The 136,903-nt window shown below is 43.1% G+C and overlaps 2 protein-coding genes and 1 long non-coding RNA gene across 6 annotated transcripts; 1 reads left to right on the forward strand and 2 right to left on the reverse strand.

The window, feature by feature from the left end:
- Nucleotides 1–3,941: 3,941 nt before the first annotated feature.
- LOC147885282 (translocon at the outer membrane of chloroplasts 64-like) lies at nucleotides 3,942–19,166 on the reverse strand. The gene is made up of 13 exons (XM_087396115.1): nucleotides 18,631–19,166; nucleotides 18,375–18,527; nucleotides 18,163–18,287; nucleotides 17,371–17,496; nucleotides 15,886–16,068; nucleotides 15,632–15,782; nucleotides 15,340–15,508; nucleotides 7,434–7,568; nucleotides 7,145–7,330; nucleotides 5,289–5,416; nucleotides 5,133–5,184; nucleotides 4,824–4,893; nucleotides 3,942–4,497 (listed from the first exon to the last, which is right to left on the reverse strand). The coding sequence occupies exons 1-13, from the start codon at nucleotides 18,978–18,980 to the stop codon at nucleotides 4,412–4,414; spliced, it is 1,914 nt and encodes a 637-aa protein (XP_087252241.1). The 5' UTR covers nucleotides 18,981–19,166; the 3' UTR covers nucleotides 3,942–4,411.
- Nucleotides 19,167–42,609: 23,443 nt separating this feature from the next.
- On the reverse strand, nucleotides 42,610–97,367 carry LOC147885283 (Ribosomal protein L7Ae/L30e/S12e/Gadd45 family protein). 2 transcript variants are annotated; one of them, XM_087396793.1, is made up of 6 exons: nucleotides 97,156–97,367; nucleotides 96,961–97,057; nucleotides 82,977–83,046; nucleotides 59,742–59,942; nucleotides 43,644–43,814; nucleotides 42,610–42,977 (listed from the first exon to the last, which is right to left on the reverse strand). In XM_087396793.1, exons 1-6 carry the CDS (start codon nucleotides 97,322–97,324, stop codon nucleotides 42,963–42,965), a joined length of 723 nt encoding a protein of 240 aa, XP_087252919.1. In that variant the 5' UTR covers nucleotides 97,325–97,367; the 3' UTR covers nucleotides 42,610–42,962. The 2 variants fall into 2 exon arrangements, with proteins under 2 accessions (XP_087252919.1, XP_087252918.1); XM_087396792.1 differs by having other exon boundaries at nucleotides 42,610–42,981.
- A 9,355-nt stretch (nucleotides 97,368–106,722) lies between these two features.
- LOC147885284 (uncharacterized) lies at nucleotides 106,723–108,134 on the forward strand. Of its 3 annotated transcripts, XR_015543500.1 has the most exons (4): nucleotides 106,723–106,970; nucleotides 107,211–107,277; nucleotides 107,586–107,640; nucleotides 107,725–108,134. It is a non-coding gene; the product is annotated as an uncharacterized LOC147885284 (long non-coding RNA). The 3 variants fall into 3 exon arrangements; XR_015543498.1 differs by having other exon boundaries at nucleotides 107,211–107,640; XR_015543499.1 differs by having other exon boundaries at nucleotides 107,586–108,134.
- The last annotated feature ends 28,769 nt before the right edge of the window (nucleotides 108,135–136,903 follow it).

Raw genomic sequence — 136,903 nt, forward strand, 5'->3', positions numbered from 1 at the left:
TGACGCCAAGAAAATGTTTTTTGTCTGGGGTCTTTTTCTTTTGCTAGGTTGCATGAGCACCCATGCTCCTTTCGAAACACTAAACCTTTCCCAAGTTCCTTCCGTTTTGACTGTACTTGAATTCTCTACCGATGAAATTGAAGAAGTAGGTCAACGGGGTAAGGATGTGTGGTATAATTCTGCCTTCATAGCATTATCATCCACAGAGCGTCTTTCACAAGAACGGCTGTGGTTTTTATTCACCATGGAGATTTTCTGGATCTATAACAATAGCAAAGTAATGTAACTAAGATAACAATTTGAAGTTTCAAGAAAGAGAAAGTGGGCAGACAGACAATTGACAAGAAACATCTTACTCTACGCCAAATAGGATCAAGGGAGCAGTTTTGGAAAAGAAAGGCTGCTGCACAATGAGGCAATGGTGTAGAATGGTAGACCTTTCGAAGGAAAGGTGGCACAACATTTCAAAGTTCAAAGGAAGGTGGAAGCGGGAAGGCCCTTGTCAGATAAAATGTCAATTTAGATTCTATCTTCTTGTCCAAAGATCTTGTGAGAATAAAAAACCAATCTCCACATTAATGTAGCACGCTTGTACCTACATAAAGTATTGTTTCTTTTTTCTATTCTCTTATTTTCGTGAATTTTCAACGTTACGTTGGCCCTCTATTGATTGGTTGAGAGCTTATTTTTCCAAACCATAAAAAGCTCCAAAATGAGCTCTCTTTTTTCCTAATGAAAAGCTATTGAAAATAGAACCTGAGATGCCTTGAAACATGGGTGTCATTGCATAATCGGACTCAGCAAGAAAATATGCAAATATCTCTCTTCTGCTAGAACTCCAAAATCCCAACCGATGAGTGAGAAATGGGAGTCAACACTTATCCACTGCCATGTGGCATAAATCTAAGGTTTTAAAACCTTAGAATGAAAAATGCATAACAGAGAGACGAAATCCAATACACAGAGATCTATAACTTTGAAAATACTCCACCGAATCGCGCAAGAACTGACAGATAGAGGTTTTTGGGCGTCCGAAACGCGATGGGACAGACGGTTTTGAAAACCGTGGTCTCAATCACTAGGTCCAACACACTGAAAAACGTTTTTGAAAACAGAACTGTTTGTAAACTCCACCGGAGTGCGAATGATGAGCAACATAGAAGTTTTAGGACCTCCTGAGTCCACCGGAATTGACAGATCTGCAAATGGTTGCTCCAAACTTGAGTTCCAATACCCGGACAGAAAAACGTAGGAACTGACACAGAGTCGAAAATCTAATGAAATGATCCCAGATTCAAGAATGAAGGTGTTTCCAAGCTCTTGAAGTGAAGTGGACACAAAAAGCAAGCAATAGTTGCCTCTGCAAGTTAATACGAGTCTCTGTTGTTGAACGGAACATGAAAAAGCTTAAAAAATAACTTTTTATTTAAACACACTTAACAAGCTCTCAAAACCATTTCGCAAAACCAAAGTGACTTTTCCAAAGGTTCCTTCAAGATCTTTGCGCACTTGAATGCAAGTAAAATCATCCACAAAGCTTCCCACAGAGCTTCTCCTTCCTCCCACAGAGCTACTGAGCTTCCAAGCATTCACGCACGCTCAGCTAGATCACCCTGGCTCTGATATCAATTGAGAGTGCTCTCAACGGAAGCAAAATGAAAGAGGAAGAAAGAGAAACAAAAAGCCACACAAGTTTTAGTGAGTGCAAAACACCCTAATCTTCTTTTTCATTCATTTATATATGTGTTTGAGTATTGTACATAACCGAGATAAAGGCACAGTGACCTTTAACCCCCACAGTGACTTCATTGATACGTGTTTTAGATAGGGAGGAGGTTGCGGGAGGGAGATGGATGTGAGCAAAGAGGATGAAGCTCAAGTGACTGACTTGCGATGCTAAAGGTGGAAAGGTTGGGCCAGAGAAAGGATGGTCTTGCAAATGGATTGAAGAGTTGACAAAGATTAGTCAACACCTATTATATGCATGCGACAATGTTTAAGAGCTTTGTGTATATTTCGATTTTCACAGTGGTAAGATAGTGAAGGCTAGACCACCGATTACGAAGGTGGGTGGGTCAAGAGTTCTTGACATGAGCGTGACGATTGGCGAGGGAGGTGTTGACACCAATTTTGCTCTCATAGGAATTGTGGAGAAATTTCTTGAATCATGTTATCTTGCGGCACCCTATTGAGCCAAGAGGGGAGGCTCTGCCAAATAGCTGTGTAGTTTGTAGGGTGTGAACTAGTTGATACAAAAATTACACCGGGTGGGAGAAGATACCTATGGTGATTATCTGTAGAGCTTTGCAACAAAATAACAAGAATGCTTGGGTAGTATTGTTTGAAAGATATTAGGCCGCCTCACTTCCAAACGGATTCGAAGAATGTGAGCGCTTAAGACCTCCAATTAGGAGTGGTCATTCGTGCAATATGGGGTTGATGAGATGAACCGGATGTGTCAGAACAACAAATATATTCGATCGCTTGTTAATGTTTGGAAATATGCATTATCGTGTCTGTTTTGGAATGCCATTTGCTAAAGTTGCAGAGACGCCGATATTATCCCTTAGCCTCTTGGGTGATCAAGCCTTGCATATGCTCTAAATGTGCCAGTCCTCACCTTCAACAACTCTACCCTTTAGGACCCCAATTACAAATCAATGTAAGTACTGTGGCAGTTTGTATGTGCGGGATGGCATACATTCTCAGATATACGCAAACTCAACAGGGGAGCAGGAACAGACAAGGTGAAGGCAGCGACTGTCCCAGGCCAACCCAGCAAAAGAGCAGCAGAAATATGCATTCAACAGACAGCAACCCATGCCAGCCCAGAAATTCTAGCCATTGGGTAGCAGTATTGGGTAGCAGTACACACCATTAGAGCCAAGTTCATCCAAGGAGAAGCCTGACAGCACAGAATGATCAATGGCAAACACTGCAGCATAATTCAGGAGCAATAGCAAAGCTCTCCAAATACCGAAGCCATCTATAGGACAATATCCTCAGCACGAGAGCCCAGAGGGTGGTGTATGCTGAACTTATTGATCTGAGCATCCAGCAGGGCAGCAAACAAGAGGCAATGCCAGAAGCCAAGGGCTGATGCAGGCCCCATGGAACAATTCCTATGTGAGCGTTGCATGCATTGTTAGAACCAGTCCAACCTCTTCATTGACAGATCCAAGTAACCCTCTCATCCCCTGCAGTGATGATGTGCTGCATTGCAATTAGATCAACTGCATGAGACACTACCTCACAGATTTATGTTGCCCGTTCATAATATGCCATCCTTCCGCCTGTGCCTCTGAGATATATACAAGCAATATAACATATACCAATGCCAATTCAGTGGAGACATCAATCATGCCCTTCGAAGTGTAAACAACAATATCAAACCCTCCTTGGGCTCTGATGCTGCAGAAATTTCACATGATTTTTAAAAAATTAACAGCAATGCAGAGTCTTAAGCGAAAGCTAAATCCTAACTGTCCTACATTCTATCAATAGCCTCCGAGCATAGAACACTTCCTAACATATCATTACTAATAATTTTAGCACCTACCACCCAGATTGAGACAAATCGATTCCAAAACAGACACCCAACTTTAGCATATAAATAGACAAACATTCTGAAAGATGAGTGCCTGTCTGAACCAATAATATCACTTGAATAATGCACTAAAAATATACATCTAAAAAATATCCCTGCAAAAATTTTGCATAGTAAACAAATACCAAATTAACAAAGCAGCCCCTGAAATATGAATAGACAAGCATGCTGAAAAATGAGTGCCGTCAGATCAAATAATCACTTGAAGAATGCACTGCCTAAAGAGATACATCTAGAGATATCAATGCAAAAGTTTTGCGCGTAGAAAACAAATACCTACTTATGAAGCGACCACTGGAATATGTTTTAGGAGAGCTTGTCTCTATTACTCGACTGACAAACCTTAAGATAATTTATCTGAAAATCCATATGGACAAACTTAGATGCACCGTAAGATTAGTTAAGTCCCATATAAATTGCTTTGAGTGTAGCAACACTTTGCCTAACAAACATTTGAGTCCGGCATGAAAATTGTTGAGTATTTATGGCCTAAATCACAGGCCAGAATGAATCAGAACTCAACTAAAACTCTATGAAGAAGCTCCACAAATCTAACCTTCCAAGCTGCCACCTGCCAGTTAAACTCAGCCCAACCAAATGAAAGCATCGGCTCCGAAAAATTACCGCAAATCTCTGGACAAAACTGCTTCATGGGATTCTATCTCTTGTTCAACCTTGTGTACCACCTACACTCCAAAGCACCAGTACACAGTGTGGTGTTCTACGAGATGCCATGGAAAATCATCCATATGGGTGCACAGTTGTTTTAAGCTGCTGTTAATCTGAATACACTGCGTTCAAGATCTAACTGTTGAGAAGCTTCTTTAATCTTTTGATGGCATCTCCAGCTGTCTTGTTGGTAGGTTCTAGAACAAGAGCTTGCCGAAAGTCTGTGATCACCAGGTCACAACAACAGATTCAAAATTTATGCATATATACCTTGGCCATGAATGTTCTCTAGTGACTATCTTAAGATAGTTACGAGCTTACACATTGCCTCTGTTCTCTTTTCCTCTCTCCTCTCTCTCTCATCATGCAGGCCATTCAAACCACCAGCAGTGGCCCCAAGACCAGGCTTTTCTGTTAAGTCTCATAATACAAAACCTACTGCTGTCAGGGATGATGCGAGTTATGCTATAAAGCTGCTTCCCCACATTCAGAAATGCTTGCCAAAAGAGGCAGAAGGTTGAAGTAGAATATTCCTGTGAACCCTTACCTTCATCGGCATCCCTGTAGTATCCAAGGAATTCACGAGCAGTACCTCTCCTCAAAAAAGCTTTCACATTCTGCTTTTCCAAACATAAGAAGAACAGGCATCCTTTACGGTTATTCCACAATCTAAAAGAATACTTACAAAGCTCCTACAATGAGATCTATGGAATATTTGCATGTAAGGCATACACAAAACCAATCCATGGATCAGATTCCTGTATGCCTTTCTGCAACTCCTGGACCTGAATAATGTACTATTTCCTGGAATGAGTGTACTTTGAAAAGACAAACTCGGGAAACAGAAGTATGAAACCTTTTTATCAAGGTTGATAGCCTTTGTACAGTCAGCCTCTGCCAGTTGAAAGCTGCAATATTGAATCAAGAAAATTCTCAGCTCATATTTGTCACCCTTCAACTGCATAAAGAAAACACCTCAAAATTGGGATGATTAAAGTTCACAGGATTATACCTGCACATCGCTAAATACGCCGCAGCTCGATTGTTGTAATAGGTTGCATTTTTACCATCTACTCGTATAGCTTGAGAATAGCACTCCACAGCTGCTCTAAAGTCTTTATTTTTAAAGGCCATATTTCCCTGTAAAACACCCGACAATGTTCAATGGCAAAATTTATACAAACCTTGAAATGTAGAGATAAATCACAATCAACAACAGAAATTGATGTGTTTATGCAAAATGTGATATCACAACAAATGCTACTTCCGCAGAAGTGAGGGGTAAATAGTATCAAATGGGTAGGCCATTAGCTCCAAATCTTCAGGATTTTATGATGCCAGAAATAAGAATACAAGTGGTCGGTGTACTGCTTTAAATTTGGACCAAAGTGAACACAACATTGACATTGCAGACGTTGCCAGAGACTTATATCAATGTAAAACTTCGTCTCTATTGTTGGCACAATTCCATTTGCCAAAAAATTCCTCGTGAGGGGGAAGCCAAAAGACAATAATGCTTCGGGATTTGTTCATTCACTTGCAGCCTTTGTTTGCTTTTGGTATGGATGCTTGAGGAGGCTGAGCAGATGAGCATGCTCCATTCCTGAGGGCGGCAGCTTTGTTTTAGAACAGGATGCTCCCTTCCCCTGATGCAGAACTAAGGGAGGGAAGGGTGTCCTTTCCAGACATCCCCTTTCTGATGAGCAAGCCTGGCGAATATTTGAGGCGATTAGAGAGAAGTGAACACACCAGATCCCAGATTTTGCATCTTCTGGAACAAGGATTCCCAAACATATCAACATCAAGATGGATGGCATGGGTATGTAAGGTTCTCTCATCTTTCCTTCTTGCTATACCAACAGTTGGGCCTGTCATTTCAGAGATTGATTCAAGGGTATATGAATAAGAACCAAGAGAGCATCAAACATGGGAAACAAGGGAAGGCCATAAGCCAGTTTCAAAGATGATCCCCATCTGAAAGCAGGCAGGCTATACCTCAATGCAGTGAGACAATAACACAGCAACAATGAGGATATGGTGCCTTAGTAGAGCCCACCTTTGACTTATTCTACTAGTGAGATGTGAGGATGAGAAAGGAAGCCTTGGAGTTGACACATACATACATACATACATATATATATATATATATATATATATATACAGCTTTGTAAGACTAATTCATACAAATTCAGATTTTTGTTGTCACACATTTTTTAAAGATCTAGCAAGCAAAGCAAAGCTTATCTTGATTCTCGTCCTCAGTGCCCAAGCATAAGCAGCTATACTGAGAAAGGAAACCTTGGAGTTGATACAGTTGACATCACACTAGCAAGACACTGCATTTGACTTATCCTACTAGTGAGGTGCGTGAGGATGAGAAAGGAAGCCTTGGAGTTGCACATGTACACATACACATACACATACAGACATAGATATACATATGCATATAATATATACACACATGTGCGTGCTTGCGAGCGTGCATGTGTGTGAAAAGAACTTTAAAACATTGAAAAAGACCAAGGCACACACAGGTAAAGAGCTTCCAGATTTTAAGAGCTTGAGAAAGATGAGAGGTGAGGAGATCAGAACGAAAACAGGGTCTCTCTCATGATGCACAAGTGAAAGATTCAATTGATGACCCAAACGAGCGTCAAACAGTTCAAATCGTCTGGTATAAGGTAGAAAATCAATGTCATCCATGCATTCTTATTTGCAGACAGAGTAACATGGTTTCATTTGGACTCTCTTTTGTCCTGAATTTTTTTGGAGTTCTCTTCTGTCCTGGTTCAATCTCGAATTCAACGTCTTTTTGTTAAAACCTGAAGGGAAATGAATTTTCTTATTCTGGAAAGACAGATGCAGTACCTTTTCTTTGGCTACCTCTGCAGCATCTGGCTTTGGATCCTGGACCGTTTGAGAAGCCTCTGCTTCCTTTTGAATGACTGTATATAGGGTCTTGACAGTATCAAGCAAAAAGCAATCTGCCCCATGCTTTGCAATCAAGGATACAGCTGTCGGACATCCATCATACTTCCCAGTAGGTATACTAACCTGAGTAGTACACAGAATCGCCAAATGGTCAATTTACGAGTCAAAAAATCTAAAATAAATACATGGGATGGCATGTTGTACTTTCTTTAAAGTCAAGAAGTACCTGGCAACACCCTGACATACCAGCCACACTTAACAGAGTGAAAGCCTTATCTCGAAGGTCTGCTAGTAAAGATTCTTTTATCCGAAGTTTTGGAGGAGGACCCACGGCAGTTGGCATCACTAAAATTGAGTCATTCTGCACATTCAAGGATCACTCACAAACTTCAATAAAACATTTGCATATTTGCGTTTCCACCAATCCAGAGTCAACACTACCATCTAAAGAAAATAATGTTCCTTAGTCTCCACCCCCAAATCATGCAATGTGACTGAAAATGACAAGCTAGCTATTATTACAAGACTACATCTTGAATTTACCCAACAAAACAATGTCAAACACATCATCAATGTCCAGAAAATACAAACACAAATTTCCTGGTAAAATTTTCTTTGGCTTATCTTCATTTTGTTTGGCATGCCAGAATACTGAAGGACAGGCTATCATAGACAATTCTAGTAGATGGTTACCATTCCATTCGCTCTCGAGCATGCATCTTGGTTTATCAATCAACAAGACGATGTCATTAGCAATGTACATTGTTAAAGACGTCTACACTGATTGTCCACGCTGTTGGAAAACTACAGTCAATGCCCCACCTGCGAGCCCCCAAATGTGGAGAGCCAAGGGGGTTGACACCTCACCATGTATAAAGAACTGCAAGGGGATGGACTGGGACTAACATGTGGGCAGCAAGGTCACTGCCACATGGACAGCAGACAGGGATCATATTTTGGGAATGTGGGGCAGATCACAGGGCTTCCAAAGATAGCTTTCTTCAGCTGGCTTTGGAGCCCAGCCATGAGCCCAAATGCAAGGTACAACGTCCCCAAGAATGCACAGCATCAAGAGGATGGCTGCAAGAAAGAGAGCTCACCTGGTCAACAGCAGATGCAGGATAAGGAACAGCAGTATGGCAGTCTGTACAGGCAGTTACAGGGCTGTGCGACAGACTGCAGCACACTGGCAGACGATGGAGCAGGCGCAGCAGCAAAGATAAGGCAGGCTGCAGATGAACAGGGCCCAGGTGTGCGCAGGGCCTATTTATAGGCTGCAGGGGCCAGAGCATTGCAACAGACTGGTTAATCCAGTCTGTAGGCTGGTTGGCCAGCTCACCTTGCTGGTAGGTCAGTTCCAGGGACCTAGTGCCCTATAAAAGGGGGCATTCCATCCAGTGTCCAGGCTTTCTGATGCCTCAATTTGGCTGCAACCTCTGCAGCAGGGTGGTCCAAATCTACAAGTATCCACAAGGGGCTGGCAAGGGCAGCCAACACGTGAACAAGCAGTCAAGGATCACAGGAGCAAACACTGCCTTACGATAGGCTGTCCAGGGGAGCAGCAGGAAGGTGTGTTTGCAGGGTACCATTACGAAGCCCACGTAAGCTCCAAGAGAGTGACGCAGGCTGAAGTGTTTTGAAGGTGCCACGAGGAGGTACGAAAAAGTTTTTGAGTGTCACATGGATACAGTCAGCACCCTCTGCTGCTGATAGACAGTGGTACACTGTTTATACTCTCTCTCTCTCTCTCTTCAAAACCCCCCTCCACTTTAACCACCTCCAACAGCAGAGCTCGATATGGCTCAGTTGCAGCCAGGACTCCTTCCCCATATGCACACATATATGAACAAGGTGGTCTTTTTGACAGACCCATTATTGGGTATCACGAACAGATTTGCTTCCTACAGGATCAAGTGCGAGAATTGCGGATGCAACTGGCAGATGCAGTAACTCGAATCCAAGTTTTGGAAGGACCAGTAAGAAGGAAATTATTAAAGAGGTTGTAAAGTCTTGCAATGCTTCCCCCCCTACTCCCAAACTGGTCTCTGCAGTCAAGAATCTAGTCCAAACTGAAGTGCAGACAGTCAAGCAAGAAGTGATTGTGGAGTTTGATGCAAAGGCAAACAAAGCTGATATTCAAGAAGAGATTAAAGAACATGCAGCTAGAAAGTATAATGCTCTGAAAATCAGAATTGGGGGGCTCCCAGATGGATGGTATAAAGAAGAGGATTCATTCAATGATACCTTTACATGTGTCAAAGCAGCCATGCCTACTATTGATTGGACAGCTGATGCAGATGACAATCCTGATGATCCAAATGATGTCGGTGAAACTACAGCAGTCCAGATCAGTCATCGTAATGGTCATACCACCATTACATTCAACTCAGGAGATTTACGTATAAACGTTCTACGACAATCTCATAAGCTGAAAGGGACTAAATATGGATAGCCGAAGAACTCACAAGAGCTCAACTTAAAGATAAGGCAAAAGAATTAGCCAAGGTTAAGGCTGCCAAGAAGGACCAATTTATCGTGATGGAATTGTGAGAAGTGCAACGGAAATGAGCAGAAGAGAGAGAGAGATAGCATGCCTCACACACACACACTGGGAAGGAGAGAAAGGAAAGAGAAAAGGCACAAGAGAACTGCAAGTGAACTCTGGAGAAAACCACGCTACAACTGGGGGAAAACCACGAAAACAACGGGCTGCTCAAGAGCTTGGAACACACAGCTCAACAGCCAAGTGAATAGGGAGCACGAGGGAGGAGTAGGACTGCTCCTCAGGTGATGCTGTGGGCTGGCTCTGCACCTCTGCCAGGCTCCACAAGATCCACTGCTGGAAGTACTGCTCCAGCTCTAGATGATAAGAAATGAGAGGAGAGGGGAGGGACATATATAGCCCAGCACCCCCCCCCCCCCAAGTCGGCCAGCATAGGGGGCACTGACCAGCCAGCTCATGAGGGCCGACCCTCTGCCCTAGGGGCTAACCCCTACAGCCTGCTATATAGGGCTGTCCAGGCCCTAAATGAGGGCACAAACCTCTCCAAAAGAGGGGCTAGCCAAGGTGGCCCACCAGCAGGTCGGCCCACCCACTGCTCTACAGCCCACAAATAGGGGCTCATAAAAGGCGCCTAAGGGCAGCAGGGTGAGACACACCTGCTCACACAACCCTACATCCTCCCAGGGTACCTCAGTGACCTGCATTGCATCACATGAGGCACTGGAAGGCCAAACTAACATACTCTCATGGAGGCAAGCACACCACAACAAAGGCCCTCACTCTCTACCCTAGCCTCACTCATTGGGCGGGCACACCCACAAGCAGGGCCCTCTCTCTAAATGACATCAGGAGATGACCTCTAACACCCCCTCTCAGCTCTTGGATGGAACAGAGATGTCGGGGACCTCATTGTGCTGATGGAACAGAGACGTCAGGGAGCTGGGTGTGCAGCTGGAGGAATCCATCGTGTGATGCTCCACCACTGAAGACCACCAATGGAAGAAGTCCCTTCGTGGCTCAAACCCCCTCAGCATGATCACTGGAAACCAAGAACTATTGCTCTGCCAAGTGCTAAGTACACTCCTCTAGTCTGGTACCAATACACTGGGTTAACTGGTACAACAATCCAACTGCTGGTACTGGTACATGACTCCAACGGAGGATCCTGGAAAAAAATATCCAACTGATACTGCCTCTGGTGCAAGGTTCGCTTCCCTGCATGGGCACCTGTATCTCAAAGCTAGATAGCCCCCTCTCAAGTCAAAACCGGTAGACTGTTGCCAGATCGATGAACTTCAGCGCTCCAATGGCAACAGGCATATAACAACTCACAAGGATCAATCAATTGTGTCTATTGGCAATCTACTCTCCAACAGCATCAGACAATCGCTGCAGCACAACACTAGGAGACCCCCTCTAGATCTTCCAAGTCACAATGTCCAAACAAAGTAGAAACTGGTAACAAACTGCCACCTGAGTCAGCGAACAACTCCTCGTGATGTTTGGGGTGAAACCCATCTTGAACTAGTATCTTGAAGCTTCCAAATGTGCTGACTTTCAACAATATCCTTTCTCTACACCGACCTTCAAATCAAAGGATTGAAGAACGCCGAGTAGTACTTGCGAAGCAACAGATGGAAGTCAAACCCGGAGAAGGGACCTTGGTTCCTTTTACTCCCTTCAGCAAAGTATTTAGATGAGGTACTCTTCTATTGAGGAGGATACAAGGTAACTACTTTGATAACCAATAGGCACCACCTATATGAACCCATACTCCTCTCTATCTTGTGGTATTCCTCTTTATTATTTGTTTAATGTGAACACTAATCCAAAAGCCAATATTTTTCATGTGCATAAAAGGGCTAGAAGATCGTAGATCTCTTGGGAACTACCCCATCTCAATTTTGGTCCAAGTTGGAAGCACTTATTATGTCAAGAAGTTTTTAACAAGTTGGTTGATCGAATTGTGTATTCTTGGACTTCTCTCATCATGGGTTGTATTGAATGTGGGAATCAGAACATGTCATCAGCCTCTTACACAAAATGTAGGCAGATCGTGTACATCCTAGCAAGCATATATTTGAGGGTAATAAGATGCTATAAAAATTCCAGTCCAAAAAATAGTCTGCTATACATATGTAGGTCACAAATGCTCCATTTTTGAACTTGGTCGGGTGAAGGATTTTCTACTAAAGCGCAAAAGTGCAAAAGTGTTCAATGACAAAAATAGCAACCCTAATCATATGGTTAACTTTGAGTTATTTAAGTAGTACGCAAGGTAGGGTATTGTGAAGGTTAAGTAAATCACCATCTTATAAATAATTTTCCATTAGGACTTTACTAATTTCCTTCTATTATTTTTCAATGCCAATCTTCATTAATGTTAACATGAAATGAGGCAATTATTTCTTGGATACATGTCTTCTCTATTGAGATATACATTCATTACTTTTAGGACTCCGCAAGAAACAATACTGCCCGACCACCACCTATTGCACAATGGGCTACAAAGGGATATAAAATGAGTACCATTGCCCCCCCTCCGAAAAAAAAAGACTAATTCTTTACTTTAAAGACATGCTCATGTATTATCCATGAGAGCACTCAAGTGGTGAACATCCTCAAAACAATAATCCCATTAACAACTATCGTCAAGAAGTTCTCTTGTCAAAGCACTCAACTAACATCTATTCTTGAGGAATTAGTCCCCCCTCCCCAAAAAACAAAGAGCAATAGGTTAGACCTATCGCTAAATGAGTTAGCATGACAAAACTATTTAATATTAGTGTAGGGCTACCCACACCAAGTTAGACCATAGGGCTAAAGGAGAGAAAGGGTGAGAGAGATGGTTGTTTTGGGTGTTGGGGAAAGAAGGGGGGGGGTTGTTCCTAAGGCTTCCCCAAAGTAGGAGACAAGGAAAACAGGGGAGAATGGCTCCAGACACTCATGGTTATTGCTTTTCATTGTTCATTGTCAAGCAAATTATTTTGTTTATTTATTCATGAAGACACGTCTTCATGTTAATCGATCGACACATATCTGCCAAGCTTGAACCGGAGCAAAATCTAAGGTAAAATCAAAGGCTATTCCTCCAAAAGTAGGTAAAGTTAAACACCAAAAGAACAAGAAATCCCAAACTAGAAGCTTGATCTAAAATCCTAAGAGCATCACGCATGCAACAATAAGTAGAACGAGGACAAGATCCGAAACATAAGATCTCCAGCTAGTTAACAAGAGACCAATGTACAAGATTGGCGTGCTAGCAAAACTAGTAGAGGCACAAGAGTTACACCTTCAACAAAACTAGAGTAAAAGTATAGAACTCGCTTATTTCCCATTGCCTCTGATGCAAGGAAAGTTGCAACAGCGTGTCGAGACTGCAACTTAAGCAGTTTCATTGACATAACCACTAAATTAGATGTCGTTGATGCTGTAGAAATAAAGAACCCGACAAGAGGCACAAGACCTTGTGACTGTGAACGAACGTTAGCGTGTGCATAGGACTATAGGAGAGCCCGACTGCACAACACTAGGAATCGATCCGAAGATGCTCACAGGAGTAAGATAGCATGGATCTAAAGAGGTCCACAACCAACGGCAGCCACAAATGCCCAATGCATTTCAGGCTGAGCGCCCATCTGAGATTGAGCTAGTAACATGATATAGGAGTCAGGTACCTTACACAATAGACGACAAATCTTGAGGCACGAGGGCAAGGCATGTCGGTGCTGTGCACAATGCCTACTACAAAGGAGATCAGATTGCACTAGCTCTAGAGTAGGAGACGGGCAAAGTAGAGAGCAGCTGAGGCGCATGGTGCCCGAGGAGGTTGAAGGAGACTAACAAAGCAAAGAGCAGCTGAGTGTACAAAGACAGATTGGACTTTTAGGGCGGAGGGCAAGGCATGTCGGAAACGTGTAGGATGCCTACTACAAAGGAGGAAATTGGATTGCAGTCGCTCTGGAGCAGGAGACCAGTAAAGCAAGGAGCAGCTAAGGGAACAAAGGTACGGGATGCAAGGCTACTAAACTCTCTACAGTGTTGGAGTCGAAGACGGCATGGTGCGGGTAATCCACCAAAAGTTCCTTAACACAAGTGAGTCATCAGAACAAAGGCAGTGACCCTCCACCGTCATCAGCTTGATCTTCAACGAACCCACGTGAGCAAGACACAAACACAGAGGACCGGCGTAGAGCTGTAACAGTGGATAGAGCAATGAGCCATCAAAACAGAGGCAATGCCCCTCCGCCATCATCAGCTTGATCTTCAACGAACCCATGTGAGCAAGACACAAACACAGAGGACCAGATGTAGAGCTGCGACAGCGGATAGAGCGATGGCAAACAAAACCAGTAACAAAAGGCTATGGTGTGGAGATGAGCTGGAACTGGGCAAGCATGAACAAGATCAATCCTAACTACAAATCAGATCCATAAGAGGCTACATCTTGTCAAGCTCTTTAGTATTAAAGATAGGTAGGGCCTCTTTACAAAACGCAAGCACATGCTGCCACCACACATATCCCTATCACAAACTCTACAGTCACTTTACAAGGGTTGTTCCCAGACACACAATATTGAATTTCCCCAACGCCGATTTTTAGACCAAGCTAGGACCAGCTAGGTAAACTCTGCTGGTGCCTAGAACTGCACCCTCCCCAAAAGCACTGGAGGCTATCTTTTCAGGCCAACCAGGCTCTTTTGCCATATTGGTTTGCATGGCCGACCTATAATGGCCAATCTGGATTCTGTACAGGCCTGCTGGCCAACCTCTACCAGCCCACCAGTCCTGCCATTGGGGCCTACAAAGGCCCCGGGAAAACCAGGCTCATACATGCCCGTATGAAGGGCCAATTGCAGCAAACCTGCACCCCACCTATGATGGGGCAATGTACTCGCTGCCTTCCGGTCCTATAACATGGCCCATGTGAAGCCCAAAGGATGGCCAATGCCATGGCCATCCCACAATGGACACCCCCGGAAAACCCAGCTCACACCTGCCCGTATGATGGGCCGATTGCTTCCACCTATGGTGGGCGCTGCCTTTCAGCCCTATAACATGGCCCATGTGAAGCCCAAAGGATGGCCAGCACCATGGCCGTCCCACAATAGACACACCTCCCCTTTAGCACCCTAACCAAACAAACTAGGATGTCTCCCGTGCCGCTGATTTAGCGGCCTCACTTGTTCCATCGTCTATACTTTGATATCTCTAGCGGCCTGGTTTTTGGCAGCTAGTCCCCATCCCTGTGCTCTATCTTGCTTGACATCATCCCGGGTCTAGTCAACGTCTAGCCTCACATTGATTTTAAGCGGTATTACTTAGACACAGCATAAGAAAAATACTCCTTTAAAATTTATGAGCTCTCTAGGACATATAGACATCAAGCTGCAGTTATGTCGTGCAGATTCAGGAAGAGATCACTCTCGTACAAGCAAAAACATCAGATATAAATCCTTGACTGCAAATAATCGATAATCCTTATGACAGCAAAAAAAAGGTCTGAGTAAAGATACCATTCAAACCGCTGTAGCACCAATAACATGTAGCAGGAGCAAATTGACTATCAAAGCTACCACTCCCAAAGAATAAGAAACACCATGTGTGAAATTCAGATCACATTTCATACCATTAAAAGCTCATTCAAAGCACCACGCGCCTCGTTTCGAACTTTCAGAGACTGAGCCATGAGAGCTGAATCTGTTTCTAGCGCTGCCTTCACTCGTTCTGAAATTCCCGGACCCAGGTCAGGCTTGACACTCTGGATCCATTCCTCATGATTGGACTTGAATTCATACCTGCAATTTTTTCATACATTCTTTTTTTCAATGAAAGGGACCCACATTACTGAAATGGTGGTACATTCATTATTCAACACTGGCATGATGTTCAAGTGATTTGAAAGGGGGGTTAGAACAAACCGTTGAAGCAGCCGCAAAGCATTCTTCAAAGATTTGAGGGCAGAAGTGCCACGTTCCACCTTTCCATTTTCCTCCTCTGTGCGAAAGCTTTTAAGACTGGGAATCTTAGATGCAATGTATTCTCCAAGATTTAATCGTACGACCACATGCCCTGATCCAAACAATTTGACATCCCTTACCATAGACACTACAATGGTGCAAATTGCAACGCAAGAGCAGAGGAAGCACGGTATGTAGTGAGATTAAGCACGTACTTCCATATGCTTTCTCGATGGAATTGATGGCCACAGACACATGGCGATCCTCCGAGACTGACAAAAGCTTGAAACAGTCATCAGCAATAAGAACACGTCTTGGCTGCTTTGTTTCAGAATAGCGCTGTTGCAATAGAACATGGCCCACTTTTTGCAATACAGTTGGATCCCTCGCAAACCAGCCTGCCAAAAAAACAAAACAAAATATGAAGAAGAGGAGACATCCATGCAAGGCGCTTTTCAATGTACTCAAGAAACTCCCTCATTTGATCTCTCTTCTTAAATGAGGAAGAGACTCACCAAACCTTTCCCTTGCTATACACACTCCCTCCCCTTAGGGAATGGGGTGCGTAACTCTGTGAAAAAAATATATAAACCTTCCTAGTCTCATACACTTGGGATTACAACCCCTATGATTACACTTGGGATTACAAGCCCTATGATTAGAAGTGGTATGTGTTGGAGATAAGTGCACACTAGGTGTACTATTTCCCTAGTCTACATTTGTCTAGTCTCAGTTTAGTCTTTGTGTCTTGAGTGTGTGCCATGTGGCACCTCTACAATTATCCCATAAGCACTCTTGCTCTATGTCTTGTACTTTGGCCCATATATTCATGGGTCACATCATTGCAATCTATCTAGCTTGTGTCTTGTCTACACTCATCTACAAGGTAACTCTTTGTCTTTCAATCTTGTTCTTATTTTACTTCTAGTTTTCTAGTTTCTAGCTCTTGCTTTTATATTCCTACAGTATGTGTCTTACTCCAAAAGTCACACCTATGAAATCATATAGCCCTCACTATGTAAAAGGACTTGTTAACTCATTGCCCTCTTTCATGCTCATTTGTATCGTTTCTTTTGGTAGTCGCGCGCAAGTGATACCCCAGCTTGTTAGGAGATGAACCTGATGAAAGCCTTGTCTAGTAAATCCCCACGAAAAAATTGGTAGTTGGAAAATGTGTTTCTTATTTTGCCTTTGTTTGGAATCTATTTTAGAATCTTATCCCTTTATACCAGGGTAGTTGCTTTCCCTATCAAGGTGAAACGGTCAACATTCCTTCCAAATAGTAGGAGTGCCCGACTGCGAAAACAGAAGCAAGCTTGCACATTTGAATCAAGAGACGTCTCTCTTCCCTTTGCACATTTGTGTCAACCTTCTCAAAAGCACTGAGGATAGATTATTCCAGTTCTGTTTTTTCAATTAGGGGATGTTTTCCTCACTAGTTGCTGACACGCCCGGCCCCTTGTACTCTCTGCTATCATTGGCAAGCCTCTGATAGGAAATATAACTCGGTAGCTGGCATTTATCCCTTGATTATCTATGTATTATGTTAGCAACTAGAAAAGCACCAACAAAACAGAAACAAGGCATTCTCCCAACACTGCCAAAGGAAAAGACTTGGACAGTAAGCAGACTTAAGTTGTAATACTGCCATCTTGGTTCAACTGGAGAAAGCAAAACGGAACTTCAATGCAATAACGTACCCACTGTGTCCAAGCTTTGTGACATTGGCAATACACCAATGCATGACACAGCTCCATGTGACGGCCGGAACCCTAAGATACCACAATACGCTGCAGGTATTCTTACGCTGCCACCGGTATCTGTGCCTGTTTACTCAAGGTAAAAAGGGTTATATATTGCCAAGAGCCAAAATATATGCAGAATTAGACTCAAGAACAGATTTACAGTAAATTGAGAAGGAAAGAAACTTAACACATGCCTAACTTGACAATTAAAAAGTCTATGAATAGCCACTCACGAGAGAGGCAAAACATCACGTCATCATGCATAGCAGGCCACTTGCTACAATGACAACCCCACCAGCTTCATCAGCACGACATACAGATATCAAACGTGGCAGTCTTGCTTACTCATGCACACGCACGCATGAGTCAACTATACACATACATACGATATATATGTATGTATGTTTGTAAGCTAAACACACACACACATATGTGAGTTTTTCTCACCTAAAAATCCAGCACCCTTACCGCTCATTTGTACTCAGAAAACACTAGTATGCCCATGTGTCCGCGTGAAGAATGAAAATCAGAGTCCTTGTTAATGCTAATGAGCAAAGTAGACAACCTATCGAAGCGCATAATAAACTACGTGGTGATAATAAAACGCTGAAAATCTAAGCTTTCCCTTTTTGCCGGCGGCTTGGCGTGAATAGGGATCGTGATAACATTTTACCGAAACTACCAAGGCCTAACCCTGACAGAATCGAATTAAAAGCCCACGTTGTTGATGCAAGATAGCTAACGTACCGAGAGCAAAATCGACCAACCCTGCTGCAACCGCGACAGCAGAACCACTAGAAGACCCTCCAGGAACTCGGGAGGTAGCAGCCGGATTAACTGGAGTTCCGTAGTGCTTATTTTGTCCGTTAATGCTGCAAAAGAAACCCTTTCAACGTTGGTCACCGAAAACGCTATGCACAATTTAACTATCGTTATGGAGTTGGAAACGCAAAACATACCTGTAGGCCAGCTCGTCCATGTGGGTCTTGCCTATGCAGGTGGCACCTGCTTTAACAAGAAGTGCGACGGCCGGTGCCGTACGAGCGGCGGCTTCATGAGTCTTCGCCCAATCAGGGTTGCCGAATCCAGTAACGTAGCCTTCCACGTCAAATCTGATGAAAAGCATGACAGATGAGGGAGGACGGAGACCAAAGGGGTAAAAATGGGTTTTAATAAATTGCAACACACAGCCCGAGAGAAGAGAAGAGTCCTTACATGTCTTTGACGGCAAATGTGAGGTCACTGAGGGGGTGAGGGGCAACGGGCGGAGCTGGCTGAGGCGGCGGAGGCAGCTCCAGGTACTTAATAAAGGCACCGAAGTCTTTACTGATTTGCTTTCTACGGGAGCGAGCGACGATGATGAGGCCGGCGATACCCAAGCCGAGGAGGACCCAGAGGTTGGAAGAAGACATAAGGGCTGAGTACCAAGAGCGAGGGGGGGGGGGGGGGGCGGGGTCACGGCTGGTATTTCTGGTGGTGCTACTGGGGCTGCTGCGGAGGGGGGTGCGGGCGGTGGAGGAGCTGCTGGAGCTACCAGAGCGGTTGCCTTCTGAGTAGCGCCTCATCACAAGAGCATCATCAAGCAACTAGCGACTTATGTGCGGTGCGTGGCTGATAAGGCCTTCCTCCTCTGCGTCTTGTGTTGTGCCTCTCTTGTCCTCCGATTGTTGCTGCGAGTTTGCAGGATACGAACACAAAACTTGCCTGCCTTCCTTTCTCACGCAACCCACATATGCGCGCTCGCTCTCTCTCTCTCTCTGTGTCTCTATATCTTCTACTGCTTCCCAAAACCCCAAACCCTCCCCCCCTGCAGCCTTAGGTCAATACCTCTCCTTATTCATCGTTGTTTCTAGCACCTCACTTCATTTTTTATGTCACATCACCACCCCCCTTCCCTGGGAGTGTAGGGCACCCGAGCTTCCCACTTTCGTTGCCTTCAAGCTCCTTACACTCCAAACCTATAAATGCAGCATTAAGTTGGATAATTTTTTTAGCATGGGCACACTAACACCACAAACTCCACCCACTAGAAGTTGAATATGAAGATCTAGTTCATTCACAGGGGCTTATGGGAGATAGTTTAAGGCCACAAACAGAAGCCTAAACGTCATAAGAGTTCATTCTATTTGGGATGTTGATGCTTTCCAAGGTTTGGGAGGAGCGTGACTCCCAGGCACACTCAACTTTCATACACGCGATCACAGTGCCTCCAACAGCACATACGTTGAACAGTGCATACAAGGTATGATCTAAATTGGAGGATCTCTATGCAAGTTGTCACCTTGAAAGGATACTTGTACAATCTCGAGTTCTCCACAAAGGAGTACCATGCAAGCTAAGGTCCTCCGTGATCAATTGTAAGCAATGGGTGTTGCTCTTACGTCTCTCTAGTTAGCAACCCGCATCTTAACCAAATTACGACATGGTCTCTCAAGCTAGAATTTGATGACTTATGCTCCCTTCTCCTTGAAGAGGAATCGGTTCTCGTCTCCAAGGGTAAGTTCCAAGTCACTCCAAGTGGTGAAGCACTTTCAATAGTGCACAAGAAAGGACGGTTTAAGTGCTATGCTTGTGGAAAGATAAGGCATCTCAAGGATTGGCGGTACAAGAACAAATCTAAGGACCAAGACAAGACATCCGACACATCCAGTCTAGTGATTCCAAGGCAACAGCTACCCAAGATCTCCAAGTTGCGCCAAGTTTTTATCATTGCGTACGAGTACCGTACGTGTCATGGCTAGAAAGGGCATGTGGGCGGGAGTGGCTAATTTCCTACCTTCTCCAATAGATGTCCATCCCAATGCTTGTTGGCAACAGTCCATGCCTTAAGGTAGACTGTTCCAAGCAACTCCTTATGATGTGGTACTGCCCACACCTAGGGCAAATTGCTCTAACTGATCTCTTCTTCCTCATGCCTCAAATTGCCTATTACAAACCTTGATCACAACAGGTCATCTCCTTGAGCAAGCTGCTAGGTTGCTGCCTCAGATCACATTTGGCAGGCTAATCCCACTGCCTTCAGATCACCTTGAACAAGGTTTTAGGAATTTCTCCCTCATGTCAGCCCTCCGAATTGCCTAAGATCTACATAGCAGTGTCCTTATTCCATCTTCTCCTCATGCTCCCCAAGTCCCTCATGAACTATGGCACATGATAGCATGTGAGAGTTGTGCACATGTGGAAATGTACAAAAAAGAGAGAGACCGAAATGAGGCAACATCATTATTTCTAGGGATACAATCACAACCACGGGGTTGGCACACACACACACACACAGAGAATGCTCTAGGAGAACCCCAATGTGAGACCCTAAGAGTGGAGAAGGGGGGAGCCTTTTGTGGGGCCCCCAACTAGGCTGGCCATATGGACTAACCAACAAGTTGGCTGACCCAATTTTTCAGCTTACCCACTTTTTTAGGTAAGCTCCCTTGTAATATAAAGTACTCAAAGTTCTCACCAAAAAATGGAAAAATGTGTATGTGTGTGTGTAGTTGTTGCTACATTTTGCGAGATAGATCTTTCCATTTGCCTTGATTTGGTTTTTAAGAGTGAAAGGATCAATGCTACACCCATGCGAGCACACAATCATATCATTTGAAATATGTAACTAAGTTTGTAGACAGCAAACACTCAAGGCAAAGAATAAAGGCCAAGCTACCATACCGATCAATCCAAATAGAAACAAATTTGATGGCAGTAAAAAATTATGCTATTGATACATGCTCTCCATTAGAGTTTGGCATCTCATAGTGAGAGAGGGCTTTATGTGGGTGTGCCCACCCGAAGAGGATAGGATATGTGGAGTCTTGGTTAGGCTAGATGGCAGGGTTAAGTTGGAGCCCAGTTTGGGCTCCCAACCCGACTGGGTCAACCTTGGTAAGACCAATATACATCATGATTTGCATCGTGTTTGCACACAATTGAAAAACGATTGCTACAAAGAACGATGGAAAAAAACAAAAGGATAATAAATTGGATCACTTAAGACTCTGTGGTTTCTATGTTTCCAGAGACTCTAGAGTGCCCAGTAGCGAACCCAAGTAAAAAACAACTCAAATTCAGCCGTCGAGGATAGATCCCAAATACCCAGAAAAGCTTGCCAAAGGAAGCCTGAGGAAATCTCAGTCACAGTCTTTGCTAAAGAAAAGTCAAGAAACTTCGTGTCTCAAGGCAATCCCAAAAAAAAAGAGATTGATTCCCTTGGAGCTAAACATCTATGACAAATAGCTCGAGCAATACGTCTGCATGATAAGAGCTCTGGCCACAGACGGAATAATTCCTAGCAGAACAATGCCAGAGAAAGACTTGTTGTCATAGAGGGACCTTGGAGTGCCAAATCTGTTTCAATATTTTCCTCCACCATTTGACTAGACGATGCAAACACCAATTTGATTACCCTGTCTGATGCCTAGGGTGGAGACAATAGAACTTTATATTAAGATGAGACTGCAGTGGAATAAGACTCCAATCCTGAAGCCTGTCTTGAAGTTCTAAATGCGGTACTGACTGAAAAGATTGAAGCATCCAAGTAATGACCTACCATACAGGACAATAATGCATCCCTAAACCATATCTTCGAATAGCCAAAGGGAAAGATAAAAGAGTGCCATCATCTTGAATGACATCTGCCACCATAGAGGAAATCCCTTTTGAGTTAAGAAAATACGAGCGTCTAGGCTCTTGCAAAGCCAAAGGCAGAGAAAAGACCCATGACTGGTGGATGCTCTCGGCTCTTAAAGAGTTACCTTGTAAAGAGTCCCGGCCATACCAAGCCAAATGTGAGAGAATATGTTTCCAATCCAAAAAGATTTGAGTAACAATAGGACAACCTTTGACTATGCCTTCAATACTACCCAAAAGAAAATCCTATTGAAAGGGTTGCCAATAACCAAAAGCAGTAGTAGTAAGATGAAGAAGTAAGTAGCGCGCATCATAGCAGCCCAAGGGTGATTACCATGTAGAAACTGTAACATCATTTTCCCTTTATGAGCCAGAATGTGCACATGAATGTTGAGAATATTCAAACCACCATGCATTTTTTGTGAACATAACCTCTATATAGGGAGTAGGTTCAAGCATTTCCTGCCATGCTTTGAATGCCAGAAGATTTCCACGATGGCTGACATAAAGGATGTAAGATATCCTTTGGTAAAGAAGATCAATGGTAGATAAAATTGAATGTAGGCCACCAAAATAGATTGAACACTTTTGAGGCGGACTTGCAAAGGCCAAGTCGCCAACTTCCAATGATCCAGCTTTTTCTTTAGCTTAAGAAGAACCCAATCAATCTGTTGATGATGAAAAGATTGACCAACCTAGAGGATAACAAAGATGACGTACTAGCTGGTTGGGTGGGATAATTTCTCCTTGCCAAAGTAGACCGTGCCAATATTTAGGATGCAAAGGCAACAGACAAGCTTTTTGAAAATTGACATGGAGGCCAGTAGCAAGGCCATACAATGAGAGAGCCCACATGAGTGAAGAAAGGTTCCTTTTAGTATTATCTGGCACAAAAAAGGAATCATCTGCATAAGCTTGAGCAACCAAAGGGTGACTTCCAAGAATATCCAATCCATGTAACATGTCAATTGCCTCCAAATGGTCTATGTATTGAAGCATAGGATGTGTGGCGATAGCATATAGAATAGCACTAAGAGGACAGCCTTAGCGGACCAAACAACGGAGTGTCCATTTTCTAGAAGTATCCCCAGACAAGATGCATGCAACTTTGTTGTCTCACTATAAAGCCAAAAGATGATATGCTACAATTTTTTACCAAAGCCTAAAGCTTGCATGGTCTGTGCAATAAAATCCCATTGGATGGTGTCAAAGGCCTTTGCAATATCGAACTTATTTTTAGCCACCAATGATGAGCCACCAGCATCCTTATGTTGCATTTGAGCTGACATAGCATCCGGAGGTGTTTTGTGTAAAACCAGAGGGCATTGAGAGGCCATGTGTCCAAACTTTTTACATTCAAAGAAGGCACCTGCAAATAACCCCCATTTGAGCTTATAAAATGTGCTTCCCATTACCACATGATTCACTGTAACAGAATAAGAGTTAGGGGTGGGATTATCAGTATCCCAAAGAATGTAAAATCTATTTGAATTTCCATTTGGCCTAGGTGGACAAACCACCTTTCCCAGAGAGGCTGGAATTTTTGGCAAAAGTGAAGCCAAGCATTGAAGAAAATCAACCACCTCCACCCACACCGGACAACAATGGCGAATCAGTGCCTCTAATAATCCCTTTTGGGCAACCACGGCAAAAGCATGAACCATCTACATTCCATAAAAAAGTGGAGAATGTTCAAGGAGCATCTATTTGTGCTGTTCGTCGACGATAATAATTGCATAATGCACTTTACGAACAAAACAACCTCCTAGTGTTCTAGTCAACCAGTTACCAACATCTGCTACAATCGGCATACGACCTGTCAAAACATGAGTGCCTCAGGATCTATGGAGCGCTCTAAGGTGGATGGAACCTATGTGTAAACATGATGAAGAGAGTGCTCATGACATGTACCTCGAGTCAATTAGGTTCCAAGATAGATTAGCTTGGACTCATAAACAGAATCTTGAGTGAATGTGCATTTCTCTTCTATTTAACAATACATGATAGGCCTCTTATATAGAGAGTGCCCTTAGAATAGTCAACACATGTGGGATCCTCTCATCCACATTTCTCCTTGTGGATATCCTTGATCCACATCTCCACATCATGTAGTCCACATCCTAGGGTGGCTACTTTAATTTTTTCCTATACCATACCTTAGCCTCTAATATGTGCTCATGGCACCATATCTCAACACCTCCCCTTGGTGCCATGATCCATTGGCTACTGCAAGGTGGTCAGATGTGAGTTTCATTCCATCACCTCCCCTTAGTGCATACCTTGCTACATAAGGTGGTCAAGTGTGGCTTTTACATGTCAATACCTCCCCTGGGTGCTTTCATAGCTACTCTCAAGTGGTCAGGTTTGATTTACAAATGTGTGGGCTAAAGGTGGCTAGGTTTTTGCTTCTCAATACGATGTCATTGTCTTCTACACTTGATGTAGCTTAATGCATGATGCTTTGTACTTCCATGTGCCTTAATGGTTTATGTGTGGATGCCATGTTTTGTGCTATGGTCATCTCATACACTTGTGCTTTTGGCATGCTTATGACAATGATGTGTGCATTCATGCTGTGATTTGTCATTTGTTGCAAAGGTCTTATCAATTGATTTCTTTCGATATTGGTAGTGTCTAATTGCTAACAATGATTCTGACTTGAGAGGCGCATAGAGCTCAAAAAAACGATCACTTTTCCTTTTTGGAGTGTGTGCAAATTCTTCATGGATTGGAAGTTACGACTTGTCGAAGTTTCTGTGAAGAAGAGGCCTTTGATGATGTGGCATATGGAGTCACATGCTGCATGCAAGCTTGTGCTTACAAAGGGACTATGCTTGGGTGGCACTGGTGACTGTGCATGCTTATGTGGCATTTAGCTAACCTTAATTCTAACCATGGTGGGTTGAGTTGACTAGAATTGGGTCCTATGTGCCATGTGGCTACTTCTTGGCTAACCCCTAGTTACTTGAACCAACCATTGGTTACCTCCAATCTGTCACGTGTCGCTTGTAGGAAACCTTAGGAGACTTTGTGGATGGAGCTTCTTCTTGTTGTTGCAATAGATGTCATTCCTCAGTGTAGATGGGACAACAGATCCAACTTCGGGTCTTGGTGCGATAGATTGTAGTTTGTGGCCAGCTGAGTGCTTGTTGCAGTTGCTAGTGTTGTTGTGTCTTCAAGCTTGCTTGCTTTGGAGATCTTGGTGATGGCGGCTCTTAGCTTTGTCATTTGATGAAGGTGTTTTGCATTTAGCCTGAGGGCTTTTGTTGCACTGTTAGGCTAGGTAAAGGTTGTGGTGCAAAAGCTGACAACTCTACAAGAGTCGTCAACGGCTCTACAAAATTGCATGTGAGTCGTCTAGCATAGGTAGATGGAGTCGCGGGTGCCTAGAGCAGAAAATATGGGAGCACTGGAGATCTAACTAGTCAATGATGGTCGTGTTGGAAGGTGTCGCTGGCTGGCTGTCGTAGAGAAGCTTGTGTATAGTCGGCTGGCCATGGTGGAAGATCGTTGGAGATGTGAGGCTTGAGGTGCAGGAGCTCATGGCTAGTAGGAGGGCTGTTGGCCATTGGAGCGAAAGGCTGCAACTGTGGAGATGGAACGGGTCATGTAGGAGTGCTGCTACAGAAGGGCCGTCAGAAGGAGCGTCGATGTGGCTTGGTCTGCAGGCTAGAGGACATTGTAGAGGGTGACATCCGAGCGGAGAAGCTTGAGCACTAAAGCTTGGTGTAGGACCCAGGAGATCGTTGTATGTGGATATAGCCTTCAAATGACCTTTGCACAGCTAGTTGGCGTAGCTAATCCGTTCTGTGGGAGCCTGGTGCATATGGGCTGCCAGATAGTTCGTTGCAGCTGTGTGAAGACCAAGGGGCACTTGTTGAAGTCATTCGAGCGGTTTAGAGGCTATGGCTCTTTGCTTTTGTTAGTTGATGGAGTGGCCAATGAGCTCGTGACTCTAGGAGGCTGTGGTAGGAGCTTGTTGTTGGAGCTTCTCGATGGAGGCATTGATGGAGCATCTACTGGAGCCTTTGAAGCTGGGAGAGTTGACTCTATTGGTTGTGTAGCTTTAGGTAGATGCAGCTCATAACTGTAGGTCATAGCCTTCAGAGTATCTCCCTCTCTTTCTCTTGGAGAAGAAGAATAGAGATATCTTTCTCTCTCATGAGCAAAAGGACCACTCAGGAAGAATGAACCTCACAAGAACTCTCACTTCAAGAAACTCTCTCACACACAATATATCTCTCAAAGAAAATACTCAAGGGACTCTCTCTCTCTTACGGAATAAGGAACACACCCAAGCTCACAATGAACTGAACTCTCTAAATGAAGAACTCTCAAGATCTAAAACTAATCTTACATTCTAAAACTAATCTAGGAATGAGTGAACTACTAATGAGCTAAACTAGGAGAGCTAAACCTATGCTCTGATACCATGTCAAAACATGCGTGCCTCAGGATCTATGGAGCGCTCTAAGGTGGATGGAACCTATGTGTAAACATGATGAAGAGAGTGCTCATGACATGTACCTCAAGCCAATTAGGTTCCAAGATAGATTAGCTTGGACTCATAAACAGAATCTTGAGTGAATGTGCATTTCTCTTCTATTCAACAATACATGATAGGCCTCTTATATAGAGTGTGCCCTTAGAATAGTTAACACATGTGGGATCCTCTCATCCACATTTCTCCTTGTGGATATCCTCGATCCACATCTCCACATCATATAGTCCACATCTTAGGGTGGCTACTTTAATTTTTTCCTATACCATACCTTACCCTCTAATATGTGCTCATGGCACCATATCTCAACAAGACTTGGGAAAAAGATAATGACAGCATGCTTTGCATATTCCCTCACTAGATCTACTATATCATCAACCTCCACCATGATCCCAACCGTGGATGCGAAATCTTTCCAATCATTGCGAGTATCTTAAAAACCCTCATGCATAACTTCAAAAACTAGCTGTGCCTCAAGAGAAGCATGTACAGGGTTATCCTGACCCGAATTATGCTTTTGTTTCTTGTGAGAGTAAATCTTCGTTAAAGCCATGATGTAGAAATGATGTAAACACACAGGAGAAGATAAGAAGACAGGCTTGTAATTAAAAAAGGCAATCGAAAGCAAAGCTTATAGACAAAAGAAGAAGCTACACCACACCGTAGAAAGCAAAGAAAACCCAAGGGATAGAAGAGAAAAGAGGGAGCAAAGGCAAGCAGTAACGTGATTAATGAAAGAGATGACCAGCAGCAAGACGAGAGAGTGGAGAAAAAAGGCGACCAACAGCAAAGCCTGAGGGAGGAAAGCAAAGCGACGATCAATAGACAGCAAGGGCCGCTCTAGCAGAGGACATATAGGCCGTACAACATGTATAGCATAGTACATAGCAAAACCATACTAACATCTCTAAAATGGACCTATTCTCCATCCCCATAGAGCCAAAAGATCACAAAAGATAAAAATAACCCCAAAACCCATCTACCTGCCAACCTTACACTAGATCTAATTAATGGCTTAAAGCCATCAAGAAAATCTGCCTAACCAAGAGATTAATTACAAATAATTTTGAATTTATCTTTACCTTTATCCCTAAGCCTCATAAAAGCACCTATTTTTTGATTTTATTTAAATTCCAAACAAATCCTATCCTACACCACCACTGATGACTCGACTCTAACTTATCAAGAAATTAAAAACCATGACAAACATCTATCATGGCACTTGCCACGAGTCAAATTCTCTAGAACAAAAAGATTACCCATGACTAACCAAACTGACTTTTAAAATAGAAAGATAGTAAGGAGACATAAAAATTAAGGAAAATTAGAAGGACTCTAGGGAAGCAATAATAAATTTTATGATGTCTACACCTTCTAGCTATCAAGAATGAAAACGACACAGTTAAATGCTCAAACGAACAAATTCCCAACCTAAATTGACAAACCTCTCAATAGATCCCACCTAAGACAATTCTTGATACATCTTCACAATAACACAAATTAAATTTTAAAACCTCAAGCACATCTATCCACCATAGAAGGCACACACACACAATTCAATAAGAATTAAACTAAAACTCTAACCAAGACCATCAGACTTCTTTTTTTATTTTTACTTCGAGATTACTACTTGAGGGCTTTATAGAACCGTATAAATTCAAAAGCACAAGACATAATGATGTGAATTGTCATGCAATTTTTACACCCCTTTTAACTAGTCTTCATTAGATTACATAACACACATCAGAGACCAAACTATTAGTAATCTTGCTAACTAAGAAAAGCCCCAATCAAAAGAACCACCCAATATCTTGAATGACCCAATCCAAAAAAAAGAATCACACATAAATCATTTTAATGACATACACCATAAATGACTACTCAATAAAAATAGAAAAGTCGGGTAATCCAACCAACTCCAATCTCTCTATATCAAAATGTGGCATAGTAATATGTATAAAAAATATGTTTCTTGAGCAATATAAAACGTTCACAATAGATATCATGTGAAAGTTAACAGTCATGTAGTAAGCATGAAAGTTCGTTGAACTTTGCAAAAATTAATAGGGTGGAGCTTGATCCTTCACATCCCATAACACACAATCATTCGTGGTCTTTTGTAGTTGCATTGTAATCTCCACATTTTTTCTGCATACCATTTTGAAGTTATTAGTATCCTGGTATGTGTTTCAATTTTGATATTGGCTTGTAGTGCATGTGTGTGTACATGCGTGTGCATGCATGTGCGTGTGTGCACATGTGTAGACAATGTGTGCCCATGCATGCATTGTATGTATGCATGTTGCTACAATCTTTTAGTGTTTATTCCAAAGAGCAAAATATGATGAGAAAATTTGGAACATAGTAAAAAAGTAAATTATTAATAAAATATATAATAAATTCTACTCTACAATATTGCAACATTTTATTTTTATCAAAATACAAATATTCTTTAAACATTTATTCCTATGCATGACACTACGAATGTTGATTGAATTTCCCAATTATGGTGTTTTATAGCTCAGGACATTAGAGAAAGTGTATTCCCTGGCCATAGACGATAATTTACTTGCGCAATGAAGATTGTTGTAGTAGTGGCAATTGATGCCATCAAAGTAGCTACACAGATCCCAGTAGAGAGAGGAGATGAAATTGGTGTTTACAAAGGGGTTCACTGAAGTTGAGAGAGGGACAACAAAAAATCCAAGAGGAGCACATACATTGCATCAGCTGAATGAATGGAAAATAGTTGAGTCACTAAGGGGCAGTCCATTACAGAACTCAATGTGGATTTGGAAGGAGAATTGAAGCTATGCAAGCTTAAAGGCTATAGTGCCCACATTAATTTAGCACCTCCCTTTGATATCAGATGCGAAGGCAATTAGGTAGTAAAGTACCAAAGTTTATCATCTATGAAGGGTAGGATTCATTTACAAAGTGGACCAAAGTGAATGTTTGTTCCCAATTGTGATAGTGCCTAAGAAGAATGATTATTCCCCATTGTCATAGTTCCTAAGAAGAATCGGAAGTTGAGGATATGTCTAGACAATAGGAAGCTAAATGGAAAAACCATCAAAGACCCTTTCCACCACCCTTTAGTGATAACATCCTAGATACAGTAGTGGGGCATGAGATGGATTCGTTCATGGATGACTTAGTGACTATAATCAATTCATACTAGTTGAAGAAGATAGATAAAATACCATCTTCATTACTAAATGGCAGACATATTCAAACCAAGGTAATCCCATTGGGGTTGGAATGCACCAGCCATATTTCAAAGGTTCACGATGTACACCTTCCAAGAGTACAATGATGAATTTGTAGCCATCCTTTTAGATGATTTTTAATGAACAATACGGAGTATGATGCATTTAAAGTGCCTAAAGAAGGAGTTCCAAAAATGCAAGGAGAGTCAAATCTCCCTCAATTTGAACAAGTGTGTGTCATGTGTCTTCTCAAAAGTATTAATGGGGCACACTATTTCAAAGAAGGGAGAATGATGGAGAAATCGAAAGATTAATGCCAAATGTAGGAGCTAAGCAATGTCAAGCAAGTTTTCTCATTCATAGTGTGTTCTAGAGCTTCCATCATAGATTCATCAAGAAGTTGCTAGAGTAAATGTATTTAAGTAAAAAAACTATCATGGAACCAAGACTAATCTACTACATGCTCCTACTACAAGAGTTCAATTTCAAGTTCATTCATAAACCTAGTTTGTCTCATAGTGGGGTAGATTATTTTGTCTCACATAAGAGATGAAAATTCCAAAGAGGAGATTGAAAATTAGCTACCTGATGCAAGATTGTTTGCTTTTATAATGGATGAAGATAAATTGCAAGTGAATGCCTCCCCTATGCCTCCCTCACCTTTCATGGTAGGATGCAAGACTATTTGCATTTAATGAGGGTGTTGTTTCTTCTTTCAAATGGTTGTTTGGGAAGCTCTCAATAGGACTGGACAAAACCTAAAAGTCCCTCTACTAGGAGTAGTTTACTTATATTTTCAAAGCATCCAAGAAATATTTCTCTATATATTCATAAGGAAAAAGTGTCATGGGGTAGGAGGGAGATGTGTCACGTGGGCAGAGCTAGATGGGGGGAGAAGGCCTTTTGTTGTTGATCCATTCTTACGATCCTTGGAAAGGAGCCCCCTACCTCTTGCATGGCCTCCCCGAACCCCTCCTTTCCAATATCCCCTTCAAAGTCTTCACCATCTCCCTCATAGATTCTTGGTACTTCTCCAAGATTGGTGTCTCGTCCTCAACAACTTCTGTTACCAAATCTTCCTCACCATGTGCCACATGATTGCTTTTGAATGGCACCCAATCTTTCTCAACATGTGCCACATGATTGCATGTGGGATGGTAGTGTCTTTAAGAAGGGGTCATCAATAGCAAGGTAGCATTTGTGTTGGGGGGGAAGATGCATGTGAGGAGGAAAGAACAACAAGCAATGGAGGTGATGATGGACTTGCGTGGGTACCACTAGGTTGCAAAGCAAGCACATGCCTCTACAAGGTGAAGATTAAATCAATTAGAGGATTACAATCTTGAGAAATAAAACAAGGTTAATTACATTACATTTGGAAGAAGTACAATATTTGTTTGTGAAGCCATAGTATACATAGTTTTGGTGTAGCCATACTATCGGTGTAGCTAGATCCCAAAGAAATCACATGTAGAGCCCAAAATATGTCCATTCTTGAACACTAATATTATTGGTTCTATGGAATATATTGCTGCCATTATCAACTTTCATAAAAGAGAGGTTTTTTTAAATATGGCTTTTGAGTTTTAAATAATGATTTTTTAAACACTATTTTATTATTTATGTTTGTTTTTTAAGACCTTGGAGAGAGAGCATGGAGTGGAGGTGGCTTTTGTCTCACTTAGTAAACCCACACTATTTGTAAAACTTTGTCTTGTAAAGTACACAGATTTCAATCCTTACAACAATTCTCCCAAGGCAACCTTCATGTCATTGCCCACTTTAACACTACTCCTAGATCCTTAACCTGATCATTGAGGCTTGCTTTGCCCCTTTTTTGCTTGCCAAACCACTCCCAAGAGGGTACTCCTTCAACCTGAAGAACATGGCAATCTTTATTTCAACAAAAAATGATTGGGAGAAACCATTGAAGTGTACATCAAGGTCTTCTATTAGTTTTTGCTTTCCCAAAAGTTTAATACACTAATTTCAAGTCCTTTTTCATTATTTTGTTTTATCTTTAAGTGTGGAGGGAAGTGGCAAAATTACACATATTAACAATTGATCTTTTCTTCATAGTGGAGACAACCAAACTTCACCTAATGTTGCTACTCATTAGACCAACCCTTTTCCTTTTAGCACTCTCCCTTTCTTTACATTAAAAGGCTCTTGGGCCCATAGGGTGCCAAGGCATATTGCTATCCTTTCCATCTCTCCCTACTATTGAAATAGCACTTGTGTTAACCATATAAGAGCGCTTGGGACAAGCCTGGCATTAGGAGGTGTTCCTAACCGGATCCTAAATAGCGCTTGTGTTAGCCTCAGGCCTCCAAGCCCTAAGCTATTTGGGGCTCAAACCCCCTGTATGAGGCTCAAAACCTAGAGTGGTGAGGCCAATCTTGGGCTACTTGCGGCTTGACTCCCACGAGGCAATTAATCACACTAGCCACATTTTGTGGCAATTTGCAGTTGGAACTTGCAACCTATGATTGTTGGGGGTATTTGGGACTCAAACTCCTGAGCTTATACTGTACTCCTTTCATGGCTGCAATTATTGAAGTAAATCATGAAGCCTAATCACTAGTTACCCTGCATTCAACAACTGTACTCTGTGGATGTTAACACTAGTACTAGAGAAATTCACTACAGCTAGATGGGACTCGTTTTTTGCAGATAGACAAACTAAAGTAGTGTGAAAATAACGTTAGGCCAGGTGTGCTACATTATAATAGTGTGCCTATCTAGTGGCCTTTTGTGGAAGCATTGAATATGTATTACTGCATTATAATAGTGCGCCTATCTAGTAGCCTTTTGTGGAAGCATTGATTATGGATTACTAGCTGTTATCAAGTTCATTGGCCCCCCATGAGAGACTGTACTAGCTCCTTCACCCATCAGTATATAATTTTTCTGAGCCATCATCTAGGTTGAATTAGATATGACAAGTGACTCCTTTCCCATATAATGAGCCATTGTGCGCTTCCTATTGATATATTACATTGAAGATGGAGCATAATATCTTTCATCCTTGCCTAACTATACAAGCATGTGTTGTCCCCTTTGGCTCTATTTGGTTGTACACAGCCACTTCAAGTAGTTGTCACCCAAGTAGTTGTGGATTTTGATTCACCCAAGTAGTCATGGCTTTTGCTTCAACACAATAGGGTATACATGTTGAGAAACTATCCCATATCATGCCTTATCTTCCTTACAGAACATCCACACTATTCTTATAACTAGTGTTCATCTCGAATCCTCTTGTACTCATGGAATTTTTGTTTGCAAAAATTATGGACTTTGTGGCTACCTTACTGTTCTAGTGTTTCAACCACGAATGGATGTGAACTCTCATATATATATATATATATATGCATGCATTTTATAAAAGATGATTAGCAAGGCCATTGCAACTTCTACATCTGTGTTTCAGAAGGTACGTAGTCTTGGAACAGCATGCAATATGCCTTGTGTTTATGTTTCTATGATGGATATGGAGGTTCTAAGACCATGACTGATGATCTTTTCTAGGTTAATAGTTCAAAAGCTTAATTAACTAGGATAGCAATTGTTGACTTCAGCGGGTCCAAGATTGATCTCCAACTTTGCAATTTACTTATTGCAGGGTATCAGAGCTTTTGCTCAAATCCTCAAATCCTCAGTGTGTTAAATATGAAGAATGTCGCCTCCTATGTTATAATCTATGTAGATTCTTACAAGATATAAAACACGGCAATTATCTTCAGGATATCAGGGGGTATTAACCATTGTAATTTCATTACATTGCTTTATTATTTTTAGGATGATCTTGGGTTATTTGCCTTTGGATTTTGTAATGTGGCTTACGTAACCCATTGATTGAGTTGGAGTGCCCACTTGTATATATATGTTTGTAAATGGACTTGGTTTGACATAGACTTAAGGATATGCATGGAAAGATAGATTACTTGCTAATATGCCTTACCACTACAAGGAGGACTCTATTTATTGTGTATTTCCCTAACCTTGGTCTATTATTTTTTGCTTGATGTAGTCATCGTTCGGGGTGCTTCTAACATGGAATCCATACTTTTATTTTTTCTTATCATTTGTTGTTGTTATAGAGAGATAAGGGTATTTTTTTTAACTTCTATCCAGTTCATGACTTTTTTGGAACTTGTTTAAAAGGTTATTCCTTGCATATTCTTAACTCTCCTTCTATAATTTTCTTCACTATGTAAATTAAAGGAATTTCTCTTGAAAGGGTTGTTACGTCTTTGATTCTAGAAATTCCGTGAACTTATTAACTTTGGAAATGCCAAAATTTAACCATCACTAATTTAAAGGGGATAAGATCGATAAAAAAGAGTGGGATTTAGAAAAATCCCTATTGGGAATTTATGAAGTCTTGTCTGCTTTGGGAGTTTCCTACACTTCCTCCCTTAGAATGCCACTTTTTTTGGGAATTTATGGCATGAAATGGTCTAATCCTCTTGAAGATTTTTTGTTGCTTGTGGCCTTCTCACATAGGACTTACATGATGTTGGAGGAGGATCCCTTCTTATGGGATCTATGATATAGAACCTCATTACATGTCTCATGTTATTTGTGATTTTTAAAAAGTTTTTAAACTACATTAAGATACTGAGTCTAACAGAGACTTGGTGGGATATAGGAAAGAAAATTCATGATGCCATGATAACTTTTCAAGATGGCTTGTCCTGATATATCGTTTGAATTTTCAAGACAATATATACCCTTGCCATGATGGCTTTTCTTGATATATAGTTTAAATTTTATTTTCATGATATAGAAACATTATATATATTGTTTTCTTATTCTTGGAAAAATCTTTATGTAGAAGAGTCCTCCACATAGAATGGTTACTCTCAGAATCCCCTAGTATTCCTTAGTTTGTTATTGGGATTCATACTTGCAAAAATGTGTTGGATGGTAGCTTTTTTTTGGGATTAATGGATAATGTAGGAAGAGGGGACATATGGGCTTAGTTTTTTCAAAATAATCATGGCCATTTATTATTTTTTGGTCTTTATGAAGGGATTGTTTAGATAATAAGTATACAAGGGACTTCAATGTCAGTCTTATAGTCTTTTTAGAAGGATTTTATAAGAGTATTTCCTAAACTCAACTTATTACCAATGTAAGGATTTATTATCCATGAAGATCCCCTTTGGGGATCGAAAGAGAAGAGTTCAAGATGCTCTATATCATTCCCCTTGGTGGATTGGACGATATTACATGGGAATATATCATTAATAGCATACTATGGATAAGACACTATGACTTAGAATAATGTTTTACCAAGATTGAAGTACGACCATTTTGATTTTTTGTGGTAAGGCCTTAAGGGGCCTTTTAGGATAAAATGTGACCTCAATTTGTGATGAGGCAAAACTTTCATGGGAATGGAGGTATTTTTCTATATGTTTGTAACTTGGAACTAAGAGACTTGGGACTATTTACCTTCTTATGAACATTTATGTTACAACTTTCTCATTGACTGGTCGAACATGCCTAATGGTTCTTAGGTCTAACAAGTTCAAAATCATGATTATTTTAGAACTACTCATAAGACAACGGGGTCTTTGATTTATCTACATACTACCTTGGGAATTGCTCTAACATTTATAAGCATTTCACCATCAATCTCACTCATCATTTCTTTATAAAACACAACAAAAGAATATATAAATGCCAACATGCTATAACAAAAAAATCCATTGTATTAGTAGGAATGGATTTAATAAAGAACGCATTGACCATCTCATTGTTTAACTTAACCCAAGCTAGCTAAGTGTACCCTAGCTAGGTTATTCGAGGCTGGCCTAGCAACATGTATGATAACCTTTCAGACCCCCCCCCCCCTTTGTTTCGAGGACAACATCCCACACAATGCCATTGCATTAACCTACAAACATTAACGTATATATAAATTGAATTGCCTAAGTAGTAATGAGTTCCTATAAAAGTTCCTATTCAAGAATATTTCACATCTCTGCCATGGACTTGTGAACAGATGCATCATTTTATCCAAGGACATAAAGGTTCTCTCTCTCATATATTCCTAGAAAGTTCTTGTTATTGATTTTTTGAAAGGACCTATTAACAAAGAGGCAATTTTCATGCCTCCAATCTCCAGGAACATTGAAGCTCTCTCTCTCTCTCTCTCTCTCTCTCTCTCTAAATGGAAAATTCACAAAAAGTGTTGAATGGAAATTCCACCACAAAGGTTGTTCCATTGTTGGATATGGGCTAACCCCCTTGTGTGGCTTGTATGGTGCTTTGGCAAATGGTTAATTGCCACCCTTTGGCACTGGTTGACACGTGGATTATTGGCATCCCAATCCCATAAGTAACGTGGGGGATTTGGGTGCCTTGAATATATAGGTGGATGAAACCTCTCTCTCTCATGACATGTATAAAAGACCAAATGGTAGACTTTGTTGTATGCACAAGTTTGGAATACAAGCTCCCTCTTCTCTTTCAAGAGTGTCTTTGGGTGTTATCTTGTCTCCTTCGTAGGGCCTTTGTGTTTGCCATAATCATGAACACTCTATAATTTGGACACCTATTGCAACACGTGAACGATGCCTATGCACACTGTGCTCAATCATGGAAACACACCAGCCTTTTGCTAAAAAAGAATGTACCTCAATGAGGAATTGCTATGCACATCATTACTAAACAACATTGAGGCACACCTCATTTCCATCTGCATTCCATTTTGCCAAATACGAGAATTAACATACAAAGGATGGTACGGCATGAGAGGCAATATAGTTAACGTGTTTGTTGAAACTAGCAAGGCTCATCATGTGCTACCATGCTTCATTGATGACCCTACAACAGTGCTAGTTTCAATAAAGCAGAAAATGGAATACAATTATAGCTACCCATGCGGTCTTGTTCGGCCGACATTGACAACGAGAGCTTTGAAGGAACTATTGCACACCCCCTTGTACAAAAAAAATAGTGTTCACCTGAATCCAATGTGGACAAAACACATAATGCAATTGCAAAATTAGGCAGCTGAGAACTCACAATGCAATGTCACAATAGAAATTGCATCGATACAGGATGACCTCGACACAGACACCCTCGTTCATTGGATATACACTATCCACCAAGTGATTGATTTTGAAGACAAACCTATTAATGTCACACCTTGCGAGGGTTTCTCACCCTTATCTTCAAAGACAAGCACTGTGAGGAGCTAGCATTCCCAACACTATTCTATGGGCATCCATGAAACTATGAAATTCCTAAAACATCATACCAAATGATAGCTCAATGGGAATTAAGGAACAAACATCGAAGGTTTGCACTATCGACGAAAAACTTATTCTTTAAAGCAATGAAAATCATGGTGAAACAAGTCCTTTCTTCCACATGGGTAAGATTGCAAAAGGGTCAACTAAAGGGGTGTAACATAACTGCCAAAGACACAGTAGTAGTAGACACGAACATTGAGAAACTCCTATAGTCGAACATTGTTTACAAAGACTTTGTATACCTATGAACATCAATAGATTACAAAAACAAACTAAAGAAGAACCTATTTGCAATGTTGCGACAACTAGGCCCCCCCACACTACTCGTAACACTATCTGGCACTGAAAAGATTATGGGATCCACTGATCCAGTGCTTACAAGGACTAAAGTCATAAGAGCGTGCCAAATCAATATTCCTCATCCCAAACACACATGAAAGAGTTAATATGATGAGACCCAATAACCACAGTGCAATATTATGCTCACAAGTTTGAGGCACTCAAGCATCTACTCCAAAAAGACATCACAATTGTTGGAGAGGTTGTTGACTACTTCTTTGTCATTGAGTTTTAAAATAGAGGGAGACAGTATGACCATGGTTTAATATGGATCAAAGATGCACCACTGATGCATGGATTTACGGAGGAAATAACAAAGTTCATTGACAAATACATGACAACAGACATTGCAATAGCAAACTTGAAAAAGACATACAAAAACACAAGCACCGTAAAACATGCAACAAATCACGAAAACGCTATCATTTTGATTTCCCAGGGCAAGACATAGACACAACAAAACATGCTGCAAATGCCAAGAACATTGCACTATAATTGGAAGAACCACGTGTACTAACTATGGATTTTGACTCTCTCTTATAGCACTTGCAGTTAACAACGGTAGAATACACACTTGCGTTATGACAAAAGGCAACGCAACCAACGGTCTTCCTAAAACAGCATCCTAAAGACATCTACACAAACAACTTCAATCCTAAACTCTCTAAACTTTGGGGAGCAAATACAAACATACAATTTATATTAAATCCCCATGGAGCTGCCGCATATTGCACGTCATATAGGAGCACCAGCAAACAAAAGGGTATGATGAAATATTAAACACACAACATGTAAGCACTCAACAAGCAGTTTAACTCGTGCTCTCACTACCCTTAACAAGTAGCACTAAAGAGTTCCAGTACATCAACACAAGCATTATAGAAGAATGTACACTCCTATTAAAATGTCAAGCTAAACTGGAAAAAATGAACCCAAAAAGCCCGGACATTCTTTGTGATGACATCATTACAAAATATAAGAGGAGACCATCAATGCTAAATGCTATTTGCCTTGCAGAGTACTGTAGCAAGTACACAACAACTTCAAGCAAACTAAAAAAATGGCAAAAAAACAAAATCATATGATTGAATAACTACAATGAGGTAAGGGATCCAGAAAATTACTATAGAGAAAAATGGAAACATGTATGCTCTACTTGCCTTTCACATGTACGGAACATACAACAGACAATGGCAACAACAATTGGCGTGACTTATATATGGCCAACAAAGATGCAATTGACCGAAACATGAACAAGTTTAACACAAAATAGTTCCATTACAAGAACATACAAGAGCACGCAGTGATGACTGCACATCGTCTAATCCAACAAGTAAGCGAGACGAACATGATCAACATGACATAGGCATAGACATGCCAATAACTTCTAAGAATAATGTCACACCTTCAAAACAAGAGAAAAAGCACGAGAGAATGACAAACAAACAGTACTACGCATTGTTTAGAAAGCTCAATAGTAAGCAACGCATGATTATCTACGACATCTTATGAAGAAACGGAGAAACAAAAAAGAACAAATCAAAATCTTCCTTTTAGGCAATGCAAGCAGAGGGAAAATTTTTACACTCTTACTTCTAGTTGAAGCACTCATTCACCAGTACTCGCACAACGAAACATCAAAAGGCCAAAAAACAAGAGCCCCTCTCCTAGCATACACTCGAAACGCAGCATATAACATAGGAGGAAATACAATACATTATGCACTTCGCTTGCCTTTGATCATCACAAAAAACACAGGCTTAACACTAGACTAACTGTAAACGCTCTCAATAATGTATGCAGAACTTGGTTTGTTGGTTATTGATGAAATCTCACTAGTTGGGAAAACAATGTTCACTGCAATCGACATGCGAATGCGTGAAATTAAACATAATCACCTGGAGCCATTTGGAGGGGTAGATGTTATACTCTATGGCAACTTGTGCCAAGCAAGACCCACCAAGGACAGCTGGATATTCTCCAATAAGACACAAGGCTTAACACCATCCAACTCAGTCTGGAGAGATCACATAAAATACTACGAGTTGCTGGAGCCAATGTGACAAGATAACAAAAACTTCCTTGACATCTTGAACCGCATACGAATAAGGACACACTTTGAGCATGACATACACATTCTAAACAAACTATATGGATGCAAACCGACACAAAAACAGTTTGTACCTCACCTATTCTACACAAACGCCCTTAAGGAGAAACATAACAACGAAATCTTTGATATCCTAGAAGGAGGACCTCACCTTTTAAATGCGAGTGACAAAAGACACAAGTCATGCAGTAATAACTAGATGAAGAAGTGGATGGTCCATCCTCCTCAAGACTACAACAAGAACATCATCTTCATCCTTGTGTAGACCTAATGTTGCTTCTATTTGCAACTGTGGTAATGAGGAGCCAATAAGATATGTGGCACAAAGCCTTCTTAGCGACGAAAATGTCTATCATCTTCTTTTTTAGGCATCTTCTTTTAAAATCAATAATGCCCAAGGATGGCTAGTATGTAGCATCCCTTCTTGTCCTTTTACTTTTTGGACCAACAAGAAATTCTGGAACATAAGTATCTTTCAATGGGCCACCATTGCATAAAAATGGGAGTCACTTGATCCAAATCGGGGTTTCTAACACCTTTCCAAGCTAAAATGGATGTCAAAGGTCCTCTTGTGAAAGCGTTGCAATCATAAAACTAGACTTCAAATCTTGTATGCAGTGCTCCCACATTTCAATCAGTTACTAATTTTTGGCAAGATCATCATGTGCCAAGGGTCATCTCTTATGTAGCTATATTGATCAAAGCTTTTGCCTCAAGTAATAGAGGTTGGACAAGTTGTCCAGAAGTAGTGAAGTATGCCAACCATTCAAAATGATTGCATAAATTAGTATTCTTACTCTTGAACCAACCAAGGATGAGGTCTAAATAGTACTTCTCTTTCATATATGCATCTTTCATAGTTAACATCACATCCTTCAACTTGTGACTACTTGACCTCATTGATTAAATCAGTAAAGGTTCTTGCACTAAAGCACAAATGTCATGGGCAAGAACAAAGGATAAAAACTATATGAGCCATCCATTTACACCCAACCTAGAGATGAGGCAAGGAATCCAAATTATTAATCATGTCTAAAAATCTTTGAGAGAGGCCACACCTAATGCGTAGAAAACATCATTCAATTGAAGCCGACATTTAAGGTTTGCATTCTTTGGTATATTTACATTATTGAAAATTTTCTTCCACAATCTAGTGAGATGGTTATCAAAAACAGATTTTATAAGTACATTGACACAAAGGGGTTTATTTGCAATGTGTGTGGTTAATGTTGACAAGATATTTTAGAAGTCCATGCAATAAGGATTTTAAAAGCCCATGCAATAAGGATTGATGAGAATACTTTATGCTCAACATGTGTGTGGAGAATGGAGATATGATATGAGAGAGAGAGAGAGAGAGAGAGAGAGAGAGAGAGAGAGAGAGAGAGAGAGAGAGAACAATACAAAAAGCAATTCTGAATATTTAGACTTGAATGCAATGTGGTATCACTGTGACGGTTCTCTATATGTTGTATGAGCAACCAAGTCCGTTGGGCGATTGAAAATGGATAAAAGTTTCAGACAACAAAGACTCCTATGGTGGTCAATATTGTGGAGGAATGAAGCTCATGATTAAGCAATGACATTGTTCAACCTATGTGGTCAGATGTGGTCTCTTCGCAGTAGCTCACCATGGACTAGTGCCATAGTCACCCCCATTGGTTGTGCTCCTGGTCTAGTAAACGTGTAGGGAAGTCCACAATCCTCATTTGTGCATCAACACATTGATGGGTCCATCATGTCTTGCTCTGGGTGCACCGTCTTCTACTTGTCAAAAGAATGGGTCTGCTTGGTGTCTTACCTTGGTCCATAAGGAGACTGACTATGAAAAGAAAACGTTTTGTGAAGACGGGTGTTTTAATTGCAACAGCAAGAAAGGCCCTTAAGTAGTAGATTGTTATTTTCACAAGGAAAGGGGATTAATGCTATCATTGGCATATCTAATGGTGAATCCAATATTGTAAAGTGGGACAAGGTTGATGTTATCCCCATTCTCCTCCATACTGATGTCATTGTGATAATATCAAACATAGTGGAGGGACTAAAGAGGCATTTAACTACCTTACACACCTTTTGGGAGAGCCACGACATGAAGGTCAACCTGGATTGACCCAAGGTCATGATCTGCAATACCTCGTCATAAGAGGATAGTTAGATCTTATGTATACTTGGAATCAACACATGCAAGTTTGACTCGAGGAAAAGCTTGAGAGACATTATCTAAAAGTGCATATAGCGCCTACAAGCAAGCATGTATATACAATACGCGCATATTTAAAATTTTACGTTCTTACATATTTGTTGACTTCCCTTCAATAAGCGTACATGTTTCATTATGAAATTAAATACCCCCTCTGCACATTCACATTAGTCAATCATATTTGATGAGCATGTATATGTCCTGAAAGTCGGTTGATTTAAAAATCCCTGTCTTTACTCAAACGTTCTATGTTACATGTTGGAATAGTGACCTCCTAACAGAACATTTCCAACATGTTAACATGAAGTCCCTCTTCTTTGCAAGAGGCATTGGGTGGCAGACTTCAGAGACAAGAGTGGGATGATTTTGAGAAATTGTAGGTCATAATGCTCTCCCACAGGATTCAGGGAAAGCAATGCACTCCATATGGTACTACACTGGCTATCTTCTCAGCGAGACCTTTACACACAATGTTTCATTTCAAATGACCACATACTTGAATCCAGTCAGGCAGTATGTTATGACCAACGCTGGCAAACAGAAACTCTATGCAATCCTTCTCTTATTCTCTTTTGTCTATTAACATGTCAAGTGACATTTGCAACTTTTCAAAGTCAGAAGCTCTGCACTAAAAGACACTGTCCCCCAAGATCCAAAAAAATGATCCATTAAATGTCTTCAGTTGCCCCTAACTAACTTCGCCTTTTGCAATCCCAAATTTTACTTGGACTCTTAAAAGCATGCCAAGATTTATATATCTTCACATATCAATATCCACTCCTATAATAACACACGTATTTCAACAAAAAAGAGTAAATACTGTTATAAAAAACATATCTACCTAGTATTTCATCCTACACATCCTACAGGAATCTGAGAAAAAGAAATTCAATACAGCTAAGGACAGATAACAATAAAAAACAGCAACACATTGGAGACGAGACAATTTGTACAGCTCTTTGCAAAAAGCAGACAGAACAATGTCTGGAGATGCAGAACTAGCTCTGCAACCTAATACAAAATGCTGCTGACTAAAGAGCTTGGCCTGCAAAATTTTAGCCTATATGAGCATAGCCAACTCCTAATGTACATAACAGAGCCTTAAAATCTGTCTTCCAATCAAGCTTACGAGTCCTGCCCTGGAGTTGGGAATGTCTAACAGTTACAAAAATGATTGCTTCGTAAAAAAGAGAATTTGCACTTAGCAACATCTACTCCACCTGTAAAGCCATCAGAGATCTTATAATACAATCATCCATTGATCAAGCAACTTCCTCCAGGAAAGCTTGAATAGTCCTATTTATAGCTGAATCACCTGTCTGAAACAAATCAATGACAATAAGTCAACATGCTAAAATGCAATATTGTTTGTTTAGAACTCACATGTAAATAGTATGGTCGCCACTGAATGCCATTGGCCTTCTGCTATATAATGGAAACCCATAGCTTCCACAGTTTTTTCCTTGGGGGGACATATGTCCACCCCTGTATAGAGTTAATGAACAGATTTGCAGAAAATTTCTCGAAGAGAATTCTGGGGGAAAACCTCTCTCTACACTCCAAAAGCAGTCCAGTGGAATTTTCTATCAGGGCATGGTTTCTAAAAGCAGATCAAGATGCACACAGACCGCTCTCACTCTGTGCATGTATTTCTGAATGGATGAACCTCATTAAAGTTCCCCAAGTTTACACTTTATTTCTTAACCTTATGACATTTTTAAAGAGAGTTGGAGCAAAATGGGCCAGCTTGTGCAAATTTAGCAAATCCAATGCATCTAATGTAAGTAAGCAGAAGCACATACATGGACAAGAAATTGCAGATGCAATCACAGCACGAGTTTTCTTCAATAAAAGGAAAAATGGCTCAAATGCATCCGTAAGTATAAACTTATCTTTGAAGAGCAGTATGAGAAAGCTTCAGGCTTGCAAAAACTTGGTGACACATTATGAGTCTAATTCATCAAACAATTATGGAAGTCACCTTGACACCGATTGCTATTGCTGTGCGTACAGCAAGTATCTCGCCTAGTCTTATTGAACCGGTTCCATGGCCACCACTGATTGTAAGCAAAGGTACATTCCTGCTGGCAGCTAAATCAGGTAGGTGGTTGACAAGAAGCCGAGGATGGGCATCAGATGCTATTATAACTGCCTGTAAATTGAAAGACACATACAAAATAAGGATGAAGCTTAAGTGCATTCACAACACTAGAAAAATGCATTTTTCAAGGACAATTAACCACAATGTATATTCCAAGGCTGCTTCATACAGAATTACCATTGTGGTTTTCTATTATTGTTTACCTTTGTCATAGACTTTTAATAAAACATCCTTAATATCAAACACATGCTCTCATTTCTATTGCATCATATGCAAAGGCTTTTAAACTCCTGGTATCTCCAGCTCGTGTGTGAATTTTGTGTAGCATCATACATGATGTGGCTCCATTCTAGCTAGCCATAATGGATAGCTTTGACATAGCAAATCTTATCCCACATGTGACATTTCTGAAGTTGTCATAGAAGCAATCCTTTCTGGAGTGGATTGCACACTACAAAGGAGAAAGAGAACAGTTCATCTGCAGAAGATGCACATGTCTGTTGGGATTATTGTGATCACCTCCCCACTTGTGAAACCCTAAAAGAGGACATGGGGGAGGTGAACCAGCAGCATAATTTGCTCTGAGGGAAGCCACGTGAGCACGTCTAAAGACTGCCACGTGGGCAGATCAGAGAATACAGTCAGTCTGCCATGCTGGCAGCAAGCATGACTGCTGCAGCGAGTCCTGCAGAGGACAGCAGACAGTACGGAATCAGTACAGCTGAAAGACAGACAGTACGTGCCCATTCAGAGGCTTGTACCTGGTCGGCAGAAACATGGACACATGAATCAGCAGCAACATGGGTAGATCGGAGTCTGCTTTGTAAGTGGCAGGCATAATGACTGCTGCAGCAGGTCCTACAGAGGGCAGCAGACTAGTACGGAATCAAAAAGGCTAAAAGACAGACAGTACGTGGCCATTCAGAGGCTTGTACCTGGTGGGCAGCAACATGGACACGTGGATGGAGCAGGTTCTAGGCTTCAGGATGTGCAGTAGATGACTGAAGCAGAAGGCGGGCCAATAAGGACTGCTACATGGCCATGCAGGACTGTAGGACAGGTTGCCAGGCTGCAAAGAGCAATCGGGTCTGTGTGTCCTCACTAAGCCACACTTGATTGAATCTTGGTCACCTTCCTTCTTGCAAAGATACCTGCCCTTCAAACATAGGAGTTGACTTCCATTACTTCAAGCCCTAACTGAGATCTCCAAAGGTTCTCAGGTCCAAGCTCCACGCACTTTTGAATCTTCCTCGGGCTCTGATACCATTTTAGAAAACAGAAATGGTGGTTGCTTCAGCCTTGCTGTAGCCAACACTCCCGCAGCGGAAGCATGTAAAGAAACCTAGCCCAGGAAATACACAATGCTAAATTCAAATTTCTCTCCTTTCTGTTGTGCACACGAGTATAGATAGAGATAATACAGACACAGATCTTGAACAATGACCAAAGAGTAAATGTGTAAATTTCTCCAAAGATGGACAAAACCTGATACAAAAAGTGTGTCCAGTGTGCCATCATCTAGCAGATAGGGGTACTGCCTGGACCCTGGCACCTAAGAACTGTGCTCTGCCTTGTCCTAGTGCCTTCAGAATGTTTGTCAGCCTGCGTGCTCCTATGGAACTTCAGTGGGCTGCTCAGATACCACTTGCTCAGACCTCCTTGCTGCGATGCAATGCAGCCAATGTGAGGTACTATACATGTGCTCCTATGGAGCTTCAGTGGGCTGCTCAGATACCACTTGCTCAGACCTCCTTGCTGCAATGCAATGCAGCCCATGTGAGGTACTATACATGTGCCTAGACCTCCTTGCTGGTCCTGTCTGCAGCCATTCTCTGAGGTGCAAAGGACCCTGATCCCTGGCCTGCCTGCTGCTCCAACCTCCAGCCAATTCGGCTGTATGCCCCTTTGTTTGGCCAATCCAATGCAGGATGAACCTGACAGACCCACCGACTGAGCCGACCCAGTCTATGAATGCTGACCTGCAAACAGCTCTTTACGTCCAGAACTGCCATGTGGCAGGCGCCTAATGGCCTGCGATGTATCTTTGCAAGAAGGAAGGTGACCAAGATTCAATCAAGTCTGTTCCAGGAGTTTCAATCCTATGGGAGCACAGGCGAAAATTCCAAACATTGAAGATGCGGGCAAGGTGGGTGAGGATTAAGGATTAACTACCCTATTTGCAAGGTGAAGCTGTGCAGCCACCTGGTGGCCAGGAAGCTCTGGAAGATAACAATAGAAGTTCACTTGATAGCGCCCGGAAACTCTACCTTCGATCTTCTGATCCTTATGTGCCACAATCTGCTCAGGAATAAAGACTTCATCTTGCTCATCAACTTCTGGTTGCTCTTCAACTGCCATATCTTGTGGCACTTCTCCATGAAAAGGCTTCAACAAGCTAACATGGAAAGCATTGTGGATGGTCCAATTCTTAGGTAACTTCAGCATGTAAGCTACCTCATTGATCTGCTCAAGAACTTGAAAGGGCCCGTAGTACCTCATATTCAGCTTGGTATACAGCTTTACCTCCCCTCTCCTGCTCCTTAGACGTGCCTTAAGAAAACACAGCAATACCCAGTCACCTTCCTTGAAGACCACGCTCCTAGGATGCTTATCTGCGGCTCTTTTCTACTTGTCCTGGCTGCGTTGAAGGGCATACTTCACCTTTTCATACGTTGTCCGCAAGTCTTCCACATACTAATCAGCCACAAATATCTTCTCTTTTGTATGCAAAATGGGAGGAGCCTTTTTCCCACCTTCCACTATTTCAAATGGTGCCTTACCAGTGGAAGAATGCACTATGTTGTTGTATGCATACTCAATCAGTGGTAAATAATGCTCCCATTTTGCTTTGTGCCTACACACATAACAACGCAGCAAATCCAATGTTGTAGAATTTGCCTCTTCAGACTGGCCATCAGTCTATGGATGATATGGTACACATGTCATCAAACAAGCCTCTCCAGAACATATTGGTCATTCGTGGATCTCCTCCATGGATCTCTATTGCTCAAGATAGACTCAGGCATCTCATGGTACTTGAAGATAAACTTCAAGAATTCTTTTGCCATCTGCTTGCTCACTGTGATAAGCAATAGTAACTACAGATACCTATGGTTTCTTGGACATAGGTTCCATATGTGGCCTTCTGGAAAGTGCATCAGCCACTACATTCTTCTTTCCAGCCACATGAACAATCCGAAAATGAAAAATGTTAAGGAAGTTTGCCCATCTCATGTGCTTCTCTGACAACTTTCTCTGAGTGAGAAAGTACCGCAACAATTGGTGATCCTAAAAATCAGCACCTAATAAATAGTGCTTCCACACAGTAAGAGCATGTACTACAGCTACCAATTCTTGCTCATACACATTCATGTTGTATTCAGCATCTCAGAGCAGCCTGCTCTCATATGCAACCACTCTGCCTTCCTGCATAAGAACTCCACCAACATTGTTGCCGCTTGCATCACATTGAAGAACAAAAGGCTTTCGCAAGTCTGGCAAAATGATAATAGGATCAAAGCATAATTTTTCCTTCAGCTCATTGAATGCAGTAATTTCTTTCTTATCCCAACGGAAAGGCACTGCCTTCTTCTGTAAAGCATGTAAAGGTGAAGCTATCTCAGCAAAATCGCGTATGAACCGCCTGTAATATGAACACAAGCCAAGAAAGCTACGAACTTCATGTAGGTTCTTCAGTGGAGGCCAATTCTTAATTGCCTCTATCTTGGCAGGGTCCATTTTCTGGCAGTGTCCCAGAAAATGGATCTCTGGCATGAAAAACTCACTCTTTTTAGTGTTGACCAGCAGCTTGTGTCTTATGAGCTCTGCAAATACAACTGCCAGATGTTGCTTATGCTCCTCTTCATCCTTCGAGTGCACAATAATATCATCAAAGAATGTACCCACAAACTTTCTATGCCCTCTGAAAATCCGGTCCATCATGCGGTTGAAGGTAGTAGGAGCATTAGTCAGACCTAATGGCATCACAAGAACCCAAAAGTAGCCCTGAAAGCAGTCTTGTGTACATCTTCGGGCTTGATACGTATCTGATGGTAACCACTCTTCAAGTCGATGTGACGGAAGATGGCTGATCCCTCCAATCGATCCAAAATATCATCTATGCGTGGGATGGGGAATTGATTCTTGATAGTGATCTTGTTCGGAGCCCTGTAGTCAATACACATTCTCCAAGATCCATCCTTCTTCTGCACCAATAGGACGGGAGAACAATATGGAGAAGAACTTGGCTGAATCAGCCCCTTCTGTAGCAGTTCATTCACTTGGCTCATGATCTCCTCCTGTTGTGCCGCACTAACTCTGTATGGTGGCCGATTTGGTGGGGAGCTGCCAAGAATAATATCAATGGTATGATCTTCTAGCCTTTCAGGAGGTAACTCCTTTGGAAGATCATTTGAAGAGCAATCTCGAAACTGAAATAAAAACTCAGTTTGCTGTTTTTCCAGCTTAGAGAGATTAGATTCATCCTCTATTGGTTCCTTTTCTTTTACAAATATCAAGTATGTTGAAAGATGCTTTTTTCATTATAGAGGAAATTGCTGAAGCGGATACAATTGGGACTGATTCCCCTTTCATTTTTACATCTATGACTTGGGTTTTACCCCTATAAGTCAAAGTAAGCTTCTTATCATGCGCATCAATGATAGCATGAACATGATACATCCAAGGCATCCCCAGCAAAACATCACACTCAGGTAAAGGCATCACATAGAAATCCTCATAATCCACATAGCCCTGAATGTGAATCCACAACTTCCCTATGATAGGAGACAGGGGTATTGAGCTCCGGATTAGCCATATTGGCCTCACAAAGAGGGTCAATCTCCTCTGATCGAAGACCCAACTGAGCTGCAAGTTTAGGAGTTATAAAATTTGCTTTGGCTCCTGAGTCAAAGAAGTACAAGCAGATTCTGGTCCCGTATCTTGCCCCATGCTCTGCACGTCTCTGTCTTCTTCTCATCAAGCCCACCCCCAATGATATCAGGGATGTGGTCAGCACTTGGTTTGGGTCTCTTGCCCCTGGGGTCCTCTCTTCTGTCCTGATCAGGTTCAGCCTGTGGTGCTGCAGCTTCCTTCCTCTTCTTCTGGGGACAGTCTGCTGCCCTGTGACCACTCTCTTTGTAGAGGAAACACTTTCCTTCAGCAAACAATCTATTCCTCTCTTCAGAGGTGAGGGAAGAGGGCTGCTGCTTTCTTCTCTGCCCTGCCACAAACCTTGATTTAGAAGGCACTTTTCCAGCTTGCTGTGGTTTCTTGTACTCCTCTTTAAAAAGGCTTTTAAAGCTTGAGACTCTGCCCTACACGAGTGAGTAAGCTGTGTTTGCATTCTCTATCAACTGTGACATGCTGGAAATGTGTGTCTTTGTGCAATAGTCCCTCAACTCTTTAGGAAGACCACAACACTACTTCTCTACCTGGTCTGAAAAGGAGACTGTTCTGTAGGAGCTCACAGGCAGAAGTGCATCCCAAAACTTCTTATTGTAGTCTTCCAAGTTCTTGCAATCCCTGGCATTCAAATTATGCCACTGTGTCATGACATCCACTTCAAATGTAGTGGTAAGCCATGTGGCTGTGAATACCTGCTTGAAGTCAACCCATGTAGCAGGTGTCTGCCTCTAAAGAAGAAGGATGGACCACCACTGCATCGCATTACCTTTGAGGAATGTGGCTGCCTTCCTGATTTTTGAGGACTTTGTGAAATAGCCTCCAGCATATGCCAAGTCAAACTACTGCAAAAAGGTGAGAGCCTTCATCCTATTTGCATGTCCATCGAAGGTCTCAAATTTCACTACTGCCCCTCCCTCCTTGTAATCCTTTATCTTAACCGATGATCATAACTAGGGGGCTGCAAATAAGGAGGCTGCTGTCCTTGGGGTCCTTCTGGAGCTTGTATAACACTCCCTACAGCAAGATTTGCTGGCACAGGTGGTATTGCTTGATTGTGAGACACCATGGGACTGCCTTCATGCTTCTAGGCTGCATCCCCACATTAGCATACATAGGATTTGGGGCTGGCTGTGTGGTCATGGCCTGGAATATAGATCCTCCACCAAAGTGGGATGGCTGAACCACATGATGTGTTTGGGCTTGCTGCCCTTGCTGCATATTTTGAGCATTGCTGCCATGCTCATTCCCATTTGGTCCTTGCCTCTGTGGCAGATCCTGTATGGGCTGTCCCACTGCCCTCGGCAATAGAGCTGGGTTATGCACAATCTTAGCGAAGCTTTGAGTGAGCTGAGTTAAAACTTGTAACACAAAAGCCATTTGTATTTGCATCACAGCCATGGCATCTGGCTGTACGCTTGGGTCTGCACCCAATGCAACTCTAGCAGGGTTATGTACTTGTGGAGCTGGCTGCCCCAAAAGTGGTAGTACTTGGCTTCCTTGAGGAGCATGCTGCCCCAATACATCAGCATGTGTATTCTGCCCTTCATGGGCTGCATCTTGCACTCTTGTTCCAAGGTGTGCTCCCCTTGACTGCTGCTCTGGCTCAGACTCTGAGTCTGCATCATAACCTTGTCCTACATGCTCCATATTAAAGGCAATGGATGGCTGTGCCAACAAAAATCAGCAGATACTTTCTCTACCCTACTTTACTTGCTCACAACAACAAAATACAGCCTGCTTATTCCATTGCCATTGCCAAATGCAATACTGAAAGCATACAATTCCACAGCATAGCATCACTGAATCATAGAAACAAGGAGGCTGGAATGCCCCTACTCAATAAGCATACAATGTGACACCTGTTGGCCCCAACACTTGGCGCCCTTTGCAGTATTTCTTTATTTACTAGTTAGGTCAATTACAAGGGACTCCCTCCTTGAACTCACCCACAAGTGCAACCCAATACAACGCCAACCAATGGTTGTGCAAGTGACCAACACCTAGTGCTATCCACTTGGTTCCCTTTAGTAGCAAAGCATACCACAAACGGAATGATCCAACATCATACCAAGCAACGCATCCTCACAAATCAAGGCCATCACTGAGTCCAAGGCTTGCCACTGCTCCCCCAGGAAGCGAGTATCACAACCAGTGACCCAATCCTCTTCCAGGCTAATGGCAAGGCAACCAACCTTCCAAAGCTCAGCAAAAACAGTAAAAGCACACACCAATAGAAGAAGATAAGAGTACAGCCAGAAAATGGAGCCTGTTTCCAGCTCGAAACAGCCCCAGAAGATGGTCGACCAGCAGTCACAGGAGGAGGCTGTCCCTGACTGCCTTCCAGCATCAGAATGAATCACAAAAAGAGTCAACCAGCAATCAGCAACCAACCAGCCATGAAGTCGCCCATCCAACTGAGAATTTCAGCCAATAGCAACCTCCAAATTCAGTGTGCACAGCACTAGACAGGAGCTAGGAGATAGGCAACCAGGATTATGGCTTCAAACAGTGAAAAAGCAGCAATCTGTCGCAAAGAATGTCGAGAAAACCATCAGAAAAGGCCCAGAATGAAGTCGTCCAAGCCCAATGAGAATGCCAGCAGCAGGAGACACCAGTAGGAGAAAATCTGTCGTGGAGAAATCAGCAGAAACGCATTCAGCCAGCAGCAGGGAGCTCCACAAATCCGCACGCTCTCAAGATGAGACTGCTTTGTAGGGATGAAGACCCAGAACAGCAGGATAGGGTAGGATAGGGTTCCAGGATCTTCCAGGTGCTTCTAGATGTGACACAGAGATGCCACAAGTCAGAACAGCTCAAACACACACACAAAGGACACATGGCAAAGTTTGACCCAAGGTGGATGTGGGCATTTAATGGCTCTAGGAGGTCACTTTTGAAGACATGACCCTAGTGAATAGAACCTCTAGGGGGTTACTTTTTCAAACATGACCCTAGTGAATGGAACCAAGCTAATAGCACTAGGAATTGCACTTGTTGCGCACTTAATCATAGGTACCCTTTGGACATCAATTAATGCCCCTAGCCCAGCAGCCTTAGGCCAAATTCAGTTGCAGTTAGTTTAATCACGTTGCCATCACGTCCCCGTGACACGGTGGGTTGGTGAGGGGTCGTTTGTAGCGGGAGATAGACTGACTCACTCTCTCTCCTGCTCAACACTAACTGAACTGATAGAATGATGCACTCAATACACAAATGATGCTGTGGATGTAAGTGCACACTGCCCTGTAGATCCAAGGCTACCTGCTGGTCTGCTGCGGGGAATCTTGGCTGCTCAGCTAAGCACTGAAGGCCTAGAAGTGGATGAGAAATGAGGGGCCAAGGGGCTGCCTTTTATAGGCCCCCTTGGGCCTGGAAAATGGCCGACTGGAGGGCTACTTGTACCGACTGGATCAGTCTGCTGTACCGACCCTGGAACACTTCCCAACTTGCTGATGTGGCACTGACCAGATGAGGTGGCAATCAGCACTGACTGCTGATGTCATCGCGAAGTGGCTGACATCATCGCAGACTAACTCTGCACCTATTTGTACAGCAGCCCACATGCCTGCTTGCGTGGCAGTCTATGTGGCATGCCTGCATGGCTGCTGCCCTTACTGAAACTTGAACTAGGGTAGGGAAAAAGCCGCCTTGTACGCTGCAAGGAGGTCTGGATAACCTGTGGAAAAATATTCTTCCACCATGGTACTTCGTGGGAGCCCCTCTGCTTGAACTTGACCTTCATATAAGCGTTGTCTGAGGTAAAAATCTGCTCCAGTTCATCGACCTCGGCCTCATCAACAATTTCAGGCTGCTCCACATGTGGTACTGTGATAAGTGCCAGACGCACATATGGTTTGAGCCATGACACATGAAAAACTGGATGCATGGTCGATGTCAAAGGTAACTGCATCTTCAGGGCCACATCATTCACAACCTTAATGATTGGAGAGGGTCAAAAACTCTAATGAGAAAGCTTCGGGCAGTGGGCACCTTGCAATTTGCTTGAGACACTTTTTCATGATCCGAAGATAGACCCACTGCCCTTCCTTGTAACTCACGTCACGCCTATGCTTGTTGGCTTGCGTTTGGTAGGTCTCCTGGGCTTTGGCGATGCGGTCCTTTACTGACTCCATGATCTTCTCATAGGTCTCTATGATACGATCGACTTTGTATATCTTCTCAGATGTCCCAGTGAGAAGGGGCTTGAATTTCTTGCCGAAAGCTACTTCATAGGGACTCCGACCCATGCTGGAAGAATGGGTGTTGTTCAGGATCCCTTGTACTAGGGGTAAAATATTGTTCCCGGCTGGACTAAGCATTTGCAACATAGCACTTCAGAATGTTGAATGATAAGTGGTTGTAGACTTTGTCTCGCCATCTAATTGCGGATGGAAATTGCTGGAGAAGCTGAGTTTGGTACCAAAGTTATCGAATAGGTCTCTCCGAAAATTACTCGTGAATTTGGAATCCTTGTCGGATACAATGATATGGGGCATGCCACACATTGGATACAACCATCTAAGAAAAAGACGAGCTATATCATGTGCATCGATGGTACCCTTGCATGGAATACGCATGACAAACTTGCTAAACCTATCCACAATGGTCAAACACATGGTGTTATTGGTACCGATAGTTGGTGGATGGCAATGAGATACATAGTGATGAACATCACTGCATAAATGAGGCCAGAAAAATTTGTGCTCGATCTTCTCGAGAGTGCCTGCAACTCATCTCTGTCCGCCTGCTGGAGAATCGTGCATATCATAGAGGATGGTAGCATAGTGTGGGGGCAATTCACATTGGCGTTCTTTGAAGAACAACCACCCGTCATGTATAGCATAGTCGCCTGGGCATGTGTCTAGCATGACTTTGTACCACGGTGTCTGAAAAAATGGATCCGTATGGTACTGGTTGCGCATCTCTGGTATAGAAGACTTCTATACTATGGAAATAGAGGTGACCATTCCTCGTCTGCTAAGAGCATCTACCACAATGTTCTCGGTGGCTGATACTCGATCATCCCGCCAAACTGCTAAAAAGTCATGAAGCCACTGCGTAACAACTCCTCTAACTGTTGCTCAACCTCCTCCTCCATCGTCTTGCTAAGACAGTAACGATGCTTCCTGGGGAGTCAAGAGCTCAATACGATGGTCCTCTGGCCGACTTGGTGGTAAGGGTGGAGTAAGGCTCGATGTGAGAAAAATTTCCTGGTACAGTTGAAGCAAAGCTTTCGGGTCCTTGGCTGAAACTTCTGTAATGGTCGCATTGACATAGAATATGATGCCTCTCCTCCTCTGCGGATCTGGAGTGCCATCTAGATTGTGAATCAAAGGGCTAGGTAAATTGTTCTTTAGCCAAGTGATGAACTTACCTTCATGATCTGGAATTTTGGGGTCTAGAGCTTGATAGTCCGGACAAACTTGGAACTGGTGTCACCATTGGGCTCCCAAGATTCTCTCTACTGCCTGAGTTGGTGCTAGCCTGAAAGTAAGGGTATCTACCCATCCTCCTATCTTCAGAGTTGCTACTGAGGCCACCTTGTCGCTCTCCGCCTGCTGTCCTATGAATGCCCCATTTGAGGTGATGGTATCTGAGGGGGTGCGAATCAACCTGGCTCACTGAATGACTTTGGTAGAAATGATGTCCTCGAAACTCCTTGAATCTGCGACAATAAGGACTTTTTGGCCGTTGATATGGCCGTAGAACTTCAACAACGTGGAAAATTGTTGAGTCTCCCTAATATTGATCTTCGAGCTCCTCTATAACCACTGAGATAGTTTTGGCTGGAGTCAAAGCTACTGAAGAACCACTTTTTGTGGTTCCATATGCCTGAAGCTTCTTAAAATACGGGCAATCCAGCTTTTTGTGCCCCTGCTCATGGCACAAGAAGCAGTGGTTTTCTTTGGCATAGGCAGCTCGGGCTGCTGCGTCCAAGTACCCTCCATAGTTGTCGTTGTCTTTCGCTTCTGTTGCCCCGTGCTAGATTTCCTCCCTCCATCAAGAGCGGCGGAATCTGGGGGATTCTTACTGTTGACCTGTTTGGGTCCTTGACCTTGGTGCATGAGCTAAAAGTTATGAGCAAGCTCGTATGCACACTCATAGTCCTGTGGCTGAAAACTACGGACGTACCATTGGATGTCTGAATACAACCATTAAGGAATTTGTTTAGCTTCTGATTGTCCTCCAGCTCCAATTGTACGCACACCTGAGTGAATTTATTGGCATAATGATTCACTGACTTGGTGTCCCCCTGGTGTAGCACGTACTACTGACTTTGAAGCTTGTCCAAGTTCTAGGATGGCAGGAACCGTGATGGGAGATCTTTCACGAATTCCGTTCAGCTTTAAAGAGGTGTCTCCTCGTCTGCATCATAGTGGTCTTTTTACCACTTAAGCCACCAGGTGACCGCCTCGCCTATAAGGTGCATGGATGCTAAGATGCAACACTCGTCGTTGTTCGTAGGCATCACTGAAAAATAACTTTCAAACTCATTAAGCCACGAAGTCAACATTAAGGATCCCTGCTTACCATCCTACCGTGTGAAGTTGAGCTTCCCTGGCAAGGAAGGCTTGACTGGAGGTGGGAGTCTCTCCTCCACACCCCCCCCCCCCCCCCGGCTGGTCGGAGTAGAGAAATGAGGAGCTGTCGGTCCCTTTCTTCCTTCTCTTCTCAAGCAGTAAGCTCCCTGTCTTCCTTCTCTTCTTGAGCGTGTTTGCAGGTTGGCATTCATAGACTAGATCGGTCCAGTCTGAGTCTGGTCGGGTGTGCCGTGTACCCTTCACCAAACAAAGGGGCATACAGCCCTAAAAAGGTCCCCATCATAGTTACCATCAAACGCGTTTGATTGGCTTACCAAACGTTTGGAAACATTTGAAAAACATGCGTTTGGAAACTTCAATCAAACTTTGCTTTTAGTACACAAGTTTGAAAAACCCACGCTTGAAAAAACCCTAAAGTCATAAAATATGCAAATTCGCCTCTTTTTCCACGCCCACACCTGCGCGACAGCTTCCGTACTTCCTTCTGTACCTCCTACATTGGAAGTGCAGGCCCTAGGGTAACGGGTTGCATGTTGCAGGCTGCAGCCTGCTCTAGTCTTCGACAGCCTTGAGCCTACAGCCCAAGTCATACAGCCCACTAGTCAGTGGTGACTGCTCTACACGCTACTCAAGAGTCAAGACTAGAGTCGAGACTGTAGGCTCTACTGGACTGTGCAGTCCCAGGCTCCAACCCCCATGCTGAGTTCTCTCTTGTAAGGTAATTTTCTTGCTGCTGTAACCTTTAGAACCTATCTTTGAAGCTTGAAAGTTGGCAAGTGAATGCTACAGCCTGTTGAAACTTGAAAGTTGAAACTTCAAGCTTCACTTAAGTTATAATTATTTTTATTGTCTTGACTCTTGTTTGAACTTTGCAGTTTGGAATCTCCAGATAGCTTTAGACCTTAGCCTTGCATTACTTTCAAGGTGCAAATTGCAATTTGCAGATATATCATATACATTATAAGCATCCTTGCAGGCTGCAAGCTCTAGCCTCGAGTGAAGAGTCTCGACTCTCAACTTTCAAGTCTCTACCTCCTGAGTCCTCACTGCTCAGGTAGTTTTAACTTTTAGTCTTTTAGAGGCTTCAGCCTTGAAAGTTCAATACCTCTATTTGAATTTTGTAACTTGCTTCTTTAAATCAGCCCCTTGAACCTATTACATACAGAGTTATTTTGAGTCTACTAATTTATAAATTCTAACTTCTAAGTTCTAAGTACTTGTAATTTGCAAATTGCAAGGTCTTGCAGTTTCAAGTTTCAACTTTCAGCCCTCATCATGGGTAGGATCAAAGGAGCTCAGTGGGAGTATGTTGAGATTGAAGGTGATTCTCGAAATGGGACAAGTGGAATGAAGAGGTGCAAGTGTGTGTATTGTGGTCATGGTTACCAAGGAGGGCCACATAGAATCCGTGGGCATATTCTTGGCATTGAGTCCAGAGGAGTTAACCCTTGCCTAGCTCCTCCACCTAATGTGGTAGAAATATGCAAGCGGTTAGATGCTGCAACTGGTGCAGCAGTTTTGGTAGAAGACGATGGTAGTTTTGTGGAGATGGAAGGAGCTTCCAATATTGGGCACAAAGCAAGTAACAAGCGGCATAAGCTTCCAACCTATGGGAGCAAACAACATACTCTTGTACAGTCTTGGCAAGTGGCTGCAAGAGAGAAGGCCATGAGTGCTTGCAGGAAAATATTTTTTGCGGAGGATTTGTCTTTCAATTTAATTCGTAGCCCTTTCTTCTTGGACTTTGTCAACGCAGTTGGGGAGGTTGGACCTTCATGGAAACCTTCTTCATATGAAACCTTCCGCACTAAAGACCTTAGGGAGGAGGTGAAGTCCATTAAGAAGGAGCTTTAAGTGGTGAAGGAGAAGTGGCCAAAGTATGGTTGCACAATAGTGTCCGATGGCTGATCAGACACTAGGAGGCGACCACTTATCAATTTCATGGTAACTTCTATCCATGGGGGTATTTTCATGAAAGCGGTGGACACTAGTGGCCACTTAAAGACAGGTGAGTACATCTTCACCATCCTAAAAGAGGTTATTTAAGAGGTGGGGTCAGAAAATGTAGTCCAAGTTGTCATGGATAATGCTTCCAATTGTGTGCTTGCTGGAGATATGCTTGAGGAGGACTATCCCCATATTTTTTTCACTCGTTGTACTTGCCATTGTCTTGACTTGCTATTTGAGGACATCGGCAAGTTAGATTGGGTGAAGCCTGTGCTTGACATAGCACGGATGATTGTAACATTCATCACAAGGAAGCAAAGAGCTTTACATATGTTCCGCTCTTTGAGTGAGCATGAGTTGTTAAAGCCTTGTGACACTAGGTTTGCCTACATGTACATAGTTTGGGCAATTTAATAGATGTAAGGCAAGCATTGAGGAGGATGGTTGTAAGTGAAGAATGGACAAGATGGCAGACCTCCAAAATAGAAAAAGGCAAAAAAGTGGAAGAGCATGTCCTTGACAATGCATTTTGGGAGCAATGCCTTATCATAAAGAACTTGTGTGCTCCCATCTTGAAGCTTCTCCGTCTTGTGGATCGAGAGGGTGCAACCATGGGATTTGTTTATGAACTCATGGACAAGATGGTGGAGGAGCTTGATGCCATGAAGAATATTTCAGCGGATCGCGTGAAAAAAGTACACGACTTATGTGTGTCAAGGTGGGCTTTTATGAGTTACTTGTAAGTTGTAATCATTTTTGTGCATTTTTTAAGTAGATACTTGATAGTTATTAGTAACTCATATACATCAATGATATTTTGTAACTTAGGTGGAATATGATGCACTCTCCCTTGCATGCTTCTGCATTCATCCTTCATCCAGTTTGGAGAGGCAAGGGTCAGGAAACTGATCAAGAGGTGCAAAGTGGTTGGATGACCACCATTGAGCGGTATAGCAAAAATGATATGGAGCTGCAGGTAAGGCTTAAGTGATATGGCACATGCTTCAGGATGCATTTATGCAAGCTATAAGCTGTAGCAAAGTTTCTTGAATTTTAATTTCTGGTTGGAACTTGGAACTTGGGACTTGTTGCTGGCCATTTCAGGCCAAATTGATAGACCAATTGTATATGTATCGTGATTGTGAGGGATCATTCTCACGTATGGCTGCAAAGGACAAGTCACTTATGGCCACAGGAGTGAAGTGGTGGGAATCTTTTGGAGCTAGCACTCCAGAGCTACAATGACTAGCCATCTGCATCCTTTCACAGGGTAGTAGTGCCTCTCCTTGTGAAAGAAATTGGTCCACATTCTCACTTATCCATACAAAGAAACGGAATCGCTTGAAGCCCGCACAGATGGAGAGATTGGTATATGTGAAATCTCCGTCTCACAAGAAACATCAAACAACGGGGTTTTCTCAAGATGGAGGAGAGTGAAGTCTTTTGGATCTTTCAAGTTTCGATCTCCTATCTCTCTTGGCTATTTTGAAGCTTCTTCGAGCTAGAACATAGAAGATTAAAGGCTTATCTTTCTTTTAAATTTCAGGTCACACTGGCTATGCTTGAGAAGGAACGTGATGTGGATCGCTTACTCACATTGGAGAAGTTGCGAGCTAAGCTAGAGACTGAGCAGCCAATCACCATAGTGGATGTCGATGATGGATTGCTTGATATGGACGAGGAGGATGACAAGGATCAGAATGAGGATGAGGATGAGGATGAGGATGAAGATAAGGAAGAAGAAGAGACCCAAGACATACCAATGGAAGCAATAGCATAGATTTGTTTGTTTAAAGCTTTTAGATGCTACCAACTATTTAGTAACTAGTTACTAGCCTTAACATGGGGACAAAATCACGTTTCATATTTTTCAGCTTGCAAGTTCTAAATTGTAAGCTGTTTTTTTTTAGAAAAAAGGTTTTGACTTTGCAATTTTGTTTTCAATTTATGGGCCTAAGTGCCAAGTTCCAACTTCCAAGCTTTGTAATTCAACTCTTTGAGAGTCAAAACTCAACATATGACTGGTTTGGCAGTGGCAACTTGTAACTTGTAAGTTTATAAGTTGTAAGTTGTAACTGGTTTTTGCTTTAAAAGTCTGAATTTTAATGAAATTACAAGCTTGTTAAGCTGTGTATTATTATTTGTAATGACATTGTCAAAATATGCAGCATAGCATATTTTTTTATTGAAATTACCATATTAAAAAAACCCACGTTTGGAAACTCTCTCATTTTTTCAAACTTATCAAACGTTTGGAAACTCCAAACGTTTGGAACCCCTAAATGTTTGATTGTAACTATGGTCCCCATTGAATTGGTTGCCGATAGGAGCAGCAGGGAGGCCAGGGATCAGGTCCTTTGCACCTCAAAGATTGGCTGCGCACAAGAGCAGCAAGGAGGTCTAGGATCAGCACATATACAATGTCTCACCATTGGGCAAGCTCCCTACAAGCCTAGACAATGCAGTTTTCAAGAAAGAAGCTAAAAGCAAAATATCCTTTATAAATATGTCAGCTTAAAAATAATGATAAATACACTATAATTTTGTCCTAACCCGCTTTCCATTGTATATTGACACCACTAACCTGGAGACGAGGAGTTTTTCTTAGGGGATTCAAAGAATCGTCATATTTCGCAACCCTTGTAGTTTTCTGGTTGCAGCTTGCCTCTGTTTGTACTCTTTCATTCCCTGTGACTAGAGAACTTGGGAATGCCTTCCAATCCAAGCTGAGAGCCATCCTTTCTAAGGTTCGAGTAACATTATTGATCCCTATGCAAAAGAAAATCTGTTCCAAAAAGATGCCAAATTAGAAGCACAAACAAATACACAAGCGATAGTCAGAAAGAAGTGCAAATACATCTAAATCGCATACAAGTAAATTAAAAATTTCCCTAAAGCTTGACAAAAAAGAAGTAGATGCTTGCTTTTAAAAAAAGAGCACAATGTTGTGTTGGGTAATAGAGGTCAACTCCCCACCTGAGAGCCCCCATAAGGGGGGACAAGGAGGAGTTAGACCAGTAGAGATGCTCGAATGTGGGCAGCACATAGGCTGCCACATGGGCAGCATGTGATCTTTCTTCTTGTGTTTATTAGGACACCTCAGTTAGGGCTGAACAGTCCACGTGGAACTGCCATGGAGCTGCCCTTCTTTGGGGCTGCTCTTGGGTCCAACTGGAGAGTTCATGGTTCATGGGGCTGGTATTAAGCCCAGCAAAGAGCCCATAAGATGGCCAGATGGGCTAGGGCAATGCCCTAAAGGCACCAGGCGGAGGGCTTTTATGGGCCCCAAACCAGGCCCTGGTAAGCCTGAAGAGGTTGGTCAGGTCTGGAGCAGTCAGCAGCAAGCAAGGGCGGTCAGCTGTCAATCGACCAGCCCCTGTTCTGGTTGGCCATCAGGATTGGCCAGTCATCATGTGTGAAAGACTTTGTGCCCTATAAAGGACATCCCTTGGGGATGCATTTGGCATTCCAGTGAGCAGATCAACACACGCTTGATTCAGCCAAGGCACAACAATGAGCACTGCAGAGGGCAGTGTGTAAGAGCATAGTGTGGCTCCCTTGAACAGTGACTGAAGCCTACGAAGAGGGACATGGCACCAGGGAGAGTTCCACAGCAGAGGATGCAGCATACGCAGGCCATTAGCGGTACCTTACCGCTCATGTACGCTGGAGGTGTTGGTACATTCAGGGCACCTTTGTACGTGATTCAAATATATATATATACATGGTGCTTCGGCTATACATCCGAGTGTGTTCTTTCCAGATCTCATTGTGCTTCTCCATGTGCTTGCGTGTGCATGTTTGATGCACGATAGGCAGTAGTATCCTGGCAATTTCTTACCCATAGATGAAGTTGTTCAAGTTTTATGTATATTAAATGATAAAAAGAAGGCTACCTTTCACAATGGTATCAACTAAAACAAACAATCATTCTTGACAATACTTCAGACAGGCTACAGCATATGGTTGGTTGTCGCTTGCTATGCCGACCTGTACGGCTACTTTCTTGCCAATGTCAGCTGCCATACAGGCTGACATCAGCCCTCTACTGACTGTGCAGGCCCAATCTTGCACCTGTACCTGCTGCGCAGACCTGACCTACCTGCTATGAAGACATGTCCAGCACTTGTACCTGCTATAAACGTGCTGTTGCAGACCTGCTGCCTGCTGCTGCCGGCTGTGGGGCTGCAAGGTTTCCACACAAGCAGCCATGTCATGGGCTGCAGAAACGCCCTTCTCCAGAAGCTAGAAGTAGGGAAGATGCAAAGCCTACTGAAACGGGCTGCAGAAACGCCCTTCTCCAGAAGCTAGAAGTAGGGAAGATGCAAAGCCTACTGAAACGGGCACCCAAAGAGAGATTAGCTAGGCCCAGGCCTAGGTTCGTCCTAAAAATCAACCATAGATAATAGATAGATTGATCAGAAAGGGGGAGCTGGCGAGCTCACCAGCCAGCCATAAATCTAGTATAAAGATTGCGTTCAATGTCAACACCAAAGGAAAGAGGAAGGATAAAGTCAAGCCCGGTAAGAAAAGCAAGGACGCTTCCGAAGATGGAAACTCTTCTAACAGAGACAATAAGAAGTAGAAAAGGAAATGCTATTACTGTGATATGCCTGGACATCTGGCAAGAGATTGTGGAAAGAAAATGGCTGATCAAAAGAAGAAGCATGAGGAATCCTGCAAAGCATTCAGCTAATGTTATACGAGGTGAGTCTTCCTTTGTGACTACACCCAGTAGTGCCTTGGTAGGGTGCATAGATCCAAGTGTGACAATACTCATGTCCAATATGAGGAAAGGTTTGTATCCTTCCTCAGGATAAAGGCGACTCTGAGACGAAATTTGAGTTGGTGATTGGCACTGACTGGAGTATTGGCTATGGAGCTCACATCTATTCTTAGGATACTTCAGTAAGGATACTTAACATCTTTGGACAGCAAGCAAATATATGAAGGCCAAGGGTGTGTAATCTCTCTGTGTTTGTATGTTGATTACAATAGCATGTTTGGTGCTCAATGCTTGTTAGGATGGAGGATGAAAAGCTTCCAAACATGTACAGGAGTTGTTTTCTTAACAGCGGCACTCAGAGCCTTCTATTGGTTGGTGGACCTGGTTAGTGTGAATTGCTCTATAGAGTTCTGCGGACTTGTTACTTCAAGGATTCCTTAAGGAGAACAAGAGGCATGATGCTAGATAGGATTAGTGACTTGGTCAAAGACCACATGTTAGAGACCAAGAAGCCATACGAACATAAGCATCATTGACCTTGTGGGCTCAGGGTTTGAACCTGAGAGGGGCTCATTTCGAGCTTGTGTCTGGAGACAGCTTGGAGCAGTTCCAGGCTTTCTGGATGTATGTTATTGATGCTGCTGCTGGCTGAGCAGTCCACAGAGTGGCCAACTTGTCCACTGGCAATGTCAGCTCAGCCAACCCCACTTGGGCCCACTGACCCACCCTGCCCCCCCGCACATAATGGCAAACCAGGCCCTTGTTACGACCCAACCCAGAGCTGTCTGTCCAGCCTCTGATTGACCTCTATCTGGCCATTCCAGAGCTTACATAAGGCCATGCACATCAACCCTCTGATCTGCCCACGCGGTAACTCCTACGCATGCCCATGTGGCAGCGCCTTCTAGCTCATACCTGTTACACGTGTCTGCCCGCATGTGACACCTCATCGATTACTCCCTTTCTAGCCGAAACTTTTTGCGAGTGTCCTGCCTCCATGTCCTCCTCATTTGGGGCTTACAAGTGGGGTAGTGACCCTCATCTTCCAACACCTCCTCTCACTACCCATTGTGGGCCTCCACCCAACCTGATTAAACCAGTATTCCATCAGTCAGCTCTCCAAAACAAGCCAAACGCATACTCACACTCTGGTCCAATTAGCTGCAATTCATGCACATTAAGGTACCACTCCACAAAGTTCTCAAACACTCCAAGCCCACTTGGAATATAGGTAAAATGAAGACCGCACCACTCGCATCCAAACCAAATCAACCGCTAGGATCTTCCAGATGCCTATATACCATCATCAGGTATATCATCCAATGAATGTCACAACTCACCACCTCATGAACATCACTGATAAGCAAGGGATCCTGCCAAGCAAAGAGCACCCAAGGTCTGTTTTAAACCTATCCAGTACCCAGCACCACCTGACCTGTGTAGACAGAAGTTCACCAAAGGTAACCTGAAATCTATCTTGTTCTATTGGCTCCCCAGTCTCCCTCCGCCTCAGCCTAGCTCTCCTGCCGCCACCTCAGCCTAGCTCTCTGCCTCAGCAGGTCGTACAGACAAGTCACGTCATAGCAGACAGTCCCAACAGGTCGCTGCGGGCAGCACCAGCAGATCCAGCATGCCACAAAAACAGGTCACCAATTATTCAGTTCGCAGCAGCACACAGTTCGTTAGTTCTCCAAGTCTAGCAGCAACTCCAAGGGGGGTCGCGGCAACAGCAGTAGTAGCAGCTTCTCCCCTTTTTTTCCCTAACCCCGAGCTGGGCTGAACCCCTAGCCCAGCCTGGGGTTAGTCTCAGCCTAGGGGTAATCTCATGTATGGCTGTTGGAATGGTCACCTCCCCATCTGTAAGCCCCCATATGAGGAGAGCGTGGGGGAGGGAAACCAAGGGCAGGATGTGCCCAAGAGAAAAGAAAGAGAGGGGGCTGCCACATGGGCAGCACCTCACATCAAAGAGACCAGCATGGCTGCAATAGACGGAACCTGTGGAAGGAGCAGAAGGCGGGGACAGCAAGTCCTGGATCTAACCTGGCAGGAGGTCAGTCAGGGGCAGCAGACATGGCGTGGGATTGCACAGACAAAGGCGCCTATGTGGAGGGCATCTGTGTGCAGATGGACAGCCTGCGACAGAGCCTACAGGTGGCGCAACCATGGAAGGGAGCAGCAGCACTTGGGTCGGCCATTGGCTGAGGCTGGTGGGTCTGGTTGGAGCCAGCAAATCAGGCCTGCAGATGGGCTGGCCAGGGGGGCTGAATCCCTGGAACAAAGGCTGAAAAAGGGCCTAGAAAAGACCCTTATATAGGGCCCTGGTTGGGCTGGTAGGGGCAGCCAACCAGGTCGGTTTTTAGGGCAGACAAAAGTCGGCCAAGAAGGGGTCTGCCAGTCGGTTTTTGCAGCAGGCCTTGGGGCCTATAAAAGGAGAGGCCCTGGGCCTCATAAATCATCCAGCAGCCAGCAATCTAGGAGGCAAAAAGGAGCAGCAGGAAGCCACCCTCTGGGCCTATATCCAGGAGGTGAGAGGGTGCTTGAAGGGCTGCAGACTTAGCCAGGAAGGGCTGGACCTTGGCTGTCTTCTAGGGCAGAAGGTTGCTGAGATCATCATCTTCTGGAGCAGCCAGTCACAAGCAGGTTGGAGCAGTGGAACAGCTATCTTGGGGCCTACACTCAGGAGGACCAAGGGGACCTGTGTGCTGCAGCCAAAGCTTGGTAGGGGCTGCCCACCTAGGCTGATTCACAGGCAGTAAGGTGGAGAAGAACACACTAGACGGAAAGTCTACAGACGCTCGAGGTGGAGCATGCGGGCTCGAGTCTAGAGATAGCCAGCAGATAGGAGTACCTTGTGGTAAGATCAGAGGACCACACCATTGGTGGGACTCTGGATCTCTCTTTTGTATTGTGTCCATAGTTTTGGACAGAAATATATTATTTTGGTGGTTTCTCTATCTGGCTGGTTCATTGTCTATTGATGAGTCTGCACATCTATTTTATGCATATAAGTTAAGAAGTTTGTGATTCCACATCCCACACCACATTGTATGGGGCTTAATTGACCCATCGTTCGACCTCAAGAACACATCTATTTACAGAAGGAGGTAAGTGAGTTAAAGCTGCAGTTGGCAGCTGTGACAGCTAGACTTCAGGTCCTGGCAACAGGCAGTAATAGTTGACGTAATGAACACTTGCAAGGTCTTCACCCCATACTCCTCAACTAGTCTCTAAATTAAACACACACTAAAGTACAAACAATTAAGAGAGAAGTGATTGTGGAGGTTGATACCAAGGCAAGTAAAACTGATATTCAAGAAGAGATTTAAGGAGCATGAAGCCAGACGTGACAATGCAATGAAGATTAGAATAGGGGGGCTCCCTGAAGACTGGTTACAAAGAGGAGGAACCTATCAGTGAGACTTTAGCACATGTCAAAGCAGATATGCCCAGCATTGGACGGTTGACAATGATGAAAATGCCAAAGCAACTAGTATCCTGCATTCTAGAGAACATGCTATCATTACACTTGACTCACCAGATTTACAGATCAAGCTTCCCTGACAATGTTACTTACAAGTTGAAAGGGACCATGGTAGGATGGAAAATGTGAGGGTGTAGCACTCGTCAAGGAGTTTAAAACCAAATCAAAAGACTCTCAGTCTTAAACTGATGTATGGCTGCTTATGTTTTTGACTATAAGACTATAATGTGGAGAAGCTGCTCTGTACAGGGGATGTACTAGCTGGGTTTTTCGCTGTCCCATAGACCTGTTAGTCTCCTATGGACATTAATGTAATGAAGGTTAAGTTAGTAATGGTTAAGATTACTAGTACTTGGGGGTGTTTGGAATATAGAAAGGTCAAAGGGGATAAGGAGGTACTATATAAGTACCCTCCCCTCATTGCAATGTACTTTTGATGTGACATCTAATCCTATCTACTCTCCCTTCTTCCTCCTACTTGCAGCCTACTCTCTCTCTCTCTCCTTCCTACCTCTTCCTCTCTCTCTCTCCTACCCTTCTCCTTCCTTCTTCCCCTCAATCTTCTCTCCCTTCCGCTCTTCTATCCTCTTCCTCTAATCTGCCCCTACCATTGGTATCAGAGCATTACTCTTGGCACCTTCCCTACTCCTCCATACTCCACACAAACTCAAGCAAAATGTGCCTCACGCACAAGCAGACTACATCTACCGACTAGCAACAAATGGCTACATCTACCGACTAGCAACAAATGGCACACATGACTCAGCCTACACCAACAATTAGTCACTTGCATAGGCCTCTTATCGAACGTGCAACGTCTTGCTGCTGTGTTTCAGAGTATAGCGTCAATGCCTTGATTCCTACAACTCATAGTTCTAGTGTAGCAGAGGGGCTTACGTCGATGATAGCAGGGATCTCCTCTCTAGAGTAGCCGCTAAGGACATCTTGCTATGCCATCTTGACAGCCGCCTTGCTAACAACACCTTGACAGCCACCTTGCTACGGCCACCACTCCACTCCCGATCGAGCTCCCCTCATAGGAGCCTACAATGAAGGTTGCTCTCGAAGCGCTCTATTACTCTCCAATTAGGGAGATGGTTGCAAGCTATTGACTCTCGAAGGAGAGACTTCAAAAGGCCATTGAAGAGCAGCTTCCCAAACGCACAGCATTGGGTAGTGTGGATGAAACAGCAGTAAATTCTTGGACAGGGGCAATTTTGCAGCGACAATCCTCTGGACTTTGATAGTACATCTATGATTCATAGTTAGTCCAGGGGACGTTAAATCCCTTAACTTGGAATCGACTCCTTATCGTCAAGACGATTTTGCCTGTTGGGGTTGTTGAGGTGTACCTACCCTCCCCCCTGCCCCCTACCCCTTATTTTCCATTCAATCAAATCTAAGATTTGTATTGATTTGGTTTTTCCGCATCTACCTACATAGATGAACTGTCGAGAATGTAGGGGGGGTAGGATGGGCGGTTGGTTAGATCCAGTATGGATCGTACGTGGACGATAGTTGGAGTCGGCGGCTCTGTAAGCGACAAAGCCCAGCGCTCCCACGTCAATCCCTCAGGTGGAGCAGCCTGTCGCCCACAAGTAGCCATGGTTCCACCGTTGCTGCTCGTGGGTGCGCCTGCTTGACCACTCTATCCACCATTTCTCTAATAAATTGTTTGATGTTCCCACCTAACACTGTGTCAATGTCTACCCACACGTATCATTAAGCGAGAGGCAACATTATCATTGGTCATGCCGTAATACATGCAACCACTGCAAGATCAAATGCATTTGGTGGGCTTCTTGCAATAGTGGAAAAACACCCTCCCATTAGTTGTGGGTAGCAAGCCCACTGTGCACGTCCTCTTCACGGATCCTCTACAACAAGAGTCATTGAAATGCCTTGTTTACATACCATCTATATGTTAAATTATAGCACTCAGATGCCCCATACAATGGCTAATCCTATAAACACCTTTCAAGGAAACATTTGAGGCGAATAAGGGCTGGACCCCCCCCGGAAGGTCTTTATTGCAACAGAATAAGGCTTTGTAGAACTGGCTCTCACAAGAGCATGGACTGAGTACAATCTCTGTGATCTAGAGCTCTGAGGCTCTTCTTTTATAGACTTAGCCTCCAACTCAAAAGCAAGAGCTTTCTAATGGCTCTACTCTCTTCTAAAATTCCTAGCTCTCACTACAGAGCTCTGATCGCCATCAAACTAGCGCCATGATTTTTTTAATTTTGTGTTCAAAATTCCAAAACACCTGTCCCGCTAACTGCTTGCCTACCTATGTAGCTTCACATACTATTGCCCCTCTCGGGTCCGTCCATGAATGCATGTGCAGCATGTGAAAGCATCCAGCCTGCAAATTCATCCTCGCTGTCTAAGCAATTCAGGAATCAGCATCACCCCTGAAAATTTTGACTTCCCCTCCCTCTATCCCCTTTAAAAATGAAGCTCTGTCCACCTTCCCCCTCCTCGCTTCTCCCAAACTCGCCCACAGGCAATCGTTCTCCAAGCTTTCATGTAGCCCCCAACAGCCAGGGCCATGCATTATGCAACCATGCAGCCCAACCATGGAGCCCAAGCTCAATTTCTCAGCAGCAAACCTTCAGCTCGAGACTCAATGGAGAAGGCAACTACTTAATTTTCTTTGCAATGCTGCCTTCCTCGTGCTGATTTGCCACCTCTCTTTCTTACTCTCTGCCTTTCTCTCAACCTCTGCCTCTCCCACTCTTCCTCCGACCTCTCGGCACTCTTCTTGCCTTTTTCTCCCCCCTCTAAATAGTTGTTCGGGCAGCCAGAAGTTTCTGGAACATAGTTCCTGAACGAATGTTCTCAAACCACCTACGCCACCGCCTTAATTCGTGCTTAAATTTTCGTCACTTAATTGGACTTTTGGTCCTCCCATCCCTGCGCCTTGCAAAACTAATTAACATATTTTATTTTTGGGAACATTGTGGGCACCTATTAAGCTGGGTCTCACTTTTAGCTTTTTCCTAAGCCTAAATTAGGCATACTTTTCTCAGAAAGCGGGCTTTTCTTGGAAATTGCGCTGAAATTTCTTGCTGATTTGGCATTGTGGGGTCCTCCATAAAGTAGGCGCCCACATCTTGGTGCTTTTTGCCTTGTAGGACCTGCTTTTTGCACTTCTCCCTTGATTCTAGGGCCTTTTTGCACTCCTCTTGGTTCTACACATTGCCACAAACAAATACCAACACTTTAACCCTTTAAAGGTTAGTCTAATGCATGCATTCTAGTTCTTGGACTATTTCTAGTCCCTTGTGGGCGTCTCCATAGTTCTCTTTTTACAAATGCAAGGCAAAAGTAAAAACAATAAAACTTATTCTTGGTTAACCAAGTTCACCATTCTTTGAATGCAGTCAACTCTAATAAAGACTACTCTTTATTTTCTTAGGAGAAGTCCCAAATGGTGACACCACACAAATACCAGCAAGGGTGATGCTCCTATTTTAACCAGCCACCAGGTCCCCTCTATGTTGGCAAGTCCTACAAAAGGCCAACTCCATTTACCTACACCAATGGAAGAGACAGCCTATCCCTTGGTTATGTTGATTCCCATGGACAACATGAAATCTTGGCCACTAACACGGAACACGAGCTTGTCACCATTGACATGGAAAGGCACGATGGATTGAGCAAACTTGTGGGTTTGGAACACATGCCTATTCAAATTATCCACTCAAGGAGTCTCCTAGACTCCCACAAGGTTGTCAAAGCCAAGCCTACATCCAAGGGCAATCAAAGTTTGAGCTGCTCAGCGTACATGCTAGCACACAACGGAGATGCATTCATCTGAGACTGATCTTAATTGTGGGGATGGAAACCAGGCCAAGCATGCAAATTCCAAGGATAATACCAGATGGCAGAGCCCTACAGCTGATTCTTATATGTTCATGACCATTGCAACCTGGAAATGACAGCCAAGATTATGAAGACAATGGACAGCAAAAGAAAGATGGCTGTTATGACAATTTAGAAAATGATGGTGAGGAGGCATTGCACAACCACATTGTTCTAAGTAGTTAGTGTCCCCAGCAGTACATTAGTGCACAGCAGCAAGATAATGCAGATGTGTAACCTGATGGAAAAGGTGCACACGGAAGTGCTATTGCAGGAGACAAAGGTAAAGTCTATAGTTGGGGATTAGGAAAACTTACCACAACAGAAGTTGAGGATCGTGAAGGACAATGGCAATCAGCTTCTTTCAAGGAGGGTGATCTTATAGGGCACGATAATGCTACACCCTATTTGATAGAGCACCAAGGTACACTAATGCATGGTGATTCTACTCCAATCCCACGCAAGATGCAAGGTGGGCAACAAGCAGAATATATATTACACAACCAGCAAGATCCTTCCATCTTTGGGAAGCTTATTAGTGAGCAGCCCACTATTATCTTGCCCATGGAGAACTTAGCCAAAGACTCCCACCAGTGACACTTCCAATGGGAGATATCCTTGAGTTACGTGCAAGGCATAGAGCCCGATATTCAATACCACCATTTGGTGCATCCCAACCTCATGTGGATGCTTTTGGGAGAGCATGTCCTCTAATGAGTAATGGCATGGAGCAAGCGTCGTGGCTAACTGGAACTACGTGCCAAATTCTGCTGACTCTGCGTACTGTGCCTTCATGCTATCAAGATCCTTTCCTTTGATTTCGAGCACAGTTGCCTGCTCAATAGTCTCGATGGAACCTTTCCGACTGAGAGCGTTTGCAATGGGGTTGTTTTTCCCAGAAATGTACTCGATCATTCCCCCAAACCGCTGGAATATTTGGCTCCACCGTTGTTGCCGATTGCTCCATTGCGCACTAGGCATTGTCTGAAGCCACTTAAGGGCTTGGTGATCTGTCTTCACTGTGAACGTCCGTCCGTATAGGAAAGGCTTCCAATGTTTTAATGCCTGGATGACACCGAGGAGCTCTCTATTATACACTGAATAGTTCTTTTCGGCATCGTTAAGCTTTCTAGTGTAATATGCCAAGGGCCTATGGTCTTGCTGTAATACCGCCCCTATGGCGACATTGCTATCGTCTGTGATTACCAGAAATGGATCATCCCAAGAGGCGATCTTCATAACTAGTGTTGTCGTGGCCAACCGTTGCAAGTCATGGAAGGCTTGTAAAGCTTTGCCTGTGACTTGAACATTTTGTCTGCGTGTCTTTACCCCCTTGAGTAAATCTATAAGAGGGGCTGCATATGTTGAGAAACCCTTCATGTGCAAGCTATATGCTGACACAAACCCACAAAGGATCGGATCTCCTGGGCTGTCGCAGACCAAAGGGCATGACGACAAACTCGTAATAAGCTCGCTCTGTTCGGAAAGCTGTCTTTGGGATGTCAGCTTTAAAAATCCGGACTTGATGGTAGCCATTCTTGAGGTCAATCTTTAAGAAAAAACTTGCACCATCAAGGCGTTCCAAGATGTACTCGATGCGGGGCATAGGAAACTTGTTGCTTACTGTAAGCTTATTGAGTGCTCTGTAGTCGACACATAGTCATGCGGACTTATCCTTCTTTGCCACAAATAGAATGGGTGCAGCAAAAGGCGAAGAAGAAGGTCTAATAAACCTTGCGTGCAGTAATTGAGATAATTGCTGCTCTAACTCCCTCTCCATAGACTTGGAAAGTCGATACGAGAACTTACTTGGAGGTATTGAGTCCGAAAGTAGATCAATACGGTGGTCTTCCAGTCGGTTGGGAGGAAGCTAGGGTGGCAGATCATCCCGAAGCATGATGTCTTGGAACTCTTGGAGTAGATCCACCATTGCTTGCCCCATCACAGGAGTGGCTTGAACTGCAGTGAATTGGCACTGGACGTAGACAAGTGCACACATGGCACCCTTGTGGGTAGCGCGACCTACTTGAATATGTGAGATTAACGAAATCCCTAGTATGCTCTGATCGCCGCGTATCACAGCAGGCTCAAGTAAACCTTCCACAATAGTGAAGGTGTCTTGTCGCCAATCAAGTGTCGGTACATGCTCAGGAAACCACTGAATCCCAAGGATCATGTCGCACCCCATCAAAGGAGTCAAAATAAAATCCCAAGTAAACAGGGCCTTCTGAATTGAAAAAGTAAAATGGATGGCCTTATGCGTGATGTGTGCACAAGCCGGGCGTGAACCCGTCCACTACAAGCTCGTGAGGCACCAAGGTGCACCCCACTATCTTGGCAAGCTGAGGGGACATGCAATCTTCTGTACTGCCCATATGGAACATGACAATAAACAGATGTCCATTAGCTGTGCCGTACGCTTGAATGAGCACCTTCTTTTGATCTGAGAAATCGCCCTCCTTCTTACCTTGAAAAACCACCGTGGAAATGGCGTTCAAAGCAAGGAAGATGGCATTCGTAGCTGAGGATGAAGGCGGGACTAGAAGAGCCAATATATTGGCAATGGACAAAGTAGGTGCTTTCGCAGTCGTTTCGGCAAGCCACTTCGGACAATCCTTCTTGCCATGCCCAGCGATGTGGTAGCAATGAAAGTAGCGATGTTCTTGGTGGTACCGCTTCTACTCGTCGGGCTATAGATAGCCTCCCGTAATACCCACTTTAGCCTTCTCATCCGGAGTCATCTTTGGCTTGGACTCCTCCTTTTGACCAGAAGCCTGACTGTCTTTCTTTTGGAACTGGTTGTCCTTCTTCTAATCCTTACTTGTTGTGTTGTTTGACTGCTGCGGGGCTTTAGAATCTTTCTGGACCTGCTTGGGCTTTCCCTCGTTCAGCATCATCTTCTGATTCTGTGCGACAATCAGCGCCCGCTCGTAATCCGACGGGTCGAAGTTCCGAATGGTAAAACGTATGTTCGTGTCCAATCCTCGAATGAATTGCTTCATCTTGGTGCTCTCCGTCACGCCCAATTGCTGCGCCAATGTGATGACCTTGTTACTATATGTCAACACAGGCAAAGACGAGAGAACTCATCCTTCAGGTTAAGCATATATTGGAGTGGGAGAAAACAGGCTTTGAGGTCAGCCACAAACGTTTCCCAAACAAAATTCATCTTAAACGTTGTTGGGTCAGTATGCTTACTAGCCCAATGCTGCCACCAGGTCACCGCCTCACCCGTAAGATAAGGAGCTGCGAGGTGGACTTTGTCTTGCTTATCTTGAATCCACGCTAATGGAAAATGAGCTACAAATTGATGAATAGATTGCAAAATTTCTGAATGGTCACACTTACCATCATACTTCACAAAATTTAGAGTGGACCTAGTGAGTGGTGTTACCTTTATCGATGACGAAGTTGTGGCGATGACGGCTGCTGCGCTCAAACTTGCCTACATAGCGGCTAACATATGTTTGTGTTGGAGAAGCATCGCTTCTTGGTCTAGCTTTTGTTGCCTCTCTACTTGGGCGAGCTTTGCACGTCGTAGTGTCTCCTCTTTTTTGCATTCCTCACACATCAGCAAGAGCAGTTTTTCAAAATATGTGGTTCCTCTTTCTTTTAGCGTCTTTTTTGCTTCTTTTTCCTCCAAACGTTGTTTTGTCTGGTCCAACTGTCTTCTGCTTTCTTCCAGCTGGGATGAATGTTCTTTGAGTTGCTGTAGGAGGCCCCGATTCTGCTCTAGAAGGTTCGCCATCACTTCTTGAGCACTTGGCGGAAGCGTATCTTGTTGGTAGTCTTTCTCCTCTTCAAAGTCTTCAAGGTTGAAATCTTTTCCTGACCCTTCCATGGCGCTTGATTGTGTGTCCTTTCCAGATCTCAACACAACCATACACTCGCGGTAGTCAAGCTTAATACAGACCGAAGCTCTAATACCAATGTAACATGCAACGGTAATCTAATCGTGTAATTCACAGCAAGACCTTCTTTAAACCTTTAGCAAGGAATTAGCATTATTTTCCATAGAGAGAGAAAGGAGATGAGAGTAGAGAGAGAGTAGAGTCGACAACCGATTGGGTCCCTATACCCACAGAGGGCCCCCTCCCCCAATTAGGGGAGAATTTGCTTTATACTTGGAGAACTGAGAAATACAAAGAACACTCTTCGAGAGAGCACGGAACGCGCTTCTGAAGAGCTCATCGTGCACACGTAAAGCAAACCCAAAGACCTAAGAGGCAACGCCGACCAATACCGAGACCTTGATGCTGTCCACACTAACAATGTAGGATGCTTCTACAAGGCAAGGAAGAGGCTTGTGCTGTCCACCGGAATGCAAGGTTACTGCGTGAGTGAGCGAGTGAAAGCGAGGAGTGACAAATCCTATAAGAGAGCTGAGAGATGACTGAAATAAAGAGCTGAGAATGAGCCGTGTAAAACTGTAAAAGATAACTGAAAAGAGCTGCTGAAACAGACCCCAAACCTTACTCCATTCGCTGACCCGACTCCCCGTCTGATGCGCTGCGTGAACACCTTCCCAGAGGGCTGAACTGATGCCAAAGGCTGAGGCTGGTCAGAGGGCCACTCGGGGTGAGTGTTAGGCTGTTTAGAGGGGGCCAAGGAGGAGCTGTAGGAGGCTGAAGTGCTGGGAGAACTGAATGAGGAAAGAGGGCTTGGAGGCCCCCCTTTTTATAGGGCTTTTGGGGCTGGTGGGCTGGCCCCATAAATGGCAGCCCTAGGCTCCATAAATGCCAGCCCTAGGCCCCATAAATGGGAGGGTAGCCTATAAAGGCAGCCCTTACCCTGCCATTCTCTTCACTTGTTCCAGCCCTGAGGGGGCCCAAAAGGGCTCCTATCCTAGGCTGGACCTAAACCTATCCCTAAACCTAAGACGGAAACATTGCCCTACGGTTCTCCAGTGGGTACTAGTGAACAAGGACTGATCTTCTGACTTGACCTAAGGCTGAGAGACTGACTTACGCAGCTTGTGCCTAAATGTCCCTGAACAAGGGCTCACAAAGGGGTCACAGCAAACGACAAAAACTCCTATTAGGGAACTATTGTGCACTTGTCGATGTAGCCAGTGTGTCACTTTGCACCCAAGTGCAGGGGTGCATATGACAATGTCCCTCCAGCACTTATTTCTCAGCTCTATTTCAGCACAATGCTTGTGAGAGGAGCTGGCCTCGATCTCAATCAGATAAGAGGGATACATAGAGTCTAGACCACCTCGAATGCAGCCAGGGCAGATTTATGTGGAAGGATGCCATAGCCAATACGCACATGAGTTTGTGGGCCGAGTGGGACATTGATCTTGCCTGGTCAAATCAGCACCATGCCTATGTGGGCCTACCATCCGTGGCCAAGGATGATTTGTCTTTCGTACATTATGGCAAGGGCTTGGTTGGACAAGTGTGTGCTAGGCACTTAAAAGATGTTTTGACCGACCACAGATTCAAAGGAGAAACCAAGCATCCTATTAAGCATGAAGAATGGCTCTCAGTTTTGGAAGGAGATTTCCAATCGTGTCCGATGGATGAGATTCTTTATGATGGCATGCACCATGCCCACACTTGGTTCAAGATGAGGATTTCACCTTGGAAGCCCTACACATGCGCAGCTTTCAAAGACCTCATGGGTTTCATGGTTAGAAGGAAATTGCGTAAAGACCGGGGTTGAAAGCCTTACATGTTGGGGATTGAAGATCCCTGGAATGTTGAGGAAGCACAAGAACTTCTGGAACTGTTTAAGCCTGAATATAGCATCCATAATGAATATAATTTTCAGTTTGTTGCATTTGGGCAAGACAACAGTGCCAGAGATGCGGTGGATATATGCAAAAGCAATGAATGCTCCCAATGTAGGCAAAAAGGAACAGCAAGGCATAAAGAGGTGTGCAAAGTAGACTCTATGGAGACAAGCAATGGCTGTGTGATTGTGGAGCTTCTTGATGATGAGCATGCTAGGTGAGATCAACACTTACATGACCCAAGAGGTGCCACCACATCTATGGCAAAGAACTATTGGACTTTTCCTTTTGACCCAGGTGGCCAGCAAGGCATAAAGAGGTGTGCAAAGTAGACTCTATGGAGACAAGCAATGGCTGTGTGATTGTGGAGCTTCTTGATGATGAGCATGCTAGGTGGGATCAACACTTACATGACCCAAGAGGTGCCACCACATCTATGGCAAAGAACTATTGGACTTTTCCTTTTGACCCAGGTGGCCTGCATGTTGGAGCATGTTTATTCTATAGCAAGGAGATTTGGAGTTTAACCATCACTTGCAATTCTGAGGACAAAACTATATTGAGCAGGGATGGTTGTAATGAAGGCCAGAAGCTGGTTAAGTTAGTAAGGGTTAGGCGGGCTGACACACCAGAGGCCTAGGAGACCTTGCTCATGGAGGTACACAGTTTCCTGAGCGCGAGATGGAGCTGACACGCTTCGCACAGGAGCAAATATACCTAGATGAATCCAGGAACATTCCCAAACTCATCCTCTAAGAACACAACATAGTGCAGTTTCAATCTCATGATAGTCACTCACAAGGTTGAAAACCATAAACTCCATCATGCATAGCAGGGACTAGCTACTATGACATCCCCACTGACGTCATCAGCGCCCAACAGTGGGTGTAGACCATAGTATAAAAATATGCTCTCACATACAAATCCACACACCCACACATACTTGAGCATCCATTTATACAAAGTCTTCGTACTGAGTTTCTGTCGGCACTCCGGAGGTGAAGGGCAGACTCAGCCATGATGAAGGCTAGCACTAAAGGAGAAGGCTAATCAAAAGGTAGTCCAAAATCTCTTCATTCAAGCTACAACTGCTTGTGAAGTCTAAACATTTTCATTTTAGTCTCTCCCCAACGAGCATCTAAATCTAAATCTAGCTGATAGGGCAACGCACCATTTAAGATAGAAAGAATTATCACAATACCAGCAGGCCGCAACTTGGACGAAAACTTCACAAGGTGAAATTTGCATGTCCGCTAATACGGCAGAAGCATATACCTAGATGAATCCACGAACATTCCCAAACTCATCCTCTAAGAACACAACATAGTGCAATTTCAATCTCATGATAGTCACTCACAAGGTTGAAAACCATAAACTCCATCATGCATAGCAGGGACTAGCTATTATGACATCCCCACTGACATCATCAGCGCCCAACAGTGGGTGTAGACCATAGTATAAAAATATGCTCTCACACATACAAATCCATAAAAATTCACACAGGAGCAAGTCCGCTTCAACCAGGAGTAGAGCCGCATCATACAGGAGCAGGCTCGCGCCATCCAGGAGCAAGCTAGTCTCATTCAGGGACTCAGACAGGATATCTAGGAGCTCCGACAGGAGGTCACAACCATACACACAGTCCTAGGGAGTACCCCGGTTGTCGAGGCACAGATTGCGAGCATGCAATCTGTTATTGAGGAGACATCCAAATGGGTTGACGTTGCCGAACGGGAACCCGCAAGGGTAACCATTTTGGCTATCCTCATGGAGCAATAGCAAAGAGCCAGCAAGGCTCTCAACATCAGAGTACATGGGATCCCACGCATTGAGGCTACACCGATGGCAAATGCGACTGCTTTCATGGCTGCTACTCTGGGTGTGGCTGAGCACAGGATTGAGAGGGCATGGCGGGTGGGGAGAGACCCCAACCGAGAGCAATCCCTGATCATACGGTTCCATGACACTCATGCACAACTTTCAGCTCTACGACGCAGGTCAATCCTTAGAGCCAGCGATCTCCATGGGTGAGGACCTCACCCCTCTACAGGTTGAGGAGAGATGCTCTTTGTTGCAGCAACGGGATCAGGCCCGGAAGGAGGGCAAGTGGGCAATGGTACGAGAGGGACGACTTCTTACAGGCCCTCATAGGGCACCAGTCCCCTCCCCTACATAGGGAAGCGGGGCCTATGAGACTCAGATATCCGAGACCCTATCCTACACCATTGGGAACTGTAATGGTACCTTATGGTCAGAACCAGGGAACTTCTCGGAATCCTATACAGGTCACAACATAGTCTTTTACACAAAGACACATCAGAGTCTAGAGCGCCCACTACCATTAGTCAGTGCTATACATGGGAGTCTGCCTATAGAGATGAGACGAGGGATACAGGGGGAGTTTGAGGGTCATGTGGAGTAGCAATCCTTTACAAATCCACACTTTTGGGAACCATTTCAGCATAGCAAAGAGATGCACATTCCAGGTTTCTTTGGATCCGGATTCGGCACATGGACAGCCGGGATCTATTTGTTGCAGTTTGCTACTTCGTCCCTGAGACCTTCCACTTTGCTAGAGATATTCGAGGTGAGGATGAGACATCTCCATTTGCTGCTCTTTATCAGTCCATTGTTGACTTTTCCAACCGCGGAGAAGTCCTCCTAGTTGGGGACTTCAACGTGAGGACAAGCGTCCGTCAGGTACCACTCCTCGACTTCAGGAATGATTCCACTCTACTGCCAAACATTGACCTTGAGGATGTAGGATGCTACAGGTTTCGGCTGGCAGACAAGGTCCGATCACATCTTATGGGCAGGCCCTATTAGACCTCGGCAAGATGCATAATCTCATTATTTATAATAGTCTTGACAGATGGCCCGCATCAGGTGGTTTCACGTGCTTTCCACATGGGGGAGGCTCCAGCCTTGTTGATTACATCATGGGATCCCCTGCCTTCACGTCTCGCATCAATAATTTTACCGTAGCACCTCTCCCTCCAGGGGCTAATCATACCTATCTTTTCTTTAGCATTTCCACTCCCCGTCGCACACCACCTTCCACCCCACTGAGTTCTTACTCCACCTATCATGATATACGCTTTGACATACTTACTCTGGCCGTCGTCCGTACATACTTCTCGCTTATATTGACTTCATACCCCTATTAGAGGATCGTGCTGCCCTGGTCACCCGCTCACTACACGAGGCTGCCCTTCACGCTTATCCTCACACCACCCACTCCACCAGCCCACCACCCCCTAGGACCGTTCCCTATAATAGTTGGTATGATTATGAGTGTAAGGCTTTACGCCATTAGCTCAGATTCGAAACCAAAAACAAACTTCCGAGCGAACCAGAGACATTATGCAAGTATCATCGACTGGTACGCAAAAAGAAACTAGACTTCGTTCGCCGAAACAAGGAGGAGTTACTTAACATTTTATTTAGTAACAACTCTAAGGACTTTTGGCGGAGATTTCTAGAGGGACGGTCCCCCTCGCCACTCACTGACCCTCAGATCTGGTATGATTATGCACGCACACTCTATGACATCCCAAATCAGCTAGTCCCTAACCTCTCACATATGCCACGCCCCACATGCTGCACCCTCTTCACTAGGGGGGGGTAAAGGATGCCGTAATGAAACTTCATAATGGCCGAGCGAAGGATCATGAGGGACGATGCACTGAGTATGGGATTAACCTCCTAGCCTGGATCTTAGCAAAGCTCTTTAATGAAGCTGTTTGTTTGGGATTTCCACGCACCTAGACCATTAACACTATCTCACCCATCCACAAGGCAGGGGATCCCATGAGCCCAGAGAACTACTGGACCATTATGATTGGACATGTCATGTCCAAGATTTATGCATCAATACTTGATTCCAAGGTCAGCAGATTTGCAGAGTGTCGAGGACTTAGAGCAGCAGGACAAGCCGGATTCCGGCGTGATCATGGAACCATGGACCACATTCTCACGCTCAGATGTATCATCGAGGAGGCAAGGGCACAAAAGCTGAGGATTTATTGTTGCCTTGTGGATTTCCACAAGGCATTTGACACAGTTCCGAGAGCCCGCCTCATACGGCACCTACAGGATTTGGGTTATGACCAGGAGATCATTTGGGCTGTCATGGCACTTTACGAGAGAGTTTTAGGCAGAGTCCGGGTATGATCTGGGTGGACAGACGAGATCATGAGCACTATCAGGGTCAAACAAGGGTGTCCATTATCACCTACCTTGTTTGGCCTCTACATTGACGAGCTTAAGGCAGTGATGCACACACAGGGGGGAGTAGGTTGCTCTCTTGCGGGCACGCTGATCCGGATATTTCTTTATGCAGATGACGTGGCTCTCTTGTCTTTTTCAGCAAAAAGGCTCCAGAGACACCTTGATGCACTACAGTCCTTCTATGAGTCTTATGATTTGATGGTCAACCTGGGCAACCAAACCAAGGTTATGATCTTCAATACATCTCCATCCGTCATGCGCCAGGAGCAATTCACATTTGATGGGTCACCTGTTGAGATAGTTTCATCATGCATTTATCTTGGGGTTGTCTTTTCCGGACCCATCTTTACTCTGAGACCCGCGATGCAGGCACGCTTGAGCGGAGGATATGCTTCATTGGCCAGACTAGAGAGGCAGTGCTTCCACTCGCACTTTCAGGATCCACGGACCAAGGGGTTGCTTTTTGACTCCCTGGTCCGTCCAGCGGGGATGTACAGCAGCCCATGTTGGGGGCCAAACTTGTTGGATACAGAGTGGGCCTGTGTAGAGCGGCTATAGGTTCTCATGTTATCACGGATGATTCGTGGTAAGCCATCTGTCCTCACCAAATCATTCAGGTTGAGTTTGGGTCACCCCCATTACAGCTAGATGCTACATTTCAGGTCATCACGTATCTGTACCGAGTCAGGGAGTATGGGGATTACACCTCTGAGCGTAGCAGGCTACCATGGCTAGCACTATCCTCTTCTATGGCACTTGCAGTAGAGGTGCTGGTATGCACGCACAGAGAGATGGTTTGAGTGATTGGGGCTCCACATAGATAGACTACCTCCCTTCCAGCACAACATGGATGCTCCGTTTTCTCCCCTCCTATCACACAAGGTCAACCAGGTTATCCACGAGGATCTCTTATAGCTACATAATTTCGGACCTGGTTGGGACCGAGTGAACTCCCAGTGAAGCTTAGCTTCTACAAAGATCACTTCTTACATATCACAGCTGAGGGTTTCATTGACCCCCCAGGATACACACAGATCTACTTTCCCCACTCACTGAGAATCTCTATTGGGTAGTTCCGGTTCTCTTCACATAGACTTCGTATCGAGAGCGGCAAAGCAAAGCGACTACCTAGGGAGAGACGCATATGCACATTATGTGACATATAGGAGGTTGAGACAGATGAGCACTACATCTTCAAGTGTCTTGTTTACTATGAGATCCGAGGGTGTTTCTACTACCTCTTCAGACATAGCTATGGGATTTTGGCCCGATTCCTCTCCTACCTAGACCATCAATGTTTGGCAAGTTTCATTCATGAGGTACTTAGACACCGTGAGAGGATACTTCGAGCACGGAGACAGGAGCAGAGTTTTTCCTTGGTTGACCCTCTCATAGCTCTAACACGGAGTTTTTTCAGCTAGATCACATGGACCCCCACGAGATGAGGCCTTGACATGACCGTGACCCGGAGCTAGTGACCCGACAGCTCAAACAGAGGGTTGACACACAAATCACACTTGGGGACATCCCCTCCCTGTTTAGAGTCAGAGCCCGACCGACAAGGGTCACAGTAGCCCTGATTAGATGCAGAGCTATGACCAGGAGACATGCGAGGGCTGCACCTATGAGTGGCCGACAACACTCTATCGCCGATTTCAAGCCCCCATTGCCTCATCCACCCTGATGTCCTGATGATGATGAGATTGATATATAGTCAACCACCGACATGACTATGTTGTACTTAGGACTTAGTACTACCATTCTGCATTTTTTGCATTTTGCATTGGTGTGGATGCTCGTTTAGTAGCTCCACCACCACAGCTCGTTTGTACCAGCTTTTTCACAGTCTCATAGACCCATCGGTCTTCCGAAGACTTTGATAATCTTTCTTTCTTTCTTTGTTTCTTTCCTCCTTCCTCCTACTTGCAGCCTATACTCTCTCTCTCTCTCTCTTCCCCCCCTACCCTTCTCCTTCCTTCTTCCCCTCATCCTCTCTCCCTTCCGCTCTTCTATCCTCTTCCTCTAATCTGCCCCTACCCCCTTTTCTACATTAATAGACTTTCTTTCTTTCTCCAACATCCTACAATAGGACCATCATGGAGAGCCACCCAGATCAGGTGCCCCTGTCAATGCCATCATTTCCTTAGAGTCCATGACACCAACTTCCTCAGCCAACATAAAGAAGGCTCCGCCCTTTTTCTGGTCAGAAGGTCTTCACCTACACCTGAACAAAGAACTTGGCCAAAGCATGTGTCTGAAATCTTCAATAGCACAAAGAGAGAGTGCACAACCTGGTTCTTCCTCCCATTGCCTGCCATTATAGCAAGCCAGGTACCTCCCTGAAGTACCCTCCAAATTAGCATCCATGTGTAACTCGGGGCTGATGCTCCCGTCGGTACCCACTTGCTAGCTCCACTAACCCTGCCCTGGTCAAAATGCAGGAAATGACCATACTAGGCCTTCCTTATGGCCCGACCTAGAGCTGTCTGGCCAACCTCTGTTCGGCCTATATACTAGACCATTCCAAACCCTATATAGTTGCTAGTCAGCGGACATAAGGCCCTAATGCACATGAACCCCTATTGCTAGGCTTGCCAACCCACATGGCTAGGCTTATAATGCTGTTCACGTAGCAGCCAGATCTATTCAGATCGGCTGCCCACATGACAGCTTACACATGCTGCCTGCTGCTCTTGTGGCACCTCATAGACTCTCAAATCTTCCCACATGGCACCTCCTACACATGCCCATGTTGCATCCCTTTCTAGTCCGCACATGTTACAGACGTCCTGGCCCAATGTCCTCCTCATTTCGGGCCTCACAAGTCGAGAAATGACCCTCATATCCCAACAAACAGACCAGTAGGAGACTAGACATAAGTCCAGCGAGTTCCCGCCCCATTGAGTGCACCCTTATTGCCATATTGCAGCATCAGGCTTCCTCATAACACCCGAAAGTGCATCCCATAGAGAGGAGTAGGGGACGACAGCAGCAGATCTTTGACATGTTCCAAAGGCACCAAGACTCCAAGTGGGAGCACAATCAAGCCCACACACAGGTCAGATTACTTGTGGATGACAAATGATAGGAATCCTTCCTATGTCTACTTCAGTTTCGACATTAGATTCTTAGGGCTGTGCTAGACACCTCTAGATCGCCTAACTCTAGTTTAGTCTCATGGGGCCTCTTTGGCTTCAGTAAATGTAAATTAACCTATCTACCAGTCTCTCCCCTCCCTCCTCTGCCTCCCTGCCTCCGTCCTTTGCACCTCTCTCTTGCTATATTCTCACCGCCCCTATATAATTCTCACTCCCAATAAACTACAAGATTTTGTCCACGACAATCCACATTCTCTTGTTTAATTCACAAGCTTTACATCATCATTCAAACTTATTCTTTCTTCCCATACCTGAAGGACAATTCCTTTAAATAAGTTTGTTTCCAAATGCAATAAAAAAGACGACGAAAAATGAATCTGCATTATAGGAAGTGACAAAAATTTAGCAGCATTTTCACTAATCATCTTGAGATCTATGCGGTCAATTATGCAATTACATATATGCGTCATCATGTAGACTATGTGTGACCATCTTATAAAGGCATGAAAGCAGCCATATTTTTTATGTCCAACAATTCAGTGCACAACGTATGATCAGAAACTTGCTTGATGAGATGGTCCAAATGAATGAAATTAGATATTAATTAAACATTCAAATGCCGTTCTTATGCTTTCATGTTCATGCTGATCAAAATATGGACAAAACGTGTAAGATTATACCTTGCATTTCCTCAAAAACACTTTCTTTGGCAAAGATTCCCTTGCTTGTCCAATCTCTTTATTCAGGGCACTGTCTCACAAACATCCACAAGCAGTTGCCCCAAAATCAATGATGAAGTCAAAATACCACCAGCCATCTTAACTGTCAACCTCCATGTAATCACATATGATAAGCACAATAACTCCTCAATAGCTAAGGCATTTACCTTTCTAAGCACATAATGAAATAAGTTCAAATTTCAAAGCACATAATGAAAAAAGTTTTAAAATCTTCATTTTGCCTCCTCTTTCCCCATGCTATGCGCACTCTCCCGGTTTCTTGTTGAACCTTGCCCTTTAATCCCTTTGTATTGAGGGCCTCCCCTCTTTTTTCCCTCTCCTATGACTACATTCCTTTCAAGTCCTTTGTTAATCCATCCTTTATCCCTCTTCCTCTCTTGGTTGCAATGCATCCAACAAACCTACAAATTTTACTTGCAACACCAAAAAAATGACAATATCTAAATCCATCCTTTATCCCACTTCCTCTAGCAACGTATCCAATAACCTACAAAATTTACTTGCAACACCAAAAAAAAAGACACTTTTTAAATCTTACTAGTTTCTTCTCTATTCCCAACACCAAAACCGAATTCTAGCTATCTCTTTCCTCGTCAATTATTTGCCCTCATTCTCTCTCTTTCTCTGTGTATTTCCTTTCCCCATTTTCTCTTCTTTGAAGCCCTTTTTGCTCTCTTCCAGAGCGCCTTTGCACCTCTCCCTGCCCTTCTTTATGAAAGAAGTATAATATTACTTAGAGATCAAATAAGAGGCACTCTCCAAGGGATCCCAGACCAGACACGATAATAGGTCAAATCCTCATGCTTCATCATTCATGAGGGTGATTTGTTGCAAGCTAACTTTGAATCCAACATGATACTTTATAGTAGACACCTACTTCAATGTCTACAAAATTAAAAAGCAAGCCATCCTCTCTTGATTGCAACATATCCAATAACCTACAAAATTTACTTGCAACACCAAAAAAAATGACACATTTTAAATCTTACTAGTTTCTTCTCTATTCCCAACACCAAAACCGAATTATAGCTCTCTCTTTCCTTGTCAACTATTTGCCCTCAGCTTTTTACCCTCTCTTTCTCTCTATCTTTCCTTTCCTCTTGTTGATGCCATTTTTTTCTTCTTTGAAACCCTTTTTGCTCTCTTCCAGAGAGCCTTTGCACCTCTCCCTGCAATTCTTTATGAAAGAAGTACAATATTACTTAGAGATCAAATAAGAGGCACTCTCCAAGGGATCCCAAACTAGACACAATAATAAGTCAAATCCTCATGCTTCATCATTCATGAGGGTGATTTGTTGCAAGCTAACTTTGAATCCAAACACCTACCTCAATGTCTACAAAACTAAAAAGCAAGCCATCGAGGTTTTAACAGCATCTTGGGCTGCTGTTAAATGCACCCATAAATTACAACACTTTCACACCCTCTTTTGAGCCTTGATAAGTGATCAGAACATATCAGCAAGTTAGAGACACAAAATGAACTTATCGTCTCACATTAATTCCAGCCCACAAGCCAATCCATTAGCGCATCCATGTAGGCCATCTTTTGGTGGTTCTGGTGATGCCCTATAGGCCATGGTATGTGCCTTGTAGGCATAAGTGTAGGCACTTATAGTGTTAGTGCCTTCTATGCCACATAGGACACTTAGTCCTATGTGACACCTAGGACACTTAGTCCTAGGCCTAGATACAAGTACTTTGAACTTGTGTTTAGGAACCTTATCTAAATATTGTGACGTGACTTCTACATCGACTTCGTCCTGTACCTGCACTCTCTCTTTCTCTCTTCGTTTCGTACCTACAGTGGTATCAGAGCAGGTTTTGCTTCCAGCTCTCAAGCTCTCCTCAACCCCCGATCACTAGTACCTTCAGTGCTGTACCGTACTGCCACAGTCCATACGTGAGCAGACCAGCATCACCCGTACCTTCTGCGTCATCGCCGTACATCCGTACTCTGCGCCGTACTCTGCAATCGTACACTGCGCAGTACCTTTTGTACTCTGTGTCATCACTTAACTTCAGTGGTAGTTCGCCGTACGTACGGTGAGCAGTTCACCGTACGCCGTACTTGCAGTGCGCCGTCGTACTGTACCATACGTGAGAAGACCTACATCATACTCGTACTCTGCGCAATACATCCGCCGTCGTACTGTACCGTACGTGAGCATACCTACGACCGTACGTTGCGATGTACTCCATCCGTACGTCGTATTGTACCGTACGCCATTTCGTACCTTCGCTGTACAAGGTCCTTGGTCTCACTGCAGTCATCTACAAATTTGGGGCTTTTGCAGGACATTGGAAAATTTGGGGCTTTCACACATTTGCCCTCTTTTTGGCCTATTTGCCCTAAATAAATTTGGGGCTTTTGCCAAATTTGCTGTTTTTGCATCAGATTGCAGTACATTGGGTCAAATTGCAGGACTTTCAGTTACATTTGTAGGACATTGAGTCAGATTTGCATAGATTGGGTCACATTTGCAAAATTTCAGCAAAATTGGGGGCTTTTCTGAATTTGCCCTCTTTTTGGCCTATTTGCCCTCAATAAATTTGGGGCTTTTGCCAAATTTTCTGTTTTTGCAGTGAACATTGCCTGTCACAGTCACATTTGGGTCAAATCTGCATTTGCCCTTTGATTTGGGTCATAGATTTGCAGATATTTGCTGTCATTTTTGGGACAACCAGCCTTTTTTGCAATGATAGCCTTAAGGCTTTTGGGTTTTCAGGTCTTTTACAGGTTATCACAATTACTATGGCTGGGAACAATCAAGATTTATTTGGAGTTATTCGTGAAGATGATAAGTTGGATGGCACCAACTATCCGATGTGGTCTTATCTCATGAAACATATTCTTGTTGCAAAGCATTTGTGGAATATTGTTTCTGGGGCTGATCTGAGGTCAGCCAATGCGACAGTGGTTGGTTCTACTGCTGCACCTTCTACAGGTGGTACTCCTCCTGATGCCTCTTCCTCTAGCACTCCTGCTACTACTCTTTCAACTCAAGAACAGTCAAGATGGGATGCAAGAGATGCAAATGCACATTCATGCATTGCTTTATCATGCAAGAGAATCATTATTCCACACATCCGGTCCTGCAGGACAGCAAAGGATGCTTGGGATAAATTGGCTTCTCTATATCAGATTCGCAATGAAGCTCATGTTGCATATTTGAGAAGGCAATTACAGGAAGTGAATATGAATGAAGGTGAGTCAATGGATGCATATTTGACAAAGGTCAAGGACCTCATGGAACAGCTTGCCAACATTGATGAGGTGGTGCCAAATTCACAGGTTGTCAGTACTACATTGAATGGACTAACAACACATATCAAGGGTTTGCTACAACCCTTCGATTAGTGGCCATGGGTAATCCAGACCACTATTCTTTTGATCAGCTAGTTACTTTGCTTTTGCAGGAAGAGCAAAGTAGAGCTAACAGACAAGCCATTATTCCTTATCATGCATTTGCTTCACAGCAAACAGGAAGAGGCAAGGCTTCCAAGCCTATGGGCAAGCCAAAATCTGTGCATAGCAGCTGCAATTCCTCTACGCATAGCAGCTGCAATTCCTCCCATGCATCTAAAAATACAGCAGATAAAGGAAAGAAGAAAAGATGCAACTATTGTCACAAGCCTGGACATGACATTTCAGAATGCAGGAAGCACATTGCTTTGGAGAAAAAGAAAGCACAATTGACAGTTAATGCCTCACATGCCATTGAATCCCATGAGCCAGCAGATGCTTCACATGCACATGCTCTTCATGATGATTGGGCATGGGCTGTCCATTGCTCATTTGATCCCTCCAAAGCTGATGCACTCTTTACTGCTAATGATGCTCAGTCCTGGTACTTTGATAGTGGTGCTTCCAAGCATGTCACATTATGCAGACAGTTGTTTCATTCTCTAACTGATGCACGTCGAGGGGGGACTGTTACATGTGCCAATAATGCTTCATATGCTGTAAAAGGAGTTGGAGATGTGCAGCTCACATCCATTTCCAGCCATCCTGTCACTCTGACAAATGTTCTTTTTGTGCCTGGCATTGAAGTCAACTTGATTTCAATTTCAGCAATTGCTACCTCAGGTTTCAAAGTAATTTTTGATGGCTACAGATGCCTAGTATATGATCTTCGTGATGACAATGCCAAAGTTCTCACTGGCACTTTGCAAAAAGGACTTTATCACCTTGATCATCATTCAGCTGCACTTTCTATTGAAGCATTGGCCATTTCAGATTCACAGCTTGCTGAAACTCATCTTTGGCATGAGAGAATGGGCCATCTCAATTATAGAGCTCTTGCAAAGCTACATTCACAGCACATGGCAAATGATGTACCTCAGACTCACACAGTTACTAAACATGTGTGTGAAGGTTGTCTTTTGGGTAAGATGCATCGATTTCCTTTTCAAAAGAATTGTCTAAAACTCTCACAAAGGAAATTGCAGCTAGTACACAAAAATGTATGTGGCCCAATGAGGACAAATGCCATTGGAGGATACAAGTATTTCATGACTCTCATTGATTTTCACAAGGTATTGCTGGGTATATCCTTTAAAGGCCAAATCTGAAGTTTTCTTATGCTTTCAGAGATGGCTGAATATGGTTGAGAATGAATCAGGATGCAAGCTTGTCACCCTCAACACAGATAGGGGGGGTGAGTATATGTCAAAGAAGTTTGATGCATTTCTATCCTCACGGGGTATTATTCACTCATGCACTACTCCTTACACTCCTCAGCAGAATCCTGTTTCTGAAAGGAAAAACAGGTCCACAATGGAGATGGCCAGATGCATGCTTAAGGCCAAGTCTTTGCCCAATAAATTTTGGCTTGATGCAGTAACGTGTGCCAACTATGTGCTGAATAGATCACCTACACGGGCATTAAAGACTATTACACCTTATGAAGCATGGAAAGGCAGGAAGCCTTCACTTTCACACATGAAAGTTTTTGGATCTCTTGCATATGTTCATGTACCATCTCAGCTCAGACATAAGCTTGATGACAAGGCAATCAAATGCATATTCATTGGTTACAGCCAGAAGAGCAGAGGGTATCGGTTATATCAACCAAATACTGGGAAGATTATTGTCAGTAGAGATGTGATCTTTGCTGAACATTCAGCTTCTCCTCTTGTGGACTGCAAAGCAAAGCCAGGTATTGACATGTTTGATGCCTTTGAATCTTGGTTACCTCTACCATTGTTACGCTCTAGTCGAGGTAGCATGACCTCGGAAGAATCAGTCGACATTTCCCTTAAAGGATCTATCTCTGTAATATATGCGTTTGCGCTTCATGTAAATGATCGGGAGGGATTTAATGTCAAGGTCCTAGGTGAGGGCTGATAGCACCAGACTAGATAGATCTAAGGCCAAGGGCCTAGTGCTAAGATTGTGCCTAGGGGCAAGGAATTAAATGCATCCCAAGAGAGGGGTGAAATGTTGCATTAGGAAGGCCCTATAAAGATGACATGTGGCATCTAGATCTATCTAGGGATTTGGGGTTTGCTAAGGCTAGAGAGAGAAGAGAAGAAAATGATTCGTGTGATTTCAACGTAGATCTCTGTCTGGCTCGTGAGCCTTAGTGAAATATGGCTGGGAGGAAATAAATGGTGCTACTCCCGTGATCCGTGAAGAGAGACAAGGAGCGTGGTGGCTGACAATTGGTATCAGAGCCGAGGCTACGAAGGGGAAAGGCGTGGAGCGTTGGTGGCGAATCACCCGACGGTGGCCTTCGCGTGATGGATAGAGGAGCGTAGGGCCTTGAACAGGCTTGGCAAGTGAAAAGGCCGCACAATTACAGACTAGCGTCGAGGGAGATCCAACGCTGCTGACGATGTCCGTGATGATTGACGCTCACGTGGAGATTCCGGACTGTTGGTGAGGCGACGCGTTGATCACAGCGTGCTGACGACGAACGATTGGCACTTGTATATGCAAGTGTCTCGTAGAGCGTTGGAAAGGAAGGGTCTTGTAAGGCCTTGACGATTGCAGTCCGTGATCGATCGTAGATCAACGGAAAGTTCAAGGGGAGGTGCTGGAACGAGCAACAGCAGCTCGTGAGCGGCGAACAGGAGCGCCAGTTGACGAGCAGTAGGCCCGTAGTCCAGATTTGGCGCAGCGAGTACGTAGGCGGTGATCGGGAGCGGTTGACGGATTGGTGTGGTTGGTTGGAGCACGAAGGCATAGGGCCCCCAGGCTTCGGGATACCTCGTTACCTCGACCCGTGCCAGTTTTCGATTCGTTCCCTTAGATAGATTTCGATGAGTTCATAAACCAGGGGGCTCTCTGTCACTTCTGTCAATTCTGTGTTTTCTTCTCTTGATTTAGTTTGTTGATGCTCCGCTTGCATAAGAGTTACAATCTACGATGCTATAGGGACAGATTATGCCTGTGCAGATGCATGTATACTTCAGTCTGAGTTAATTTGCAGGAATTTCCCTAGTATAGGGAAAAGCGGGATTTGGATATATGCCTGTGTCGAATGCGTAGTTAGTGTGCATGTCAGATTGCAGGTATTCCCTAGTATAGGGAATTGTGTCAAAGTGTCAGTACACTGAATTGTGTCAGCTTGTGATTACAGTGTTCTAGAGGTGTTTTTATTTATTTTATTTTTTTTATTTTTAAAAAACACCTATTGAACTAAATGGAAGCAGAAGAAGGGGCTTCCAGGAGGGACCCTGGTGAATCAGGAGTCCGGCCGACCCAGCAGGGATCGCGCCCAGTAGCTCACACTTTATCTGGCAGGATTGCATTGCTGGAGGATGCCTTGCAACAGTTGTTAGCGCAGCAATTACAAGCCAACGCAGGGCAATCTGAACTTAGGAGAGCGTTACAGAGTATGTATGCCAGACCTTCTCGAGAAGAGAAGGGAAAGGCTACAATGGAACTGGAGTCTAGTGTCCATACGGTCGAGCCTAGGAAGGCTAAAGTGCCAAATATTGCGAATTACAGACCGGAAAAGTATTCTGGTCGGATGAACGACTGTAGCTCCGATGTCATTGAGACCTGGTTACACAAATGGGACGAAGCGTTTGCCATTTGTGAAATCAGAAATGACATCAAAAAGATCCGTGAGGCCACCCACATGTTCAGTGAGGCAGCGGATCGGTGGTGGATTAAACAACAAAAGGATGGCATAGCATCCACTACCTGGGAGGGGTTTAAAAGAGAGTTCAAGAAACACTTCTTACCTCCTGACGAAGCATCCCGAGCTTGGGATCAATATAGGAACCTTCGTCAGAGAAATTTATCAGTGGCAGAATACACTGATAAGTTTCGAGAGAGTGTAATGAAGGTTGATGAACCCCTGCCTCAATCAATCCAAGTGAAAGATTTCATATTTGGATTGAATGATCGAATAAAAATGGAAGTTCGGGCTAAGTACGCGAACACGCTAGATGATGCAATAGCTATAGCCTTGAACTACGAGGATGCCAAGGGCAGCAAGCCAAGTGGGTTTGCACAGGTCGGAACCCAGTACGGGTATCCGAAGAAATCTGGGTTTAAGAAGAAGTGGGCTAGTAGAGGGAGTGGTTCGCAGCCGAGTGGTCAAGCCAAGCAGGCGAGACCGGCTGAAACTCCTAAACCAAGTACCACCATTGGAGTGAAGAGGAAAGTAACCCCAATGGCAGCCCGGGCTTGGTCTAAATCTCCCTTGAACCCAGAACAGCGGGAAAAAGCGAGGAGAGAAGGCTTGTGCTTTGGTTGCCTTCAACCTCATCAGTGGAGAGATTGTCCACGTAATAAAGACCGTCGGATGGCTGAGATGGTGATCTCAGAGTGCGACGTGGAGATGCAGGGAAGTCCCAGAGCGGAAGAGATGCAGATTCAGCTAGCGGGATCTTCTCGGAGGTTAGTACCTTGTTTGTTCTGTGTGTCTGTTGCTAAGTTAGTGACGAGTACATGATAACATCCTATCTAAGCCCGCAGCAACGGGGTATACAGCCTTTAATGATACGGAGTTAATTAAAATGAAAGGGCAAGTGGCCAGTCATGATGTCATTGTGTTGTTTGACTCGGCGTCAACTCACAATGTGATTAACTCCAAGCTCGTGAAGAGGCTGAAATTAAAAACAAGCCCATCTGACTATGCGTATACAGTCAAGATGGCAGATGGAAGTTCAACTGAAGTATGGGACCAAAGGGTTACCCAATTGGAGCTTCGTATTCAGGACTATGCTGAGAAGCTTGATTTTGAAATGACCAAGCTTGCTCATGCGGATATAGCCCTGGGTATGGCGTGGCATTCTAAGAAGAATCCAGCCATTGATTGGAAAAAGCACGTATACCAATTCAAGATGAATGATGTGCTTTATGTCTTGCGAGGTGAAAAAGATATACCTCAGGGACCGTTGGTTTCCGTAATGGAAATCAGAAAGGCTCAAGTAGAGTTTTTATTCCTTTGCACAGCATCGGTAGAGCCGATGGACGAGTCTTCGGCTAGCACTGATGCTACGCAAAGTGGTGAGATGGCCAAGCTGGCTAATCTTATAACAGAGGAGTTCTTTGAATGTTTTAGGGATGAACTACCTTATGGGTTACCTCCAGAGCGGAAAGTTCAACATAAGATTGAACTGATCCCGGGGGCAGAACCTGTAAATAGACCTCCTTATAGAATGAGTTTTGCTGAAGAGGCGGAGGTGCGTAGGCAACTGGAAGAATACCTCAAGTTGGGGCAGATTCAACCAAGTTTCTCACCTTTTGCTTCACCAGTGATATTAAAGAGGAAAAAGGATGATACGTTTCGCCTCTGTATAGATTACAGAGCATTGAATAATATCACTGTTAAGCACAGGTATCCGATGGCTCGGATTGATGATTTGCTAGATGCATTACATGGAGCCGTGATTTTCAGCAAGAGAGATCTTAAGTGCGGCTACCATCAGATCCGGATTAGAGCCGAGGATGTGCATAAAACCGCTTTTAGGAGCAGGTTTGGTCATTATGAGTTTTTGGTAATGCCCTTCGGACTTACCAATGCTCCAGCGACTTTCGTCATGCTTATGAACGATTTACTACGTCCGTATATCGGAAAGTTCGTAGTACATTTTATTGACGATATCCTGATATTCAGTAAGAGTGTTACTGAACATCGTGAACACTTAAGGAACACTTAAGGATAGTGTTCAGTACTTTGAGGAAAGCCAGTCTTTATGTGAATAAAAAGAAAACTATACTGTGTATGGTTAGGCTTGAGTATTTAGGGTTCATAATTACTCCACAGGGGGTAGAAATGGATCCGAAGAAAGTGGCTGCGATACTAACTTGGCCGATCCCTCAGAGTCTAACCGCGTTGCGATCATTCTTGGGATTTGTCCAGTTTTATAGAAGGCATATCAAAGGATATTCCGGAATAGTATCGCCATTGACTGATCTGACCTCAGATAAAGTACCTTTTGTTTGGGGACAGAATCAACAGGAAAGTTTTAACACCATAAAACAAGCTCTGGTCTCAGGACCGGTGTTAAAAATAGTTGATCCCCAGAAACCGTTGTTCCTAGAAACCGATGCAAGTGGCATTGCGGTAGGAGCAGTCCTTCTTCAAGAGGGAAGGCCCGTAGCCTTTGAAAGCAAGAAGCTTTCTCCCTCTCAAAGGAATTGGCCAACTCATGAATTGGAGTTGTATGCTGTTATCCATGCTTTGAAAACATGGAGGCATTATCTGTATGGTTCAGAGTTTTATGTGGATGTAGATCATGATACTCTGAAACATTTTTGTAAACAGCCTGACTTGAGGGGCCGCCAAGCTAGGTGGGCAGAGCTCATGCAGGAGTTTAATCTAACGATTCGGTACCGAAGAGGAAAAGACAATAAGGTGGCTGATGCGTTGTCTCGCATTATGCACAACCTGAGTTTCACGGTATTAGAGAGTGCTCTAATGACCGAGATCAGAGAAACTCAAAAGGTGGATGAGTTTGTCCAGAGCTTATGGCCTAAAGCTCATGTGTTAAAACCCGGGGAAAATGAAAGGGATGACCTGGCATCCAGAAAAGGCCAAACGTATGCAAGATATACCATAAGGGATGGTATGCTAGTTAGAAATGGCAAGGTTGTAGTACCTGGTCAGAATGATCTCAGGCAGAGAGTCATTCGACAATGCCATGATAACCCGTGTGCGGGACATCCAGGTGTCGAGAAGACATATGATCTCGTGAAGCGAGATTTCTTTTGGCCAAAGATGAAAAAGCATATTCATGAATATGTGACACGATGTTTCTCGTGTCAGGTAAGTAAGGCCGAGCGGGTGAAGCCACCCGGACTTTTACAGCCCTTGGAAATACCACTAAGTAAGTGGGAGAGTATTTCCATGGATTTTATTGTAGGGCTACCTGCAACACAAGGAGGATATAATTCTATCCTTGTGGTGGTTGATCGTCTAACCAAGATGGCTCACTTCATTCCGACTAGAGAGTCTGTTAGTGCCCCGCAAGTGGCAGATTTGTTCATTAGACATATATTTCGTCTGCATGGATTACCTAGATCCATAGTGTCAGACCGAGATGTCAGATTTACCGGTCATTTCTGGACAGCGGTATTCGAGACACTGAGGACTGAGTTAGGAATGAGTAGTGGGGATCATCCTGAGACGGATGGTCAGACGGAGAGAGTCAACCAAACTTTAGAAGATATGCTGAGGGCATATGTGTCATTGAGGCAACATACATGGGACAAGTGGTTGCCATTGTTGGAGTTTGCCTACAATGATAGGAAACATTCATCTACTGGGTTCAGTCCGTTTGAGCTGAACTATGGTTATAGACCAGCCAATCCAACTATAGTTGGAGTACCTCAGAAAGTAGTGCCGCGAACTTTGTAGTTCAGATGCGGGAGATGCTAGCACTTGCGAGAGCTAATATCCGCCAGGCTATGGATAGAGCCAAGGTGTATGCGGATGAAAATCGGTCTATAAGAGTATTTGAAGAAGGAGAAAAAGTTTTTCTCAGAATTCCTTCGCACTCGAAGTCGTTGACTTCAGGAGAGTGTGCTAAGTTATCACCTCGATACTGTGGGCCGTGGTTAATTCTAAAGAGAATAGGCAGTGTAGCCTATAAATTAGAATTGCCACAGGGGTGTAAGGTGCACCCGGTTTTTCATGTTTCGCACTTAAAGAAATTCTTACATACAGGTGACTCACTAATCGAAGGTGTGGTTTTGTTTCAGGAGATAGAGGATATTGCAAGGCGCAAACCAACAAGAATCGTGGACCGGGGAACAATGCAAATACGAAATCGAAAGATACCCACGGTGTTGGTTGCATGGCATGGTCAGCCTCTATCCGAAGCTACTTGGGAATCCGTATATCAGTTGCGGAGAGTGTTCCCAGACTTTATCATCGAGGACGCTGATGTCTGAAGAGGGAAGGAATGTTACGCTCTAGTCGAGGTAGCATGACCTCGGAAGAATCAGTCGACATTTCCCTTAAAGGATCTATCTCTGTAATATATGCGTTTGCGCTTCATGTAAATGATCGGGAGGGATTTAATGTCAAGGTCCTAGGTGAGGGCTGATAGCACCAGACTAGATAGATCTAAGGCCAAGGGCCTAGTGCTAAGATTGTGCCTAGGGGCAAGGAATTAAATGCATCCCAAGAGAGGGGTGAAATGTTGCATTAGGAAGGCCCTATAAAGATGACATGTGGCATCTAGATCTATCTAGGGATTTGGGGTTTGCTAAGGCTAGAGAGAGAAGAGAAGAAAATGATTCGTGTGATTTCAACGTAGATCTCTGTCTGGCTCGTGAGCCTTAGTGAAATATGGCTGGGAGGAAATAAATGGTGCTACTCCCGTGATCCGTGAAGAGAGACAAGGAGCGTGGTGACTGACAACCATCATCAGAAGAGGATTTTGAGCAGCAACATGCGCCTCCTCCGGGCCCTCCACAAAGCAATAATCAACCTCAACCTCATGCTGATTTGCAGGTTTCTCTTCCGGCACAAAATGATCCCATTACTCATGATGCAGTCACTGAAGAAAGAGCTGTTAATAGACAGCAAAGGCAAGTTCCCAGATGGCTTATGGATACATTGAGGGACAGCAAACAAGATCAGCCTTTTGCTGCCCGGACAAGATCAGGGAATAGACAGCATGGTCACTTTCTTGAGTTTGCACTCCTTGCTACAGCTTGCAATGAAGAGCCTTTGTGTCATAAAGATGCTTTTGACAGCAAAGAGTGGATGGATGCAATGAAAGCTGAGTTGCAATCTATTGCCAAAAATGACACTTGGGAATTAGTAGATCTCCCACCTAGCAAGCATGCCATTGGAACGTGGTGGGTCTACAAATTAAAAAGGAAATATGATGGCAGCATAGATTGATACAAAGCCTGTCTTGTTGCAAAAGGGTATGCCCAACAACAAGCATTGACTTTGAGGAGACATTTGCTCCCACATCCAGGATTACTACCATTTGATGTGTCATTGCCATTGCAGCCCATCATCATTGGTAAGTGCACCAACTTGACATCAAGACTGCTTTTCTTCATGGGGATCTCCAGGAAGAAGTCTATGTTACACAACCTCCTGGCTTTGAGGTTGTTAATTCTGAAAATAAGGTATGCCGGCTTAGAAAAGCCCTTTATGGTTTGAAGTAGGCACCCAGGGCATGGTATGCCAAAGTTCATGCACACTTACTATCCCTTGGTTTTCAGAATAGTCCCACAGAACCCACTCTTTATTTCCGTGGGAGTGGATCTGATTTTTTAGTGCTGATTTTATATGTGGATGATATGCTCATCACCGGCCCAGATACTCAGCAAATTGCAGCTTTCAAGGCTGATTTGCAGCAGATTTTTGATATGTCAGACATGGGACAGCTCCATTATTATTTGGGCATTCAGTTTGCTCATGTTGAGGGGGGTATCATGATGTCTCAGTCCAAGTATATTGGACAGCTCCTTGATCGTTTTCAGTTTAAGGATTGCAAGCCAATCTCTACTCCAGTGGACCCTGGCTTCAAATTCTCAGCTCATGATGGGAGCGCACCATGTGATATCACTCTTTATCAGCAGGCTGTTGGATGCCTTATTTATGTCACACCAGACCTGACTTGCAGTATGCAATATCTCAGCTCAGCAGATTCATGCACATGCCTAGTTCACAGCATTGGCAGGCAGTGAAGAGAGTCTTCAGATATCTCAGAGGCACTCAGGATTTAGCCCTCTTCTATGGTGATCAGGGTTCACTTACCATGCATGCTTACACGGATAGTGACTGGGCAGGATGTTCCAACACCAGAGTGTCACATACTGGCAATTGTTTTTTGCTTGGCAATTCATGTATTTCTTGGCTCAGCAAGAAGCAACCGACAGTTGCCACGTCTAGTTGTGAGGCTGAGTACAGGGCAGCCTTCACCGCTACAGTAGGTTCAGATGATATGAACAGATGGTGTGTCTCTCCCTACGAAGATGTTTCGATATCTATGCTTAGAGCTTCTTTCTTGGAAGTTTATCACGTCTTTATCCATAATCTATGGTGGCTGGATGCCCTTGCAGCTTTTTGTCTCGCTTTTTTTTTAAAGAACCAAGGGGACATGGGGTGCCCCAAGCACTACACTTTCCCCTTTTTATTGTAGAGACACAGACAAGAGAAAGGCATGCATTGAAAACAAAAACAGCATATCATAGCCATGCGGGAGTAGAACTAGAGCCCTGAAAGAGCACCAAAATGTTCTCATAACCTCTGCTTAAGGGCAGTGCTAACAAAAATGAAATGATCCTTCAATTCACACGAGCACTATTTGATCTCCTACTTCCATAATCGCAGATAATATACATAATCCGCGCTGTAATATTTGAAAGGAACCACCTCAATGAAAGCACACCCTGTATTACTGAAACAAACACACGCACCCCCCCATGATGTGCGACAACTAACTAAGCCATCAATTTCGGGGTTTCACGAACGGGTAGAGAAGCAAGAGACCTGCCAAGCATATCCAACAGACGGTCGAGTCTCGGACCGCTAATGGTTTGAGTGGAAGCATGATGCACACCGTGAAGGCCTCGCAGGTGATCAATGTCTTCAACAACACCAAAGCAAACCTTCTTTTACGAGTCTCATTCAACGGTGTAATGACAAAAGAAAACAAAAAATGTCCTCTTGTATGAGCATAGGTACCAGGTGAAGCTTTCTGTGAGGAAGAGTCAAGAGACCCGCGTAGACTGAGGGGCGTTTGATAGCGTCTTTCAATTACGTTGCCAGAATCGTGGAGCTTAGGTGGCTGTTGCTTTACGTCGTGGTGATGCAAAAGCGGGCTTTCTTCTGGTCGTCTCTGCCGTGCCTTCATTCTCGTGAGAATTGGTCTACTCTAATTTTCACGCATTGTGCCATCCCGACATCCATTCCTGTAAGCATGGACCAAGCGCAAAAGGTGCGACAGACATCGATTCGAGGGCACTCGAAGTGGTAAAAATGACATCAATATGTGAATCCCAATGCTGTAGAGAATGGGTTTAAGGGGTCGTTTCCAGTTTTTCCCATCTGCTTTTCATGGCTACTTAAGTTATAGCGCTTGTTTTCGATGGGTGTTCTTACGTTACATGTTGGAGCTTCCAGAATAAGCAAATTTGATGTCATCTTTTTTGACCTGCCCTCACGAGGGAAGGCTTTATAAAGTAAAGGTGTTTCTGTTCAAGAAGGGAAAATGATGTGGATTTTTTACCTCTGCTTGGGCTAGGCCTTAAGGGATGGTGATTTTTGTAAGAAGCTAATCCCATTATAGTAATTTCAAAAATTTGGCCATAGTTTTCTCCCCCTCTCTCTCTCTCTTCTTCTTCTTCTTCTCTCTCTCTCTCTCTTAGCTTTCAGTTTGCCAAGGAAGGCCTCTTGAATGTATTCACTTGTTTGCTATTTTGGTCCCCCTTTCTCTCTCTCCCCATTTTTTTCTCCCCCTTTCTCTCTACCGCTTTCTCTCTCTCCCCATTTTTTTCTCCCCCTTTCTCTCTCTCTCTCTTCTTCTTCTTCTTGTCTTAGCTTCCAGGGCAAGCCTTTTGAATTTATTCAACTTTTTTGGCCTAGGAGTTCAGGCGATTTCCTTTGTGAAATGAAAATGACGTGCCGTTTCCAGCCTGACTACATGTGTCTAGTGATTTGTGGCTTGCATGCGTGATCCCACATGGGTTGCTCCATATCCCGTGTAACACGTGTTTTTTCCTTGCTTCTCATTAGGTCCTTTCATATTTGTCGTTGCTCTCATGGTCTTTACAGACCAAGCCCCTACCTACCCAAGAGGCTATTTTTTCCTCCATGGTGGGCTAGGATCATTACACACTACCATGAAGATGTGGCAAGGTATGGGAGGTCCAAGCCCCACCAACCCCTAAGCAATAAATGCTTTCAACAATGTAAACCCTTGCCCATGCTGTTGGGCAGGGGGTCTTGGCTGCCCAACTTTGTTCACCCTCCTGTTTTTAAGGATCCAATAAGCTTTTTAAATGTGGCAGCACACCCCTGCAACAAAGCTTGGCAGGCGAGGACTTGGGTGGTCTATAAAGACCCTCATTCCATGCTTTGCGTCTTCCCCATTGCATCAAGGTTGCCTCTAGGTTTCCTTCCACCTTGGTGCTATTCATTCTGCGACATCTGCTCCAACAATGCCCCCTTCCTCGATCGTGGCGTCGACCACCAAAAAACTTTCTATGAGGTGTGTTATTCGAGCATGCACATACCCAATGGGCATGATACCCGTATCTATTGGAATACAAATATATATTTTTGTCGGAGACCCATGTTAGCCTCTGAAAACCTCTACCTCCTACAATTCCTGGAGTGGAACTCTGTGGCAGTGCTAGCCAGTGGTTCCTGTTCGCTTACATGTATGGTCGTAAACAAAATCTATGTCCCCCGCAACTCCTGACAAAATACGAAGAGGGGAGAGGAGAAGAGTTGAGATGAGGAGAAAGGGCACAGCTAGAGAGCACACCACAAATGACTAATTGTACACTAGATTTAGTTGAAAAAATAGAATATATACAAACCCATTTAGGGTTAGGGTTAGGGTTAGGGTTAGGGAATCTAACCCTTTTCTTTATAGCACTCTATAAGGTTACTGTTATGCACATATGATCACGTGATGGTGCTATGCACACGTGATCACATGATGTTGAGCGTGAACTCTCAACACCTTCCCTCAAAATCAACATCATGAAGTAGGCCTTCCCTCAAGATGATGATTCTGGGGAATCGAAGAAGGACTGAGCATTACATTTCATCACACTCCTTTAATGGGAATGTCCTTCCTCTACGTCAAACCAAGAGCTAGTCGGTGTTTCTCGAATAGCTCTTTACCAAGTGGTTTGGTAAAGATGTCTGCAACATTCTCTTTGCTATCACAATGCTGCAGTGTGATGTCACCAAGTAACACTCTTTCTCTGATGAAGTGCTCTCTGACATTAATGTGCTTTATCCTGGAGTGATATACTAGATTCTTAGCCAACGCTTGAGCCGATTGATTATCACAGTATATTATTATTGGCTTTGACTCATCAAAGTAATATGTTTCTGCCAATAGTCTTCTGAGCCATATAGCCTCACATGCACCTATAGTGAGTGCTCTATATTTTGCTTTAGTCGAAGACAAAGAAACAGTTGGTTGTTTGTTTGACAACCATGATATAGCACCTTGACCAAGGAAAAATGCATATCCCTATGTCGATCTCCTGGTCTCATGATCTCCGGCATAGTCACTGTCACAGTATCCCATGCAACCGTGGATGACTTTCTCTGTATTCTATCCCAGACTTTCTTGTACCTCTTATGTATCTCAAGACTCTTTTGGCTGCATTCCTGTGAGACTATTTTTGATTTGCCAGAAAGTGTGCCAGTGAGCTTACTGCATAACAAATATCTAGCCAAGTGATAGTCAAATATATAAGAGATCTGATGAGCTGCCTGTAGTATCTGCCATTGATTGTAGGCTTTTTTGAATCTTTAGTAAGTTTCAAACTCTGTTTCATGGGAGTGGCTGCAATCTTGCAATCTACCATATGAAACTTCTTCAGGAGACTGTCAACATACTTGAGCTGACTCATGAATGTGCTATCTGAATCTCTCCAAAACTCAATTCCAAGACAATAGTGCATAAGTCCAAGATCTTTCATGTCCAACTCTGCAGATAAGTCTTGTTTCAATTTTCTGACGAAGCTATCCTTGCTTCCTGTCACAATCAGATCATCTACGTACAAAAGTGCAATAGTAATGTCTTCCCCTTGAACTTTGTAGTAGAGAGTATGATCTGCATTGGATTTCATGTATCCCAGATTAGCAAAATACTTATCAATTCTGCTGTACCAACTTCTGGGTGCTTGCTTTAAGCCGTGGAGACTTTTCTTGAGATGGCAAACCTTATTCTCCTTTCCTGGTTCAACATAACCTGCTAGTTGTTGCATGTAGACTTCCTCGTCTAGGTAACCATTGAGAAATGCATTCTTGACATCAAGCTGATACACGTTTCATCTGCTGAGTGTCGCTAGTGATATCAAGAACCGTATGGAATCCATCTTTGCTACTAGAGCATAAGTCTCATCATAATCTTGACCATATTGCTATGCAAATCCTTTTGCAAGTAATCTGGCTTTGTATCTTTGAATACTGCCATTTGGATTGTACTTCACTTTGTATACCCATTTGTTTGCTATGGCCTTCTTTCCTAGTGGAAGGTCGCATAATTCCCAAGTATTATTCTTATACAAAGCAATTATTTCTTCATTCATAGCAGTTTGCCATTCTGACTTGTCTACTACGTCTTCGAAGTACACTGGCTCTTCTATAGCCATGATGGTAGTCATAAGAGCATAGTTGGTGGTTTCCATCTGAATTGCCTTGCCTTTCTGAGCATATGTCAATCTGGTTGGTGGTCTGCTTTCCCTAGTAGACCATCTGAGCTACTGTGGCTCTGCTTGGGATGTTGCTGGCAATTATTGCTCTTCTTCGTCAACCTATTCTATAGATGACTGTGAAGTTGATGCTTCTATCTCCTATGTAGGTGAGGTTTTCCATCCTGATTCCTCATCAAAGATTACATCTCTAGAGATAACAACCTTGCAATTGATGGGATCATACAATTTGTATGCTTTGCTTTCTTCACTGTAGCCAACCATGATGCATTTGCGTGACTTCGCATCCAATTTCTTGCGATGATCATCATGTATGTGGGCATATGCTATGCAACCAAATATGCCAAGATGCCCAATGTGTGGCTTGTGTCCAGTGAATGCTTCATAAGGAGTCATACCCTCTATCGGTTCTGTAGAAAGCCGATTAAGCAAGTAGTTTACTGTAGCTATTGCTTCTGCCCAATACTGATTCGAAAGATGCTTTTCACTAAGCATCGCTCTAGCACTGTCTGCTAAAGTCCCATTCTTCCTTTCTACTCTTGCATTCTACTGAGGAGTATCTACACATGTGAATTGTCTTCGTATGCCGTGACTTATGCAAAAGTTCATGAATGCTGAAGAGATGTATTCATCTCCTCTATCTGATCTCATGACTTTGATCTTTCTGCCTGTTTAGTTTTCTACCATGGCTTTGAATTCTTGAAATCTGGAAAACACTTTAGATTTCTCTTTCAAAAAGTAGACCCAACAATATTTGTTATAGTCATCGATGAAAGCCAAGTAGTAAAGTGAACCATTGATGTTGCGGGTCTGGGCATAACCCCATACATCTGTATGTATCAAATCAAGAATACCTCGCGCACGAGAGGTAATTCTGGCAAAGTTGGTTCGCTTTTGTTTGCCAAAGCAGCATGCTTCGCAAACTTTTCCAAGAAACTGTAGCTTCGAAATCCCAATTGCCATATTCTAATTCCTGAGATCTAACAAGTAATTAAAGTTGACATGACCATATCTCTTATGCCATTTTGCAGATAGTGACATCTGTTGCCGTTGAGGTGGCATGGCATGCTTATCTGGTACTGTAGCTAGCATTCTGTATAAGCGTCCTTCCTTGATACCTTTTGCTACTAGCTGACATCTTTTGGATTTATCTCTGATAGTGCATTCATCACCGTCGAAGATGACTTTGTAATTGTGTTCCGTCATTTGATCTACTAATAAAAGGTTCTTACTGAGTTTCAGAACATGTGTTGTAGTTGAGCTAACATGGCATGCTTATCTGGTATTGTAGCTAGCATTCTGTATAAGTGTCCTTCCTTGATACCTTTTGCTACTAGCTGACATCTTTTGGATTTATCTCTGATAGTGCATTCATCACCATCGAAGATGACTTTGTAATTGTGTTCCATCATTTGACCTACTAACAAAAGGTTCTTACTGAGTTTCGGAACATCTGTTGCGGTTGAGCAAACATGGCATGCTTATTTGGTACTATAGCTAGCATTCTATATAAGCGTCCTTCCTTGATACCTTTTGCTACTAGCTGACATCTTTTGGATTTATCTCTGATAGTGCATTCATCACCATCAAAGATGACTTTGTAATTGTGTTCCGTCATTTGACCTGCTAACAAAAGGTTCTTACTGAGTTTTGGAACATAGAGCACATCTTTCACCAATCCTTTCGTGCTGGTGAAATTGTTCATAGGGATAACACATGTCTCTTGAATTGGATTCGGTGTATTATCTACTGTGTAGATGACATTTTTCTGACCTTCTAATGGCTTCATTTTTGTGAACCATTCTTGATGATTTGTCATGTGAGATGATGCACCGCTATCGATATACCAAGGATCATGTTCCACTTGGTCAACTTGATAGTTGTAATCCTCTTTGGGATTAAAATCAGTGTCTAGGTACATTGTCTAGGTACATTGTATCATTCTAATGCATTTCCTTGCTTGCAAGAAACATATTCCCATGTTCATTTGCAAAATGACTGTGACTAGAATGTCCACCACTATGATTTCCTCTACCTCAAAAATTCCCTCGATTACTGCTGAATTGATCACCTTGGTCATACTCCTTCTTGCGGCAATCTCTTTCATAGCGTCCAAACTTGTGACAGTAGTTGCATTGGATGTTTGACACATTGGTGGATGCATTTCCTCGTCCTTGAAATCTTCCTTGATTGGAATGATTTCCTCTTTGCTGATTCTTATGCTGCTAAGGATGATGCTGATGCTGATGTTAATGCTGACTTTGATTTTGTTGTTGATGACCACTTTTTGGATATGATCTACCTCTGCCTCTTCCTCTACTTCTGTCTGAAGCTGTGAATGCCTGATCATTAGAGTGACCTTTACGTGCTTGAATTGCATGAGTCCTGAGTTCTTCACCAAGTGAGACTGACTAAAGTTCTTCCAGTGTCAAAATTTCTCGTTGGATGGCAATACTCTGAACTAGATTCTCGTATCCCTCTCCTAGTCCATTCAAAATGACTTGAACCATTTCTGCAGGGTTCATAGTCTCTCCTACTACTACAAGTTGATTGTTGTAGTCTTTTGTGCAAAGTACATAAGCATGACCGGTTTCACTGCTGTTGCGAAAACTCTGGTTGATCTGGTTTCTCACGGTGAGAATCCTGGATGTGTTATTGGACTCATAGAGAGATGCAAATATATCCCATGCTTCTTTCGATGTCTTGACTATGTTGAGTTGTCCTAGCATAACATCTTGCACATTCTATTTGATCAAATGGTAGACGTACTTGTCTTTTTTATCCCATTCTGCCTGAGCTCGAGCAATGGCAGGATTTGCTACTGATGTGAAAATTGTTTGTGTAGTTGTAGATCCCGTTGCTGGTGCTGTGACAACAGATGGAGTAGAGCTACTAGTGGTTGGATCATCCAATGGTCTAGGTGTAGACCCATCGACATACTCCCATTTATCCTGAAGTATAAGAATGGTCTCCATTCGGTATTTCCATGTACTGTAATTGGAGTTGTCTAACTTAGCAGATGCCTCCAGATTGAGGTTGCTAGTTGTAGACATGGTGCAAGAAATGTACTCAAAAGTGTCGTGAAAATCTATGTATGAATCAATTGCAAATACGCTGACTATGCCAAGTGAAATCTTTGAACTATCGGTGAAGATAGAACTGCAATATATAAAATCTTTGATCTATATTACAAGGCTTGTGGCAATGATGCTGGGAATAGCCAAGAGGCTTTACAAGGCTAAAATGATGTGCACGATGCCGTGAGATAGCCAAATAGGCTTTATAATGGTGACATGTGTGTGTGAAATCAAATGCTATCTGCCCACTGAAACCATCTGCAATGCCTCTATACTCTCTGAAGTCTGCTCACTGAACTAATAAACGTAAGGTTTCAGGTAATGTAATGATGTGAAACCATATGTGAGCGTATGGATTGACTCCGAGTAGGTACTAGTCGAGAATTTCGAGCATGGCTTAGATTGGCAACTTGGGGAAATTCAAAGCGCCCCCTCTATGGCGATCTAGTCTACTCTGATCTAGACCTATACCAATTGTCGATCGATGAAAGAACAACAAATAATTCCTTTTCTTTTGTTCTTTTTAAGAGCTGGGTAAGATGTGTCGATGTAGAGGCAAATGTGCGTGAAGAAAGTGGTTTTGTCGACGAGGCTCAAATATGAGTGTAACTTGCATTGAAATGTATGCGTGATGTGACGAGCGCCCTCAAATTCTTCTTGAATCAAGAGATACGACTTGATCTAGGTGGAGGGGCAAAAGGAGTGCAAATGGTGCTCAATGATGATGTGTCACAGTGGGTCACATGCAGTGATGATGTGGCACTGTGCCTAGCAAGAGGTGTGCCAGTGGAGCCCTGTGCTGAGCTGGCAGGAGTGGTCACATGAAGTGACTGTGAAGCACTGTTTGTGCCTGTAGAGGTCAGTGTTGACTTGACAGGAGCTAAGGTGGCATTGCTGAGGTGGCATAGATGATGTGGCAATGATGATGTGGTAGTGATGATGTGGTAGATGACGTGGGTAAGGTGATGTGATAGATGACGTGTCACTGATGATATGGTAGTGATGACGTGGTAGCTAACGTGGTAGTCGATGATGATATGGCAGATAAGGTGATGTGGTAAGCTGACTACCTTGATGATGTGGCATGATAAGGTTGCTGATGTGGCAATCGACTGCCACGTGTCAGTTGGGTGACATGGCAGATTGAGGATGACCTGCCACGTGGCAGAAGGTGACCAACCCTTTGTAATCCTGGTGAGGATAAGGCCACGTGTCTGACTGTTGGGCTTTAAAATCTAGGAAAGATTCCGACGAAATCTATGGAGATTCTATCATCGTTGAAGATTTCATTCGTATGGCATTGATGAGAGCAGCTGGCTGTAGAGCTTACCGAGCGTCGAGGAGCTACGAGATCTCGAGGAGCCCATAGAAGTTGAGCTACACATTTGCTGATGGAGTCGAAAGGTGAGTCAAGGATGAACTCATTGAGGGTCCTCATCTGCAGTCCTGTGATGATCGTTGAAGGCTTTGAGTTGCCTAGTCTTGTATGGCGCCCGTGTGCGTTGGTTGTGTCATATGTTGCTGAAGCTGCTAGTGTATGGAGACTGCTATGTTGTTGTTTCGAGAGGCAAGGCGATGCCTATAAAGTTGCACCAGATGCTTATGAGGCTTACGAGGCCTACGACGTCGACAAAATCAGTCTAGACGAGTTGGAGGCAGAGCAACATGCAGCAGCTGAGGATTCCATCAATCGCCTCGAGGTTGTCGGACAACCCATTGTCTGGTTAATGTGTATAGCAAGGATGTTGAAGCTTTAGGAGTCTTGCTAGTGTGTAGTTGGTGGATCTTGAAGCTATTGGGAGGCGTGTCATGGACGCTAAGGTTGGCTCCTTATTGTATGGATTCGCCTTACTCATTGTAGTTATTGTTAGGAGTCATGGAGGTCAAAACCGATGCGCGTTGTGGGCATTGTTGAACTAGGCTATTGGAGTCTTAGCTGAGCACATTGTCTAGGAGCAAAGGGTTTAGAGCAGCTCGTTAAGGATGGAGCTTCTGTTGATGAAGTCGTTAGTATTCGTCTCAACCTTAGAATAGATTCTCTCATAGATTAGAGAAAGAGAATCTCTCTTTCTCAAAGAATCTTTATCTCACAAATCTCTATCACTCTCTCAATTTTGAAATCTCAGAAGGAATGGAACCTCTCTCACATAAGCATAAATCTCTTTCTTCATGCATGCAATGGAAGTAATCAATGGATGGAATTTCCTTAATGCAATGGAAGGAATCAATGGACGAAATTTTTATCACTCAACGGAAATCTTTCATCAATGGAATGAAAGATGAACACTCAATCTCTCAATCACTCTCTCACTCAAGAATCGCAATGCCTTAGCGGAAGGCAAGGTAGCTCTGATACCATGACAAAATATGAAGAGGGGAGAGGAGAAGAGGAGGAGAGAGGGCACAACTAGAGAGCACACCACAAATGACTAGCTCTACACTAGATTTAGTTGAAAAAATAGAATATATACAAACCCATTGAGAGTTAGGGTTAAGGGATCTAACCCTTTCCTTTATAGCACTCTATAAGGTTAGTGCTATGCACATATGATCACTTGATGATGCTATGCACACATGATCACACATATGATCACGTGATGGTGCTAACTTGAACTCTTAACAACTCTTGGAGCCAGACTTTATCGTGGTGTTGTGGAATGGTTCTTTCCTTGCAGGTATGGTCGTGGAAGTCCCTTTTTTGGACCTGTACTCGCTGGCAGTGTTGGCCGACCATGCGTGGGAGGATGTATTGGACGGTTTATGCTGGTGCGACATTTCGGTGAACTTTGGATCACAGCTAGGAGCGTGTTCCTACCCGCAAGATGGCGGTTTGTGGAAGTGTATATGAGCATGCTACACCGGCAGTCGACGATCAACTGTGTTCTGCTGCTCTCATTGCTCTTTAAACCATTCGTTGCTCTAGTGCCTATCAACTCTGCTCTCGCATCCATGGCTTCTCCCTCCCACGTCTCTGCATCTGTATCCATGGGCTCGGTTACTGGAAGCGACACATTTGAAAGAGGTAGTCCTGTGGATGGGATCCGACCAATGTAGATTTTTCCTTCCTTTCTTCCTTCCTTTGAGCTTCTGACTTCCACTCACTGAAAATGTTGTGTGGTCGGTGTTTTCTAGACCTCGAACAATTTGCCACTAGTTATGTTCACGGTGTTACGGAAAGTTTTCAAGGTTCTTCCTGGCATTGTACTATTATTCTAATTTAGTCGAGATGCATATGAAACTGCTCTTACTGTTCTGCTTGTAGAGGAAGGAAGCTGCCAACCTTGCCAACGTGAAGGATGAAGTAGACGAGTCCAACTGGACTATGGAAGGTAGTGGTGTGGCCTACCCATTTGTCATAATCGTTATCTTGCAACAACTTTGTAAGTAGAACAGTAAGAGAGTGTGGAGATGCCCTGCAAAACAGTATACGAAGGATGTCTTAAGAAGGTGAAGCAGGAAACAGATGAGTCTGACTTTGTAATGGAAGACAGTAGCTATGTTCTACAGCCGACCATCGAACGTGAGGGTCTTTCCAAAGGAAAACGTAGGGTGTAAACCTTCTATATGGCCTCCCGATGTCTGTTGTTTTAGCTGCACGTGTTCTCCTGACGCTTTTTCTGTTTGTCTTCTATAAAAGACCGGGTTTTGCTCGGATGGTCCTATAATTGACCCTACTATTCATGCTGGAACTGGTAATCCATCGTACCTTGTGTGTTTCGTTACATCCTTCCTGCTGCCCGATAGTTTTGGTTGACCTTCTTCTTGTATGTTGCAAGCTCTGTTGTGGGTGCTTTAGCAATTCCTTTTGAAGGTCATGTGGGCTCCTCATGTGATGCACCCCAACCCAATGTAGTAAAGCCTTTGGCTATTGGAAGCAACGGCTCAAAAGAGTGTTTCATGCCGCAGCAAAATATGCATACGAAGAAGGTATCTTTTATTCTGATTGCATTTTCTTACTAGCACCATACCAGACATATTGACAATGTCGATCCTTTCCACAACTAAGATATTTTTTTAGGAATCCACGGTTATACACATATTGCACCACCTATGGTGGGTGTGCGTGGACGCTATTTATTTAGTTTGATGCAGCTGCATACAGCCCAAACGCCTTAAAAATAGAGCACTGTATTCTGTTGTAGCCCTGTAGGTGTAGGGAAAGCTACTTTTGCTTCATGTAGAGATTTCCACACACGCAAAACTTTTGTTTTTGCCAGTGCCATTTTGTGAAGGATGTAGCTATGTCACAGATTGCAAATAGTCCATTATTTTATTTTTGTTGTTTGCGTTAATTGACATATATCTCTTATTACTCTCCTTCTACCAGAATTGTGTGATGAAGCAGTGCTGAGACACAGTGTCAATGGTTTCACCGTTTTCAATTTTCTTATGGCGTGGTTAACATTAATAGAGCGACTTTCTTGCCCTCTAAGCAAGTGTGTCTGTAATTTCAGAAGTGGTTCAACTTTTTTACATGGTTCCAAAATGTTTTCCCCTCATCTACCATTGTTATCATCTCTCCTTCTAATCTATTTACATGTGTAATCTTCGTATGTCATAAATTTATTGCCTCCGCTTTGCGAATTTGGAACATACATGCCCACTAACTTAATTTTCCGTTGTCACCCAAGACCGATATGTTTCTTTCGATCTAATATGATTAGAAAATCAATTTGCATATGATATCATTTCCCATATTGATATGTTTTTGCTCCCTTTCCAGCAACAAGGCAGTCATCAATAAAAAGGGAATATGAAGATGATGCCACATCAAATGCATCACTCCGAGATAGGCATACTGATGTTCCTCCATTGCATAGTAGTCCATACAATGTTCGTGCCATTGTTCCTTTGAGAGAGAACTTTGTTAGTGGGGGAAACTCCTTACCCATATTGTCCATTGACGTGATTTTTGAATTCATACGGCATAGATTTACCTTTGAGAGAAAACAGTTAGCAAAATATGGAATGTATAGAGCTCGAAACCCAAGCTATCCCATATGTATTAGGGCTGATTTCAGCGATCACTGGAACTGTAACACCATTACTTTGGTGGTTTCGCATGCATTTGTTGACCAATATAGGGAGTACTTGGAAGTGGATTGCTTTTACCGAATAGGGGGAGCTATTGTTGTTCCAAAAGCGAGTGGTGAGGGTGGCACTGCCAACTACTCCTTGCATGTCAATGCAACGATTGCAGTTATTTGTGGGGAGCCATTTGATGATACTATTTTCTTTCTTGAAACAACCATTGCATTATACTTTCCTTGGGCAGCGGAAACAATCAAGTCGGGTTTGGGTAACATATCCACCGTGGCTGGAACACTTGCTCTCATGATCATTAAGGTTGACTGTAAGGGTGGATCAAATGACTAAGTTATTATTGCTGATTGGCCTCGCAATGAGGACCGTGTTGTGGTAAGTTTCCTTTCGCAGCCCATTTGGAATGAATCATTCAAGAAATTGCATGCACTAACATTTGTCTTTGCAACAGCTGACCTTTGTAAACGAGCGTAGGAATGTCCAAGCACAATTAATTCAAGAGTTCCATGAGAATGGCATTGTGATACAACACTTTGAGGAACATTTCATACATGAGATTGTCTATGTGTGTTTGACTGCACAATTTTGGGAGAGGTTCCGGAGGGTGCACAGAGGGAAGAGTTGAAGCAAGTCTTCATCAACTAAGTATCTGGATTGGGATATGGATGAAAGGTGAGCATATATGTTTTTTCCTTTTACATAAAAGTCACTGATGAATTAGGACTTTAACACGTGAATGCATTGTTTAAAGTCCATGGGATTCTTCACTTTATTGGATTGAATGGGCACCTTTTGGAGTATCATTGCTCGATATGTTCTGGCACACGAGTCAGTAGAGATCCACCCGTCCATTCTACTTCACTTGCGAGACAGCAATTATTAGATATCAATGCTCCACTCTCATGTAACTACGCGGGAACCAGCTAACTCTACTTGTAAGCTCCCCATATGAGGAGAAGGCATTTGAGTAGCTCAGTTATCTGATAGGTCTTGGTTTGGACACCAGATGGGGGCCATGTGTGGCCTGATGGGGCTAGACGGAGTTGGCACACTATCAACTAGGCTACATGTAAGTGCGGGAAGGCATTTCATGACTGATCGCATTGAGGTTAGACGGAGCATTTCTTGGGGTAGTCCACTCTTGGGTTGCGGGGTTCGTTTGGAGTCCTAGATGGTCTTGGATGACTATGGGCAGAATGAATCCCGTAGGTTAGTTGCTCTATTTTGCGCACTGGTTTTATCGTGTGGTCGGTGGCCTATTTTGGGACCGATCCCCAGTCAACCATTTTGGGCGGACTGGGTCGGTCACCCAATTGAGCCCAACTGACTACGACTGATGGCTATATAAGAGCAAGCCGGTGAAGCCCATTTCATCACTAGCTATAGCAACCCTGATTCCTTAGCATCCAGTCTCTGTGCTCTACTGTTTCCAGCTCGCCATCAAAGCTTCTTTTACATGAGCGCACGGTTGGGAGGCAGCACCATCTATTGCATCAGTTCTACAGTAATCAAATTTTTGATTCTCCATACTATCTGTTTTCTCTCTTGCGTACGAGATCCTGTTATCTATTGAGCACAAACGTTGTATTGTTTTCTTACATGGTATCAGAGCCTGGACTCTAGCAAGAAGATTTGGTAGTGTGTTTCTGTTTGCGAGCAGATTGTGAGAGATGGCTCAGTCCGCAAGACTACGAATCCCACCATTCGGTGAAAGCGAAAAGTTGGACGGCTCTAACTATCCACTTTGGAAGTTCAAGATGAAGACCATCCTAAGCGCATGAGCTTTGGGACACTCGTACTGGGTGGACGTGAGGCCGGTTGCAGATCCAATCAATACAGGACAACAGATAGTACCAATTGCAGATGAGATTCTTGTGTGGATAAGAAGAAATGCAGATGCGCTGTGTTCTATTGTTTGCAGTGTAAGTGATTTCGTCATGGCGTTAATTCAACATGTTACCACAGCAAAGGAGGCATGGACAGTCTTGAAAAATCAGTATGAGACCACGAATCAGACACAGATTCAGAATCTGGAGACTCAACTCGTAAACGAAAAATTGTCTGAGTTTGAAGCGGCAAAGAAGTTCATCACCAGGGTGAAGAATCTGCGCGATCAGATGACTGTGATTAGCATCACCATCACCAGCAAGAATCTAGCACGAAGGTGTACGATTCTCCCACCAAAGTACGACGGTCTTGTTATGGCACTGAATACGCAGAATAAAAATCTGCTCCTCAACTTTGAGGATTTCAGTGCGCTGCTTCTGGAGAAGGAGATGCGTCAAAAGACAAGGACTGGAGAAGATTCAGCTTTCCACGTTAGATCAAAGAAAGGTAAGGGTAAGGACTCTGGTAACCCATCTTCTTCTGATGATAAAAAGAGAAAGAAGAAGATCAAGTGCTTCTATTGCAACAAGGCAGGGCACAAGCAGAATGAGTGCCGAAAGAAGATTGCAGATGAGAACGGAGTAAAGAAAGAGTCCAGCAACGGCGCGCAACGGCGCACATGTAGCACCAGTAGAGCTGTTCGTAGCAATTGATGAGATTTGCACGGAGGCAATTCATATACCTACAGATGAACCTTGGATCATTGACAGTGGTGCATTGTGCCATATGACCAGTCGGAAGGATTGGTATACCTCTCTACAGCCGATAGGGAATGACATTCTGATAGCAATCGGCAATGATGCAAAATGTCCAGTAAAAAAAAAAGGTACGATTGCTCTCAAGTAAGATGGAGTTGTAACACATTTGATCAATGTTCTTTATGTGTCAGATATCAAGAGGAACTTGTTGTCTGTTTCTGCGATCACGGATCGGGACCTCAAAGTTCAATTCGATAAGAATGGTGCACAAATCCTGGATCTTCAAGGAAAGGTCGTTGCTAAAGGTACACGGTGCAACATCTACAAACTCTCAGCTTTCAGTGCTCGAGCCGATGTGAAGAACACTAAGCTATGGCATGAGAGGTTTGGTCATCTAAACCTTAGTTCTTTGAAGGAGATGCATAAAAGTGGAATGATTGCAAACCTATCAGAAATTTTCGATCTGCCCGATGTATGTAAAGCTTGCATGATGGGCAAGCAGCATCGGCAGCCCTTTCCTAAAGAGGCCAACAGGGCAAAGGCTCCTCTAGAGCTCGTTCACACGGACCTCTGCGGAAAGATGGAGACGGAAGCTTTGGGTGGTTTCTACTACTTCATGACGCTGATCGATGACTACAGTAGAAGGATATGGATATAGACTAAAGACGAGGCTTTTAGTAAGTTCAAGGAATGGCATGTAATGGTTGAGAAAGAAACGAGGAAGAAGGAGAAGAAATTGAGATTAGACATAGGTGGAGAGTTCATATCATGTGAATTCGAGAGTTACTGCAAAAGTCACGGGATCAAGAGGCAGAAACCCTCGCTACATACATCACAGCAAAATGGAGTAGCAGAACGCAAGATGCACGTCATCTATGAAATGGGCAGGAGTATGATGAAAGGGAAAGATTTGCCAAAGACTTTCTGAACTGAAGCATGTAACACTGCAATTTACATTCTGAATCGTAGCTACACGAAAGTTGTGAACGGGATAACTCCACTGCAGGCCTTTACTAATAAGAAACCTTCAGCTGCACATTTTAGAGTTTTTGGATGTGACTATTTTGTACATGTCCATGATGCTAACAGGATCAAATGGGAACCGAAGAGCTGGAAGTGTATTTTCTTAGGCAACAGTGAAGAGGCAAAGGGTTATCGTCTCTATAACCCTGTTACCAAGAAGGTAATAGTAAGTCGCGATGTGGTCTTCTCAGAACAGCCACATCAATTGGAGGAGGATGCTTCCTTTCCAAACAACTAGGACTAGGATATCCATCCAGTACCACCACCAACAGCAGACCGAACTTCCCCAACGGTGCTTGGGAGGATTCAAGATAAAGAAGATGAAGAAGAGCCTGCAGAACCACAATGGCAAAAGCCATTCCCGAAGTGGGTAAAACAGCTTTTGGACGGTAGAGAACCTCTAGCCATTGAGGAGGAACCATCCGAACACCATCGGTCCAAGAGATTAGAGAAGCAAAGAAGAGCACAAGAACACTTGGTCAACTATGCTTTGATGACAGAAGTGATCCGTGCTGATGAATCCAAGTGTCTTGAAGAGACACAGGGTGATGATAGATGGATGGAGGCTATGCAGTCGGAGTATGGCTCCATAATGAAGAACAACACTTGGGACCTTGTGGATTGTCCACCAAAACGCAAGGTAATTGGCACCAAATGGGTGTACAAGACCAAGTACAAGTCCGATGGCACGTTGGATAAGTACAAGGCTCGACTCGTGGCAAAAGGATTTGCACAGGTACATGGTTTTGATTATCAGGATACTTTTGCTTCCACAGCTCGACTAATCACAATTCGTAGTATTTTGGCTTTAGCTACCCAGGGAAGTTGGCCCGTGTTTCAGATGCATGTAAAATTTACCTTTCTGAATGGGGATCTCGAGGAGGAGGTATACGTGGAACAACCACCAGGTGTTGTGATTCCTGGTTCAGAAGGTAAAGTTTGTAAACTAAAGAAGGCACTTTACGGGCTGAAACGGGTCCCACGAGTGTGGTACTAGCGAATTGATGCCTTCTTTCTGTAAAACGGGTTCAGAAGGAGTCCATCGGATGTAAATTTGTATATCTTCAGAGAAGGAGGCAGGTGTATGATCGTGGTCCTTTATATGGACGAGCTTGTCATAACAGGAAAGCATGAAGAGAAGATCTCGCAGACAAAGCATTTGTTAGAAAGAGAGTTTGAAATGACAGACCTCGGAGTGATACATTTCTATTTGGGATTGAAGTTTGGGAAGAGCCAAAACAGATCTTCATTTCACAGCTGAAGTATGCTGGAGAGATACTGAAGGCATTTGGCATGGCTGAGTGCAAGATAGTTGGTACCCCTATGGAGGTTGACGTGAAGCTCTCAAACGAGGATTCATCACCACTGGTGGACGAAGTGAAGTACAGAAGGCTTGTGGGCAATTACTTGTGCAACACACGGTTGGACATCAACTTTGCGATTGGTGTACTAAGCAGGTTTTCCAATAAGCCTCGGGAGAACCATTGGAGGGCAAGGATGCGGGTGTTGAAATACATCAAAGGCACACTTGATTATGGCATCACCTATACCAAGGGCAACATCTTGACCAGATTCTGTGGCTCGGATTGGGCAGGAGACGTGGATAGCAGGAGATGAGTGACAGATTAGTGTTTCTCACTTGGATTTGGAGTTGTGTCATGGGTCAACAAGAAGCAACTTACAGTTGCTCTTTCTTCTACCAAGGCTGAGTACAAATCAGCATGCTTTGCTTCTTGCGAGTTAGTGTGGTTGAGGAGGATTCTGGATGACATGGGTGCAGTGCAGAATAAGCCTGCAGAATAAGCCTACGCAGTTATCATGTGACAATCAGAGTTGCATGGTGATTGCAAAGAACCCTGCGTTCCACGCTCGCACAAAACACATTGAGATTCAATATCACTTTGTATGCGAGCTCATCATGGATGGAGAGGTCGACTTGGTATACTGTCCGACTACAGAGAATGCTCCGGACATCTTCACAAAGGCTCTTAGAAGAGACTTGCTAGAGAGGCATCTTCATTGACTTGGCATTGGACCGAAAAAGTAAGTTCACTTGCGGGTGGACATTGAGGAGGGGTGTTAGATATCAATGCTCCACTCTCATGTAACTATGCAGGAACCAGCTAACTCTACTTGTAAGCCCCCCTATATGAAGAGAAGGCATTTAAGTAGCTCGGTTATCCGGTAGGTCCTGGTTTGGACACCAGATGGGGGCCATGTGTGGCCTGATGGTTGGATGGAGTTGGCACACTGCCAACTAGGCTACATGTGTTAGAACATGAAGTCAAGTTGAGTGTTCTAGTGTGTACTAGGAACTAGTATTTGTGTGAGAGTGCCACGTGTCATATTGGGAATTATCCCATATACACTAGGTACTTTAGTTTGTGTGTGCACTCTATAAGAGTGTTGTACTTTCTTGTGTCAAATCAGAGGAGTCTACATCTACATCAAGCTTTCTATCATGTGAGTACATTTGGTTATCATTGCACTTGTATCTTCATTTTGTTCTTTCCATTTCGTTCTTGCACCTTCATGTGGTATCAGAGCCATGTTCTCTCCTCCTTTCCCCTTCTCCTAGCTCAGCCTAGAGGATGAGGGCGGCCAAAAAAGGAAGTTGCCCTCTTCCTCTATGATGGAGCTCCCCTTCCCTTAACCCCTTCACGTGGAGCTGGAACTTCCCTTCGATCTTCATCAACACGAGCTGCCCGCCATCTTTGTCTACTTCTGCCCACCATCTTCCTAAAATTGCCTGCCATCATCTTGCCATGTACTTCTCCTGATGCTGAGCCATTCTTCTCGCCAAAATCTGCCTTGATTTCTCCTATTTGTGGTCGCCATTGCTGTCCATATTCCTGCCCCAGATTTGTGCTATTCCTTGCTACAAATCTGCGCCACATTTTGCACCAATCTTGGTCGTCATATCCTGCTAAATGTGCCCGTCATTGTTCCTAAAACTGGCTGCTCCTATTTGCCCCTAAATCTGGCCGTCATCTTTCTGAAAATTTGCACCCAGTTCTCGCCCAATAATCAGCGCTAACCTCTGCTCCAAAATCAGCGCCATAATCTGCTCAAAATCTGCGCCAAGTTCTGTCCCATCCTTCAGCAACTGTCTAGCGGTTACTTCATTCTTCATCGCCATCATTTGTTGCTGCAGTTCTGCCCCGTCATTTGTTTCCAATTCAGCACACCAACTGTTGCTGAATTCTGAGTAAAAGTGCGCCCCATTCTCCTGCATCTTCCCATGAATACTCACGTTGCCATTGAAAAGTTCAATGGCCAAGGATTCCACACCTGGCAAATGAAGATCAAGTTCCACTTGAAGAAGTACAATCTGTGGAATCTGGTCAAGGGAACTTCTTCATCAAAAGAGAGGGAAAAGGAACCTCAACGTCTCGAGCAAGCATTCACAATCATTGCATTGGGTCTTGGAGACAATTATCTGCATCACATTGCCAATCTTGAAGATCCTGTTGAAGCTTGGGCTGTGCTTGACCACTTATTTGGTGCAAGTAGCAAGCATTCTAAGCTGTCACTCAAGATTGAGTTCTTTGAGTTAGAGCTGACATCTGGAGCACCTCTTGATGCTCACATCAACAAAATGAGAAGTCTCATGAACCAGTTGGCTTCGGTTGATTCACCGGTGACAGAAGATGATTCTATGGCAGTGCTTCTCAAAAGCATGCCAAAAGAATACGACAACCTGGTAACCACACTGAAATATGGTCCTAATCCTTCATTTGAAGGAATCATAAGTGCATTGCAGGAAGAGGAAAGGAAGAAAGAGAAACAGAAGGATGAGGGAGAACTAGCTTTGGCAACCAAGTTCAAAAGGATGAATTTTAAAGCTTGTAGACATTGTGGCAAAAACAATCATGATGAGAAAGATTGTTTTCACATCAAGCCATGTGGGATTTGTGGCAAGAATGGCCACTCTGAAAATAATTGTTTCTCAAAGAAAAATTCAGCAAATATGGTGGAGGAAATAAATGATGAAAGTGCTTTTAGTGTCGATGAACTTGATTTCTGTTTCTACGGTTCCCTGCCTGGATCATGTTTCCAAAAAGGATTTTGTAAACCTGTTGCAACCGCTATGAGTATACAAAGGTATCTTGTCTTATCTATTTGACCTCTCAGAGGTATCTATTATGTTTTGTGTGTTTATCCTGGTATATCCCATATTATGTACCTACCCAAGGATGTCCAACTTGCATGAGAGACTAGAGCCGTGGATTTATCCTTGACCAGAGACCCTGGCATGAGAAACCATGAGTCTATGATTTATCCTTGCAGTATGAGGCATTTCCTTGAGGGGGGATTTGTTGGGAATATCAAGGAACTGCATCTTTTATGAACTCATGCTATCACTCACCTTTCCTTCATGGGGGGGTGTTAGAACATGAAGTCAAGTTGAGTGTTCTAGTGTGTACTAGGAACTAGTATTTGTGTGAGAGTGCCACGTGTCATATTGGGAATTATCCCATATACACTAGGTACTTTAGTTTGTGTGTGCACTCTATAAGAGTGTTGTACTTCCTTGTGTCAAATCAGAGGAGTCTACATCTACATCAAGCTTTCTATCATGTGAGTACATTTGGTTATCATTGCACTTGTATCTTCATTTTGTTCTTTCCATTTCGTTCCTGCACCTTCAACATGCAAGTACGGGAAGGCATCACATGACTGACCGCATTGAGGGTAGATGGAGCATTTCCCGGGGCAACCCACTCTTGAGTTGCGGGGCCTGTTTGGAGTCCCAAATGATCCTGGATGACTGTGGGCCACCGTAGATTAGTTGCTCTATTTTGCGCACCGGTTCTATTGTGTGGTCGGTGACCGACCCCCAGTTGACCGTTTTGGGTGGACTGGGTCGGTCACCCAATTGAGTCCAATTGACTACGATTGGTGGCTATATAAGAGCAAGCCCGTGAAGCCCATTTCATCACTGGCTATAGCAACCCTAATTCCTTAGCATCCAGCCTCCGTCCTCTACTGTTTCCAGCTCGCCATCGAAGCTTCTTTCACAGGAGCATACGGTTGGGAGGCAGCGCCATCTATTGTATCAGTTCTACAGTAATCAAATTTTTGATTCTCCATACTATCTATTTTCTCTCTTACGTACGAGATCCTGTTATCTGTTGAGCATAGACGTTGTATTGTTTTCTTAGAGCAATCTCCCGGTAGCATCTCTTAAGGGCAAGATTCTGATGTAAGATGGTAGTGACGTATACTAAAACATTATTGCGTGGTATTGCAGTTTACCTTGTAACAATAGATTGAGAGAGCGATGGGAAGAAGCTTCTATCTGCGGTTGAATCTTTGTTACTTACCTCTTTGTAATGTACTACTGTATTACTACTCATCAAGAGCCTCGATTCTTTACATTAGAGCATTTGCTTTTGCTCCCTATGGCTATGGATATACAACACTTTCTAGATTACATGCTCTTCCCAACTCAAGTGTCTCTTTGAGATATTTGTATAGGTTACTAAGGTCAAGCCATTGCTTTCCATGCATGAGTTGCCTTTTCAAAGATAGTGCTCAGCATGCATTCAATAAAGCTACATCCCATGCTGGTTTAGTCAAGAATCACACAGCAAAGGGGGAGATTCCGAGGAAAGAAAACGTCTTGGTATTGGGAGAAACAAAGAAAAATGTGAATTGTGTGTGTTATTATGCTTATATTCTCATATCTACACTCATATTCTGAGCAAAGCCTAGGTGGGGTTGCCTTGTAGAAGACAACAACGGATAAGAACGCTAAAAAATAGTGTTGGAATGGGCATGAGGGTGTAAGCTCCCATTATTTTTAATGCTCCTGCTGCTTCTTAGACTTAAGAGAGATGGTGTTGTAGAAGCATGCAAATGAATCATGATGATTCTTACAATAAGCGCTTGGAGGTGCATTTCCCTCCTCCCAAATGCCCTAGCTCTAAGTTTTGAGTCCTCCTAAAGTGCGAGGAAAGCACGTGCACATCTGCACCATAGATTGCCAAGAATCAACCACTTCCAGTATCCAACTTTTGAATAGGTCATCGACCATTTAATGAACTTCATGATTCACCCCAATGCCAAACTTTATTATTACCATCACCAAACATACCCAACCCAAAACACCAAACAATTCCTCTAGAGTGCCTCCCAAATTGCCACCCGATGCTGCCAACAGTTGCATGTTGTATCCGGCTTGTTTTAAAACACCATGGTGTTTGTGTTGTTGGGATGTTGTCAAACCCATTCCTTGTAGATCGTGATAGGGATAGTACTTCTCCTCTCACGTGTGTGCTCCTTCTTCTCGTATTCTTAGCAAGATAAACTACAAAATTTGGAGAGGTCCTCGCTTGGTCGAGAAGTGTGGGCGTTGGCAAGATGCAACTCACTCCAAACGACTACGGAGCCTCCATCTAAGCTCGCACCTAGGGAAGAGTAACTTATCATCGCTTGCAAGCTCGTAGTAGCACTGGTTCTTGACATTATCTTGCTGAATCAAGTGTACAAAGATAACCTTTCATTGTCTGCTCACCCCTTTCGTTGATCACCACTTTTGTTGCATGATCACACTTTGAATATGAATAAATTCTTCCTCTTAATCACCCCTTTCGTTGCACACATCATCCAAAACTATGGGATATGTCTTTCTTGTCAACACCCTTCACAGGAGCTGACAAGCATTTTTTACATTGAAACCTTCCAGTTGCTCCTTGTAGCCCAACTTATATAGTAGGAGACAGCTTCACGGCTATCTAGAAGCTTGCCGTATTCAAGATCGGTAATTGTTGGACTTAGAAATGGAGCATGATTCCCCACCCCTCAGCTCAAGAGCCTCGTTGGTAAACATCTCTGGTGGTTTTGCAACTGCAAATTTGGCAAGACTCGGCTTTTTGATACCTGACATGTCGTGTATCAAAAGTGCAGCCTTGTTTTTGCTTTTTTGAAGTAGGCCACAAATGTTTTTAGCCTTGGACCCTAATCACACTTTTGAGGGAGATCAACTGTAACAGAGCGGACAGCTTGAGAACTTTAAAAGCCGCAATAGGGATTCAAAACACTCACGATGTTGATCAGAAATCAATTCAGTGGCAAATTTGATTCTCTTGGTTAGTGTTTTGATTTGCGTGTGTTGTGGTGTGGGGAGGCCATGTGATATCTTTCTTTGTCATGGGAAGGCAGCTAACCAAGATAGTGGGAAGGCAGCTAGAGAAAATTGCCACATGGCACATAATAGCAACGATAGCAAGGAGAGGAGAAGAGCCATATGAACACCACATGGCACATCCCTTGAGCCACATGTGTTTTTTCAAAATAAGGATATATATAGATAGAAGTGTTTTGTTGTAATGGTCAGTAGTCTTGTTTTTTCAAAATAAGGATATATATAGATAGAAGCGTTTTGTTGTAATGGTTGGTAGTCTTCTCATCATCTTGGGTCGAAGTTTTGTTGAGAGAGAGAGGAGTTTTCTTCTAAAGAACCTTGGGACAAAAGTTTTCTATAATTGAGATACAATTTATACATGGAATCTTTGGAGGTGATACTAAAATCCATGGGCATGGGCCCTTCCTCAACATCAATAGAAGTCCTCTTCTTTAAGGACACCAAAAGAGCAACATCATGAAGCATGGAGAAAGGGTAAGAATCCCATGCCTACCCATTCTTTAGAGCAAAAATGATGGGAGAAAAAATGGTTTCATTTTATGGGGAAATTAAGAAGTCCATGGTTTTATTAAATTATTTGTCTACATTTTGGGGTAAAATAATTTGTTAAGTGGAGGATTTCTTTGTGAGGGAGGTACAAAGTTAGGGACCAAGTTTGTGTAGAGGATTTCATTAGGGAGCCCTTGAGGTTGTGGGGTAGGTGTAGCTTTGTCAAGGTTATTACATACTAGAGATGCTTCCTAAAAGGTAGAGTGTTGCATGTCTAATGCATAGTCACCTTATAACCTTGATGTCAAACAAAAAGTCAACATTATCAAAAGGTACTTTTTGTAGGTATTGTTACCGTATTGCTATTGAAAAAGGCCATTACCTTGTCAAGGCTGTAGGTTGGCTTCAAAAGAGGAGCAACACCTCAAATCGACTTGATCATATGCTCCTTGTGCCTTGATGTGTGATAAGGTGCCTTTGTTTGCACCTCCCTCTTGATTATAATGGGTCTTAGCTTCAACATTTCGTGTTTGGTCTTAGGTGGACAATCCAAGGCAAGTTTATAGAGAAAACAATCACCACTAGATGTGGTAAAGCCACTCAACGATCCTAAATACTCCTAGCTACTAACATTAGCATTTGTGTGAGTTGGTTCATCATAAAAGGAGACTTCTGAGTGTTTAGGTTGAATTGAGCTCCAACCAATAGAGTGTTGAACTCTACTAATAGTTAGTCTAAGCCTATAACTCTCCAAATAACCATTAGCTTGAATCCCCAAAAGATCACCTCTAGAGCCCTTTCAAAGATCCAACAAAACTTGCTTAAGCACAACCACATGAGCATTAGAGAATTATCTCGAGGATGAGGTTTTCACATGCTTCTGTGGGGGTGCTTAAAGCACATTCTCATTGAGAATTTCAAGCATTTGTGGGACCTTGGAAATTTCCATCATTCAGGAGATCTCATAATGGAGAATGAGTTGCATCACCCATCTACGACAGGTTAGAGACCCGCTCCACTGGGTCTTAAGGTGGGAGCTTAAAATATCAATAAACAAAAAATTAAGTTTCATATAACCCAATTTACTCAATAAATGCAATTCAATTTATTAGGGGAGCTCTATGTAGATCTATTGTATCTTTTTGAATTTGTTGTCTTTGCTCTATACTCAACAAAGACAATTCAACTCATTAGGGGAGCTCTACGTGGATCCTTTTGTATATGTGGCTTTGGAGGCTTTAAGAATTTCTTTTGTATCATTGTGTTCTTTTGGACATCATGTGATGAGGACTCTCTCTCTCTCTCTCTATTATTTTCATGTGCATATGTATATATGTGTGTATATGCACATTTGTGTATCACATATGTGCACACATGCTCACTAACACATATGCTATGAGAGAGAAATGAAAATAAAAATATAAATAAATAAATTATATATATATATATATAGATATATAGATAGATAGATAGATAGAGAGAGAGAGAGAGAGAGAGAGAGAGAGAGGCTCCTTTTGGCACATGCATTGATTGAATCTTAAAGTGCTAATCAATTCACCTTGCATACAAATTTTGGCTAAGTCTTAACCCATAGCTCTGAGACCTTTCATCTCTACCTTTCATTTCATTAACCTTCTGAGAGTGCTCTCAACGGACGCACGAACAGAAGAGGGAGAGAGAGAAACAAAGAGCCACACAAGTTTTGGTAGGTGCAGAACCACCTAATCTTCTTTTTCATTCATTTATATATGCGTTTGAGTATTATACATAATCGGGGTAAAGGCACAATGACCTTTAACCCCCACAACCTCCCACTTAAAGGACAATCTGCCTTTAAGGGAGAACAACCAGTAAGCATACTATCCAATGCCCATCAATACACGACAATACTCAAACCGCTGACTAGGTAGACTCTTCGTCAGCATATCTACAGGGTTATCATCTGTACGAACCTTGACAAGCTCTATGCGCTTGTCCTTAAGTACCTCCCTGATGAAATGGTATCTGACCTCAATGTGTTTGGTCTTTGCATGGAAGACCGGACTCCGTGCTAGCTGAATAGCACTCATGGAATGACAATGCAATGTCGGTACACCTGTATGAATCCCCAAATCTCCCACTAGCCGATCAAGCCATATAGCCTCCTTGCAACCCTCTGTGGCTGCAACATACTTAGCCTCTGTGGTAGACAAAGCAATGCACTTCTGTGCACAAGACATCCACGACACTACACCACCTACAAAGGTGAACACATAACCAGAAGTGGATCTCCTACTATCCACATGCCTTGCATAGTTTGAATCTGTGTACCTAAGCACACGCATGTCTCCTCTACCAAAGCAGATGCACATCTCCTTGGTACCCTTCATGTACCTCATGATGCACTTAACTGCCTCTTAATGCCTCTTTCCTGGATTAGCCATATACCGGCTAACAACTCCCACTGCAAATGCAATGTCTGGTCTAGTAGCTATCATAGCATACATAAGACTCCCAACTGCTGATGCATAAGGAACCTTGGCCATCGTGGCCCTTTCCTCATCTGATTTGGGACTATCTGTATGACTTAGTTTCACATATGGAGGCGATGGAGTACTCATATTGAAACGCTGCAAGACTTTTGTAACATACTCTTTTTGTGAAAGCCAAAGGAGTTTCCTACGATCACACGTGATGTGCATACCAAGAATATGACCTGCAAGTCCCAAATCCTTTATATCAAAGGCCTCATGCAACTTGGCCTTTATTCCATCTAGCTCATAAGTATTCTTGCTAGCCAATAGCATATCTAGAGTGCTAAGATTATCAAGCTAGTATCCTTAGTCCTTTTAGTGTAGAGGCAGTGATCAATTTCACTCCTTCTAAAACCCTGGGATCGAATGAAAGCATCAAACTTCTGATATCATTATCTAGGCGCTTGCTTAAGACCATAGAGACTCTTCTTCAGCTTGCAAATTAAATGCTCTTTGCCCTTTTCTTTAAAGCCTTCCGGCTGCACCATGTAAATCTCCTCATGCAAATCCCCATGCAAGAAAGCTGTCTTGACATCCATTTGCATAAGCTCCATATCCTCTAATGCCACTAGTCCAAGCATGCATCTAAGTGTGGTCATCTTCACAACCGGAGAGAATATCTCATTAAAGTCCACACCCTTCTCTTGCTTGAACCCTTTAGCGACCAAACGGGCCTTGTACCTAGGCACATCATCACCTGTGACCTTCATTTTGTAGACCCATTTACATGGCGATGCTTTCTTTCCATGTGGCAAAGAAACCAAGTCCCAAGTCTTATTCTTCATAAGTGAACTCATCTCTGATTGCATAGCATACTCCCACTTGCGTTGATCCTCGCGCATCATAGCCTCTCTGTAGCAAGAAGGCTCCCTGCAATCAATAAGCATCACATAGTCCACCCTTATCCCTAGAACAAACCTATCAGGCGGTCTAGACACTCTAGATGATCTTCTCAAGGACATTTCAGCTTGCTGTCCCACCTACATATCAGCCACATTTGGCTCATCATTTCCACCAATAGATGATCCATCATCTACCCTTGATTGTATACGTGTGGGAGTACTTGGTGGTACCATTTCTTGCACATTTGGTGCATGGACAACTTGCTGTCTATCAACATATGCAGGTGGATTCACATCCTGGAAAGTGATTCTCCTCATTTCAACAGCCCTCATGGGTGTCTTATGCATCTTCTTCTCATTGAAGACTACATCATGGCTGCGTATGATCTTCTTTGCTTCTGGATCCCAGAGACGATAGCCCATCTTTCCACTTTCACCATAACCCAGAAAGATGCATTTCCTAGACCTAGGATCTAGCTTCTTTCGAAGCTCTTTTGGCACATGTGCATATGCCTCACACCCAAATATACGCAAATGAGAGTAAGAGGGCTTCTTGCCACTCCATGTCTCTTTAGGAATACCACCATCCAAACTCTTACTAGGTGATCTATTGATCACATGCACTGCAGTCTTCATTGCCTCAGCCCAAAAACCACCAGAAAGACTTGCATTGGAAAGCATGCATTGCAACCTTTCTTGAATGGTACGATTCATCTTTTCTGCAACTGGATTTTGCTCTGGAGTACGAGGAGATGTGAGCTCCCTCTTAATCCCACGTGTATCACAGAAATGCTGAAAGTCATGAGAGAGATACTCTCTACCATTGTCAGTCCGTAGGCATTTAAGCGTTCTACCTGACTGATTCTCAACCAAGGCCAGCCATTTCCTAAATACCTGGAACACATCACTCTTCCTAGCTATAGCATAAGCCCACACTTTCCTAGTTGCATCATCAATGAATGTCACATAGTATTCGGCCCCGCCTAATGACCGTGTAGACATGGGACCACATACGTCTAAATGGACCAAATCAAGCTTTTCAAACTCTTTCTTTCCCCTTCTTTTATGGGCTGATTTAGTCTGCTTTCCATAGAGACAATGCTCACAAAATTCAAAGTCAGAGAAACTCAAATGCGGTACATAACCCAAATGGCATAAGAGTTTCATTCCATTCTGGCTCATGTGCCTGAACCTGCAATGCCATAAAGAAGTGCTTGGCTGCTCGGTTATTGCCCTGATACATATAAGGGATACAAAGTCCCGCACTTGGTACCCCTGGCCAAAAGCATAGAGCCCTTCTGAATTTTTTACCTCTGAAAGCCAAAAGTGGTCTGAAAACCAGCATCATCTAGTTGACCCACTGAAATAAGACTCTTGGTCAACTTAGGCACATGTCTCACATGTTTCAAAACAAATGTAGACCCATTTGCAAAAGAAAACTTTATGTCACCTACTCCCACCATGTCACATGCATAGTCATTTCCAAGATGCACACAACCTGTCTTTCCATTGTCATAAGTGGAGAACCATTCCCTATGGGGAGTAACATGAAATGAAGCACCAGAATCCAAAATCCAATCCTGGGAATATGCATCATCTGAAGTGGTAAGAAACTCTGCAGATAAACTAGACATAAAGAGGATGTCATTGTTACTATCATGTGTGACTGCATTGATCTCCTCAATCTTCACTTTTCCTTCGTCCTCCCTTGGACTCTCTTCCTTCTGATTTACAGCCCAATTTGCATTCTTTTTCTTATTCTTTTGCTCTCTTTTCAGCTTGTAGCAATCCTTTTTCATATGGCCCTTCTTGCCACAGTGGTAACACTCAATGTTCCGTGCCCTAGATTCACTACGAGACTTTCCTCTTTCTTAGGACTTCCCCCTAAACTGTGATCTGCCCCTTTGCACATTTAAGGCTGCATCCTGCTTGTTGCTGTCCATAGACTTGCGTCTAATCTCCTCGGCCAACAAGCTACCCACAACATCATCAAATTTCAGTACTCCACCAAGTGTAGAGTTACTGACAGCTGTACGGAAGGTATCCCATGAGGATGGCAATGAACATAAGAGAAATATTGCCTTAGTCTCCACATCCAAATTCATCTTCTGAGCCTAAAGCTGGCTGAAAATAATATTGAATTCATTCAAGTGAGAAGCAATGGAGACCCCTTCCTTCATCTACAGCTCAAACAACCTCTTCATGAGATAAACTTTATTAGAAGCAGTTTCCTTTTCATAAGTGACACACAGTTTCTTCCACCAATCTTCCGTAGTCTACTCATTTACTACTGTGAAATAAAATGACTCTGCAAGATGAAGTCTTTGCTAATGCATCCAACTCATTCCAATCATCCTTAGACATATTTGCAAGCTTAGCTTCAATACTTGCCAAGGATTTAATCTGCTTCTTTTGAATAAGCACATTCCTTATTTGTTCTTTTCACAAAGAAAAGTTTGTCCCATCAAACTTTTTAATGCTGAAAAACTCATTTTCAGACATGGAAGAGGATGCCATGATGCAAATGAAATAAAATCCCAAATGCTAGTACTTGCAAGAGAGAATCACACCAAATACTAGGTGCACTCAAATGTGTATGTCACAATAGAGTGAAATATCACCAAAACTCAAAGCTCAAAGCATCAAAAGATGCATCTAACTCATGTGCATATACTATGCATCCATATGAGTAAATCTGGCCCAAAAGAAAATGCCAACTGCAATGGCAATCCAAAATGCCAATAAGTGCCAAATGACTCAAGCATAAACACCAATCCACTAGCATATGCATCAATAATATCTCATCCAAGAGAGCATAGCACTATCAGTGCATCACCTGCAATGTGTCAAAGCTGTCCCTCAGCATAAAATAACATCCATGTGCAAAGCATTCATAAAAATAACATCCCACAAGGCAATTGGGGCCTATCAGCGCATCCAATAAGGACCGTAATGCATCCAAATGGCCTATAAATCATCCACTGCAACCCAATGCATACCACGAATGAGCGCACAACACTGCTCAAACTGTAACCAGAGTGATCTGCATAAGGTATGCTCAAGAAATCATAGTCCCACGGTAATGATCGCTACTGAAAATAGAACCTAAGATGCCTCAAAACATGGGCGCCATTGCATAATCGGACTCAGCAAGAAAAGCTGCGAATATCTCTCTTCTGCTGGAACTCTAAAATCCCAACCGATGAGTGAGAAATGGGAGTCAACACTTATCCACTGCCATGTGGCATAAATCTAAGGTTTCAAAACCTTAGAATGAGAAATGCATAATAGAGAGACGAAATCGAATACACAGAGATCTATAACTTTGAAAATCCTCCACCGAATCACAGAAGAACTGATAGGTAGGGGTTTTTGGGCATCTAGAACGCAATGGGATAGACGGTTTTGGAAACCGTGGTCTCAATCACCGGGTCCAACACACAAACTGAAAAACGTTTTTGGAAACAGAGCTGTTTGTAAACTCCACCGGAGTGCAAATGATGAGCAACATAGAAGTTTTAGGACCTCCTGAGTCCACCGGAACTGACAGATCTGCAAATGGTTCCTCCAAACTTGAGTTCCAACACCCGGGCAAAAAAACACAGAAACTGACACAATGAGTCAGAAATCCAATGAAAAGATCCCAGATTCAAGAATGAAGTGTTTCCAAGCTCCTGAAGTGAAGCGGACACCAAAAGCAAGCAATAGTTGCCTCTACAAGTCAATACGGAGTCTCTATCATTGAACGGAATAGGAAAAAGCTCAAAAAGTGACTTTTTCTTTGAAAACACTTAATAGGCTCTCAAAGCCACTTCGCAAAACCAAAGTGACTTTTCCAAAGGTTCCTCCAAGGTCTCTACACACTCAGATGCAAGTAAAGTCACTCACAAAGCTTCCCACAGAGGCGCTGAGCTTCAAGCATTCACGCACGCTTAGCTAGATCACTCGGGCTTTGATACTAGTTGAGAGTGCTCTCAACGGAAGCAAGAACAGAAGAGGGAGAGAGAGAAAGAGAGAGCCACACAAGTTTTGGTGGGTGCAGAACCACCCTAATCTTCTTTTTCATTCATTTATATATGTGTTTGAGTATTGTACATAACCGGGTTAAAGGCACAGTGACCTTTAACCCCTACACCTTCCATCTCCTCCTTCCTCCCAAATCTGATCTTTCATCTCCTCTATTCCATTGACCTTCTGTCTCCTCCTTCCTCCCAAAGTTGCCTCTTGTCTTTCCACCTCCTCCCCACTCAAAGCCTGCCTCTTGTCTTTCCACCTCCTCCCCACTCAAAGCCTGCCTCTTGTCTTTCCACCTCCTCCCCTCTCTAAGCCTCCATCCAAGAGCTCTTTCTTTGTGACACGTGGCAGGCTCTTCTCCTCCAAGCTGCCATGTGTCCTCTCTTTTTTTCTTCTCATATCTGTGGTTAATAGGTTAAAGATAGGCATGATGATAGGGGATCCATGGTGATTCCCATTCTTGGAGTGGAACCACATCCATGGGACACGATCGCTATGCAGGAATACACTCTGAGGGGCGATATGACAAATGATCCAGGGGAAAGGAGGCACGTGAAATGATTGTGTACTTAAGATCTTGTCAATGGCTTGGGTTCAGAGAGCTATAGAGTCTACTCCTCTTTTGTAATGGTAAATGGGACATTGATCGGCTCATCGGCACATTCATCCGCTAATCAACAGATTGGCCCATGGTTCTATCCTTCCGATCAGACTAACAATTAGACTATAGTGACCAACACGAAAACACCATATGGACAACATGCATGTACCCTCTCTGATGTGTGCCACCCATCCATATGTGCTAAACCAGTGCTTGCCACATAAGCTGATGATAATCAAAAATCATTTGCAATCGTCAACAACTGGTCAGAAATCAGCTCCCGCTATCAACTTGTTGGAAAGCTCCTGCTATCAACTCGTTGGAAATCGATGAAAGCTTTGACAGGGCATTTGAATCTCACAACAAGGTGAATGACATTCAGAAGGCCTGCCCTGAACTTCTATTCATGTTTGTGTGAAGAAGGGAGTGGTTGGACTAATAAATGAAGTTCGTTCTGAAGGATGTGTGTTCGTTTCTATTGTTAGTCAAAATGTGGTCAATAGTGGATCCATGAATGGTTGTTGGATGTTCAATCAATTGTGTGAAATTATTTTGGGGCATGAGGTTTGTTAGTCTTGTTTGTTTTGTCGAAGTTGATAGACTTGTGTAGTGCGACACCATTAGTGGAAGATGTAATGCTGCATGAATTGATGTAAAAGATGCTTTGCTTGTGTATGCTAGGAGGAGCACTTTTGGCAACTCTATATTACCTATTTGTTTGTGTGAACAATGTCGTATCAGTGCTTGAACAATGGCCATTAGAGCAAATGTCTTTTCAGTTCCGGCGTTCCCTGTCAAGAAAAGATGGAAATGGTTAGTTGGAGTTGTTCTTTTCTTTAGCATGATGTCCTCAAGGAGGAGTCCTTGCTCATTGTTAAGTCTTCTTATTGTTGGGTGATAGTCATTGTTAGGTTAAAGTTTGCATGTTAATAAACTTTGGTTAAGGAATTGGTTTTTCTTGGAGATGTTAGGCATGTCCACTCCAATGTCATAAGTATCTTTTTGATTGTTTGTGCTTACATCAGGTGAAGAGGTTTTGGAAGTGCAAGTACTTGTTGAATTTGATGGGACTCTGGGAATGAGTTTGGTGAATTGTGATTTGTTTAAATCTATGATGTGTTGATTTTCATTATACATATCATGCCATGTACAAGTGCTTCCTTCAAGAGTTGGTTTAGTGTTGTGATATGGGTAAAATAGAAGGCACAGTTCTCTATAATAGTTCTCTGGATCTTTAATTTTGTTGTAACTATTGAAACGTATGATTTTTTATTTTGTTCTTTTTATGTGTTTGTTCCCTCTTGTAGTGTAGCTACTAGCAAATGTTGCTAGGCAAATGTTGTGAAGATCGTGTGGACATTTCAAGTATTTTGCAATGATGTCATCAAAGAAAATGTTCGTGCTTTTAGGGTTTAGCATTTGGAATTGTTCTCTTCTTTTTCGCAATAATGTGCGCTTATCCGCGGGGGGGGGGGGGGGGGTAGTGCCAATATATTGGAATTGTCTCGATGAAGTTGTAAGCAGTAGTGACAGAGGTAAATATATTGCTTGTTGTTAACTTTTGTGTTGCGTATTTAATATTGCATTGTCGAATCGTCTAATGCGTTCATTTGGCGGTGCATTTGAGGTCAAGATTTGTGACGAATCTTCTTTTACTATTGCAGTGGTGTCCTTGTCTATTTTTATCATGTAAGATGTTCAGTAGGCGGCAGCTCCATGTGGATTAAGTATGAATTGCATATCTGTGTTTGCACCCCATAACTTTGACAAAGTGGGATTGAAGTTGTTCATGTAAATATCCTTGGGTTCTCTTTTTGAAAAAAGTGTTGGCTGTGAGATAGATGCAAGTATAGCCAATATGTATGTTTCTTTAGTCAGATGAGTTGCAGCTAAGAAAGTATCATAGTTCAATGACAAAGTGCTATCTTGCAACAAAATTGTGTTGATGAACTTGATTTTTTTTCTATGGTAGTCATTGTTGGAATCGTCTTCTAGTGGCAACAATATTCTCATTGTTGGCATGGACTTGCGACCAAATCCAAATTGGGTTTTTTTTTTTGGAAACATGTCTTGCGATGCTTGTGTGTTTGGATGTGTCTTTGGTTAATGGGGAATTGAGCAATGCTTGTTGATATGTGTTGGAGATATTCAAAAAATTGGTGCATTCTCAATCCAAAGAAGGCCGTGATTATGCTAGCCTCCCCTATTTTGGAATTTTGTGACAAAGTAGCAGTCGATTACTTTGGAATTTTTGAATACTGTTAATTAAAGGCTTCCACAATCTCTCTGCTATTGAGAGGGTGACAAAAAAGCATGGGGGACCCACTTGCCTGAGCATTGCAAAAAGATTTTTTTTCAAATAGTATTTGTAGTTGGCTGATGTTCTGTGTAAGGTCTTTGAGCCTATGTTTAGTGAAGAATTCTATCAATGTTTATATCTACGAGAACATATTTGGCTCAAAGCGTTGTACCTTTTGTTTGTGCTTTGCGCATGCGAACCCAAGAGGATGGGAGAACTTGTTTCACAAGAATTTTCATTGTCTTAAAAAAGAGGTTTTCTATGGGCAGTGCAAAATGACCGTCCACATTTGACAATTCCCACCTAGCAATATCTTGGTATGATGTACATTCTGGGATGCTATAATTTTGTGGGTTCTCAAAGAAAAGAGTTAGAAATGAAAGTTCTTCATAGAATTTGTCTTTGAAAATACTTAACAGGGAGAATCCCTCGGATGGTGCAATTCCAATATTCTGACCTTCAAAGTCTACGACTTGTTGGCTAGTGTATATTCCATGAGCTAAAGTATGAGTGAAAAGTTCTTCCTGTGTTGTTTCTTGGAGGTGAACCATGATGGTCATTGTTCTCATATTCTTTGTCTTTGAGTTGCATAATTTTAATGTGGTCTTCCCAAAGATGGTTTATATGTATGTTGTTTTGTCCATATAGAGGACCTTCTAATAATTCTTTCAATGCAAGCATTGTAAATGTTGGTCGTATGATACCACTCATGTAATTATGCTTGAAGGAGAGCTTATGCTTAAGGGCAACTGCAATTGTATCATTTTTGTTTAGAAACCTTGGTGCAATTCCAATATTCTGATCTTCAAAGTCTACAACTTGTTGGCTGGTGTATATTCCATGAGCTAAAGTATGAGAGGAAAGTTCTTCTTGTGTTGTTTCTTGAATGTGAACCGTGATGGTCATTGTTCTCATATTCTTTGTCTTTGAGTTGCATAATTTTAATGTGGTCTTCCCAAAGATGGTTTATATGTAAGTTGTTTTGTCCATATAGAGGACTTTCTAATAATTCTTTCAATGCAAGCATTGTAAATGTTGGTCGTATAATACCACTCATGTAATTATGCTTGAAGGAGAGCTTATGCTTAAGGGCAACTGCAATTGTATCATTTTTGTTTAGAAACCTTGGCACCACTCTTTGTGCTCAATCAACATTAGCAAATATGTTGACAACGCTTCCATGTAGTCCATATTGGCCTTCATACATTAGTTCTCTAATTTGAGCGAATGGTATTGTGATTGACACTAAGCGTGCTTCGATGGGATCTAGATTGCTTGTCCAATTTGTCTTTGGAATCATTTTCATGTTCTTAGAACATAGAAGATGATTTTTTCCATTCTTCAAGTCTTTGTAGCAAACTGAACACAAGAGCTTAAGTGCACATTGTGCAATTGCTATATTTATCCCATTAGGGGGGGTTGAGTAGGGATGTAGGAGGGATATGGGAGGGGCTAAGAGGGATATGGGAGGCTGAGAGTGGAGAATTGTTGGATTTATATTTCTTGCAATAGGAAATAGAAGAGATCTTCGCAACTTGTAAATTTTACCTACGATTCTTTTTGTTGTGTGTTGAACGTGTTTGGTGGAGTTCAAAAATATCCTCGATATGTCTTTGACAACAAGTTTAGGGTTTTCCTTGACAAGGTTTTGAGTTATTATTGATCCTCTAAGACCAAACTTTGCAAGTACGTTTTACATCCAAATGAATCGATGGATTGATTGTGCAAATATTGTTTGATTCATCTAGCAAGAAATTGTGTGTACTACCCTTCTTGTATTTGTGTATTTTAGTTCTCTTCGAAAGTTTGAACCCATCATAATAAAAAAGAGCTATAGTTGCTCCAAAAATGGAGTGAAAGCGTTGAAGGATGTCCATAGTCAATGCACGTGATCAAAAGCTGAGTTATTAGCAAAATTATGAAGGTTCTCGATTGTGAATGTGCTGTGTTTGTTTATGAAAGTGAACATGTGCCATGGAGTGTTACATCTTTCTGATGTGTTCATGATGTTGTTAAAATTGGCTCGTAGCAATTGCTCATATCTCACACTTGGGAAAAATTCCAAAAGACTAATGAGTGCATTTGTGTTCATTGGGTTTAAAAGTACAAATTTCGAGTTTGTAGCTAATTGTTTTTGTTTGACGAGTTCATTTATGCTCATTTTAAGTATTTGTAAGTTGAATTTTAAAAGAAGTTTGCAATGTTTGCAACAATAAGATGGAAGAATAAGATAAAGCAATTGAATGCTTAATTAGCAATACAATGAAACATACACCTCCCAAAGTGAGGAGAAGGGATCATGCATCAGCCTCAAATGCAATAACAAATCCGAAGCTATTAATAGTAAAGCTTCCAATAGGTTTGGAAGTCTTTAGTTTGCTTCTAGCCATCATCATGTCATCTTCGTATAGCTTGAGGAATGGTAAAGGCAAACAAAGACCAATGTCAATATATGGTTCTTTAATACGACCTGGCACCTGCTCTCCTCTGTGTTGCACAATGTCTCCAATTAGTGAAGGAACTTAAACAATGGTTTGAAGGCTTTTGCAAGAGACACAGTAAGGATTAAGGGGGTCTCTGCTGACACGAAGTCCCCCACATGTGTCACAAGCATGCTCAATCAAATCAACATTCACATTTGTGAAGTGCAAAATGCCAAATACCTACAATTCACAAAAAAGTTGAAGGTAAACTTTTGTTTCAAAAAGAGGACACACAATTTATGAGTTAAAGTAGTTACCTTTATTCCATAGCCCAACCATGAAACTTGGCTAACAAATGCTTGTTTCAAATCGTCCTTTGTTGGACCATCTAGAACCTTAGCTAAAATGGTGAAATCAAACACACAAATCGTGCACTTTGCTTTCAAGAATGAAACATTCTTCAAGATGTACGTAACTACACCTTCTTCATTGAATTCTTGTATAAGCTGAGTGAGAGTGGCTTTTCTTTCATCCACAAATGACAAATGCAAGATAGAGAATTTGTGGTTTCAAGCAATGCACAATGAATACTTTAGCAAAGAAATTGAAAACCACAAAGCAATAAGCAAACTAACTCACTGTAGCTCTATCTTGGTCACATGGTCCATCAACAACAATGATTTGGTCTCCCATGCCCTTGTGACTTGCAACTTTGATGATGAAAATTGCAATTGTGCCCATGACGTTAGTTACGAAAAGATTATCAAAGTTGACCATATCCGCAGCCCATGGAACATAGGTGCAAATACAATGATCGAGTAGTAGACGAAGGTTCCCCTCAAAAGGCGCTCCCGTAATGATGCATGTAGTAGCATCAAGAAGTAGAGAAAATCTAAAAGTTCCACCCTCAGTTGTACCTCTTGGCACAACACTTGCCCCCTCTATCCTATAGAATTCTTCAATTTGCAAAAAGTTCACAAATTGGTTAATGTAAGCTAATGGTTTGAGTAATGTCATTGTGTGAGACCAAAACTTGTCTGTAAAATCAACTTTGAGAAAGGTTGGGTACTCTAGATTTATAACTTTGTAAGTACCATACTTGCAAAGTAGTTTTCCCTCAAAGGCAAATCTATGAGGTGCACAATCTGATAACTGAGTGATGCATAAAGAGACTAACGAATTCCCCCCCCAAACAAAGTTTTCTTTGGATGGAATTCTTGCTTTTGAAATGGTTGGATCATGTGGTGATGCTAGGAAGTTCTTAGCATCTTCACATCCTTTGTAAGAGTTCACTTTGTCATTATTTTTTTTGCATATAAGTTGTTTGCTTGCTACCTATAAATACATATATGAAAGCAAGTAAGGTTCCAAGTGCAAATTGTAATTGCTCATTGTCAAACATAACATTGTGTAAGCTCTTGTGGACCATAAGTACATTGCATCCATAGAGCAATCATAACTCTAAAATAGTGATTTTTAAAAAGGTAAACAATGGAAACCACAATTTAAAATATTGGATTTTTTTCCATCTTTAATCTTTTAATTTTTTATTTGTCCCCCTTTTGCTTGCTAGCAATGAAAAGGCTTATTTTGGAGAATCCAAAATATGTTAGCTTTAAATTCACAATCACATCGTATGTCCAATGTACAAATAAAAGTACACATGTGAGACATTTGGAGAGAAAGAAAGTAGGGCCCACCATTGACGTGAAGAATGTTATTAACATTGACTCTGATTGAGTCAAAGGTGTTTTTAATGTTACTTATGCTTGTTTTTAATGATATTTAACTTTACAAGCACTATCAAGGGCTCTTCTTAATCGGTGAGTTTTTCAGCAAGTTTTCTATAGGGGGCTTGCTTGGGGAAGCATAAACGAAAGGACTTGACTTTGGAGTAGGGGGAGATGTGCTTTTTTCCATGTACGAGCAAGTAGAAGCTGTCGTACCCACTATAACAAAAGGCAAGAAATAACCAAACATATACAAGTGGGTGAACACTTCGCTTAATGAAAGAAAATGAGCAAAATTAGAATTCATAAAGAACGCTTTGTAGTGATAACACGAAAATTGAAGTCAAAGTTGGTGTGGCTCAAAAGAGATTTCTCATTGCAAGGGTCTCTCGTAAATAAAATAGAAGTGTTGTTCAGCATATAGAGAGGTCTTGAAGGATACGTTGTATGTCTTCCAAGGCAGATTAGAAGTAGATTTTCAACATAATAGGAGCAGAATAATACATACTATGGATGAGTTCAAATGCGTGCATATGAATCCACAGAGAATAAAGAGTGTTCATCCAAATACTAATATGAATGCAATGGCCAAAGAAGAGATAGAATACAAAAGAAACGAATGCAATCAGAATTGCATTGTTATGAGCTATGACGAAGGCTAATTGCTTGCATTGCTATATAATAATGGTGGAGTTTGATCTTGACACGCAAATGCGGAGTAGTTCTAATCATGTGGTGACTAAAGCAGACCCCTACAACTTTCTTCCACTTTAGATGCAAAGTGCACAAGACATCAGGACTATAGACTGCAAACAAACAACTATAAGGGAGGCCTTCACCAGTGGTACTGTAGTGTAAATTGCAAAGGTGAAGAAACATTTCCACATTGCATGCATTCGTAAATCTCACAAAAGAAGAAATGACTAAATCACACATGAGAAGAACACGTTGAATCTACAAGTCTTGCGAATTGGTGAGGAGCAAACGACTAGCAAAAGATGACTCTAGAATGTTTGCAGAGATGCGGGAAAAGCAAAACCGATTATCGATTACACAGTTTACGATAAGTACTATCACTTGTTGCATGAGCCTCCTTTAAATCATTGCCTACACGTTTCTCAGAAGTCAGAGTGACGGGAGATTGCGAAGGAGATTGCAATACCTGAAGACAAACTTTGGCAAGTCTTGCATATGAAACGATTTACAAAGAAACGTAAGTGCATGATGAAATAAAGAAGGACAAAAACGTGTAAGAGGAAGACAAAGTGAAAGAACAACCCTTCACAAATGCACCACTATCCGTCTCCATGAAGTCGCCAAAGCCTTCAACTATCTACCATATTGGAAAACTAAAGCAAGGAAACGAAGTAAGAAGACGTGTGATACCAAAGCCTCACAAATCGTAGTTTGATAGAGCATGAGAATCCAACAGCCGGTGAAAAAGATGGAGTACAACCACATCAAATCTAAGCAAATATTCGTTGTAGGACTTCTCTATTGAAAATGCAATTCTTCCTTCATTACGAATTCATGCGAAGACAACACTGTTGAAGACCTTGCATATGATTTCGTTAAGCGCCGCCCCCTTCGTCCTTAACTGACCTCGCAAAACACACGCTGGCGATGACACCTTCTTTGATGAACAGATGCTACGATGGAAAAATCGATGGTGGCAGTGCGGAATGGATCGGGAAAACATGCTAATCCTTAGATTATGAGAAACATGCACTGAAATCCAAGGTCATTTTCACTAATCCAATGCGAAGCATGGCTCTTTCCATGAAGCTACATAGACATGCAACCAGAAAATAGTAATTTCATCGCCAACACAAGAGAAAGGATGAAGATTTTGATATCTTCTCATTCATATCTACCATCTGGTGCAGCTCATACTTTCAATCTTTAACCTATTAACCATGGACACTAGGAAAAAAAAGAGATGACACGTGGCAACTTGGAGGAGAAGAGAGTGCAAAGGAGCTCTTGGATGAGAGGGGAGGAGGTGGAAAGACAAGAGGCAAGCTTCGAGTAGGGAGGAGGTGGAAAGAGAAGAGGCAGCTTTGGGAGCAAGGAGGAGATAGAAGGTTAATGGAATGGAGGAGATGGAAGTTCACCTTTGGGAGGAAGGAGTAGATGGAAGGTCAATGGTATGAAAGGAGGAGATGAAAGGTCTCAAAGCCATGGGTTAAGACTTAGCCAAATTTCAAAAGCCAATCCAAGTATGCAAGGTGGATTGATTAGCA

Source organism: Dipteris shenzhenensis, chromosome 25 (assembly GCF_047967505.1).
Source record: "Dipteris shenzhenensis isolate YYH24624 ecotype China chromosome 25, Dip_SZ_1.0, whole genome shotgun sequence".
NCBI classification, from domain to species: Eukaryota; Viridiplantae; Streptophyta; class Polypodiopsida; order Gleicheniales; family Dipteridaceae; genus Dipteris; species Dipteris shenzhenensis.

What these genes read in the sequence shown, in the direction of transcription:
- LOC147885282 (XM_087396115.1), bottom strand. Translation starts at nt 18,980, where the DNA reads ATGAGGCGCTACTCAGAAGGCAACCGCTCTGGTAGCTCCAGCAGCTCC. An exon ending in CTTTGAATGAGCTTTTAATG is followed by an intron (nt 7,569 to 15,339) that starts GTATGAAATGTG and finishes TTGAATGTGCAG; the next exon opens with AATGACTCAATTTTAGTGAT. An exon ending in CAGAGGTAGCCAAAGAAAAG is followed by an intron (nt 5,417 to 7,144) that starts GTACTGCATCTG and finishes GGTGTTTTACAG; the next exon opens with GGAAATATGGCCTTTAAAAA.
- LOC147885283 (XM_087396792.1), bottom strand. Translation starts at nt 97,324, where the DNA reads ATGAAGGCACGGCAGAGACGACCAGAAGAAAGCCCGCTTTTGCATCAC. An exon ending in CTCACAGAAAGCTTCACCTG is followed by an intron (nt 97,058 to 97,155) that starts GTACCTATGCTC and finishes GTGTTGTTGAAG; the next exon opens with ACATTGATCACCTGCGAGGC. An exon ending in TGTTTTTGAGGAAATGCAAG is followed by an intron (nt 59,943 to 82,976) that starts GTATAATCTTAC and finishes TTTTTGGAACAG; the next exon opens with ATTTTCTTTTGCATAGGGAT.